The sequence below is a fragment of the Danio aesculapii genome, chromosome 21 (genome assembly GCF_903798145.1).
Source record: "Danio aesculapii chromosome 21, fDanAes4.1, whole genome shotgun sequence".
Taxonomy (NCBI): Eukaryota; Metazoa; Chordata; class Actinopteri; order Cypriniformes; family Danionidae; genus Danio; species Danio aesculapii.
The window spans coordinates 19,653,794-19,775,689 of NC_079455.1; the positions used below are offsets into that span (position 1 = coordinate 19,653,794).

A 121,896-nucleotide genomic window follows, 5' to 3' on the forward strand; every position below is an offset into this window, starting at 1 on the left:
TTGGCCATGTGTTTAATTTTTCATTGGTTTTTCATTGGATTTCCTTTTTTCATGTCATGCGATTCCCTTTGTTTGAGATATATAGCCTTCATGTAGCCTTTGTTCCTTGTTTGTATAAGCCCACTGTCTGTGAGTTTGTTCTTTGTTAGCCAAGCCATGCTTTTTATTTGTTTAGTTTTTTCCATCCTCCTGTATTTCTGGATCAGTGATGGCATTGAACATGATGATGAATATCAAATGTCCCCAATTCAATTAAAGCACAAAATGCTCTTTGAATCTGCTGGAGAATGTGATCATATACAAACTGCTCGTCAGATTAAGTGTGGCTGACTGTCATAAAGCAAGACATTCAGAGCTGAAGCTCAGTTTTTAATTCATTTTCTCAGTTCTCAGATTGATAGTAACTTTTGCAATTAAACCAAGTCTAATCATTAAATTAGAAAGTGGCAAAATACAACCATTTCCTCTAGTAACTTTAGTTTTTTTGAAGCTGCAGTTTTTTCCTGACATCTACTATAGATTAAAGGGAAGTAAAAGAGGAGTGTGAAAGGAAAGATGGAGGAAGGTTAAGAGGAGCTCAATGCTGCTTGCCTGCTTCTGCAGCCCAGCCTGCGGGCTCACAGCTGGGAGCACTTCTGCTCTGCCCTGGGCCTTTCTTGGAGGAGTCAGCATGGTTTCACAAACACACACACACACACACACACATATTCACTGCACTGAAAAGACAGGAAGAGTTTAGCAGAAAAGCGGTCTGAGCTTTAATACGCAGTGCCAGTAGCGCTATTCAGCAAGAGCTAATTAGACCTTAAAGTTTGAACAGAATTCACAAAAGCCTTGAGTTTCCCTGTGGTCACCACTTTTAAGATCTCAGTTCGCAGCTGACCGTTCAAAAGGTTAACGAGGAGCTTCACTTTAAACCAGGGGAAAATTCATATCGTTTACTCACCGGATGCAAAAAAGGTGGGAAATAGGACATGTTTTATCGGCTTTTCCATGTTTTGGTCTTCTGTTCTTAAATGAATATCACAGTTAACCTCAAGTGTGTACCACAATGTTGATTACAAAAAAAACAACAGCATTCTTTCAGAATTCCCCTATACTATTATAAAAAAAACATCATAATAATTCTCTGTGAAAAATATGATAAAATAAGCACTGCAGATGTGGTTGCAATATCTTAAAGGGCACATATTTTACCCCCTTTTCAAGATTCTTTTGTGTCTCCAGAATGTGTCTGTAAAGAATGTTTCTACTCTGAACACAATCTAACTGTTTTTGTTGCCTGTGCCTTTAATGCTAGTTTTCCCCGCCTAGCGTTCCCACTTGTCTGTTCGTGTGCCTCAATCAGTTCAGCTGCGTCAGAAAAACAGCACAGTGACAGACATGAAGGCAGCAGGTCTCATGTAACGTTTTTGAGAAATACTACAGTAAGAACTTTCCCAATGATTATTTAATGTATGTGTTGTGGAGTTAATTCAAGCCTTTCTGCAACGAGTCACACACAATATCGTTACAAAGTTCACGCACACACACAGCGGACACGGACAGCGCGTGCGTTTAACTTTGCACTGTTTTTGCACTGCAAATGTGACAGGTTGCTTTCGTTATGTTAATGTACAAAAGAAACCTGATTTAACGTCCACAAACCGGGATTGAAGCGTCTTCTGATATAATTGAACTGTCACACGGCTGAGATAAAGATGGTAAAATAGTTGTAATTCATTAAACACATGCACTGTTTTAAAAAGTTTTAAACTGGTAAAGCTCATTTTTGATCACATTTGACAATGATAGATTATCACAGAGAGCTGAACATATCTTTTAATCCCAGTTGCTTTGCGCACATCCTGTCTTGTTGTTATGCATTATTACAGAGACATGTTAAAATGCGGCAATCAATTTGGTGGGTGGGGAAACCGCACTCCTATGTCATGTTGTGGTGGGCCTCAAAATGGGAGGGATTTGGATCCTATTTTAACCTCAGGAAATTTTTAAAAAGAGACTTATTGTCTTTATGTCACCCCAATATGACTGTGGACACACTACCTGCACACAGTTCTGTCCAAACAGCTTTCAAAACATAATTTTCATCATAGATGCCCTTTAAATAAAGAAAAAAAGTTATTCAGATATAATGTCATGTATAACTTTTCATCTTTTTTACCTTCATAAAACACGGTCACCATAAAACACAAGTACACTGTAAACGCTAATGCTGTCTTTACTTAAACGCTCAACTAAACATTACTTAAAACATTACATTTTGGCACCGTTATTATTTTTTAGGATAAGATTTCAAGTGTTTTGACCTCTACTTCATGCTTAATACATCTTGTAACAAACTCAAAAGTGTTTTTCAAAAATTTTTATGCTCTTCTGATTGGATGTGCAAGGAGTTCAGCCTGGCAACAAGAGACTAACACTCTGTTTGGTGTAATTAAAAAAGTCTCTAGAAAAAACACAGTAGCTTTTCCAGTTGAAATAGTAATAGAAAGTGTACACATCAAAAATACAAATACAGAAGACCATTACACTAACACACAACAGCAAAACAACACAAAAAATAATCATTTAAAATGCTAGTTCACTTAAAAATAAAAATAAAAATAAAAATCTCCTGTTAATTACTCACTCTGAGGTAATATGCAAACTTGAAAATTCTGTTGAAAATATAGTGGCACATTTTAGAGCCTAAATTAATTGTAAAAACAAAGTAAACATATTTCAGTAACTGATATTACAGCAAATACCACATTTAATCCATTTTATACCTTCATACTTTAAACAAAGAAAGCCACATCACAAATTCGAAGCAAAGAAAGCGTTCTTGGAGGACTCCCAGAGTTCATCAAGATTCTTTGGATTCATCTTTAAAGCCTCCTCCATCTTACACATGCTCAATAATGTTAATGTCAGGTGACTGGGCTGGCCAGTTCTGGAGCACCTTGACCTTCTTTGCTTTCAGCAACTTTGATGTGAAGGCTGAAGTATGAGAAGGAGTGCTATCCTGCTGAAGAATTTGCCTTCTCTTGTGGTTTGGGAAACACAAATGTCTTAATACCTCAGGCTGTTGATGTTGCCATCCACTCTGTATTTCTCTCGCATGCCCCCATTCTGAATGTAACCCCATACCATGATTTTTCCTTCACCAAACTTGACTGATTTCTACGTTCCAACAGGTCTTCTGCAGTATTGGTGATGATTGGGATGCAGATCAACAGATGATTCATCGGAAAAATCTACCTTCTGCCATTTTTCCAAATGATCAACTAGAAGCCAAGTTATTATTTGTAGCTCTCATAACTGGGATCGAAGACAAGACTTTTGTCAGGTAGTGTATAATTCTCACATAATTATAATTATTTCTTTATCAGAAAATTTTCCCAGTTTGCTCCCATTGTAAGTATCTCAAAGAAAAACAACGGATAAGTTCATTTTGGATGTTGTAATCACTATTATTTCACAAATGCGGCAGATAAGCTTAAGTTGCTGAACTCTGAATATTCCTGTGAAGGAGAGCACATGTGATGCTGTACAGTAATGGCTCTCTGGAAGTGTAATTAACTTCAAAGCTTGCTTGCTAATGCTGGATAATTAGAAGCTCTCTGGAATGCAGAACTATCAGGAATGAAACTGCTGAGGATGAAGAGATTACAAAGAGGATCGCGATTGGACAAGGAAAAGCACATGACAGATGATCTATAGATTTAATGACCTGATTTATTCAACACATGCTCCAATTAAACTGATTAGGCCACAGAAGGCTTGTTTAATCACTTAATTTTGCTATAATATTAAGGAATTTGCCAGATGAAAGTGTGTGGTCCTTCTCTAGCATGAGGTTATGTGGAAGAGATAGCTTCGCTAGCAAATACAGAGTTATTGTAGATATCAGTCTATAATAGAGTATGATATTCTGTGAGCTCATTTTTGGGATTATTAACACTTATTTTCATCAGCTTTCAGAGCTACAGTTTAGATTTATGTTAGAATTGTATTTGGATAGTTTTTTCCTCTTCATTATATTAGAATAAAGATGACTTGTCAAAATCCAGAGCTCTCAATTATGGGTGGGTGACTAATCTATGGCAACTTTTATGCAAATTTTGTCAATCTAGTAAACCTTCACCACCTGCTTTCAGATGGAATAGCATAGTAATTTTTTTTAAATCATATTTAATTTAATTGGTTGATAATTATATGAGTAATACTACAGGTCTGTGTACAGTGGGGAAAATAAATATTGAACACGCCACCATTTTTCTCAGTAAACATATTTCTAAAGGTGCTGTTGACTTGAAATTTCACTAGATGTTAGTAACAACCAAAGAAACCCATATATGCAAAGAAAACAAAACTAATTAGTTCACAAATGAATGTGTAATAAAATTAAATGACGCAGGAAGAAAGTATTGAACACATGAAGAACGGGAGGTGTAAAAAGGCAGTGAAAGCCCAGACAGCAGCTGAAATCTCCCAGTAGTCCCAGTCTCCCAGTTCTCCTGCAAGCCTCTACCCTTCATCAGTAAATTAGTAATAGCTGCTTCAGTCCAACATCTACATTACCAGGATGATGAAGATGAAACCAGGGTGGACATTTCAACAAGACAATGATCCAAAACACAGCCAAGGAAACTCTCAAATGCTTTAGAGAAAGAAAATTAAGCTATGGCAGGATGAGGATTGGTAGGTTTGGTCTGTGGGTGATAGATAGACCAATAAGAGGCGAGTGTCCAGACTATTTAGGCACTTGTATTTTGAAGGGTTGTTGGAGTCCCGTTGAGGTTGGGCTCCCCTCTTTCTGATATTCCCTCCCTATGGTGTGCTCTTTTTTGGTTACCTGTTGGTGGTCCGGTAAGAGTGGTACAGGTGGCGTTTATTGTACGGCAAGCTGTGACAGAGTTGGCCTCACAGTAAGGAAGATGAGTGCATGTGAGTGATATTTGGCACATTTGATCCGTGATCCTTAAGGGAGTGACCAAATAGTGTTGTATGGGCTCCAGTTGACTGGACACATGATTGTTTAGTAATGAGAAACTAACATTGTGCGAGGACGCTGAGTGTCCGGAACCCTTGAGGCCTGGAGGTGGAGCAGGAAGGACCAGCTGCTCTCTTTGTGGTGTTTCACAGGGGGCCGTGTAGAGTAATATGATTTCCATTCATATGTGTGTAGTGGTTGATTTGGTGTGCATTTTGGGTGGGCTAGCTGACCAATCTAAGTTGCGGCTGGACTACCCTGCTCCCTCTATGCCCAACTGGAATATTAATTGTTTCTTTGATGGACCACGATGTAGATGCCGACATTTTGGTATGGGTTCAGTAATAGTCATGGTGATAGCTTACTATGGCGAGGGAGGCGAACGAGAGTAATTTAAATGCTCCCACTACTTAAAAAGCAGACAACTGTGCACAATTCACTGCTTATGAGTTTGCCGGACAATCTTTCACTGACAGAACTCAACTATGGAAAAAAGAAAGCTGTAAACTCTCTCTCTCACTCTCTGTGGCCCTTTTGACCTGCTGGTGTGTTCATTATCTCCTCTCTCGGCTGTTACAATAATGTTATTTGTGGATCTAGACACGAGCTTGTCAGCTCCACTGTTTTCTCCACTGTGTCGCCGTCTGTAATGGATCAGCTGATCGCCACGGCCGTTTAACAGCGTACATGTCACTGTTTGCTAAAAAGCACCAGAGCCACGCTGACCGTCCAATCATAGGCGTTTAAGAACTCGCACAACAGTGTTCAAAAAGCAAGCGGGATAATATTTACTTTCGTTTATTTGCTATAAATCCTCATTTTGTTCTGTGCATGTACTTGGAGTTTTGTTTGATACATTCAGAAAAGAGTATTGTCTTTAAATTAAAGGTACAATTCATATATTTGACTGCTTGAATTAAAGGACAAAATTGTATTTCGGATAATAGAGAAATATAAATATATTTAAAAATTATAAATTTTAATACAATAATAATTGTGTTGCTAAGCAAAATATCAAACTGTTTATGGAAAGCCTCATCAATGCACCATGATTCACCGAATTGAATCGAATCGATGGCGAGAGAATCGTAACCGAACCGTGAGATCAGTGTAGGTTGGTTTTGGCTAGAATAAAAGCAGTTTTAATTTTTTTTAAAAAACATTTTAAGGTCAGAATTATTAGCTCCTTTAAGCTATTTTTTTTTTCGATTGGCTACAGAACAAACCATAGATATACAATGATTTACCCAATGATTGCCCTAACCTGCCTAGTTAACCTATTTAAACCTTTAAATTGCACTTTAAGCTGAATTCTAGTGTCTTGAAAATTATCTAGTCAAATATTATGTACTGTCATCATGGCAAAGATAAAAGAAATCAGTTATTAGAGATGAGAAATGTGTGGAAAAATCTTCTCTCCATTAAACAGGGGGGCTAATAATTCTGACTTCAGCGGTAAATGGCTTTTCTTTATACATACTGTATGCTACATCACATATTAATAGAATGTTTTATTTGTTCTTGTTATTTTAATAACATTTAATTATCAAAAATTGAAAGACCATGAGACTGTCCTGTTTTATTCATTCATTTTCTTTTCGGCTTAGTCCCTTTGTTTAATCGGGGTCGCCACAGCAGAATGAACCGCCAACTTACCCAGCACATGCTTTACACAGCGGATGCCCTTCCAGCTGCAACCCATCTCTGGGAAACCTCCATACACACTCATTCACACTTATACACTACGGACAATTTAGCCTACCCAATTCACCAGTACCGTCTTTGGACTGTGGGGAAAACCGGAGCACCTGGAGAAAACCCAGGCAAATGCAGGGAGAACATGCAAACTCCACACAGAAACACCAACTAAGCCAGCCGAGGCTCGAACCAGCGACCTTCTTGCTGTGAGGCGACATCACTACCTACTGCACCACTGCGTCGCCATGTCCTGTTTTACACTTATATAACAAACAAATGAACTCTATTTTGATGGTCCCCGTAGACTTTCTGTTAAATATAAGTCATTTTGTAACATAAAGTAACAGTCATTAGAGTATTATTAAACTGTTGGGTTAGAGCAGGGGTCACCAACATGGTGCCTGCAGGCACCAGGTAGCCCGCGAGGATCACATGAGTTGCCCGCAGGCCTGTTCTAAAAATAGCTCACAATAGCACCACTTACCAGTAAGCTGAATCTAATATTTTTTGTAGCTATTCTTTTTAAATCACACTTGCATTGGTGTAAATTTGAAAATGACAAAGTTATATATATAAAACTATTATTACATATTATATACTATACTACATATTAGATCAGAGCTAGCTGGTCTCCACAGCAACGGTTGCTGGTGCAGTAAAGGGGAGGGGATGATTTGAAAACATGGCAGAAAAATGAAAAAACAAACAAATATAATTTTCACAGTGAATAGGAGGAAGAGTTCTTTTAGCGAAGGCACAATGTTGAGAGACATTTCAGAATGTGTCATGGAAGCTAACGTTACCATGCTAACTGGCCACCGGGCAGTGCACTACAAGTGGAAAAAGTCAGCGAATTAAAGGAAAGTTTGTGAAAACGAACTTATTTCACGAGACCGGTGAAAACCCCCAAAAAGCAACCGAAGCCTCATTTAAAGCTATACATTTAAAGCTATACATTAGAAAAACTAGGCATTTTAAGACAGGAAAGCAGAACTGTGCTTAACGACCGAATCTAGAATATAGAACGAATATAATCTCCACTCTCTCCGATGTCCAACTCGGGGCAACTACAATGGTTAGAAGAGTGTTGGCTATGTTAAAAATGCTGTAGATTTGGTGAATCTGAAGGTTGATTTATGTTACACAAATGATCGACAAACATGGTACATTGTAGTGCATGATTTGCTAAAAATTGTTAGTGGCAAGTGAAAATTTTGTAGAAGTTGCCGAGATTTATAGAAATAAAGTGTTGCATATTGATATTCATCTGTTTCCTACCTTGTTAAATCACTGTTGACAACTTTCACGAGTTCACACTTGCAACAGTTTCAGAATAAAGCGTATTTGGCGTGCTGTCCGGGGAGAGGGCTCTGAGCTCGGGGAAGACACCTAAACTCGAGTCATTCCCCTTATCAGGAAACAAAGAGGAATAGGGATTCGAGCGAAGTATCTAGCCCGGCCCCAGAACGCTCCCCCCGGGATAGTAATGCTTAAGAGGTGAGGTGACGGGGTGGTGGAGGGATGCTAAAGTCGTAAGATGCTGCAGGTAAGACAGCTTTGGTATATATAGGGGTTTGGTCAAGAACTGATTGGATAATAGAATAATTGTCAATGACGTATTTGATACTGAAACTTCTGCGCGTGCTCCTCCCGAAATTTGTTTATCAAACATCACTTCACGAGTTCACACTTGCAACAGTTTCAGAATAAAGCGTATTTGGCGTGCTGTCCGGGGAGAGGGCTCTGAGCTCGGGGAAGACACCTAAACTCGAGTCATTCCTCTTATCAGGAAACAAAGAGGAATAGGGATTCGAGCGAAGTATCTAGCCCGGCCCCAGAACGCTCCCCAAAAATTGCTTATTTGGTTACAGGACAGCAGCCAGACAAGTGGGTGAGCCCCCCAAAATTTGCTGATCTTTAAAATTTGGAGGGGTGCTGTTAAGTTGATGGTTGTGCTTTGCAAGGTGTGTGTCTCGGGAGGAGGCAGTTACTGTATTGATGGTGATGCGTTAAGTGTCTCCAGCAGGAGTCGTCGCTCCCACGGGAGACGGGCGTCTCCCATAGGAGCGGTCACTGCGCTAGCAGTGGTGGTAAGGTGTACTTCTCCCATGGGAGCTGTCACTGCACTTGCAGTGGTGCATAATTAAGGTGTACGTCTCCCGTGGGAGCTGTCACTGCGCTTGCAGTGGTGCATGATAAGGTGTACGTCTCCCATGGGAGCTGTCACTGCGCTTGCAGTGGTGCATAATTATAAGGTGTACGTCTCCCGTAGGAGCGGTCACTGCGCTTGCAGTGGTGCATAATGAGGTGTACGTCTCCCATGGGAGCGGTCACTGCGCTTGCAGTGGTGCATAATTATAAGGTGTACGTCTCCCGTAGGAGCGGTCACTGCGCTTGCAGTGGTGCATAATGAGGTGTACGTCTCCCATGGGAGCGGTCACTGCACTTGCAGTGGTGCAAAATTTTGTAAAGGTGTACGTCTCCCGTAGGAGCGGTCACTGCACTAGCAGTGGTGCATGATAATGAGGTGTACGTCTCCCGTGGGAGCTGTCACTGCACTTGCAGTGGTGCGTAATTATAAAGTGTACGTCTCCCGTAGGAGCGGTCACTGCGCTTGCAGTGGTGCATAATGAGGTGTACGTCTCCCATGAGAGCGGTCACTGCACTTGCAGTGGTGCATAATTTATAAAGGTGTACGTCTCCTGTAGGAGCGGTCACTGCGCTTGCAGTGGTGCATAATGAGGTGTACGTCTCCCATAGGAGCGGTCACTGCACTTGCAGTGGTGCATAATTTATAAAGGTGTACGTCTCCCGTAGGAGCGGTCACTGCGCTTGCAGTGGTGCATAATGAGGTGTACGTCTCCCATGGGAGCGGTCACTGCCCATACAGTGGTGCATAATATATAAAGGTGTACGTCTCATGTAGGAGCGGTCACTGTACTAGCAGTGGTGCATAATAATGAGGTGTATGTCTCCCGAGGGAGCGGTCACTGCACTTGCAGTGGTGCATAAGATGTACGTCTCCCGTGGGAGCTGTCACCGCACTTGCGGTGGTGCATAATTATAAAGGTGTACGTCTCCCGTAGGAGCGGTCACCGCGCTAGCGGTGGTGCATAAAAAGGTGTAAATCTCCCGTGGGAGCAGTCTCTGCGCTTGCAGTGGTGCATAATAATGAGGTGTGCATCTCCTGTTGGAACGGTTATGCAGATGCTGTATATTATGCAATGTGTATTTCAAAGGAAGTGTCGTGTCAATGAAGGAATGTGTTTTGAATAAGGGTTTGATGGGCTTTTCTAATGTGAGAGCGGTCGGCTCGAATGTAGCACTTAAAGGCCTGTGAGGACCAGCGTCCGAGTGTTTGGATCTGCTGCTCTGAGAGACCATTTTGTGCTGCAGTGGTGGCTGCGCCTATTCTGAAGGAATGGCTGGAGAAATTGTCAGCTGGAATGCCCGACTTAATTAGGACGCATTTAAGATGCTTCTGGAACCAGAAACGAGTGACTGGGCGATTGCTATCGTCTGTAAAAAGGGGGTCTGAAAGGGAAGTGGCTTGTGATCTCCTGATATGTGAAAATGCTAGCAGTGTTTGGTATGGATGGATAGGTGATTGAAGGTTGAAAATGTAAATGTAATGGCCTCTTTTTGCTTGATCAGTTTTGCTTTGTTTAATGAGGAAAGAAATGGTTTCGTTATCCAGCGTTACTAGATCGGATATGGTGGGATGAATGTTTGGGTTGAACCCTGATGTAATGGTGAGTTCTGAACACCTTAAAAATCCGAAGAAGGCTAAAATAAACATGGCGTCGAGAGTACGTGCTGTGTGGATTGATTCGTATCCTTTGCGAAGAGTGGATATGCATTTAGTGAGTGTTTTCAGTGTTATGGGTTGTCGGGTGTCTTGACGTGTGGGGTGGGTTCTCTGTATGCCTTTCAAGAGAAGAGTTGTTTGCGAATTAGCTATGTGAGGTGCAGGGGAGCCGTAAATTAGTTTGTGGAAAAATTGAATTCCACTCAAATAGCCTTTAATGGAACTGATCTGGAGTTTTTTGATAATTGTGAGGTAGGATATGTAAGATGAAATGGAAAGTAGAGAAAAATCAGGAAACAGTATGTTATAACATGCATGGAATGTTTTTGAAAGCTTTTCCATGCTGTTAAATATGACTGCAGGGTTCTAGGAGCCACTGCCTGAAGGATAAAGTCGAGAGAGGCTCCAAGCAGGTTTTTTAAAGGATGATCTATGGGAATATCAGCTCTGAATAAGGAGGGACTTAGATTGGAAACTGATCCGCCTCTGGTGCCAAATGTCTGAATTTCTGGAAGGCAAAACGAGAGAGAGAGTCAGCAATTTGATTTTTGGACCCAGAAATGTGATTTGCAGTTAAAATAAACTGGTCACATGCTGAGATCCAAGTTAGGCGTCTTAGTAGGGGAATTAGTGCTAGCGAATTTGAACGGCCTTTATTTATACAGTGAACGGTTGCTTCATTGTCACAGTGAATTATGATGCGGGAAGAGGACCATTCTTTACCCCATAGGGATGCAGCGACGACTAGTGGGTAGAGCTCGAATAGCGCCGATGATTTTAGTGGTTGCGGCAGGTCTAATAGCTGGGGCGGCCAAGTGGACGCGAACCAGCGTCCTTGATAGTAGCCTTCGAATCCGATTGACGGGGCGGCGTCGGTGAATAAATTAATGTCTGCTGGGGAGGATATTAGGTCGCTGTAAAAGAAAGAGAGACCGTTCCATTGTTTGAGGAATAATATCCATAAACGGAGTTCGTTTAGGCTATTGTCATCGATGGATATAATATCCTCTAGACCGTGAGCTGAGGACGCGAGAAATAAGAGATGAGAAATAAACGAGCGGCCTTGGGGAATTATGCGCATTGCGAAATTCAAATGGCCGAGAATTGATAATAGCTCACGCTTAGAACAGGTGGGACTGTCTAATAGGGAGGAAGCTACCAGGATCGTTCGATCAATTTTTTCCTTTGGAAGGGACGCTTGGAATTTATTGGAGTCTAATTTGATGCCCAAGAATTCGATTGAAGTGCTTGGACCGGCGGTTTTTTCCTCGGCGAGGGGAATCCCGAGTTCAGCGAAAACCTTCTGAACTGTCAAAAGGTGCGCGACTGGTATAGCGTCTGGTGGTGAGATGATTAGGAAATCATCTAGTAGATGTATTAGATGCGGGATTTCGTAGTTATTGGAAAGGATCCAGCAGATTGCTTCCGACAGCGTATCGAAAATCTTTGGACTACTTCTGCAACCGAAGGTTAGGCGGACGGAAAAATAATAATTTTTTCGCCAAAGAATGCCGAAAAGGTGCCAAAAGTCAGGGTGGATGGGCATGACTTTAAAGGCGGACGTTATGTCGACTTTAGCCATCCATGCGCCGCGACCCGCGATTTTAATTAATGAAATAGCTTGGTCGATGTCATGATAAATCATTGAGTACTCTTCCAGAGGGATGAGACTGTTGATACTAGGAAACGGAGAGTTATGCGGGGAGGAGAGGTCGATTATTAAGCGTTTTTTATCAGAGAATTTCCTAGTGGCGACGCCAATAGGACTGATGCGATAAACTCTGAAAGGAGGTGCGGAGAAAGGACCCATCATGAAATTTTCGTCTACTTCTTTTTTGATTAGACGGTCGACGACGTCGGGTTCGGCGAGAGCGGACTGAAGATTTGGACAAATAAAACTACAGGTGGGTAGGCTAATGACACCTGGATGAAAACCTGAAGACAGACCCGTTAATAGAAATTCGGTGAATTTGGGATCGGGATGTTTGAGCAGTTCCGATTTTAGGCGAGAAACATTCACAGGAGTCGATAGGTACTTTCTGGCATTTTTATTTACAGATTTTCTCACTGGACATACTGTGCGGGCGTGAGCGCCGCTGCAGAAATTGCAAACATGCAAAAAACGACATTTCTGTCTCCAGCACCTGCCGCTATTGAAGCCGGTGCACGGGCTGGCGGAGGCTGGGACAGAAGAGCTGTGATCAGAAAAAAGGGGCGGAATATTTGGGTTTGAAGGGACGTAACTGGTAGATCTGGGCTGGGCTGGGTCGGGGAGGGGAGGAGGGATGGGATTTATGAATGGGCATGATTCTGTGTGGTGGGTGGTGGATCGACAGACCGCGCAAGATATACTGCGGCAACCGAGAAAGACTTTATTATGGAGATCTGTGTCTATGGCTCCCCAGAATGGGGTCTGGTTCCATTGTGAAATGCGAATGGCGCATTTAGCGGAGAAAAGGCGGTGGTATGTATAGAAATGAGAGCCTCCGTATGAGAGCGCGAGCTCAGCGACTAACGCGAGATAATCATTGAACTCACGCCTCCTGTGGGGATAGACAGAACAAATGACGTCTGTATATCTTGAAAATGCTATTGTGAATTCTGCGAATGATAAGATGCGTGACTGAATGTTAGCTGTGTTTTTTAAGGTTACTGAAAATTGGCCGCAATCTATCTGGCGGTCTGCCGATGTGGGTGAAATGGGTGAGAGAAGAGAAAAAAGATCAACATCCGAACCTGACAGGATTTGGCTCCTGATGGTGTTGGAGACGGGTGGAGGATCCAGGGCGAGGGCGTTGGGTGGAACGGGTAGAGGCGTGGCTGTGGACAGAGAAAAAGACTTAGTGTGAAGAAGTGGCTGTGGGATGTTGGAGGCTAGAGCCGCTTGCGGAGGCATGCTCGCGCTACTGCTGGCCCTAAGATCACCGGTGGGAGGGAAAGAGAAAAGGGGAGGGGCTTCCGACGTTAGTGACGTCAGCGGAGGCGGCCTCACGCTGGAACTTGCGTCGGGGCCTGGAGGAAAGTTGTAAGCTAGGGCCGCTTGCGGAGGCATGCTCGCGCTGCTGACCCTAGGATCACCGGTGGGAGGAAAAGAGAAGAGAGGAGGGGCTGCCGACGTTAGTGACATCAGCGGAGGCGGCCTCACGCTGGAACTTGCGTCGGGGCCTGAAGGAAAGTTGTAAGCTAGGGCCGCTTGCGGAGGCATGCTCGCGCTGCTGCTGGCCCTAGGATCACCAGTGGGAGGAAAAGAGAAGAGAGGAGGGGCTGCCGACGTTAGTGACATCAGCGGAGGCGGCCTCGCGCTGGAACTTGCGTCGGGGCCTGAGAAAACCTGGGGAAGAAGAGGAGGAATTAGAGGAGCTGGGTTTTGAGCTGGGAGCTGAGGCGGCCTCGCGCTCGCACTGCTCGCGGGAGCTTGGGAGGGATGGGGAGGCAGGATGTGAATTTGGGCCTGTGCTTCCTGTAGCGACCCTGCGCTTGAGTTTGAAGGGGGGGCTGCAGGCCAAGGATATATTTGAGGATGAGCTTCTGGTGCCGCTAGCGGAGGCAAGCTCACGCTATACTGGCGGCTCGAAGGAACGAGTCCAGAGCCGGCGTGGAGTCCAACTTCCGGGGATTGAGATCCTACGTCCTCTGGACCTTGGGCTCTCCCCAGACTCGCTGACGGCCTGCTGCTGCATCCGGGTCTGGAAGACTGGTTTCGATCCGGACGCTGGTATGGAGACTTTTGGACCTGGCTGGATTTTTTTCGTGGCTTTGGAAGGTGGAGTGATGGAAGGAAGTGGTGCTCCGGATTGCAAGGCGTTATACATAGCCAGGAGGTCCGCCTTGGTGGTTCGGCGCGGAACGGTGACGCCTGTGCTGGCCAATGCTTGGCGGAGGTCGGAGACGGTGTTTATCCCTGTGGCTGGGACGGAGGACATGGCTGAGGCAAATGATGAGGTTGGAGAGGATTGCCTTCTGGGAGATGGAGATGGTGAGCCCCGTCGTGATCGGACAGCCGTGATTCTGGCTGAACGGCGGCCTCGAGGTGGAGCCGCGGGCTGAGCTGATGCGCTCTGCGGGGCTACGGAGCTTTGGGTACCGGCGGGAGATCTCAGAGGAGCCTCGGCAAGGAAGGCGTCGTCCTCTGCGAAGAGATTAATCTCAGACATTCTGCGTCGAAGTTTGGATGCTAAAGTCGTAAGATGCTGCAGGTAAGACAGCTTTGGTATATATAGGGGTTTGGTCAAGAACTGATTGGATAATAGAATAATTGTCAATGACGTATTTGATACTGAAACTTCTGCGCGTGCTCCTCCCGAAATTTGTTTATCAAACATCACATTGTGAGAAATCATTAACATGATCAGTGTTTTCACATAAATGTATATCATTAATTATTAATAATAACAACAATTAATAATTAATTATTAACTGTTGAAATAATTAAATATTTCATTAAACAATTAAAAGTAAATTGAGCAAATTTGTTATTTGAGAATTGTGTATCAAACTGGTAGCCCTTCACAATAATCAATACCCAAGAAGTAACTCTCAGTTTTTAAAAGGTTGGTGACCCCCTAGGTTAGAGTAAGTAGAAAAAGTCAACAGATTTTTTGCTGAGAGAATATTACAAAGTATATTTACTTATTAAGTTAGCATGCTTAAGTCCTCTTTAGACATTTCTGGACAAATTTAGCAACTCATTAGAATTAGCAGTCATTAGAATATTAGTAGACTGATACTAAACTGTTAGGTTGAATAGGTTAACATGCAAAACGACCGTTTTTTTACATCGTTATTGATTTATATAACACTTTTATCTTAAAAAATGTAATTGTAAAATGTTTTTTAATATGAAAGTTTAAGACTAATGCAAATATTTCTTGAACAGCAGCTTGAGACATGATTTCTAAAAAGTGTTTCAAGAGCCAAGAAAACACAAGCTTTAAATAAGTGAAAGAACCAGAGCTTTTATTGTGTTGCTGTTGTTTCTCCTGTGTTTGCATTCTGCACTGTTGAGCAAGCAAATTGAATTAGATTAAACACAAACCATTAGGACACACTGTTGTCCCAAAGTTCTGAAATAGCACTCAAATGCATTATTTTTGTTACTTTTATGCTCTCTTTAATGGAATAAAGGCCCGTTTCAGCACAGTGCAGCACTATTGTTAAAAGATAAAAACGCTGAGATCAAAAACACTTTTTCTTATTAATACGCTTTTATGATATGATACAGTAGCAAAGAATCTGAATCAGCCATGCGCACAAGACTTGCATTCATTCTATGTACTGTATACTCTAATGCATAATGCATCCGTACACTTGCATTATGTTTTGTAACCACCGCCACTGAAGTTTTTGTGACACCACCGATGCGTGAAGAAAGCTCTTGAAAACACACTTCACCCGTAGTGTGTGTTCAGCCTCCCCAACAGACCGGATTTGCGCTGCATTTTTTATTTTTATGGAAGTTTCTCGTTGGTCTCTCTCTCTCCTTTTGTTGCGTTTTGTTGCTTCATGAATAAAATAGCATTAAAAAAACATTACCTCAACGTGGGCTTCATCCACTGTTTCAGCCGAGAAACACATTACTAATTGTCAGATTACAAATTATTTATCACATTATTGAATGCATTATGCATTAGATATGCAAGCATAGCAGAGGTTTTGTGGTGGAACGGAGGGGGGGAAATGGAGCTTTGACTGTAGGTGTGCCTGAAAGCATCTCTCGCACGGACAGGCCTGACAGCTTCACTGGAGGAGGCTGGAGAACTGAGCATCAAAACACTCTCAGTAGTGCAGTTTCCAGCTTTCTAATTGGCCTTACTGACGGATCTTAAAGTCTGGGTTATCCCATGAGCAAAGCTGCATCCTCGTCAGAGGTCTCCAATCAAATAGTAAACACAGAAACAGGCATGACCTTTCACCTTTATAAATGTGCTTTCTGAAATATACATGACTGTGGAAAGATTTACAATTACAGGTCACAAATCATACGAAGTCACATGAACTTATGATCCTGAGGTTGTTTAAAGCTGGTAAAAGCCTGTACCATTTTTTGTTTTCTTAAAGTGCTGGGCTTTTTGTTAATGGGTCTAGAAATATTATGTTGACCTTTATAAAGGCGTGCTGGACACAGCCTATTTTACTGTATGGGTTAACTGTATGGGGAGCTTCTAAAACATTTATGGTAAATCTCAAAGCTCAGGTTAGCATGTACTGTTAAGTGAAATTGATGACATTATATTTTACATGGAGAATGCATGATTAAACAGAGCAATGAACAGATGGATGTGTGTGTCAGTTTAATGATCCATCCATTCATCTGTTTATCCATAATCCATTTATTGTTATCCATCCATCCATTTATTGTTCTTTTTGTCTGTTTAATGGGGTGACACGTAGGCTCAGTGGTTAGCACTGACATCTCACAGCAAGAAGGTCGCTGGTTCAACACTGTTCTCTCTGTGTTCGCATGGGTTTCCTCCGGGTGCTCCGGTTTAGGTGAATTGAATAAAATAGATTGGCCGTAGTGTATGTGTGTGAATGAAAGTGTATGGCTGTTTCCCAGTAATGGGTTGCAACCGGAAGGGCATCATGTAAAACATATGCTGGATAAGTTGGCGGTTCATTTCGCTGTGGTGACCCCTGATGAATAAAGGGACTAAGCTGAAGAAAAATGAATGAATGAATGTTTGTCTAAAGATCCATTCATTTTACATTAATTAATTTATTGTGCAATTCATTCATTCATTCATTCATTCATTCATTCATTCATTCATTCACCAGTACATCTGTATATTGATTTTTCCATCCATCCATCCCTCCATTTATTATTCTGTCCATCCATCCATCCATCCATCCTTCCATCCATCAATTTATTATTCTGTTTATTGTTCAGTCTGTTTATAGATCCATCACTTCTATCCATCCATCCATCCATCCATCATCCATCCATCCATCCATCCATCCATCCATCCATCCATCCATCCATCCATCCAGTTTTTGTTTTGTCCATCCATCAATCCATCCATTTATCCTTCTGTTTATTGCTCTGACTGTTTAATGATCTAATGGTCCATCCATTCAGCTATCCAGTTATTATTCCATCCATCCATCCGTCCATCCATCCATGCATCCATCCAACCGATTATTGTTCTTTCTGTTTAGTGATCCAATGGTCCATCCATTCAGCTATCCAGTTATTATTCCATCCATCCATCCATCCATCCATCCATCCATCCATCCATCCATCCATCCATCCATCCATCCATCCATCCATCCATCCATCCATCCGATTATTGTTTTGTCTGTTTAATGATCCAATGGTCCATCCATTCAGTTATCCATTTATTATACTATCCATCCATCCATCCATCCATCCATCCATCCATCCAGTTATTGTTTTGTCCATCCATCAATCCATCCATTTATCCTTCTGTTTATTGCTCTGACTGTTTAATGATCTAATGGTCCATCCATTCAGCTATCCAGTTATTATTCCATCCATCCATCCGTCCATCCATCCATGCATCCATCCAACCGATTATTGTTCTTTCTGTTTAATGATCCAATGGTCCATCCATTCAGCTATCCAGTTATTATTCCATCCATCCATCCAGGCATCCCTCCATCCGATTATTGTTCTTTCTGTTTAATGATCCAATGGTCCATCCATTCAGCTATCCAGTTATTATTCCATCCATCCATCCATCCATCCATCCATCCATCCATCCATCCCTCCATCCGATTATTGTTTTGTCTGTTTAATGATCCAATGGTCCATCCATTCAGCTATCCAGTTATTATTCCATCCATCCATCCCTCCATCCGATTATTGTTTTGTCTGTTTAATGATCCAATGGTCCATCCATTCAGTTATCCAGTTATTATTCCATCCATCCATCCCTCCATCCGATTATTGTTCTGTCTGTTTAATGATCCAATGGTCCATCCATTCAGTTATCCAGTTATTATTCCATCCATCCATCCCTCCATCCGATTATTGTTCTGTCTGTTTAATGATCCAATGGTCCATCCATTCAGTTATCCAGTTATTATTCCATCCATCCATCCATCCATCCATTTATTTTTTTGTCTGTTTAATGATCCAATGTTCCATTCATTCAGCTATCCAGTTATTATTTCATCCATGCTTCTGTATATTGTTCTGTCTGTTTAATGATCCGGTGGCCCATCCATCCATCTGTTTTTTATTTTTCTGTCTGTTTAATGATTTAATGGTCCATCCATCCATCCATCCATCCATCCTTCCATTTTTTTGTTCTGTCTTTTTAATGATCCAATGGTCCATCCATCCATCCATCCATCCATCCATCCATCCATCCGTTTATTGTTCTGTCTGTTTAATGATCCAGTGGTCCATCCATTCAGCTATCAAGTTATTGTTTCATCCATCCATCCATTCATCCATCCATCCAGAAAACTAAAAAATAACACACTATTAAATTTACAATTGTATTATTATATTACATCAAAACTTATTTTTATTTATTTTATTATTTTTACAATTTCTTTATTAATCTTCTTTCCTCATTAACTTTATCTGCTCAGCACTGGTTCCTGCCAGCAAACTGCACCTGGGCAACATGTCATGCCAATATGTTCTTCATTTAAACTTGCATTAATAAGCAGTGTCTGAGTTAGTGAGAACACACAGCAATTAGCGAAAGTCCAAAGCAGAAGCAGTTTTGGCTAATCATTTTTTAATATGATTCATCATTCATTGAATTAACCAAGCTGATATCTGAGCAAAATGCTGACTCTCCCATGCCATATTAATTGGGCTCTAGTGAAAAGGATGAGCGTTTGGGCTTTTTTTTGGCTCCACCCGGCAGTTTTGTAGCATCGCTTTGTAATATTTGTTTCAGGCTGCCGTGTTCTTCAGGGACACAGTGGGGGTGAAAGTCATCACAGCTTTTCTTTTTTCTTCTGCTGCTGATAATTTTCTGTGCCTACCGTGTAAACAAATGTCGATCCAGTCTCCAAATTAACCAAAAAAACACCGGTTTGCAGAGGCCGTCTCTCAAAGCCAAGCCAAACCGCTGCTGTCCTCTCATTCCTCCACACACAGCAGTTCTGCACATTTGTCTCTTGGCCCCTGATGTGTTGTGCTCATGTTCCTGCTTTACACAATATGTTTGTGGACCCATAAAGCTGAGAGTCATTACAAGCCCCCCACCACCCGAACCCACAAAAGAGCTGCTCAGTTGCTATGACAACCGAAATAAAAGCAATTAAGGATGATTTAAGTAGGAAAGGCAAATCCAAGTTTGCACATAGCTCTCTCAGTTCTACTAAATGTCGAAGTGATCCTTTATCCACCCATATCTCTTTGTGCGTTATTCCACTTAACAAGACTAAAGTGCTGACAAATGAACAAGCATACTGGTTTAGGGTGCCTTGAGCAAGTATAAAAGCAGAGCATAATGACTTAATGAGGAATTAAATGATACATATGGAAATAATGCTGACTGTCTTAAGTTTTTTTTTTCTGCTAAAGCCCACTTGCTCATTTTGATCTCAATTATTGTAATATTGCCAACTAAGCAAGAATATCTGCAAAATGTTGGACAAATTGACATTGACATCAGTTCTGAAAGCATTTTTTATTTAATTTTTTCCATAAGGATTTCTTTTTTTAAAAGCATTTAAGCCATGAACAAAGACAACCAGTTGCATGGTGAATTACAACATGACAAACGTTGATTTTATGTAAAGAAGAGAAAAGCACAATATTGTGTATTTATGCCTTTAACAAAGAAAAGATCTGCAAAGCACTGGAAAAGACATTATCAAATTAAAATGACTGAAAAATATTCTGAAATAAGCTGTTCATTTAAAATGACTGGTTAAATCTAAACAAACATGTTTTTTGCAAAACATTCATACAGTCGTAGACAAAATTATATACCCTCCTGTGATTTTGATTGAATTTCAAATTTTTCCAAAGTGATGTTTAACAGATCAAGAAACAGTTTCCTAGTATGTCCTATTATTTTTTGTTTGGCTGGAATAAATACATATTTGTGGAAAAAAATATAGTAAAAAATGCTAAGATCTAAATTTTTAGCCCCCTTTAAAAATTGTTTAAGGGGCATCTATGATGAAAATAATCTTTTAGAAGCTGTTTGGACAGAACTGTGTGCAGGTACTGTAAAGTGTGTCCACAGTCATATTAGGGTGATACAAACACAATAAGCCTCTTTTTTGTTATTTCCTGATGTTAAAATAGGATCCAATTCCTCCCATTTTGAGACCAGCCGCGACGTGACGTAGGAGTGCAGTTTCCCTGTTCAACAATTTGATTGACAGCCACGTAATAATAACATGTCTCCATAGTAACGCGTATAACCATATCAACAAGACAGGATGTGCGCAAAGCAAGTGGATTAAAAGATCTGTTCAGCTCACTGTGATCATCAATTATCATCAAATGTGATCAACAATCAGATTTAAATGTTTAAAACGTTTTTAAAACATTGAATTTTTGTAATAAATTACAGTGATTTTACCGTCTTTACTTTATCACCACAACTGGATGTCAATACAATTATAAAAGAAGACGCTTCTGTAAGGATGGCTGAGATAAAATCAAACCCTGAGAACTGTTGTGGAATTCCACGAGGCAAGACTACGATAAATGTCAGGCACTAAAACAATAAACTTTCCTGAAGATGCTTCAGTCCCGGTTTGTAGACGTAAAATCAGGTTTATTTTGTATATTAACATAACAAATATGCATGCAGCAGTGGATATTAACATGTATCCTGTCACATTTGCAGTGCAAAAACAGTGCAAAGTGAAAAGCATGCACTGCGTGTCCGCTATGTGTGTGTCTATGTGTGTCTGTGCGTGAACTTTGTAACAACATTGTGTGTGATTCATTGTAGAAAAAACTTCGATTAACTCCACAACAAATACATAAAATAATAGTCATTGGGAAAGTTCTTATACTGTAGTATTTCTCAGAAACGTTAAGTGAGATCTGCTTCCTTCATGTCTGTCACTGTGCTGTTTTTCTGACGCAGCCAAGATGGAGATTTAGGGACACTCTGACAGGCATGTGGGAACGGTGGGCGGGGAGAACTAGCATTAAAGACACAGGCAACAAAAACAGCTACAATGTGCAGAAAATTCCAATATTCTGAAAGGTATAATAAATAATCTGATGGGTGTTTTGAACTGAAACTTTACAGACACATTCTGGAGACACAAAAGATGTATCTTAAATCTTGAAAAAGGGGTAAAATAGGTGCCCTAAAATGGCTTCAGAACAAACTACTGTTTTCCAGTGACTTGCCTAATTAATAACTTGCCTAATAAACGTAATTATTTAAAATTTAAATTGCATTTTAACCCAAATACTAATACCTTGCAAAATAACTAGAAAATTATGTGAAAAAAAAAAGAAATTAGTTACTGGCTAAAAAGAAATTAACTGTTAGAAATTAGTTATTAAAGTTTTTATGTTTAAAATGTGTTGAATTGATCTCTCCATTAAACAGCACATACAGTATCTTCAATATAATTAATGTACTTTTGAGGCTTTTTCAGTCGAGAATGTAGTTGGTTAGATTGCAACTATGCAGTTTATTTATAAGGATGGTGCCTATTTTAAAATATTTATAATTTCTGAGAAACAGTGCGTCGGCGGCCATTAGCCTGACTTTGAGCAGATCAATGCAATTGACATTTTTCATCCATAAGATGGCGACAGAGACCGCATTACAAGCCCTTAGAGGAGGAAAAACAGCTTAATTTCTAACTACAGCTGATCGAATCATTATTAAACAGGTAAGTGACATTCTAAGTCGATCTCTCTCTTTTGTATGTTGCAGTGTTGCATTTATACCATATAATTTTGTGTTGAGTGTGAGATGGGACTCACATACCAGGAATGTATGTATTTTGTGTTGGCCACTCTTTGTATAACCCTGAGTTACTTTTTTGTTTGCCATCTGTTTGTTTCTAATGCGTCTCCTGTTTTCATTACTGCAGACTAGTTCAGTAAACAGAAAGACGAGAAATGCCTACATGTGTTTAGCGTTTTTTCCTTATCGCAAACACAACAGTAATCTGGTAATGTTTGCGCTGCTTTGGCTTTTTTGTGGTTAATTACTGTGCTCTGCTGATTGCAGCAGAGAAATACTGGGAAATCTCTGTAGACTGATGGCACTTCATGCCATTCAGTCTCATAATATTAAAATGTCAGCAAAATCACCTGTTTTGTCATCACTTTAGACAGTACACTAGAGAATCATTCAAATAGCTTTAAAGTGGTGCTGCTGAGGTAGCAACGGTTTCTGCTGTTCTGACATCAGCTGCAGATGTGCAGAAAGTATTTCCTCTTACATAAGGGTTTTTAAACTCTTGTGTTTGATTTTCCCTTTTATATACACGATTATGCTGTCGAACTGTTGTATAAACACAATATCACACTCGTAGCAGTGCAATATGGCTGTATATCATCACTGGTGGGACACTGAGGCATGCCTCCCACGAGTGCCATATACATCCATATGGCACTGCTACTCACGGCATACTCATATATTCTGTACATGACTGTTTTAAAAACAATTTAAATTAACGCAAACTGATGTGTTCAACAAAAACATATATTTCTCTATGATTTATTATTTATTGTTAAAATAAATTTATTTATATAAATTTATTATTTATTGTTAAAATTTGTTTCCCTGTGGAAAAAAAGGCATTCGTTTTTTACCTGACCACTGCGCTCTATTCAGATGCGCTGTAATTAGATTGCCTGACATATCGTTAGAGGACACGACTTATATACCATGTGACAGAATAGATGGAGGTTGGTCTAACACAGAAGTGGAAGTTAGTAAAAATGTCATAGATGGCTTAGGGCACCTTTAAGCCTGTGCAGTCAGCCTAGATTCACTCCCCATGTTTCATCGAATGACACCTGCTGGAGTAATGCTGACAAAGCTGCATCCGTCTCATTCCATCAGCCACATAATTTGATGTTCTTACTCCCCTGTTAAGTACACTGTCATCCCTGCTCGCTTGTAAAGATTAACACAACATTTCCGAGGGTATGTGGTATGTGTGGGGAATCCAACAGGAAACGAGAGCATTCAACTTCTAGTTTGGTCAGGAAGACGCAGAGTTTACTGACAAACTTGACCTATTTTAGTGAATGTACTTGAAACCTCACACACATAGTTGCACGTGTTATGTTTAATGCTCTCATAGTAGCTGTACGGTACATTTTAAAGATCAATTATAATTACCCCAGTTTTCTTTCACAAGATTTTACTGGCTGATATTTTAAAGTGTGGTTATTAATTTTGATATATGAATAAACCACCATCTCATGTTGTCCCATTACTGTCATTACGCTCTCTAGTTAAGCCAACTGCAAATTTCTGCTTACTCAGTTCAATTAAAATGATGCAAACAATTCCCAGTGGACCAAATTATACAAGTCCTGTCCTACTTTCACCCCTTTTCCCCCTAAAAAGCCCTTTTACTCTAGTAAATACTTACAGTACTGGTCACTTTATTAGGTACACTTTGCGAACACAATTTGGACTTCTTTTGCCTTCAAAACTGCTGCAATTATTTATGGCATTGATTCAACAATGTGCTGGAGACATTCCTCAGAGATTTTGGTTCAATATTGACCTGATAGTATCGTTCACAATGTGAAATCTTTTAAAGGAGCTCTACCGGATCGAGTTCTGGTGACTGTGGAGCCATTTGAATTTCGTGAACTCACTGTCAGCTTCAGATCATTTGAGCTTTGAGACTTGATGCATTATCCTCCTGAAAGTAGAGATCATCAAAAAGGTTTAGTGTGGTCATAAAGAGATGGCCATGCTCAACAATAATATTCAGGTAGGCTGTGGTGTTTAAATAATGTACTGTTGGTGCTCAGTGATACACAGACTTGAGCTACTGTAACAAGGTAGAATGTACCTATACCAAAGCATAAATTGAGACTTATCAGACCAGACAATGTTTTTTTTTTAATATTCTGCTAGGCTCAGATTATTGTTCTTCTCTGACAGGACTGTCACTGATTTGATCTGCTGCTGTTGCTCATCTGCTTCAAGGTTGTTGTGTTGTACATTCAGAGATGCTCTTGGTTGTAACAAGTGAATATTTGAGTTTCTATGGTCCTACTGAGCTTAAGCTAATCTAGTAATTCTCTTTTAACTACTGGCATCAACAAACCATTTTTTTTCTCACAGAACTGCCACTGACTGTATATTTTTTCAAATCATTCTCTGTAAACCCAAGAGATGGTGGTGTGTGAAAATCATATAGATCAGCACTGTCTGAAATACTCAGATCACTGTGCCTGACAGCACCAGCCATGCCACATTCAAAGTCACTTAAATCACCTTTCTTCTCCATTCTGGTGCTCAGTCTGAACTTCACCTTGACCACATTTACATGCATATATGTTGCTGACGTGATTAGCCGATTAAATAATTGCATTAATAAACAGTTGAACAGGTATACATGTACGTAAAATTCCCATAGTGTCAATATATTACAATTAGAAAGACCCCTGCTACATTAGTTTCAGGCCAAATTGAATTGTTATTTAATATGCTTTTGGTTGAGTTGTTTGGGTTTAAAATTGTATGGGTGCACTAGCATTAAAAAATCATTATGGGTTACAAATACAGTAGTTCTAATCTGTATGTACATTTAATGGCAGATTAGATTAATCATGCTTCATTTGTCAAATTTGTCACACACTGTATTCTACACATTAAAAAAATATTAGTACATTTTTAGCGCAGTATCGACTTTCCTTCAACCTGCAGTCACTACTTTATTTTTTCTTGCTTACTGTATGATGACCGAAATGGCCTTAAACACCCAGCAGGCAAAAGAAGTCAACATGACGTCATATTGACGTTGTACCCTAACGTCATGGGGACGTAGCATTTTGTTTGGAAATTAAAATTGGATTGATGTCAGAACTCAACGTCAGGACGACGACAATGTCTAACGCCCAACCTAAAACCAACCAAATATCAACGTCTAATAATGTTACAGCTTGACGTTGTGTGGACATTACCTCTATGACGTCTATATTTTGGTTGCCATACATGACTAATAAATGTCAGTATTTGACATCAATATGACGTTGGTTTAAGATGTCGGCTCGACATTGGATTTTGATCACTTTCAACATCATTTGACGTCATTATTGGACATCAAAAATAATGTTGTCCTTAGACGCTGGCTAGACGTTGAATTTTGGTCACCTAACATCACAACCTAAATCTAACCTAATATTAATGTCTTATGTCTTACAGCGTAAAGATACACTACAGTAAGTATTTTTAAAAGGGATACTTTTTACACATACTTTATACTTACAACACATTCTTTTACTCTACTTGCACAACATTTTAGGCAAGTAATTGTACTTAAGTATGATTTTTCAGTACTCTTTCCACCATTGTTAATTACTCATGTCAATCCAAACCCACCCAAGGAGCCCCAGACACCATCGTTCTTCTTCAGAACACAAATTAAGATATTTTAGGTGAAATCTAAAGCTCCCTAATCCTCTGTAGACAGGAAGGATCTGACTTGATTAAAGTTCAGAAAAATATCTTAATTCACAAAGGTCTCAGGTGTTTGAAACAACATGAAGGTGAGTGATTTATCACATAATATAAATTTTTGGATGAACTGCAAGAAATTTAATTGGGTTAAGTCTTATGTTTTTTGTTTGAATGAATTTAGATTCTGCCACACTATGTGTCTGAAGTTCACAGTTTAATATGTTAAGAAAACCTATTTATAGTGCCTAGCCAAATGAATTACCTCCAATCAAATAATAATTTCTTGTAGAGAAGAGAACGCAAAATCTGTTTCCTTCACAAAGTCCTAGTTCAAAAAAGAAACCCCTCTCATCTATTTGGGTCAAACACTTGCCCATTCCCTTGACTTTCATGAAAACAGGGCATGACAGTTAAAACAGCGTCCAAATTAATATGAAAAGAATGACGTCTTTCCCCCTTTTTTTCCACAGAGCTTTGTTCTGTAATGATGGTAATGGCTTCAGTGCTTCCTGCTGAAAGACCTCGCGCTACACTGTCTGACTTTCAAAGGTGAAAAGCTTTTAAGGTATAATGGAGACGCAAATGTTACTTGCAGTGCTGCTGAATTAGCTATGCCTCATCACCTTTAACAACTAATGGGAAGAAAAACGTCCTGGATTGAGGGCTGAACCTGGACACAAATGGCTCTTTCTTTGGGATCCCTTCCTTTTAAAAACTCAAGCGCACAATCAAAACTTCTGTAATAATAACTGTCAAATAGCCTAAGGTGGTGCTGCATTATTCACTCGCTAAATATTTCATTCCCTTGTACCTTTATGTCAAAGAATTGCTGTGAACATTCTTTGAGCTATAAATAATGAGCTGAATGTGGGATACTTTTGGCTATTTGCTTTATTCATCAGCATTAAGATCTTGAGGATCAATGATTTGATTGCTGCTAACAATTATTTTGTTGATTCAGATGACTTTCCGGAAGATGTTTGTTAGCATAAACATAGATAAACCAAAAAAGCTCTTTTCTAGACTGCCAGGGAATCAGGATGGTGTCGGGAAAAAGCTGAATATGCATTTCATTTCTTGTATATAGGTATTGGAATGAAGATTAGGAGAATCACGAAGCGTGGTGGATTTAAGCTCACTGACTGTACACATTCTTCACTGATTTTCTAAGATGTGGAGTATCCTCAGATTTTCTCTGAGGGGGAAATCAAAGAGCAGCAGTAAAAATCGTGCCAGCGCTGACAAGAATAACCAGAGGAAGGATCCTCTTGTAAGCAGAATATACTGTAAGTGTACTGTTGTGATTCTGCAGCGTTTAGATACACTATAGGCTCAGATTTACTCTGCCCTGTAGAGTTGGTTCTGGTTATGCCTACTTCATACTGATGCAGCCTTTCAGATCTGATGACAAAAAATAAAAGAGCTGTTGATTGTTTTATATAAGACTGTATTTTCTCTTGTAAAATTAATTCCCTTGGAAAATATTTTTATATTAAACAGAAGTGCATACGTTTTTTGCAGGAAAATATTGACCTTATTCTGTGATGCGGAGTGTGCTCATTTTTTCAGATTGTTTTCGAACTTCCGATTCCGTCGCCTATGGAAGAAATGACTAGGAATGATAAATAGCAGAAAACGGTGAAAGTGTTTTGCTCTACAGATAAGTGTGCTCATGACTATACATAAAAAGCAGAATAATGTATTAAGAAAATATCATCATTTAATATAGATAAATCACTTTTACAGTTCCTACATTCAGGCACTGTTATCTTTTTCTTTGCTTTGTTGGTTCAATTCTCTAAGTGAGAAAAATAAGAGTTGTTTGGAATAAACTGTGAACTTAGCAGGAAAAATAACAGGGAAAAAACAGATGACAATGGCTCAGTTATACCATAGACAAATTTTGAGTAAAGCTCAGAGTATTCTGTCAGATGATTCCCATCCTATGCACCACAAGTTTTATCTTCTCGCTTCTGGTATTCGATACAGAACTCCTATTAGTAAAACAAATCGGTTCAAACTTTTATTTATCTCTTCAGCTGTAAAGATTTTAAATTTAGGGTAGATTTGTATTGTACAACGTGTCTTTGTGTATTATGTTTGAAATGCTCCAACCAAATTGCCTTCTGGGAATAAATAAAGACTTAATGACTGACTGACTGACTGACTGACTGACTGACTGACTGACTGACTGACAGTTTGCAGCATCAAGCAGTGTAACGAGAGTTTTTAACATCTTAAAATCAATGGAAGTCTCGAGACAAAAAGATTCCAATGCCGTACATGAAGAATAAGGTTAATTCCTTAAACATATTGTAATGTAAATTGATTGATAAACTTTAAATATAAAATTATTTAGTCAATTAGTTAGTCACTAAAATATAATTTAATCATTTATTTGAAACAGTAAAAGAAATAAGAAATCTGATATTTGTTGCCTTTCTTTGAAAAAGTAGATGATTAATAATTCAGAAAAATGTAAATTAATTGAGCTCATTATAATAAGTTATTAGTATAATAAGTATAACTTGAATAATTCAATTTGTTAATGTGTAATATTGTAAGACATTATAATGATAGTTTTAATGAACTGTATGTTTAATTGGATTCAACTCAAAAATTTAAGTCAGCAAATAAAATGTTGCAGTGAACACAGCAAAAAAAGCTGATTGAACTCTAAATCCACCCAGTTCACACAACACACACTCAAGCAAATTTCACTTATTTATTTACAACATTAATGTTTTATTTATGAATATTTAATAATTCATGCTCTCTTTTTTGTTGTTTGTTTGTTTCAGCTAACTTGCAGCAAGTCGTGTTCCCAATTCCCATAAGGCGTTTTTTGGCACTTGGCAGTGCAGCTCAGTAAACCACAGGGAAGCTAGCGGATTTCCTTCTTCTGTTGGTGAGCCGAGAGGGACTGGAGATCCACCACACTGTAATTGCTCTGTGTCATGGATGTTAATGTCATTACATCCTGCAGTTGATGAAGCCAGTTGTGCCGTCTTAATTACATAGGCCTGTGTAACTGTTAATATAATCTAATCTCAGTGGACAACACTCACTTACAGCCCAATCTTATGGTTATATTAAATCATTGCAGTTACATTAAGGCGAGACGCTGCTGGCATAGTACACAGTTTTTTCATAACAATTTTGAGATTTCTTTGGCTTTCATTTATTGCACTTTAGCAATTTGTGTCTGTAGATTTAAATCTTTGATGCATACAATCACGCCGGTGTGATCAGTCTCGGCTGGTCCCTTGAGTGTACAATCACACTGGTGTGATTAAAAGATTAAATGCATCATGATATCAGATGCTATCAGATCATATCTGTCATGATCACCAGCGATTTAACCAATAGAGTTTGCTTGTAAACATTAACACACATAGGACTACAAATCTGCTGGTAAATGGACTACAAGTACCAGTCATGCTCCACACACACAAAACCGGTTCCTGATCCTGAGTGATTGCATACACACAGCTGATGTTGCTCAAGTAGTAACATTACAACGCGTTTCCTTTGTCTGCCTTTTCAACTACGAATCTGCATGGCCCTCATACATCTGTTTGCTCCTGTGTTGATCATTGCTTGCCTGACCATCCTGTCAATAAAACCCTGCATTTAGATCTTCACCCTAGTTGTCAGTGTCACTTTCCTGGTTACATAAACTTTATTTAATCTTAATAAGGTTTTATAAATTCTCTGTGTTCTATCACAAAATTTTTGAACCTGAATTTATCCAGTGCTCACATCTTTGTGCTATGTGTGCAATATTTGACGATTTACAATTATATCACCCATTTAGGTCAAACTTTATACAAAGTTATTAGTTAATGTTACTTATACTAACATGAATTATATATATATATATATATATATATATATATATATATATATATATATATATATATATATATATATATATATATATATATATATATATATATATGTTAGTTAATGCACTGTAAGAACAACTAACAATTAATGCCTTTATTTTTATTAATTAATGCTTAAAAATTAAACAATACATTGTTCATTGTTTGTTGTAAAGGCTTGACTAGATTAATTAAGTAGGCAAGTTGTGTTAATTAAGTAAGTCATTGGAAGACTTGTTCTTTAGCAATCAAAAAACATCTTGCTCTGTGAAACATCCCTTAAGAAATATTTTCGGAAAATAATTAAATATCACAGGAGGGTTAATAATGTTGCCCTCCACTGTAATCAATTAGCCTGTGGAAGTATGGTGCTAATAAATATTAGTAATCTTTTACTGTGTTACTGTGCAATTTCTCTAATTCAAGTCACTGCAGTCTCTGTATATAGATCAAATTTGTAGACTGAATACAAGTACACACATTTCACTGGAACAGTGTGAACAGCCAAATTTATAAATGCTGATGTTGTGCAATGCATTGCATGTAATATAGATGTGAATACAGTATGCATTTATCATTTATTAACTCATGCAGTCTGTGTCATTCACTGGGGTATTGTGACCAATGCAGTTGTTGATGCAATCCTCAGATTCACCATAGCATCAGTTACAATATGTGATTCATTCCAAAAGAAAATATTTCATGAACCGAAATGTTGGGTCAGGGTTATTATTTAAAGCACTTTGAGTAAGCACAGCTAAGCAGTTTTTTTTTAGGGTGTAAATGAGCCAACTGCCAATTTGTTCACTCTACACCCTAAAAAAATTGCTTAGCTGTATGTATTAACCCTGGGTTCAAAAATGGACAAACCTGTTTGGATTAGTTTCGAAATGACCCAGAACTGGCTTAATATAACCCAGCATTTATTATGAGTGTAGAATACCCATTAGTTGATCTTAAATGTTGAAATATGCCATTGACAATTGACAAAATATCTTGTTGGGTAATATAGTTTGCTCCAGCTGATCCAATAGTCTGTTTATGAAGCTCTGACCTGTTTATCAGTTTTAAGTCATTTAATAGACACCTCTAAATATTCATTTTATTAGCTTAACTTGTAACAATAATCTTACATAGCTGTGCCGACTGGAGCAAGCAAGCTGTTAATAATGGTACAGTCTGCGCACGGCTTCAAGTTTACCCAGTCACTCGCTTCTTTATTCAGAGTAACGGTAACCGGGAGCGCGCGCGGTGATGGTGTTGAGAAAGCGATCAAGATCCGCGTTGACTTTCTCCTGCTGACATTACAGAGAGTGTGTTCAGTTGTGAGTAGGTCTGTTTGAGACACGTTTATTCAGTCAGCACCACAGTTTTACAGTACCAACAGGACTTACCAACAGGGATTCACTGCGCTCTGCTGGCTCTGCGTTACAGCCATGGGTTCAATGTGAGTGAAGAGACAAAAGACTTTTGGATATATATCATATATGTTTGGCTTTTGGCGTGTTTCTCAAATGCAAACGGAAATATGTGGCAAAGCTTCGTCCTACTCTTAACCGGTTTGCTTGGGTTGTGTTCATGTTCAAGTTTCCCAAGTAACATCAACATAGGTGAGTACTCGGCGTCTATTGTTTATAATCGCGTCCCTAAAGTTTCCGTTGCACAGAATGAGGTATTTTTGAGGTCATTTGCCTTTAGATGTTCACATTCTGCGTGTACTTTCCCCTCAATTACTCTTTCTGTAATCTCGACAGGAGGTTTGTTTCCAACCGACTCCCATGAATACGATGTGTTCCGTTTCGCCCTCTCGCAGCACAATGATGTTCCTAAACTGGTACCACAAGTGGATATGGTGGACACGGGGAGCAGCTTTGCCATGACATACGCCTGTAAGTTGTGTATTACTGTACATCTCCGAGATCTGTTACTCTTCCCAAAGCCAAACATCTGCAGTGCGCACGCGACCTGTTTCCATCACGCTTGTTGCTCTGCCGAATTTCCGTACGACTCTGCACAGATGATTTATGCCAGTGTACGCTTAGCGAAGTAAAACCCCAGACATTTTGTTGCTGTCTTCACTTATACAGTCTAAAACCCAGCTGGATTACTGTCACGATTAACGTCAAGATGTCAGGTGGAACTGCAAAGCAGGCAAAATGTCCTGGAACACCTGAGGTTGAATCTGACACAAGCCAGTGGTGTGTTTCACAATTTCAGGGGCTTGTGCCACATTCGTTTCATTACGTTGCTTTTACAGACTTGTGCTTTTTACGTGTTTAGTAAACAAATATGCATTTATTATGCATATTTACTTTGTAAATGCATTGTAATTTTAATGGATGTGTAAAAAAATGAAATAAAAAAACATTACCATTGACTGTACAGTAATGTACAGTATTATATGAATTATCATATTTTTATAGTGCAAAACAGCATCTTTAAGACATTATAAATACAATATTTTTAAATGTTTAGGCAACTAAGTAGGATTAACAGCTTTAAATAGTTAAGTTTCATTATATTTATGGGAGCAATGTATGCACAGGTATGCACATTGTGTTGTTTATTGCATTATTTTTGTCTTTAGTTTATTTCTGTTGAAACATAGCCTGAAGCATTACCACCACCTTTTTAAACAGCAAATTTCTGCCACTGCAGTTGTCATATTTAACATGCTTTTATAGCATATTTGCTGACAGCATATTTTCCTGTCATAAGATGGAAAATGAACCATATTCCTGCGCATAGCTAATGTGAACAATTTTAGACAATCCAAACAGAGAAGACACCCTCATTCATGGCTCAGCTGGCTGTCAATCACAAATCTTGCCCTTTGATGTCTGAGATTGACGCAGGCAACCTTTCCATGCTCGTGTTTAACTCTACAAGCGACGTACAACAGTACATCCACTCTTCAAAAATAAAGGTTCTTTACTGGCATTGATAGTTGCATGAAGAACCCTTTCATTCCACACAAGGTTTTTATAGATTCATTTGAAAAACTTTTCACTAAAAGATTCTTTGAGGAACCTAAAAAAGGTTCCCTCACAAAGCCACTTTTTTCTGGCACCTTTATTTTTAAGTGTGTATTGCTGATTATTCAAACAGCTTCTGATGAAGAGATATTTCAGATGTTTGAGATACTTTGACGCTTACACAGTAGACCAATCACCCTGACAGGTTCACATGGGCTATAGTTTCTCCCAGATGAGTACTTGTGATAAACCTCTCTCATGTTGAGCTCTTTTAAGTGAGTCTCAGTGCCTCAAAGCAAGAGTACGCTGTTTACTGGAGGCTGAGCACTAAATCTAGGGCTGGAGCAGTGTTTTTCATTTTAGGGCAGTCCTCTGGGCGATTTTATAGGGTGACATCGGAGAGTGTCTTGTTAGAGGGAGGCTATCAAAGGAAAGTTGAACACACAGTGTAAGAGCTGATTCTGTATGTTCTTGTCACGGGGAAGTGTGAAAGTAATTATATGGAGCTAATTACATCTGTAGAGAGTTCGCTCATCAGGGCGATTGTGCATGGCTGCTGTCTTATCCTCTAATCGCTACATACACCTTCCCAGAACAAAACCAGAGAGCACCGCAGCCAGAAAGGGCAACAAATTTCAGTTTGATTATAATTTTTCTTCCTTTGCTACAAGAACAATGAGTGGGGCTTTAAGATGCAGAACAAAAGAAAATCAGCGTTTTTGTCACTTGATTGATATGTTCAAGAGAACTGTGTTTGCCATTGTGTTTTTGTTTGTTATTATAAAGGGAAAACATAAAAAGCTTAAAAAGATGCACTTGCAATAATTGCAGTGGTACTGATAGACAATTTTATAACGTGAAGCCCATATGGTTCCCTTATTTGGACAAAAATAGATATTTTGTATTAAGCATTGGTTTACTTCCTTCGTGTGGCAATGGCCTTTTTATTTAATATTTGCATTTTAAGCCATTATTTTGGATGACAAATTAAGTGCACGACAAGTTATTGTCTCTGAAAGAAAGAATAAACATAGATATTGTAAAAATTTGCTCAATGCCATCCTCAATTTTCAGTTGCTGAATATGAACAATATCTACAGCGGAAGCGCAGAGTACAAAACAGTGGTCGTGAATTAGATCAGCAAAGCGTAACCATTTAAACCCTTTCACAAGTTTTAAATACTCCTGCTGACCCACCAGTGTGAGTTTTAGAATGTGACCATTATTTAGTAGGCATTGCTTTAAAGTTTACATGGTGACACATTAGTTTTATTACATGACACACCACAGCCTAAGGGTCTCATTTATATATGTGGCATACGCACTAAATGGGCAGAAATTGAACCACTCTAAATCATCATATAAGCCATTTTTATTAATAAATATAGTAAAAATTGGTGACACAGTGGCTCAGTGGTTAGCATAGCAAGAAGGTCATTGGTTCGAGTCCCTGCTGGGTCAGTTGGCATTTCTGTGTGTAGTTTGCATGTTCTCCCTGTGTTCGCGTGGGTTTCCTCTGGGTGCTCTGGTTTCCCCCACAGTCCAAAGACATTTGCTATAGGTGAATTGAGTAAACTAAACTAGCTGTAGTGTATGTGTGTGAATGTGAGTGTGTATGGATGTTTCCCAGTACTGGGTTGCTGTTGAAAGGGCATCTGCGGTGTAAAACATGCTGGAATAGTTAGTTGTTCAATCCAATGTGGCAATCCCTGATGAATAAACGAACTAAGTTGAAGAAAAATAAATGATTCTGGTCTATGTGAATTTTATAAATCAGACCCCTGATGATTTAAGCATATATTGTTTTTTCTGCAAAATATTTAGGTTAACTAGGCAGGTTAGGGTAAATAGGCAAGTTATTGTATAACGATTGTTTGATCGGTAGACTATCGAAAAAAATATAGCTTAAAGGGGCTAATAATTTAGTCCTTAAAATGGCTATTAAAAAATTTAAAACTGCTTTTATTCTAGCCGAAATAAAACACATAAGACTTTCTACATATTTAAAAAATAAAATGAAAGAAAATAAAATAGAATAAAGGGGCTAATTATTCTGACTTCAACTGTGTTTAAAATATATATTTTTTACCATCTATATAGACATCAGCATGTATTTTATAAACCATAAATGGTATGTTTTGCTAGTACGTATATCTATTTAAATGTGTGAAACTTAAAATAAACATCATTTGTTTGAAAACACTGATTAATTGTGATTTATAGTACAGGAAAGCAGATCTGAATTTAGCAGCTGATCATGTGATGCACTCAATTTTGTAATCACACTCAAATTTCTTTTGTAGTTGTTTTTAATAATTAATAAAATCTGACTAATTCAGGTGGTTTTCCCTTGCTGTTATTAGTAATTAACTTGATTTGATTGGTTATCTCCATAATTGTGTTCATTTTAGTGCCTTTAGACCACTGAGGCTGACCAGCCTACACATTAAACAACCAACAGGGCAATGTCAATATTGAATTTGGATGTTTCTAATTGTTGTCATATTTAATTGCTAACTTAATTTTCTTGAACTTTGTTTACACCTAGTACAATGTTTTCTTCATTCTTGACTGATCTAGTATACAAGCGGTCAGACTAAAACTGTTTACACTTGGTGTTAACATGCATCTCAAATGAGTCTCCAGTGGGTCCCTTGTGATTGGATTATGAGGGGGTTTAGATGATTGGTTGCCTTTAAAGCGCTTCTAATCAACTCTATGTTTAGTGCAGTGTTTTTTAGCCCTGCTCCTGAGGCCACTTTCTGTTTTACACCCACATCCATTTTCAGGAAAAGGGTTGAGAACCACTGTTAAAATATAATGGTTGATTGACAGGTGAGTAGGCGGTCCTTTGCTTCCGTCTGGGTTTACATCAGGACAGATTAGTGTCTACTACAGATGCAGTGTGGTCACTTATGGTTCTGACCATATACTGTGGCTGGATTTTATGATCATGTTAACCCTATATTGCATAAGACTTTGCATTTTTTTTTAAATCGTCAGATAATCTAAAATAAAAGAGTAAAGGAGAAAAAACAGCCTGTCATCTTTTACCTTTTATTGTTGTTTAACACATGTAAAGGCTTTATATTTTTTCATTTAGACATGTTCCCATTACTGAGAATTATTATCTGTTTTCTTTTTTAGCATGCTTTGTAAGATACATGGTAGGAATGACACAAACGGAGCAGCGCAGACTCTTATTTTCTTAGATATGTGCCTGAACTGGTTCCCAAACTCTGAAGAGTTACAGTAACCGTTTAGCACAGCTCAGATAGATTCATTTAATCTATTATTCATTGCATCATAGCCAGAGTGATTATTTTCTGGGGTTTTGATGTATGCATGTGGGAGCAGAGCCACAAAGGGATGTATAGTGAAAAACCCACTTGCGTGGGAGGGAATTGACAATATTTAGCAGAAGTAGGACAGGTGTTCTTCTGGGAGGAAACATTTTCCCTTGATTACAACATAAAGGAGGGTTTAACTTGCACTGATAATAGTGGGCTTTAATCAACATGGCAAGTCACTGCAATGATATATTATTTTATCAATATTTCTGTAAATCACAAATTTAATAAGTTGCCTTAAAGTGCACCTAATTTACCCCATTTAAAAGATGAAAGAGAAGCCCTTAGTATCTCCATAATGTGTCTGTAACGTTTCAGCTCAAAATACCCATCAGATTATTTATTATAGCCTCCAGAAGTTGCCCATTTTGGTGTCTAAATATATTGTAGCTGTTTTTGTAGCCTGTGGCTTTAAATAAAAATGAGCTACTCCCTACTGAATGTGCCGATGTGCATGTCTGCTTATTATGTGTTGCGTCAGATAAAAAGACAGAGGATGAAGCTGAAGTACAGCTGATTAGTCAAAAATGACCAAGTAAGTTTATTTCATGTGTTCGTGGTGGAGTTTATCCAAGCCTTTCTGAAACGATGAGTCTCACACAAATGCCGTTTGCAGTACACACACACACACACACGCACACACACACACACACACACACACACACACACACATATATGGAACACATGTTTACTCACTTAATGCGTTTTTGTTTCTTTTGCTATAATCTTTACACAATGTTACACATGTTTTACTCTCTGTTGTCAGCACTTTGGTCGACTGTGTTGTTTTAAAGTGCTTTATAAATAAAATTGAATTGAATTGAATATATGCGTGATAACTGACACCATGCGGCCGTGATGATTATATCGGTTAAGAATTACATAGGGATTTTACTGTCTTTATTACGAACATGCTGTTTTAAAAATGTCTTAAACTTATGAAAATTCACAGTTGTAACAAATATTTTAATCCCAGTTTATTTGGAAAAAATGTTCTGTGGACATGTGTATACATGTTATTATACAAACATGGCGTCTGTCAATCAATGGGAAAATCACACTCCTACGTCACGTTGCGGTGGGCCTCAAAATCACGGGGATTTGGTTCCTATTTTAACGTCAGGAAATTAAAAAAAAAAGGGTTTATATCACTCCAATATGACTGTGGACACATTATACATACACACAGTTCTGTCCAAACAGCTTTCAAAAGATGATTTTCATCATAGGTGCCCTTTAAAGAGATGAAAAATCACCTCATCTTTTACTCTCGTGTGTTTTTAAACCTTTATTAGTTTTTTGTTCTGTTAAACACAAAATATATTTTGGAGAAAGCTGATTGCTGGTGTCCATTGACTTCCATATGAGTTTATTTTTTACTAAGGAAATCAATAGGTACCAGCAAACAACTTTCTTCAAAACATCTACTTTTGTGTTGAAAATAGCAGCATTTTCATTTTGGGGTGAATTATCCTGTTAAAGTATAATGATCCTGTTCCCATTCTCAGGAAGTAGTAATAGTAAAAGTAATAATATCAGTATTGATATCATTAAAAAAAAAAGATGATATGAAAACCTTACATTATATCAACAGTACCATATCTAATTAAAAACAGTGTCTGCTATCATCCATCACAAAATGTTTATTACCCAAGCACAAAATTGTTTTGGATGTTGTGTTCCTAAAGTTCCTATAGTACAAAAAGTTTAATTTTTTGTGCTTTTAGATTTGCTCTTAGAAAAAATGTGTGAATGCTAACTAAACATTCAGAAAATTTGTCATTTAATTTTTTTTTTTGACCTGGCATGACCTGGACCAACCAAGAAAATAAACTGTGTGAGACTTGCAAATTTCAAACTCGAAAAAAAAAATGTAAACATTTTAGCATTTATTTTGTGAAAGTTAATAGGAATCCAACTAACTTTGCCTGTAAATATATTCATTCATTCATTTTCTTTTCGGCTTAGTCCCTTTATTAATCTGGGGTCACCATAGCGGAATGAACTGCCAACTTAACCAGCATATGTTTTACGCAGCAGATGCCCTTCCAGCCACAACCCATCACTGGGAAACATCCACACACTCATACACTACGGTCAATTTTTTAGCATACCCAATTCGCCTGTACCACATGTCTTTGGACTGTGGAAGAAACACACGCAAACATGGGGAGAACATGCAAACTCCACACAAAAATGGAGCTCGACCTTCTTGCTGTGAGGTGAACGTGCTACCCACTGCACCATTGCGTCACTGCCTGTATATATATATACTTAGTAATGTGTTTTTGTTTCTTTTGCTATAATCTTTACACAAAAAGTTTATAATTTTTATGAATATATATATATATATATATATATATATATATATATATATATATATATATATATATATATATATATATATATATAAACAAAAACACATTACTAAGTGAGTAAAGGATGCCAGTCATTTAATTTTCGAATGAACAATCTCTTTAATATAGTCTTCAAGCAGTGTTGTTGGAATGCCACATTTCAACATTCATTGAAAATGCATGACAGCATTTCACAGTAAACAGTTTATCAGAATTGGCTGGGCCCTTAGATGTTTTCAAACAGAATATCAGACCACACTGAAATTGCTACACAATATTAAGGTTGAGGAATTGCATGCAGCTTTGATTTAAAGTTGAAGTGGAGTTGTCAGCTGTACTGATGAATAGCGAGTTACATGCAGTACGTCGACCTCCCAGTGACAAGTGAAATAACCAGTCGACATCTGTCATGATGGTGGTGACCGTTTCTCCTCTCGCCTTTCTAGTTGAATAAAACCTCATCATCACATCACTTTAAACTTGGCAAACGGGCCCTTGTGATTCATTTTTCTTCCATACGTGAATTATTTTAAGAATCCGTTTCTGCTTTTGCCACATCGCAAGCCTTTATGACAGTCTGTTCATGGCATTAGTCCCATTCGGCCCAGTGGTCCTCCTTTCAGCACGTATCAGTCCTTTCATCACGCTGACATGCAGTCGGGCCAAATGTCCACAGCATGTCAATCAGGCGGCTCCAAAGAGACCCATTGAAGCTCACGTCAGAGCGGGTTCAGGAACAAACACTGTTTTGTGTGTCTTCCCTGTGGATCTCACATAGACCACTGAAACGCTTTTACCTGCGTGGTTGCCTTAATATACAAGTGATGGAAGACTTTAAAGACAATAAAAGCCTTGATGTGAAAGCTAGCTTGAAAAATGCCAAGGATAGCTATTGCATATATCGACTAGCTATCGCAGACAGATGGAGCCAGATCATCAGTCTCAAAAATAATACATTTACAAAATTCATACATGAATTCATACATGAACGTAGTTTTGAATTAAGTTTTAAATTTACAAATTAAATTTGTGTATTTTTCAATCGAGTTTAAAATTTACGAATTCAATTTGCGTATTTCTGAATTTTGTTTTGAATTACGAATTGGATCTGTGTGTTTTTCAATTGGGTTTTGAATTTACGAATTGGTTGTGTATTTTTGAATCATGTTTTGAATTTACAAATTGAATTTGTGTATTTTTAAATCTTGTTTTGAATTTACGAATTGGTTGTGTATTTTTGAATCATGTTTTGAATTTACAAATTGGATTTGTGCATTTTTAAATAGTGTTTTGAATTGATGAATTGGGTTTGTGCATTTTTGAATCGTGTTTTAAATTTCCGAATTCAATTTGCGTATTTTTTAAATCGTGTTTTGAATTTACAAATTGGATTTGTGCATTTTTAAATCGTGTTTTGAATTGATGAATTGGGTTTGTGCATTTTTGAATCGTGTTTTAAATTTCCGAATTCAATTTGCGTATTTTTTAAATCGTGTTTTGAATTTACAAATTGGATTTGTGCATTTTTAAATCGTGTTTTGAATTGATGAATTGGGTTTGTGCATTTTTGAATCGTGTTTTAAATTTCCGAATTCAATTTGCGTATTTTTTAAAACGTGTTTTGAATTGATGAATTGGGTTTGTGCATTTTTGAATCGTGTTTTAAATTTCCGAATTCAATTTGCGTATTTTTAAATCGTGTTTTGAATTTATGAAATTGATTCTTTTTTTAATTTATGAATCGTGTTTTAAATTATGAGCTGGATTAGTGTGTATTTGAATCGTGTTTTGAATTTACAAACTGAATTTGTGTATTTTTGAATCGGGTTTCAAATTAATGAATTAGATTTGTGTATTTTTGAATCGTGTTTTGAATTTACGAATTGGATTTGCGTATTTTTGAATCGGGCTTTGAATTTATGAATAGAATTTGTATTTTTGAATCGTGTTTTGAATTGATGAATTGGATTTGTGTATTTTTAAATCGTGTTTTAAATTTACGAATTCAATTTGCGTATTTCTGAATTTCGTTTTGAATTACGAATTGGATCTGTGTGTTTTTCAATTGGGTTTTGAATTTACGAATTGGTTGTGTATTTTTGAATCATGTCTTGAATTTACAAATTGAATTTGTGTATTTTTAAATCTTGTTTTAAATTTACAAATTGAATTTGTGTATTTTTAAATCTTGTTTTGAATTAACAAATTGGATTTGTGCATTTTTAATTCGTGTTTTGAATTTATAAATTGGATTTGTGTATTTTTGAATCGTGTTTTAAATTTCCGAATTCAGTTTGCATATTTTTAAATCGTGTTTTGAATTGATGAATTGGATTTGTGTATTTTTGAATCGTGTTTTAAATTGATGAATTGGGTTTGTGCATTTTTGAATCGTGTTTTAAATTTCCGATATCAATTTGCGTATTTTTAAATCGTGTTTTGAATTTATGAAATTGATTCTCTTTTTAATTTATGAATCGTGTTTTGAATTATGAGCTGGATTTGTGTATTTTTGAATCGTGTTTTGAATTTATGAATTGAATTTGTGTATTTTTGAATCGGGTTTTAAATTAATGAATTAGATTTGTGTATTTTTGAATCGTGTTTTGAATTTACGAATTGGATTTGCGTATTTTTGAATCGGGTTTTGAATTCACGAATAGAATTTGTATTTTTGAATCGTGTTTTGAATTGATGAATTGGATTTGTGTATTTTTAAATCGTGTTTTAAATTTATGAATTCAATTTGCGTATTTTTAAATCAGGTTTTGAATTTACGAAATGTATATTTTTTTTGTATTTATGAATCGTGTTTTGAATTACGAGTTGGATTTGTGTATATTTGAATCCTGTTTTGAATTTACGAATTGGATTTGTGTATTTTTGAATCGGGTTTTGAATTGCCGAGCTGGATTTGTGTATTTTTAAATAGTGTTTTAAAGTTACGAAATGGATTTGTGTATTTTTATATAGTGTTTTGAAATTACGAAATGGATTTGATTTTGGAGTTTTAATCATGTTTTGAACTTGCAAATTGTATTTTGTAAATCTTGATTGTGTTAATTTTATATTGTAAACGTATTAATTTTTAAGACTCATCTGGCTCCATATGGACATGTTAGCATCAGCTGTATGACCATTAGCAAAAACTTCAAGGCGTTAGACGAATTCATAATGAAGCATTGTGAAATATGAATGGCTTTTTTTGATTTCAGGAAGCTTCAGTGTTGATTATAGATGACACTAGCTTCGTTAGCGATGAGGATCTGGATGCCATTCAGAGGGAATGGCTCAGGCAGCTGTAAGGTTAGCGGTTGTGATTTCGGGATGTGTGTCTGTGGGGCGACCTTCACTGGGCTGGAATGATACAGTGATAAAAATGTGCCTTATCAGAAATATCATCTTGCAAAGACTGAGGCTACAAGCCGCTTAGAGGACACCAGGGACAAAATCTGATTCTGTTAGGTAACAAAAAGAGCCTGCTTGGCTGTAATCTCTGAAATGATCTAGGTATTTTCTCTGCAAGGGAAACGCTGGGCCCTAATGCTACAGTATTCGCTCATGAGCTGCTACCATATTGAATTTTTAAGGAACAGATCATATTTAAAAAAAAAAAAAAAAAACTTATTCTCATAATTTCAATCCTGTTTTATTTTCATGTTTTTTTCCATGGTTTTTGAAGGTTTCTATTCAATCTATTCACTTTGGGTTCGTTAGCATAGCGTATTAGGCCTACAGACACAAATTTAGGGGTGAAATTTGACTCATGGTCTAAATAACTGGTTATTTTAATTTATGTGTCTTTTAGGTAGATTAGCTATATTTTATGTATTTTATATACTATTATGCTTACTTTGTTGTATATATGCAAAGAAATTTTAGGAAAAACATACAAACTTCAGGTTTTTATAAACACAAAAGTGGAAAATGCTTTGTAGTATGAAGGAAAGAAGCAGCATAACAGTAAAAGCAAAGTAGTTCATGCAAATTTATAAAACAAAGACGCATTCAGTTGATCATAAAGTCACAATTAAGACATTTAAAACATTTCTGAAGTATCATCGGGCATTGAAAACTGGAATAATGATGCTGAACAATCAGCTTTGTATCACAGCGAGAATATATGTTAAATATTAAAGCCAACAAGAAAACAGAATTTTCAAATTGTAACAAAATTTCAGGATATTATATTGTTACAACCCGGGTCTAGGGTGTCAAGGACGTAACAAAACAACACTTTACAAATAAAATCACTTTTAAGAAACCTTTGGAATTGGGTTTGTTTATTTGTCTTTTTTTTTTCTTTTTCTTTTTTAAACACCCAAAATGGGAAGCCAAATATTTCGTAGAGGACCCAAAGAAAAATAATTATCAAAAATGTATCCCCTACCTGAACGCCCAAATGAACTAAATATACCTAACAAAACAACAGAAATAAAAATACGAAACTACTCCTGTCTCCCATATATAAAAACAAGAAAAAAATTTTACAGAAAAGGAAAGTTTGGCGTCCAACCCCTACTGCTTCTCACTCTGTACTATATATACAAGGTACAGTATTTAAAACAAACAAACCAAAAACAAAACAACAGGGGAGGGGGAGACACGGATGGATAAACAACAAACAAAAGTCCAAATTAACACACACCAAAACGGGAATAAACAATCAAAAATAACACTTGCAACAATATTTTTTTATAACATCAAACGCCAAACAACATGTCAACCAACTCGCTCTCCTTAGCTCCACGCCTGTTTCACTTTTTAAAAGACACCCTGGGTCACTCCAGCCAATCCCCTAGGCACATCGCTGCCATAATTTGGGAGGAAAAGAGAGAGAGAGAGACATATATATTTAGCTTTTTTATGTTAAAATAAATCAACCTTGTGAAAGAGACATCTTTCAGAAGCATTAAATATCTTACAAAAACGGCATGAAGTTTTTACTTAACTAGACTGACCAACAAGATGTTTTGTATGCATTCATTAACCAACTGCTCAAAGTAGAAATAGCAGGAAGGAGGTACGAACCATGACTTTCATGTTGCAGGATCTTAGGAAAAAACACAGAAAAGTCCATTATAAACCAAGAAAAATCCAAATATTCTCTATAGTAAATAATACCTATATATCGCTATCCACATCTGACCCCATTATAAACTATTAATTACATTTTTATTGAATTTCATTGATTTATGAGCTGGGCCTAAAGAACAGTTCACAGACGCTTGAACAAATAGACATAGCAACACTGTAGACACGCACAAATCACAATGCATCTGTTGACAGGATTATTCACTCATTCATTTTCCTTCGACCTAATCTCTTATTTATTAAGGGTAGCCACATAAGTATGAACCACTATTCCGACATATGTTTTAACCAGCAGATGCCCATGTCGGATTGGGGGGGAAAACGGAGCAACTGGAGGAAACCCACACAAACACAGGATTAGTGTAACATTAAATTAGTCAGTAATAGTGAATTAAGCTTTAAAATGCCTGACAGTGAGTTACCAATCATTCAGTTTCACTGTGTTCTGTACAATAAATGCACTGAACAGTTTAGAGGAATTACTTATTTAAATGTGTTTATCATTCCTGACCAGTTTATAGTGAGGATGTTGATTGAATTATACATCCGGTTGCCCACGTATTAAACTTTTACAATTATAACTTTAAATCATAATTATAACTTTTCAGAACAAGCAGCCATTAAAGGACAGTTTTAATACTATTACTACTACTACTACTACTACTACTACTACTACTAATAGTATTATATAGGAGTAGTATTAGTAAGAGTAGTAGTAGTAGTAATAATATTGTCATGCTAAAATAACTACTTGTTTTACTGGCTAAATAATATTTAATCAAATGTTAAACATCAAAAATAAATTATTAGCTTACATCTAGAGACTGCAGAGTGAGAAGTAATAAACGACATGAAAAACTGCATGAAACAATGCTTCAAATAAGAAAAATAATAAAGTGTGACCCCTAAAAGCACGAGTGGCCCGCAGTCACTGTGGTCTAGAACCGCCACTGACCATCAGTGTCGCAATGTGTAGTGATCCAAGCTCCTTACTGTCCTATAAGTGCCTTAATTTGTGCACACAACCTACTGATTCACTACCTCGGGAGCTAGGGAGCTAAAATTACTAAATATGTTCTACTACAGCTGTTTCATTGTAAATAAACAGTTGAAATGTAAGTAATATGTTTTATTATTAATATTTACAAAAGAATAAATAGATAGTATACATTAGCAGCAAATAAATTAGCAAACAGTTTAGCCTATTAAGATTAATAGCTATTATAATGAAATAGAATCAAGTTATCACATCTCATTAACCTTTTCTTCACTGTATAACTTGAACAATCTGATTAAAGAGCAGTGATTGAGTCTCTCATTTCTTTAGGTTATTTGTTTGATTATATAACAGCGGTGTCACTTTAAAAATGCACAGATCTAACATTATAATGAAAGCATTCGATTGCTTCCCTAACTGTTTATGCTCATTTAGGACAAAATTAGTTGTGTTTAAAAAAAAACCCACCAAGATCTCCATCTTTAGGTGTTATTATTATTAATTATGTGTATATGTCTGTTCAAACATGCACTCAAAACCCAGGCTTTCGCTCCGCTTCAAATCACGTGTACAGAATCCGTTTGGGAAACAGTATCTATTTATCACTATGAAGCACGTCAGCCTACAGTCACGCACCACTATATGACTGTTTTGAGGATTACATAGGAGGGGCGACGGCACCTGTAATGGAAATGAAGGGAATCGCGCTGTTTTTATATTTTTTTCAAACTGTATTCATGCCTAAATAAGACAAAATCACAGAACAGATTTACATTTAATAGGGAGGGGCGCCCCCTGGTGGTTCGGCAGTATGGGTTACGTATAAGCAGGATTGGCTCTTTAATGTTTATTGCCAGCCTTTAGAGAAAGACGGAAAATAAGGGAGAAATATGGGAAAATACTTTAACGGGATGATATCGGAAAAGAACTGTAAAATACAGGAGAATCCTGGGAAAAATGGGAGGGTTGACAGGTATGGTTTTCAGTCAAAATTATTTTGAGAATCAACCCTGCTGCACCCATTAAAAGTTACTTTTAATGATCCAATATGGCAGAAAATACTATCTACCAGTTACCTATTTCACTTTTCAGATGGTATATTGTGTTTTTAGAAGACTTGGAATATAGTGCATGAGTCATATGGACCACTGCTGCTTTATTTTTGTCCTTTTGAGAGCTTGTCAGTAAAAATAACCATCCACTTTTACACGTATGAAAACAGAAGGTGAAGGCTGGACTGTATTCACACAGAAAAGAAAGAGTCAGATCGACACAAGAGTGAGTAACAAATTTTTAGCCAAACATTCCATTAAACTATACATCTATTATTCGTTGGAAAGTACAACTCTGATTAACCCTGGCTGGTATATATGACCCCTGTCACCATTTTTGGTTTTTCAGCCATGGTATGACTCCCTCAGGACTGCACATCAGTTCAAACCCCCCCCCCCCCCCCCCCCCCCTCCTTTTTTTTTTACCTCAGCTGCTCAGTAACCAAAGGCAAGGAGAACAGAGGCCGCTGGAACAGATTGATGCAGCCGAGCTCCTCTCATCTTCACTGCAGTGACTGAAGATCAGACGCGATCACTCACGCTGGACCCACCTGTCACAAACATCATTCAGCATCGTGGAGATCACCTCAGGCGGAGAACTTGTTTTCTCCTCCCCAGCCCTGACTATACATTCATGCTCATCTCTCTCCACCCGAGATTCAAACCTTGATACTCCTTTCCGCCAGCACTGCATAAAAATGAGTTGTTCTTTTTTCCGCTTCCCCCTCCTCCTCCTTTTATTATTAAATCTGCGGTAGGCATGAAGAACGCTGATAAAGAAGATGCGCACACAGGAATCTCTCGTTATCTTTCCAAATGATTGAGATAAATGCATTGTGCGGCTTCTTTATCGTCTGTTTTAAGAGATACACATCTCAGAGTGACAGTGCGTTTCGTCTGTCCTCTCTATCAGTGATTATTATGGCTTAAATTGTGCCTGCTGTAGTAGATGAGGAGCAGAGAAAGCTATCTGCTGTCGGAGTTGTTTTCTGAGCCTGGTTTGAAAGTTTACTCGCCCGAAGGAAAGATTTGGAGCTGAAGAATGTCACAACTGTGGCACATCCCTCATTCACATGCTCACAGCCGCAGGGAACCAACATGTCTGAATGCAAATGGTACGAAAATCCACTGAAATTATACGTTCGCTGGAACGAATGGAAGGTCTTAGCTTGAAAACACTTTTGAGTTTCGGCCACTGTGATTGAAATGTGTGGTAAAAGAGGTGTTTTATTGCAAATCTGCTATAATTATGTCTGAAAATGCCTGCATTATTATTAATGTATGCAATGTGGAAGGGTTTAAAAAGACAGAGCAGTGTCTAATTATAACTGCAGAATAGGATACAGTCGCAGGTGAAACTCAATACTTAATAATAAAAGTAGGGTTTTTTTTGTATGAGAAAACCCCGATTTGACACCGTCTGCAACAGAGGACGTACAAATACATGAAACAGGTCCTCTACTGGAGATCTGCAATAAAAATCAATTGCCATGTGCCTCTTGAGCACATGGGGTTTAGCCGGCTGTGAGGGGGCTGGAGCGGAGATGATTGGTGGGTGGAGGTTTCACTGTCACTGTAATTACAATGAAGAATGCAGGGCAGGACATATTGAGGTCTTGCTTTTTCAGGGGGAAGTGCTTTAGGGGGTGATCATGACAGAATTTTAGATAATGTATTGACTACCCCCAGCACTTGCTTTCTTGTTTCGACCTCTCTGTATCGATTGAAGAAGTACAGTTATAGTGAGTGTTTCACAAATTTTATATTGTAATGAGCTGATGCTTTATTTTAGAGTTGCTTGTGTCCTGGAAAAGGGGAGTTTTTCAATAAAATTTTGCTTGGGAAGTTCTGTAAAAGCACAGATGAAAAAAATTATGTTAGTGATCTACTCTCAATGTACTAGTTAAATAGCACAGATCTAACAGTTCATTTTTATAATGTCTCACGCAGTGCATAAACCAATGCAATTTAATGCTGATTTATACTTCTGTGTCAATCGCACGTGTATGGTCTGGCACAGCCTTCGCGCGGTCGCATAACCCTAACCATGGAGCAGATGCTGACGAGCACCTCTCAAAAAATGTAACTACAGTTGGTGCCAAAAGCCTAGTGGTTAAGTTCGCCAACATATAGCACCATGGTGTTCACGGTGACCCGAGTTTGATTCTTGGCTCGAGGTCTTTTGCCAACACTTCCCCTTTCTCTGTTTCCAATACTTTCCTGACTGTCCTTCATGATCCTATCCAAATTTAAGGTGAAAACTGAAAAAAATAAATAAATATGTAATATGTAATAATAAAATGTAACTACACGTCGCAATGATGCGCAAACTCTGTGATTGGTCAGCTTGGCATTGGTGACGAGTGTGAGGGATGCTGAAAGCCGCGAGCCCAATGGAGCAAATGTTTACAAGTGTCGAGTCTCGTGAAGGAACTCCAGATGTTTTGTGGTTACCTTATGATTAATGTTGTTGCACGTCCACTGGTTCCTGCCACAGAAAGAGTGAGTTTTAGCTATTTGTAGCGTTCAGAAAAAACAAAACACCTGTGAAGAAACAAGACACAGAGGAACATAAGAACCTACAGCCAGCTAGCGTTTTGAAATTGTTATTACAGAGCAACACAAACAGCATGCAGAGGTATAACTGCATGACTACGCGCAAGGCAGGCACTGTGGGTTACGCCGATCACTCGACGCAGAAGTATAAACCAGGCTTTACAGTATGTTGCAAACAAGCAGTCGATGAAGATAATAAGTTGAGATGTAATATGAGTTAAGACGTAATTTTTTTGGAATTAAAAAAATGACATAAAAAAACCTTAGTAAATAATATTGAATGGGACTGAATGGGAGCTCAGTGGTTAGCACTCTCGCCTTAGAGCAAAAACGTCATTGGTTCAAGACTCAGCTGGGCCAGGATATATTTCGTTAGAGTTTGCATGTTCTCCCCGTCTACAGGTGGGTTTCTCCCACAGTCCAAAGGCATGAGGTAAATAGGATGAACTAAATTGACGATGATGAGTGTGTGTGTGTGAATGCGAGAGTGTATAGGTGTTTCCCAGTGTTCGGTTAAGGCTGAAAGGGCATCCGCCACATAAAACATATGCCAGAGTATTGAGTGAGTGAGGTTAAATGCTTTTAATAATCATTAATGTTTCACTGCACGTCTTCTACACGGAAATCCTGACAGCGCTTTTATTTAAACAAAAACAAACAAAAAAAAGCAGTTGGTAACTCTGTACCTAAGTACTTTTGTGTATTTTGTCAGTGGTCAACACATCACCCACACTATGTCCATTCTTTATAAGGACTTTTTGAAGTGTTATTCTCTGATTTCCAAGATGAATTAACAATAAAAAATAAAATACTTTTTTTCTCATTTAAATTCCTTAATGTTGTGACTGTAAAGCCAGTTTTTTAATATAAACTATTTATTTGTATTATTTTTTTCTTTGTTTATTTGTGCTATCACTTCGGTTTAAATATTAGATGTATATTGAAGGTATAGTTTACTTAAAAATGAAAAATTACTCACTGTTTACTTACTCTCAATTGGTTTCAAACTGGGTGGCGCAGTGGGTAGTAGTGCTATTGCCTCACAGCAAGAAGATCGCTGGTTCAAGCCTCAGCTGGGTCAGTTGGCATTTCTGTGTGGAGTTTGCATGTTCTCCCTGTGTTCGCATGGGTTTCCTCCGGGTGCTCTGGTTTCCCCCACAAGTTCAAAGACATGCGATACAGGTGAATTGGGTAAGCTAAATTGTCTGTAGTGTATGTGTGTGAATGAGTGTGTATGGATGTTTCCCAGTGATGGTTTGCAACTGGAAGGGCATCCGCTGTGTAAAACATACGCTGGATAAATTGGCAGTTCATTCTGCTGTGGCGACCCCAGATTAATAAAGGGACTAAGCCGAAAAGAAAATGAATGAATGAATGAATGAAGGGTTTTAAACTTTTATGAGTTTCATTTTCTGTTGAACACAAAAAAGATACTTTAAAGAATGTTATAAATGGGCAAACACTGTCTTAATAGTAAATAGTAAAAATAAATAGTGGTTACAAGTTTCCAAGTTTTTTCAAAATATCTTCATTTATGTTAAATAGAAGAAAGAAACTGAACCAGGTTTGTGAGAATTTTCAGTTTTTGGTAAGCCAGCTCATTTAATACATCAATTTCACATATTAAACTCAAAATGGCCTTTTTTAGGTTGACTATGGTTATATTTGGAAGTCACCATTGTGGCGCTGAGTCTTATAATGATGACAGCATTAGAATTACTTAGAGTCATACATTAGAGTCAACAGAATGTCTAAAAGGGTCCTTCATAAATACTTCTTGTATTCTTTTTTTCTGCATGAGCAAATAGTTTTGAATTAAGCAAATGTCATATTCAATCCATTAGTCTTACATTTCTTTTCTTGTGTTCTTCCCAGTTTGTTCGCAGTTCTCCAAAGGAGTCTACGCCATCATCGGCCTGTATGACAGGAAGACCATGAACATGCTGATGTCGTTCTGCGGTGCTTTGCACGTATGTTTCGTCACGCCGAGCTTCCCCATCGACACTAACAACCAGTTTGTGATCCAGCTGAGACCTGAGCTCCAGGACGCTCTGATCGCCCTCGTCGAGCATTACAAGTGGAAAAAGTTCGTCTACATGTACAGCTCAGACTCAGGTTGGCTTTTTTCCTGCTGTTTCAAAAGCGCAATAATGTAAACTGTTTTTATGAGTACTGCTGCCAACTTTTTCAGGGTGAGGTAAATATTTTAATATTAGTTTTTTCTCTTTTTCTCGTATCTGCATTGCCAGTGGAGTAGCAATGGTGATAACATGTTGTAATATTCTGTAAGGTTGCTCAGGATGTCACGAAAATGAACTGCAGATGATTTGTGATTTAGGAGCTCTGGAGGATATTGCTGGGAAAGTTTGAGAAACGTGATGATCGGCGGTGTAATCCTGTTGCGGTGCTCTGCTTGGTTTGTAATAGGGTTATACTTTGACATTTCCAGCGCCTCGGGTGTAGTAATTTTACTTACGGCTCCCTGATTCCCTCAGGATTGTTCTGATAATCTGTTTGAAGTTCACTGAAAGATCCTCATTTGTGATTTGAGTGTTGGCCGAGCACTGACTGCACCATATTTCACATGCGAGTGAAGACACTCTATCATATTTGCCATATCCAATCATTATCAAGCTATCATGTTGACATCAGAGAAGAACTCTAAACCATTACTGCAATCATTTACGGATCTCCTTAACCAGAATAGCACAAGGCAAATAAATGAGCGCATCAGAGTGAATTCATTTAGCATTTGAACCAAGGAAATGCACAGTGTTTCTGCACAAAAAAACAGCCAGTAGCTTAACCAGGTGCTAAATGCACTAGAGAATCATTGCAGCATATTTAAATAAAGTCACTGTCATTATTTTCAGCCCAAACATGCCTCATTTCTATGCAAATTAGGCTCATTATTGATTACGTCCTATTCACAAAACTCTGTGCTATAGAACTGTTCAGTCATGAAATCAATTTGTGGACCAACCCGGAAGACTAATTCACCATGGCTTCCCTTGGGACTGTCCTAAAGGGGTTTTCTTCGATTTGTGAGTAAAATAAGGTCTGGGCTTCGCATGATTTGAAGAGACTTTAATATTGTGCTTTACAATGTAAATTACACACATTTAGTTACAAATTCTAAAGTTATAAATTCTGAAGCCTCTATATTTGGATGACAGCAGTCTTTTTCATCAAGCATGTCAACTGATATCTTAGTGACAGTAGTTTGTTTTAGATATAGCTTTTGTTAATGTGTAACAACATCAAACTAAGAAATGTGGCAGAGGAAGATCCATGAAGCGTATTTCTTATCCTCGGGAAATATAAAAACAGCAGAAAATCACAGAATACAGGAACAAAACAGTAAAACAGGCTCACTATCAGACATACTGCTAATACGGCCTTCATATTCCTTCAAAATTAGTAAGTAAGTTAATAAGTATAATAATAATAATATGTTTCCTATTCAGAAATTGGATATGAAAAACCTCCGAAGTCATATTTACTAGGCATTAATATTTTCTGGGAAACAAATCATTTCAATACCTTGGTACACGTAGGGCAGGCCAAAATAGATAATGTATATATATTTATGCAACTTTCTGGTTGTCAAATCTAACTGGCTGAAAGCCTTTTCCAGCTATGCGATATGAATCAGTTGTGAAGACTTCTGTATTAAAAGGGAGCAAAACCAATGGTGTGAAATCTCCTAATTTGTAAAATGGTTCATGCTTTACAGTAAGGTTCATTAGTTAATGTCAATTAATGCAATTACTAACATGAACAAACAATGACCAATACATTTACTACAATGTCTGTTTACGTTAGTTAACATTAGTTAATGAAAATACAGTTGTTCATTGTTAGTTCATGTTAACTCACGGTGCATTAACTAATGTTAACAAGCATGGACTTGGATGTTAATAATGCATTAGTAAATGTTCAATTATGATTAATAAATGCTGTACAAGAGTTGTTCATGATTAGTTTATGTAAGTAAATGCATTAACTAATGAACCTTATTGTAAAGTGTTACCGTCAAATGATACATCGCTTTCCTCGGTGGACATTTAAACTTAAGCTTTTATAAACGTCAAATGATTAAGATGAAATTGTTCTGAAGTCTGATGTGTTTGACTTGAATGAACACAGAGATAAAGGTATATCTCGCTTTCTCTGTTGATTTACTTTTCTCTCGCATATTGTATTGCCACAGTATAACAGTGTAATAAACTGTAGTTGTAATTCAGCGTTTGGCATTCACAAGGTCATTGTTGAAGATTTTTTTTAATTCCATTTAAAGGCATTATAACCCTGAGAAATGCATTTATTTTTGTAACTTAGAGATTATATTTGACGTCAACTGTTAAAACTGACAATTTGAGATTAAAGTCAAAACAGACAATTATTTATTTTGATTTACACACTTGTGCTATTAAACAGTTGTATAAATGTAATACCGAACTCATAACACTGTGATATGACTGTTTACCAGCACAACTGTGATTAGCTATGCTACTTGGCCTGTGGCAATGCAGTCATGTTGACATACAGCCATATTGCAAAGCTATATGAGCAATCATTTAAAGCATATTTTACATTTTATAAACAGTCACATTAGCATATATTTGACCAAAAATCCAGAATCATAACCAATCTGAATATCTAACAAGGTTAATGTTTAGCTACTGAGATGCTACATTTTATTCTTTGTGACATAAAAGTGCATGAATGAGCTCATAATCATGACTTCGTAAGTGGGAAGAAGAAAAAGTCCAACACTGTGTTAAGACAACAAAGTGTGTAGAAGTATAGGGCTGTGCAATATGTTGAAGTTATCAAAATGTGCATGTAATGATATACACTACCTGACAAAAGTTTTGTTATCGATCCCAGTTGTAAGAGCAACTTCTTGTTGATCATTTGGAAAAGTGGCAGAAGGTAGATTTTTAAGATGAATCATCCCAATCATCACAAATACTGCAGAAGAACTATTGGAACCGGCATGAACCCAAGATTTTCATGGAAATCAGTCAAGTTTGGTCAAGGAAAAATCATGATTTAGGGTTACATTCAGTATGGGGGCGTGTGAGAGATTTGCAGAGTGGATGGCAACATCTACAGCCTGAGGTATCAAGACATTTGTGCTGCCCATTACATTACAAACCACAGGAGAGGGTGAATTCTTCAGCAGGATAGCGCTCCTTCATACTTTAGCCCCCACATTAAAGTTCCTGAAAGCAAAGAAGGTCAAGGTGCTCTAGGATTGGCCAGCCCAGTCACCAGACATGAACATTATTGAGCATATCTGGGGTAAATGAAGGATGAATCCAAAGAATCTTGATGAACACTTTCTTTGCCATTCCAGATGACTTTATGAATAAGTTAATAAAAGATCAACTAGAAGTCAAGTTATTATTTGTTGTTGCTGTGGATAGAACGTGCATAGACGACAAGACTTTTGTCAGGTAGTGTCCAGTACATATCGCAATGGTTTTAAATAAGAGTGATTTAATTAAAATGTTTCTTTGTTCTTCCCATTAGCACACCCTTTGAAAGTGTAGTTAAATTTTGCTAAAATGACCAAGCAAACAAGCAATGTTAACAAAGCAATAAGACAGCAGAGAAGTAAATGTATCTCTGTAACTCTGTATCAGATAGATTTTGTTTTCCTGATTGTGTTCTTGATTATTTCAGGTTGATAAAACAATACCAGTGCAGCAAAGTTTCGGTGATATTTACTTTTTTTGTTTACAATATTTAAAAGTCTGATTTGTTTTATGCAACAGTAAAACTTGGCTGTTCACTTTCAGAAAATTATATTAATGCTTTCTTTTGCCTGAAATAATTAGAATTTTTATATTGTGTTGGGTATTGAATATTGCGTTATTAGCATACCATCACATATCATTTTTCTTAAATATTGCACAGCCCTAAGCAAAAGTTTGTACACAGCACTTAAACATATTGCCAGTTTTGCTTCTTATCTTTACATTATTTGACTTTTACATGTTTGACAGAGCTGATGTTTTTCAGAAACATTTAGCTCAGTGTACCTGTCAAAAAACTGTGAGTTCAGCAAACATTCCATCAAAATCCTTCATCTTGTTAAAGTCCCGCCAGTGTTTGACCTCGTTTTACTCTGTTGCCTGTGTCTGGGCATTTTGGCAAGCTGGCAAATTTTGACTAGCACTTCTGAATTTTTTTTTCTCAAGTCATCGTCTCACATCAACTAAACACCCTCATAGCTCAGCCGGCATCAGATATCCCACCTCAAACTCTCGCTATTGGTTGAGCTGGAAAACTATTGATGTATTAAAACAAACCACTTTGATGGTACTCAAGAGGCTCTGTATTTACTCCTTTCAAGGGAGATAAACCAATAAATAGCATACAGTGCTCAGCATATATAAGTACACCCCTCACAAATCTATGTTTTAAATTCATTTATTTAATAGGAAGCTATACAATATTATTTCAAGAGTTCACACTTAAATGATGCTCGACTATGATAGCAGGTTTGGCATGCTGTCCCGGGAGAGAACCCTGTGCTCACAGATAGATGAGCCCAAGGTTCCTGCCTGGTCAATGAGCATTAGGAGGGATACGAGATCAGGAGTTTCTCGAGTGCCCCCTTTGCTATGTATGCATTAAGTGCTTGTGACTGTATTACGATTCACTTATGTACATGTTTTTAGACTGTGGGAGGAAACCGGAGGACCAATGAGGATCAGCTGTAGTCAATCATATCACGTGCTCCTCTCGAAATTAGTTTGTGAAACTTCACATTGTGCATACACATTAGATTAGTCAGTACTGAAGCCAAATTTAGAGCTAATCTAACAAAATAACTTACGATAATGGTCCACAAACTAGTACACCCAAATTTATATGTTATAGAAAAATATTAAGTACAAATTTTTAAAAAGAGGAAGAATCAAGAGAAGCAAAAAATGGAAATATTTAGTTGAAATTTTGTAGGTTGTATTTTTTTTGTGCAATATTTTGCTTGAATTTAATTTTAAAATTCAATTTCTAAATATGTTTGGTGACTAAAATATTATTTTAATAAATATATCTGTTTAATAAATCTGTTTTGTTTAAATGCACCACAATACATTGCCTATATTCACTGAGATATGGATACAAATATTCATTTTCAAAATGGGGTGTACTCAATTATGCTGAGCACTGTTGGCAATGATTGATATAAGCTAAGAAAATTTATGTTGACCTGTTGAAATGCTCTAATCAAATAATGTTAAGCCCAGAGCTTATGTTAATCTTAAATGTAAAGTCACGAATCTAAAAATCCATACAAACTTCCCAAAGGAGCCCTGTGGCTATAAGGCAAATTTTCTAGCCAACGTTTAAAATCTACAAACCTCAAAGCTCTATTTGTCTAGTGAAATTAACCGCTTTACAGAAATTGGTAAACAGAACTTCATTTGAAAGAGGTGTCTGGACACACTGCCTATAGATCATGGCAGGATTTACTCAAAAAATGGAGATGTATTCCTATATGTATACATGCATGGCATTTGTAAAGAGCTGATTCAGGTGTCTGGATTGCAGCGGTGGAGAGACGTGGCAGATTTTGTGGCAGCGTTGGTGCTGTTACCTGATTTGCATAATTCCTTTAGTGAATCGGCGCTAAAACAACACAGAGAGCATGTGCAAATAACAACACTGTCAACAGGCACAGTTCATTCTCAGTGAATACCCTGATAATATCACGCAATATTACCTTTTTCCACAAACACACACACACCCATCCCACATGCTTAATTATATGTTATTCATTATCCAAGTAAACAGACTTATCATGTATCATACAGATGTTTGCCAAAGCTGAACTAGGAACACAAGGTCACTGTGTGTTTCTACACAGAAATACAACAACCACCTCTAGAAGCCCCCACTGCTCTCCTGTTGCCTGGAGACAACAGTACTCAGTCTCTAGGTTATTTTAAACCTTTTGAGTAACTCTTGTGTGTGTTTTTGTGTGAGTGTGTGTGTGCATGTGTGTGTGCGTGTGTGTGCGTGTGCGTGTGCGTGTGTGTGTGTGTGTGTGCGTGTGTGTGTGTGTGTGTGTGTGTGTGAGTAAGTGTGTGAAATGTTTATGTCAGGTAGCACATTAAACCTAGAGTTCACCGGAAAAAGCAATAACATGGCAGATGTAATCATAGCCATCTTCAGTATCTGCTGTCACAGTGTTTTTTCCTCCTCTCATTTCTATCAACTTGAATTACACAGTTCATCAGTAAGATATTAGACCTTTTAAAATAGTTTTAATATGTTTGCAGATATTTAAGAAACATGCTAAGTGAACATTCTTGTTTATCTGAAAAACAATGCTGAAGTCAGATATGCTGCTTTGAAAATGTCTGTTATGTGCCAGAACGCTGTCTTTGTTTTTGGTTCTCTTTTGGTTCCCACTGCACTTTAGCCAATTATATTTCAGCAACCCGGATTGCCTTGGTGGAAAGCCGTGTATTTCATTTATTCTGTAAAAATGGGGTTTAACCACAGCGGTTCGAACTGTAGTTCTGCCGAGTGACTAAAAAGTTATCAGCATTATGGTAAAAAACACATTTCTAGTCAAACCATTCTTCTGCAATCTCATACTAAAAACGGAAATAAGGGCAGTATTAATAGCTAATAATGTGGGCGAGCATTGTTATTGTGTGATAGTATTGTGTTGCAATATGGAGCAATTAAATGTTGATGTTAAATCAAAAGTAATTCACAAATACTTGATAATGAAATTATTTAATGACAATAATTCTCTATGGTTACAACTGAATTCATTACAGATAACTGTATAAAAGGATGAAATATGAAACGACAAAAACATATGATAATAATTGTACCCAGCTTAAATGTAAAAAATAAAGTTTCCAGAGGTAGAAGGAGAGACGGGAGGGATAGTGAAAAGAGAGCAAGTAGGCCTCAAGGACAGTCTGATAGCACTAGGTTAAGAGAAGATAGACTCCAGAGGAGAAGAGCAGGAAAGCACAGAGAAGGAAAAGAGGCAGAGCAAAGTTTACCAGCCATTTTGTCTCTTTCTTGTCTTTCTCGAGACATTCAAACTGACCAATCAACATGTGACAACATTGTAAAACCCCCAAAGTCCACACACCAGGCCCTGATCTTATCAGCATCTGCCTTTGGAATTTGTGTGAGCCTTCTTTGGAGAAAAAGACATGCTTTGCCATATAAACAAATGCCATATGATAATTTTCATTCCTACAATTCATTCATTCAGAAAGGATCTCAAAGCATGCACTCATGACCGAAATGTGACCTCCGGTGGACAGTAGCAGACTCCAAAATGAGACGCAGATTCAGAGTTCCACATGAGGTTATTAATTAACAAATAACATAAATTTTACAAACGTAAACATTAGGTGAGCAGGTTACAATGTAACCCTGTGTCCTAACAACATGCTACGAGATGAGATTTGCATTGATAAGCAATTTGACTATTTGAACCAGATGAAACATCAGAAGCACAGAGTAGTGCACTCACTGCACACCAACGAAATGTTAAGGTTTATAATTTAATTAATACATTAATACATACACATTAAACCTCTTTAGCATTATTAAATGTACATGTACTGAATCACTGATATGTGTTGGTTTGTACTGAGTCGCAGTTCTAAATTTCAATTTCAAGTGGTTTATTTTATTTTCAAGATATGAGGTGAACTATCTGCTGCTGCTTTCAGTAGTATGGCAATAAATGTAATATAAAATGGCATTCAAACTCACATTGTTTAGCATTTCTAAAATATAAATTTCAGGTGCTGGTTAGAACAAAAACTCCTTTTCAATAAAGAGAATATTCCTTCTATCGCGTGTCATTGCTTTTTATATAGAACTCGATTTAAATCAGCCTTAAATCAGCCTTTATGCTCGATAGTCAGACTTGCTCCTGTTGGTCGTCAATCTGGCAACCTGCATTTGCTTTTGTTTTGATCCAGGAATGCAATACCCAGTTCAACCACTAGGTGTCAAACGTACATACTGCACCCTTAAATGCAATTTATCACAACAAGAAAAATGTAAACAGTCGTAAGTAGAGTAGCACGATATTGGAAAAAAACATACATTGTGATATTTTTATTTTCTGCGATTTATATTGTGATATTCCACCAAAAAAGTGATTAGCTCTATTTTTAAATAATTAATACATTTATGTTTATTTTGTAGAGGAGTGCATCTGCAGAAAATATTATAGACTAATTGGCAGCATAGATAAATACAGTAGAGCAATGGTATAAATGCAGCCAATTCGAATGTTATCACTCAATTGAATGGGAGTTATCAGTGGTTATCAGCTGATAAATATGGGCCAGTAGGGGCCTTTTGCACCTTCTGGTTGGCTCAGGTCCATCCGCATGGTTCATCAGCTATAGATAACATACGACTGCGACCGAAAGTTAACGAGAATTATTTATATTATTTATTAAATTTCCCATTAATTGTAATTGCAAAGTCCAACATGTAAATAGCAAATGCGCCATGGCCCGACTCAACTGACTCTTAAAGGGAATGGGAGATGAGACTCTGATTGGTTTATTCTCAAAACACACCAATAACTCATTAAGAGAATAAGCACAACCCTGTTAAACCATGCGCTGCGGCGCTGAGCGGATCTTTCCACCCTTAAAATAACAAAAGTGGATTCAATAAGTGGTGTCGATTTGTCCATAGTTACATTTGGCATAATCTAATGTTCATCTAAAGTTTTTAAAAACACTAGGGTTAGGAATTAAAAATCAATTCCTGATTCCTGTTTCTATTACAATGCTTCTTACTGTGTTGCATTTTAATAATAAGCTAGGTTGTAATCTTAAAAAAATAGTCTGAAATCCCTAATCGATATTTTCAACCTGCAATGAAGGTGTAAGTGTTATGTTTTCTGATCTACCATGCATAACAATTGCTACGCTAACCTGGTCTCACTCTCAAACGTTTACTGGATCGTTTGTCAGGTGCTCAGAGATGACATCTCCAAGCCACTGCAGATGGGCCGAGCATCATCTGTGGAGCTCGCAGCAGTTTAGTGATCACAACCCCCCGGATCTGTCCTTGCCAACTCACACAGATGTTTACTGAGCTGAGGCATGATGAGCCGGCCGCATGTGCGCATCTCCTCAAAGAGCCAGATAATAGAGTTAGGGCCTGTAAACACACAGCCGGCTTTGTTGAAGGAGGCGAGGAAAACACACGGTGTGGGACTCCAAAGGAGACCGGCGGAAATTCAATTTGTTCCTGCGCGTGAGATATTTGGAGAAGCGCGGCGAGAGCAGGTGATACCAAGCCAATTCTGCTTTTCCAAGACAATCCCTGCACTTCTTTTCCTATTCCTCCCTTATCAGTAAAACCGCAGTCACGTTAAGCAAAACTAACAGGAGACGGACAGAACGCGCCGTCCGTCTCTCCCTCCGTCTTATCGGCGGCTTGGAGCTGCTCGGTGGGAGATAAAGCGGGTTTGCTCTGTGGCACGAGACAATTTCACAGCTGCTGAGATGCAGGCGTCAGGAGAGGGTTGAGCGTTGGTGTGGCCAAGGCTGTAGAGGCGTTTCGAAAGGCAATCTGACACAGTCTTTTAATGAATGCACTGGCTGTCTCACCGTTCTTTCAGCCACAAACCTAATTCTGGCTGCTGTTGCATAATAATCCAAGCACTCCTTCTATAATTAGTAAATCTCTTCTTAATCTGTTATTTTGTAGAAAGGTGTGAAATGAAAGATCACCGATGATCAGGATTGGGTGATGTTGTTGTATTATTATCATTTTTTTTTACAATACCGATGACAAATTGATACTTTGAAAGTGGTACTGTTCTGTGCCTGGATAGATACTTGAAAAAACCACACACACACACACGCACGCACGCACGCACGCACACACACACACACATACACATATATAATATGATGTTGGACAAAAGCAGATGCAAGCTGCTCATATATCTTGCTGCACAGTTAATAAACAGGGCAATAATTGAATTAAAATTACCTCATTATTTACTCCTCTTCGTGTGATTCTAAACTTTTGAGTTTTTATTCTGTTGAAGATATAAGCTATTTTGAAGAATGCTGGTTGCTGGAACACATTAGCCCCTTTCACACAGAAATACTGGTAAATATCCGGAAAATTTCCAGAACGTCTTTACCGGTACATTCAAAAAAGGTCTATTCACACAGTCAAGGACATTACGCATTTTGTTCCGGAAAAGACCATTCACATATCCATTCCAGAATGCCGGAAAATTCTGACATCATTAACCAGAAATGACCTCTAAACGCCTGCACTTGTATTTGTAAACATTTGACTACATTACAAACTCTGTGGGTGGTTAAGTATAGTCAACAACTTCGATGAAAGCATATGGAGGAACACGTTTGCATGTCAAGATGTACTTAATATGTGTGTGTGCTGGCGCTCACCACTGCTTCACGTGCACACGCGTCAAGCAGCTGAAGAAAGCAGAGCTTGAAGCTAAACAAACAACGCCTTATCATAAGCATTTTATTGATAATTGCATTTAGGACCCAAATGTGATAAAAGTTATATTATAGTGTGAGGATTAACCGGTTGGACAAAACGTGTAAGTGTAATGAATTATGTTTAAACACAGAGCTTATTATTTGCAATCTTCGAAAAGCCTATGGGTAAATCCTATGGGGATTTTATTGAGGCAACCAGTTTTATGCTAGCAGCCGATTGGCCTACAAGGTGACGTCATAGTTCCTCCACTCTATTGCTTTTGTCAAAATGTCTTCTTTTGTGTTCAGCAGAGGAAAGAAACTCAATCAGGTTTTCAACAAGGGTGAATAAATGTCAGAATTTTTTGGTATAAACTTTCCCTTTAACAATAATAGCAAATTAGTATTATACTTAACCAGTTCAGTTAAATGTTGTAAATTAATCAGATTTTAAATAATGTAAATATGGTCTCTTGATGAATAGACGACATTGCATAAAACATTGTTTGCAAATCGATGCAGAAGCTTAACTTGTGTAGATATTTGGCACTTCATTATGTAATGAATGGGATTGTTTTTGTTTTTACTGTAATAAGTTCATTATATATATATATATATATATATATATATATATATATATACACACACACAGTTGAAGTCAGAATTATTAGCCCCCCTGAATTATTACACCCCCTGTTTATTTTTCCCCGTTTGCTGTTTAACAGAGAGAAGATGTTTTCAACACATTTCTAAACCTAATAGTTTTAATAACTCATCTCTAATAACTGATTTATTTTATCTTTGCCATGATGACAGTAAATAATATTTGACTAGATATTTTTCAAGACATTTCTATGCAGCTTTAAGTAACATTTAAAGGCTTAACTAAGTTAATTAGGTTAACTAGGCAGGTTAGGGTAATTAGGCAAGTTATTGTAAAACGATGGTTTGTTCTGTAGACTATCAAAATAATTTTGTCCTTAAAATGGTGTTTAAAAAAATTAATAACTGCTTTTATTCTGGCCGAAATAAAACAAGACTTTCTCCAGAAGAAAAAAATACTAGACATGCTGTGAAAATTTCCTCGCTCTGTTATATATATATAGTTCTTGAACTTGATTGGTTGATAGCCGTGCAATATTCTGCCAGTAACAGCCCTCGTCCAGCCTCTTAACCTTTCACACTTCAGTATTGCTCCGCCCACATACAGCAACAAGCAGAGGACACTCTACAGATTAACAAATTATTGCTGCTTTTGGGCAACATAATGTACTTTTGAGGGTTTTTTTAGTCGAGAATGTAGTTGTTAGGATTGCAACTATGGCATTTTTTTTTGAGTATAGTGCCTATTTTAAAATATTTATAATTTATGAGAGACAGCTTGTCGGCGTCCGAGACAAGACTTTCTAAGTCGATCATTTTTTACATAGCGGATGCCCTTCCAGTTGCAACCCATCACTGGGAAACACCCATACACACTCATTCACACACATACACTACTGACAATTTAGTTTACCAAATTTACCTATACCATGTGTTTTTGGACTTGTGGGGGAAACCGGAGCACCCGGAGGAAACCCACACGAACACAGGGAGAACATGCAAACCCCACACAGAAATGCCAATTGACCCAGTCGAGGCTCGAACCAGCGACCTTCTTGCTGTGAGGCAAACGTGTTACTCATGACAAATTACTTATGACAACTTTAATGTAATACAGTTAATACAGTTATTTACCTTTGGCCTACAGCCCTCAATCAAGTTTGCTGTTTGGCCCGTCATAAGAAAAAGTTTGGGTGTCCCTGACTTAGAAATTACTGATTTAAATTGTAGCCTGATGGTTTCTTCAAATAAAATGCATGGTTCCAGTACTCAAACCAGATGGACAAGGGGCCTGTAGGTGGAATGTAATTTATGTAGAATTATACACAATTGCATTGTAATGAAAAAAATTTCAATGAATATCCCATAAAGAGCAGTTTTAATGTGGACAACAACCTAAAGAGTCTCTTTGCATGTTTGTTACAGTCCAGATTGTCTTCTTGATTTTAGTTAATGATATGCATTGTTTTCTTATTATGCTAATTGGATGCAGTGGACCAAAATCCGCGTCTATATTTATAATGTTTCTGTCTGCTTGTCTCCAGATATAGTTGACTCTCTCCAAAAGTGAAATCTTTTTTGCCTCATTTGAAAATAAATAAATAAATAAATAAATGCCGGAGCTTCTCAAAAGACACAGTGTTAACAAAAGAATTTATACTTATTTTGACAGCAGAGCAAAGTGAATCATGTTTTTTCTAACACCAAGTTTCCGAAACGTCTGGGCCGTAATGTACGAGCAACTGTGATGACAGCACCAATTATAAGCCAAATCCATGACTGAAAGTGCAACCAAGCATGCAAAACAAATGCAAATTCATTTAAATATATAAATTGGCTTATTAATGCTGTCTCAGATTAATTTCTTTAAGTTTATGTCACATTTCTGACTCATTTAAATGTGTGAGCCAGTTTGTGTTGAAACATTTTACTTGCTGAACTTTGCTTGGCCTAATTTTTCTCTGAGTGCATATAGTCAGGCTTTATTAGGAGGTTGCTCATTTGTGCTGCTCTTTTTTTGCATTTGTGGTGCTCATAAATACTGATGTGTGTGTGAATATAGGTGTCACTATTGATCTGGCTTTTGCTTTGAAGGCAGTTGCCTTTGGCTGAATAGGAGATTTGATGTCTTTGAAGTTGAAATTTTGCTGCCTGCAGAATTTGTCCTTCATATTGACCAGTAAGCTTATCGTAATCGGGCACAAGTCAACGCTGATTGCTGTATTAACGCACCGTAATTTGTTTTTTAGAAATGCAGACTTTGATCCTGTTTCTTTAGGTAAAGTCTGACAGGGAACATGTCTGAATGAGATTGTCTTTTGAAGTCCTGTTTGAAATGCTGCATGGGCACCTACATCTCTTTTAAACACAGTGTAGCATCAGCGTTTGTTTTACTGATGTCTCTTTTAAACGAAGTACTGAAATACTTAGATTAAACATTGTAGTGGCATATAAAGGTGTTTTTGTAATCTATTTTCTTCTATTAGCTGGCAATAATAAATAAAGACACTGTAAGTAAACTGAAACCACTGAAAACATGGGTATCGGTTTAATTTTTAATTTCAAACACATTCTGAAGTGGTTTAATTTTAATATGAATGCAGCATGGACCAAAAAGATAAACAAAAGAAAAACCTAATGTGATGTCACAAGATGTGACCATAAAAATGTAGAGAATGCTCAAGCATACATGTTTTTTTAGTCACGATGTTACCCATTAAGATTCAATACCGAAGTTCTCATTTATGTGTGATCTATCACAGGAATTTCCAACATGATCTCACGGCAATTCATGGATTTAATGGCTAATTCGTATGAATCATATAATGTAGTATGATTTTCTTATCCCCCACTGACTCCAATTGGGTTTAGGGGTAGGGATGCCTCCTTTTTAAGATCATAAAATTTCATATGACTTAACTCGTAGAACTCGTAGGACAATTTCATACAACTGAATTAGCCACTAAACTGACAAAATTTAAAATCGTTGCGTTTCATCTTGAGATCAGGCTGGAAATTCTGGTGCTGTTTTGAACCTTTTACAGATTTTACAAGCACTTCACGAGTTCTCAACTAATAAAAATGATACCACATGCACTTATGTGTGCTTGTTTAGTCAAGGTGATTTTGTAAGTTCTGTCACAAAAGGTACATCATAAAATCTGTTTAGATTTTCTTTTGCATCTTTATAATTGGTTTTAATAATAATATTTTTTACAAATCTGCACCGTAATGATTTTAAAATATAGCTCAGAAATTCACAGTTTTTAAAACTGTGGCACTTTGTGGACTCATGGGTTTGCTGGTTTAAAATAGAGGTGTGTTAAGGTGCATTGTTGGTGCGTGTTTTGAAGAACTGAAATAGACCGCGCCATTGGTCAAATAAAAGCGGGTTTAAAGTCTAGCACAGAGCGTTAGTTATGTGCCTATGGTGGTTCAATGCTTAATACACACAGAATGTACAGCAATACTCAAATATCTTTACATATGAAAAAAATGTAAGGATTAAAATTTTACAAAATTATAATTTTCTACACAAAAACCACTGCCTCTATGCCTTCATGTCAGGGGGGGGGGGGGGGGGGGTTCAGTTTATTCATGACAATTTGCATTTGTACAATGTTATTATTGTTAGCATTATTATTTATTATATGCATATTTATGTTTTAATAAAAACAAGTTTAGATTAGTCCACCTGTCGGGTTTTGTAGATGTATGCATCACCATATGGGGCATAAGAACAGGACATATGTTTGGATATAACTCAGTTTTGGCCACACTTCGTTATTATTGTTCATTTATTCGTTTGCTGGAAATAAAACTCAATTTAGAAATAGTTTTGAAAACAAATCAATAAATATGTAGGCTAATGGATGTCTTCCACTGTTTCCTTATCCAGGAAAATTAAGGAGTAAAGTAGAGGCCGAATGAAGGAGGCTCATTCTTTATCCTCGCGCAAATTGTTTGTTTTCTCGCTAGTAAAGTGTTCAGTTTTTCTACTTACAAAGTCCGCCATGTAAATAGCAAATGCACCATGGCGTGACTCAGCTGACTCTTAAAGGGAATGGGAGATGAGACTTTGATTAGTTTAATGCATGTTATGCTCAAAACACACCCATAACACATTAAGAGAATAAGCACAACCCTGCTAGATCATGTGCCAAATATGTTATGGAATTACCAGAATCATTTTAAACTGAAACTTTAAAAGTGGCATACATTTTTGAATGTTTAACAAAACAATGGAAAACCAACAAGAACTTTTCTGAAAGCTTTGACACATACATATGATAGATTTTTAATTTCCTTTGTCCTGGAAACTCGTATTGACCCAGGTAACAGTCTAATAAATAGGGGAAGTTGCTTAATTCTGTTCAGTCAATAGAGCAGAGGAGACTTGGAAAACACTCACCGTAAGAAATGCAAATGCTTCTGAGGAACGATCATCTTTCATTAAACTAATTATATCAGTGCGTCTGCTGCACAGGAAACAAGCTGTCAGTGCCGGCAGAAACTTCCTGTTTGAAGAACAATCAGTCGCTGGTTCTTTTATTAGTTTCACTCCATATGCAAGAAGCTAAACTGCGTGCAGGTAAAAAATTACCTTGATGAACGGCTTGGAAGAAGAAGTCAAATGATCTGAAACGGTGCCTGTTTATTCAGACATCACACCTCTGCATGATGAGAGACAGCCAATAAAACTGGTCATTCCATTCTAATGAAATTCACAGCACGCTATTCAAACGCTAGCACTCGGAAGAGGAATGTCCATTAATATCACATTGTGTCATTTCCTCCAAGAAAAGCAGTTCATACAAATGCTAGAGTGGCTTTTGATATCTTAGATTACAAAAAACTGTTCCTCAATGCGAGTTTCTGCTTTCTTTGAAACGTTGTTAAGCACCAGAGGAAAACATTGGAGGATAAGATTACGCAATGTTGAGAATCAAACTACAGAAGTGAGTAGCACTTTCTATGAAGCCTGTATTTGTAATGCATCACAAGGCTGTTCTTAATACATATTACAAAAGATATACTGTATAATGCCTTATACAGTAAGTGATGTTATAATGTAACACCAGTAAAAATACTGTTATAATTTTAGCCATCAGAGTTAAAACAGATCAAATATCCCACACTTCAAACTCAAGGCCATATTATTTTATGTGGCCTGTGGGAGCATATGATTAAATCATGTGCAAGTCGCTTGCCACATTTGCCGTGAGTGCACATAATTAGCTTCAAGCACTTATTCTATGCAAGATTGCAATAAGCATGCCAGGATTTGCTTTGCATTTGGTGTGAACCCAGCATTATAACTAAAATTCAGCTATAAATATAGGTGGTGCAGTGGGTAGCATGTTCGCCTCACAGCAAAAAGGTCGCTGGTTCGAGCCCTGGCTGGGTCAGTTGGCCTTTCTGTGTGGAGTTTGCATGTTCTCCCTGTGTTCGCGTGGGTTTCCTCCGGGTGCTCTGGTTTCCCCCACAAGGCAAGGCAAGGCAAGTTTATTTATATAGCACATTTCATACACAGTGGCAATTCAAAGTGCTTTACATAAACAGGAATAAAAGAAACAAGTATAAGAGAAATAAAAACAAAGAATAAAAATGGTAAAAAAAATGTTTATAAAATAAATAAATAAGCATAAAAGCAGATAAAATGTGTTATAAAAGAATTAAAAAGAAGAGAAAAACATAATAGTTCGATCTGTCGGATGTAGCACAGTGCTCATTCAGTAAAGGCACAGCTAAACAGATGTGTTTTCAGTCTTGATTTGAATGTGCCTAATGTTGGAGTACATCTGATCATTTCTGGAAGCTGATTCCAGCAGCGAGGGGCGTAGTAGCTGAAAGCCGATTCACCCTGCTTTGACTGAACTCTTGGAATTTCTAATCTATTTGATCCTAAAGATCTGAGTGATCTGTTAGGTTTGTATTCAGTGAGCATATCTGAAATGTATTGAGGTCCTAGGCCACAAGTCCAAAGACATGAGGTACAGGTGAATTGGGTAAGCTAAATTGGCCATAGTGTATGTGTGTGAATGAGTGTTTATGGATGTTTCCCAGTGATCTGAATGATGTTGTGGCTGTAAGGGCATCCGCTGCATAAAACATGTGCTGGATAAGTTGGCGGTTCTTTCAGCTGTGGCGACCCCAGATTAATAAAGGGCCGAAAAGAAAAGGAATGAATAAATATTGGCTATGAACAACCTCTTACAGTATAATGCATAATAGTTTTGTGCCGTTTCCACAGTAGCATTCAATTAAGCAGGATTTGGCTGACATTTGCAAATGTCTATCTGTCACTCATTAGCAGCTCAAAATTATTTGTTGTTCCATAGTTCTGCTTCTCTCAGATGTGACAGAGTTTTGGAGAAAGGTAACGACTTGTCTGATGATTGTCTTTGTTATTTACTTTGATGGAGTAATGTGTTTTACTTTTAACTTGATAAAAGGATTCATGTTAAAATAACCCAGAGAAGTAAGATATATTTTATTCATTCATTTTCCTTCGTCTCAGTCCCTTATTTATCAGGGGTCGCCACAGTGGAATGAACAGCCAACTATTCCGGCATATGTTTTATGCAGTGGATGCCCTACCAGCCACAACCTAGTACAGGGAAACACCCATACTCTCTCACGTTCACACACATGCACACACACACATACACTATGGCCATTTTAGTCTATTAAATTCACCTATAGTGCATGTCTTTGGACTGTGGGGAAAACCGGAGCACCTGTAGGAAACCCACGCGAACATGGGGAGAACGTGCAAACTCCACACAGAAATGCCAACTTGCCCAGTCGGGACGCGAACCAGCGACCTTCTTGTGAGGCAACAGTGCTACCCATTGAGCCAGATATATTTTATATTTATGCAAATTCATGTAATGATTTGTTACTTTAATATGTTGGAATTGTATAAAGAGACAATTATTTAACAATTTGTTGTTAAGGAGTAGTCTTGCAGACTGCTGATCCATTGAGGGTAGCCATAATGCTGTTTGGCCCTCTGTGAATTAGTTTGACACACCTGATATATCCCAAAAGTCTCATATCTTCTGGTTTCCTGAGTTTCATATCTTGATGCTGTTTTCTTAAGATCTCAGCTGTATACTACATCTTATACTCTTTTACTGCAAAAAAACACCTTTAAGCATGTAAAAGCTTTACAATTTAGGGAAAAGAATGAAGACTAAAAATATTTCTTTGTAGAATTGTTAGGGGATTACATTTTAATTTTATTTGATCATTATAATCTAAGATAAAAGTGTATAAAAGATATATTTTTGTAAAACTATGCTTTTGAATGTGTTTGAGCATAAAATGGATACAATCTGTATAATAAGTTAAACTTAAAAAAATGGATGATTGGTTGGTGCTATTCCTTCTAAACAAAATGAAATAAAATTTAGATACAATTTCTAAATAAAATTACAGTACAATATCTTAATTCAAATTAGGGCTGGACAATAATTCGATAACAATATATCGCGATAGATTTTTTTCAATAACAATGATATAATTTTAAACCCATTTCCGGTATTTTGATATAAATTTGCACATATTTGTATATATATATATATATATATATATATATATATATATATATATATATATATATATATATATATATATATATATATATATATATATATATATATATATATATATATATATATATATATATTTTTTTTTTTTTTTTTTTTTTTTTTTTTTTTTATTATATATATAAAATCTTATACATTATCACTTGTCAATGAGTGACGGACAGTTCTCAGCCGTCAGAAATAGCGTGATGTCACTTGCGTGATGACTTACATCACAGACACGCTGCCAGCGCTCAGCAGTTGGTTAAGCTCCGTTGCAAACTTTTAGCTACAAAATGAGTATCCTGAATACAGATGTAAATGAACAAGCTTTCAGAAGTAAGAATGCAGACTAAATAGTTGATAAGAGGAGAAAGACTAATGCAGTGGTGTGGAAGTGGTTCTGCTGCTTCAAACCAGTGGTGTGAGAAGGCAATGAAGCAAACACAGATAGCTATGAGGCGCCGTGTACGTTTTAAATCAAACTTGGCTCATCAACACATAGACAACACATGCACACTTATAAATTACTTGCATATACACCTATGCTATTGAATGTTCAAAACATGTCTGAAACTTGCACATATACATACAAACTCGATGCATGCATACACCCACATACACACGCACGTAGATATAAACTCGACCCTTGCATAAACATCCACATTAACACACGCACTTACAACTCGATCCTTAATACTCGATCCTCGCAAAAAAACCTAAATTAACACTTACGTACACATAAACTCGCTGCATGCTGGGATATAGCCCTCGCGCAAACTTACAAAATAAAATTCACAAACATATTTATCAGGAATCTGGTTATTTCAAAGCTGATGAATGCGATTAATAGAGGTATTAAATCTGTTAAATAAGTAAAATGTGTTATATAAAATAATATAAAATATTAGTCTATATAAATAGACTATATAAAATATATAAGAAATATTTTATGTTAAACCTTTTTAATTTAATTGGGTAATTATGCACAAATATACATAGACAGATAGAACTCTTAAAGGACGTTCAAGATGAAAAGCAACCAGAACTATACTCAATATATGTATACTCAATGAATATGCTCAAACAACTCATTTCTATTGCAAATATTTATGAAGCCTATACACTTTTTTTTCTCTGTTTTTTTACGATGTGGATGTCAGAATTGTAAGATTTTGGTAATATTTTGATTGTTAAATATTCCGCATATACAAAAAATAATAAAACGCTGATAAAAACTTTGTTCATCACGTTGGTCAAGCTAACCCCCACATACTATCTCTATATTTTATATATATATATATATATATATATATATATATATATATATATATATATATATATATATATATATATATATATATATATATATATATAGTCTGAGTGTTTTATTTATTTGATCGTTTATTTAACATTTCTTGTTTTTAAAGGCTAAATACAAATAAAAAGTGAACATAAATTTTTCTTGTATTGTTTTTATAAAAATTTTTAAAAAAGGTAAGAGCCTGGAGGTATTATAGACTTTGCAAATTCAGTTTGCAGACATTTGTGGGTACAGACATCTATTGTGTGTGTTCTTGGCAGTTTTTTCCTGGCTTTTTAATATTGTCCATATCGATATTGGAATTATATCGTATCGACCGAAATTAAGAAATATATCGTGATATAATTTTTGGCCATATCGTCAAGCCCTAATTCAAATGAGTAAAAAATATTTTGCACTTTATTTAGAAAACTTTATTTTACTGTCAATTTTACTGATTTTGTTTCTCAGCTGTCAGTCATTTGACCATTTTTGAAAACATTTTTAGAGGACATAATATGGCAACACATTAGTATTCTGATATTTATTAAAGTTCATATTGGTTGTTTATTAGTACTTATTGCTTTCTAATAGCTATAAGATACCATAAAGTGGTAATAAATCATTTCCCATATAAAGTATAATAAAATTGTGTGCAAAAGTACAAAAAAGCATTTTCAGAAACATTTTCAATTCAAACCATTTGTATTAATAAAAAACATACAACTAAATCTTTAGTTTTACTAATATTTATTTAAATGGTAGATTGGTATTTATATAAACAAGAAAAAGGAATTTGGAAATCATAAAGCACAAACCGTCGATTGTATTTAGAAGCTTTACAGCACATGTGTGTATGCATGTAATTTTAACTTTTATTTATGTGCAATTTATTGCTTTTTTGTTTTTATCCTAAACATAAATGAGGAAGAAAAGCATTTTAAAATAAACAGTTATGTAAGCATTAATGCATAATACATGCATATATTCAACTGTTGTTATGATCATTTATCAGATTATGCTAAATATTATACGTTGGTTTATAAGTGATTATGCATGCATCGTAATGCTTTAAGAATACCCCTGTCACCACGCAATGTTTAGGGTAAAAATAAATGCTGCACATCAGAATGCTTCATTTAGCTATGATCATTCAAGGTTTTTCATAACCATCATCATACTAAACAACATCAAACACATTTGATGCTTGTCCTCTTTAAAAAAAAAAACATCCTGAATTCTCTTCGCTGAAGAAAAGATGAACATCTGAAGTGTTGAGCTGTCCATAACTCTAAGCGGGAGATTGTAAATGATATGAAAGCAGATGTTGATTAGAGCTGGAGCAGAACAGCAGGGACCCCCTGCCGAGTGTGGAGACAGAGCTTCTCCTTTCTCCAAATCAGGACTTTACCTCCTTCAGAGTTACAGTATTCAAAGATGGTTTAAAACACTGATATGTACAGATGCTTCGACATATTGTGCTGAAACAAATGTGTACTCATGCAAGCAGCTGCCTGTTATGAATATTCAATCATGAGACTCATTTTTATTTTTATTTTTTTGAAGGTCTGACAGTGTTGCAGAAGATCTTGGACACTGCGGCTGAGAAGACCTGGCAGGTGACGTCCATAAACTTTGACACACTGACAGAAGCGGCATTCCTGAAAGCCATCCAAGATCTGGAAAATAAAAAGGAGTTCAAGATCATTCTGGACTGCGAGCTGGAGAGACTCAACTCCATCTTAAACCTGGTGAATGCTTCATTCATTCATTCATTCATTTTCCTTCAGTTTATACCCTTATTTATCAGGGGTCACCACAGTAGAATGAACCGCCTACTATTCCAGCATATATTTTACACAACTGATGCCTTTCCAGCTCCAACCCAGTACTGGGAAACACCCTTACACTCTACGGCCAATTTAGTTCATTCAATTCACCTAAAGCGCATGTCTTTGGACTGTGGGGAAACTGGAGCACCCGGAGGAAACCTGCATGAACACGGGGAGAACATGCAAACTCCACACAGAAATGCCAACCAGGAGTCGAACCAGCAACCTTCTTGTTGTGAGGCGACAGTGCTAACCACTGAGCCACCGTGCTGCCCCTGTGAATGCTTCATGTATATTTTTTCATGTATGTATTGTCAGTGTATTGTGATCATTCATAAATAGGTGGATGGCCCAGACGAAAATGTAACACTTTGATTTTGAGGAGAAAATTGTGGAATTCAGTGGAATGACTTAAAAAAATGTGTTAAATATTGCTATTAGTTGAAATGTACATAGCTATAAAGTTATAAATTATTTGCATTAAACTTTTGAAGTAGTGTAAATGACACAAAAAAAACTGTTTTGTTTTACTTTGCAATACTCGCGGGTTCTGTAAAGTAAAACCTGCTTTCAAGCAAGTACGGCCATGTTGCCCAATAATCATACTGGAGACAAAAAAGAACTAGCACACAACTGACTGGCAGATGACAGATTGCATATGGCAAATTGCTATAAGTAAATCTAATTTAAATGTTTTCATCAAAAAGGGTGTGAAAAGAAATCGCAATCAATCTAAAAATTTATGTTGATTTCATTAAGGTTTTGACATGCTTTAAGGACAATTGAAGAACTAGTTTGATGGCATATTAACTTTTTATAAAGCACTCATTGAAATACTGTAAATAATAATTCATAATAAGCTTTTCTGGACATTTTATGCATTTTTGGGGGCAATCTCCTTATCTACTCCCAGTGTGCAGCATCCACATGGATGATGCGACTGCAGCCATATTGCACCAGACCGCACACCAACTGATTGGTGGAGTGGGGCCAGAGTGATGAAGCCAATTATGATATGGGAATGGTTAGCAGGCCATGATGGACAGAAGCCAGTGGGCAAATTTGGGTTTTTTAAATGACCACAGAATGTTAGGACCTCGGTTTAACGTCTCATCCAAAAGACAACGCTCACTAGCTATGTTTCCATCCACCTATTTTCATGCGCATTTTGAAGATAAGTCGTTAAAAAACGGTTGATGGAAACAGCAAGATGCGCATCAATTTTGAAAATGTGCAAAAAAAAAAAAAACATATGCGCATAACTGAGTAGGATTAACATTTTAATCGATAAGATTAAATGTACATTTATAAAAAGATGTACATAAACTACGATGGAAATACTTTTACCAAACAAATTTCAGTATGTGCATTGCAGTATGTGAAAAATGTGTGTGAATGGACAAACCAGCAAGCTGAGCACATTGTAAAGCATCTAAAATGTTGTTTTGGTCACTCTAAAACGCCTTAACCATTTCAGTATTAGTATTATTATATTATTAATTACCTCCAGAAAAGTCAAGAGCATCTGTGCTCCGCGTCTCACGTCTTCAAACCCCACTGCGTGTTCATTGCACATCTGCATTGTCTTCTAAGGCGCAAGTAATATCTTAAATAAAGAAAAGATTCACGCAGCTTCTCCTACCTCAATAAATTCCATTTTTACTTTTGATATTTGGTGCCAGTTAATCAACAAGTGACGATTTTGTTCTTTTTGACTCATTGGATGGAAACGCTGCTTTATTCGCATGTCTTATATACGATATTCCAGTTTGCCACCTATATTTAATTTGAATCTTTGGATGAAAACATAGCTACTGAAGCATCGTGGACTGATTTCCTGGACTTTATATTCACCTTTCACACACACTTTGCTGAGTCTTGTGAGTATTGTTATCTTGTAGCAGGGAAAAACCCTGAAGTGTAAATAATTGAATTGAATACAAATTATATTACAATCAATGTCAATGAAATAACCATATACAGCTTTTTGCCCAATAAAGGGTTAAGCAAAACAAGTTTTTCAGGACTTTGAAATAGTTTTTGGAACTTTAATAAAAAACACCTTCACTTTATGCCAGTGGGTTCAAGGAACATCATCTTCTAGGACAGAACATGATTCTTCTGTACACTTTTATGCCATGCCTCTATCAGAAAGACAACGGATTCCTCCTTCAGGCAAACCAAGCCAATTACTCTCCTCACTACAAACTCCATCCAGACTTGACAAGATCTGAAAGTAAGCGCTGCCAAAGCCGATGATCAGAAATCTGCATTCGATAAAATTAACCCCAGCGGCGATGTGTTTCCCGCTGCCGCTCACAGGTGTTCCTACGCTCCTCATGTACATGTAGTCATTAAGTCTCATAATTGGACTTCCTATGGCGGCAGATGCCAAATCTTTCTTTCCTCCTCCATCTCGACTGCCCCTTCTGATCACAGATATAGCACACACTCAGTGAGCTCTGCAATGGTGTGCAATTAAGGCCTGAATGATGGGACCTATTCATTGCTATTTAGAGAGCCGGGCTAAAAATTATGCTTTAATTGGCGTTGAATGAAAGAGGGCTGCCATTAGCTGACGCAGAGAGAGAAGATTGTGGTTTTTTGCCCTGATGTATGGTGCATTTGTCTTTCAGATCGCAGCGCAGAAAAAGAACTTGAAGAACTACCATTACATACTAGCAAACCTGGTAAGTGAAGTGTCTCGTGTCCTCTTTGGTTTGCATGAATGAACCATGAGCCTTGAGGCTATTTAAGATGAGTTGTCGGTTAACCTCTCGCACATCGCAAGGGAACGCTTTGACAAATTGATGGTGGTGGTTTATGTTGCATGGCTTCTTTTTTCAGCTTTTTTCTTCTGTGTGACTGGTAGAGTTCATGATTTTAAATTCAGCACACAATGCTGACAGATTGCAGAATTACTCTCTGTGCTGACCGAATTTGCATTTGTTCTCTTTCTGGAAGGCATTAGATGCCTTTTTTTTTTGCATGAATGAGAGTGGGAGTGTGTGGCAAGGGTGTAGCAATCATTACGCATTCACTTGTAAAAATCTGAGCCCTTATTTTTACTCGATTTTATGTTATTATTTATTTATATTTTATATAAATATAGATTTTTATACATTTTTATGCCTCTTGTGTCAGGATTCTATAGAATTTATTTTATTTTATTTTATTAATATATATTTTTAATTTAATTTAATTTAATTTAATTTAATTTTATTTTATTAATATATATATATATTTTTTTATTTTATTTTATTTTATTTTATTTTATTTTATTTTATTTTATTTTATTTTATTTTATTTTATTTTATTTTATTTTATTTTATTTTATTTTATTTTATTTTATTTTATTTTATTTTATTTTATTTTATTGAAGAATATTCACTTACTCTCCTTTGGCTTAGTCTCTGATTTATCAGGGGTCGCCACAGCAGTTTTGTTTTGTTTTTTTATTTTTATTTTATTTTGTTGTATTTTTAAATTAAATTAATTTCATTTCATTTCATTTCATTTGTTTTATTTTTTATTTATTTAATTTTATTATTTTATTTAATTTAGTAATTTTATTTTATTTTATTTTATTTTATTTTTACTTTATTTTATTTATTTATTTTTTTTATTTTATTTTATTTTATTTTATTTTATTTCATGGAAGAATATTCACTTACTCTCCTTTGGCTTAGTCTCTGATTTATCAGGTGTCGCCACAGCAGAATGAACTGCCAATTACTCTGGTGCATGCTTTATGTGGTGGATGGCTTTTGGCCAATTCCCAACCCTGAGAAACATCTATACAATCTCTCATTCAGACACTTTCATTCATTCACTATGGCCCAAACACCGGGAGAACATGCAAACTCCACACAGAAAGGCATCATGAAAAAATAAAATGAAACAAAATATTCAATTTAATTTATTATATTAATTTAAAAATAATGTTTTAGTTACTTTTATTTGTTTCCTTGTTTCTGTTTTAGTTTAGTTCAGTTTATTTTTCAATATTTTATGATTGCATTAAGCAGTTTAGAAAAAGCTAAATAATTATTGCTCAAAAAACTTAACTGTAATACAGCACTCATGAACTGCAAGGTATATTATATTAAATTATGTTTTCAATTACAGTATATATGTTCTATATTTATTTATATAATTTATCTTATTTTTACAGTTATTTTTAGTTTTCAATGATGGCTTTAATATTTCATAGCTACTATTTTATTTAATCATTTATTGGAGTAAAAAAACATAGTTGCTTGGAAAGCAATTTTCTGACTGAATGAAGAAACTGTAATACAGCAATGTGACTTCACAGGAGGAATAATAAATATTTAATTGGGTTCTTCAAGGGGAGAAGAAAAAAAATCTTCAAACTTTTGTCAAGTGCATAATCCAGTTCACGAAAGACGAGAGATGCCAACTCATGAGCCATTTTGCTGGGTTAAACAGCAAGGATACAACACTGCACCATAGTCTCCCCTGGGGTTCATCACCACATGGGCCGGTCACCCAAATGAGCAAACATACACACAAACACAATTAACTGTTATCACACAGATACTGTGATATTTACCCATCATGCATCATCTGTGCCTGTTGCTGGATCATTAGCTTTCACGCTGACTGTCATATCACAATATCATACAGATTACTCTAATGCTCCTATATGATTGCTCTTGGGCATTTATTTTTCTATTTGGTCTAAGAGGGTGTAAGTATGCCTAAAAAAAGTGTATAAAAGTATACATGACTGCTGAATTTATGCACATTATTTTAGTCACGTATATTTGAAGTAACTGAAATTAAATGACCTATTCCATGGAAAAGTAAGTTGATTACTGTAACTAGTTACTTTGCAACTAATTACACCCAATGATCCTAATTGATTCTAACTCACTGTACAATAATACAATACATTTAAAATGATTGCATTTGCATTTTGCATTAGAGTCCTTAAACTTGCCCATTAGTCTGTGTATCAGAGCAGGACTGATAGATATTAGACATATGAATAAATGCAGATTTTGATGTGTTTGATCTACCTCAGGGATTTCTGGATCTTAATCTCACTGAGTTCAGGAAGGGAGGTGCAAATGTGACAGGCTTCCAGCTGATGAACTACACAAACCCTACTGTCAGCAGGACAATACAAGACTGGCTGGAGTTTGACAGCAAAGACTTGAAAAGCCCCAAAAGGAGACTCAAGGTAAAGCAAGGTCTTAGTCATAAAATATGATTTGAAATGCTCTCATAATGAACTCAAAAAGCAGTCCGCCTAGCTGAAAAGACCTTGAATTTACATATCATCACCTAATACTTAGACTTGTTAAACACCCCATGGTGAAAATTATGCTTTTAACATTGTTTATTTGTCTGTTTTGAATATGGATATGAAAACAACAACAGCAAAAACAAAAACAAAACAACAACATGTTATTACATCAGTCAACACAGTCTCAAAAATGTAGTTTTAAGACTTCACACTCAGGCATGCATGGCGTTAATGGTAGATTTGGTATGCTGTCCCAGAGCTTGGAGATAATTGAGCGCAAGGCCCCCGCCTGGTCAATAAGCATATATGAGGGGGTTTTGAGCAGGGTGTGAATTATGCATTGGCGATCAGAGGGGTCGACTTTTTTGTTTTCAGTGAATTAAATGTATCTATTTATTTAAATGACATCCAATTTATTAAGACGTATTTAAGTTTTCAATGTTTTAATGGATATTAAATGTATTCTGACATACAGTAACCTGACTATTTCAGAGGTTACTAGCTTAAACTATTCAATATGCATCTAATTTGACTTTACTTTAAGGCCATGTAAATATAAACACCTATTTTACAAGAAAACTGTGCCGTGACCACTTATGATATCCATCGCTTCTCTAGATCTGCTGGTTTACTGTTGAATGATTCATGCAAAGACTGATTGGCGCGATGATATGATGGTATGAGCCATTATAGGGGTTATCAAATGTATGTCTGTATGATCTATTATTTTAATTATTAATATTATTATTATTTAAGATACAGATCAGGGAAACTACTTCTCACTATTAGAGGGCTGATCCACCCGCCACACCCCACATAAAGCTTGTTTTGACGTCCTTCAGGGGAGATCAAGCATTAATTAGGGCGGTCAATCCCCCCAAAACCCCCCTGTAATTCATACCCTGGTTCCAAGATCAGGTAGGTCCAGAGAGTTCCCCCTAGAATAGAGAGGAAAAGGAGATGAAGTGGAAGGGGGGATAATAAAGGCAGTAGAGTGAAATCGTTTTTAAAAATCGAAATTGAAAACCTATTTATTGTAAGCTTGGCTCAATCTGATTGGATTTTTACAGATTACGGATGAGAAGCCAGCCTTGATCACTCATATCACATGCTTCTCTCGAAATTAGTTTATAAAACTTCACCTAAATTCACCAGTATGCCACACATGTCAGCTATTGCATAAAATATGTTAGAGACCTTATGTTTTTGTTCCGTAATTTAAAATGTGTCCTGCTTATTTTTTCTGATCAAAATACTGTAAATGCACAATCATATTTTTACCATGATTTACAGAAGTGTAACAGTAGTTTATATGCAAACAAAGGCCACAGTACAGTCCTAAAACATATATATTGTCAGTTTAAAACTTTATACTTTACCACTATCCTATCAGCAAGATGTTTTATATAATTCTTTTATGTATTTGTGACATTTGATCAGGGGTGCCCAAACTTTTTCTTATAAAGGGCCAAACACTAAACTTGATTGAGGGTGGTGGTCCGGAGGTATATAAACCAAACTGTAAAGTTGTCAATGTAATTTCCTAATTTATTATTATAATTCTTTATATAATCTATTATTTTATTTAATTAATACTATCATTCATTACATTTAAAATACTTTAATTGTTTTAATAACTAAAGATTTTTGTACATTTTTTAATGAACATCTCACAATAAAAAACATGAACAATCTCATTTACAACACTAAAAATACACCTTGCCTTGATTCGCTTGCTGATGTCTTTTGCAATGTCCGCTATCCATCAAGTGATTGTATTTAATTTATTTTATCTGATTCCTTCAAAACTTTTAATTAATACATTTAATCTAAGTTAGCTTTTTTTGTAGATCAACAGTAGATCTATAGATTTTCACATCCCCCCGAAAATTCCACATCATTCTCCTTCTCTTCTTAGATGGGATGGAGGGCCAAACCAAAGGTCGCTGTGGGCCAATGCATTCTTTCACCCATATTTTAACTAGATTTATTTCCGCAGATGTTTAAATAGACATTGCATTTAATATGGCATTTAATCCATGCATGGTAAATCACTTTCTGCAGATTCCAAAATAGGATATTGACCCAAATTCCTTTGCCTTAAGAGCTTGAAATTGTAAATAATTGAACATTGTTTGTGTAACATTAGCAATGCATTAGACGTTTGATAATGTAGCCAAATAAGTCTACTGATATCAATTATCAGGTTGTGTCTGATGCTGTGGAAAGCAATACATTCTGATATGTTGACATGTGAAATGTATAATTCACTCTTCTTCTTTGGATTTAAACATACATGGATGAATTTATCTGATATTGACATTGTTTCATTTGTCTGCTGCTTGAGTTGAGCAAGTGAAATTGAAGCAGGTGATCAGAAATAATGTGAATGAGTGGAGGTGGGGCTAATTAGCATAATCACTGAACTGCTTAAGTGAGGTATGGAGTTAAATGCCATTATCAAAGATGAGTTTTAACAATTAAATAAATAGTAATTAACAGCAGGACAGGAAACCGAAATTCAATGTATGTGAATACATTTCTTTGTCTTTTTTCTGTTCATTTTATTTGTGACTATTTCAGTACACTGGAGCGCTCACATATGATGGGGTGACTGTCATGGCCACTGCCTTCCAGAATCTGAGAAAGCAGCGCATTGATATCTCACGCAGAGGGAATGCAGGAGAGTGTCTGGCAAACCCTCCTGCACCCTGGGGTCAGGGCATCGACATCCAGAGAGCCTTACAGCAGGTAAACAGAGCCGTTTTCACAACAAAAGATGACGCAAGAGCGAGATAGAACAAGAGAATCTGCAAACTTCAGAATTAATCTCATATTTCTGTTGAATTGAGAGCCAAACTATGAAGAAATGCACATGGCACTACTGTATATTACCTGCCCACAACCTAACAAAGTGTTACAGTCATCTTAAAATTCAAAGTTATTTGATTCAGTGTCTTTATGCAATCACACGTTGCTTTGGTTTCATCTGTTATCTGATGACATTCTCAGCAATCATTAAAAAAAAAGAAATTAACTAAGGTGATTGGAGCCTCTGTGCATGCATTCATGCATATTAACGGTGAGCAATCAATTCAGCTAGTGTCGTAACTCACGTAGTTCACATTGCTTTTCTTGTTAGGTATTTGGTTCAAGACCAAAAAGCTTTTAGAGGTAGAGGAAGAGCCAGCCTGACTCTGATTTGTAGTATTTCAGATGCACAGAAAAAAATGGACACATACAAATGCTGCACAATATTATAGAAAAGGGTATTTTTTATATTTATTTATTGAGTTTTTGGATTTACAATTTAAAGCAGTACATTACCTCTTCCCTACCACAACCACGGCATTGAAAGAAAAAAAAAAACATAAAAATAAAATACATATCAATCCAGACTTTCTGAGTTGACCGTGAGAAAACAGTGTACCATATTTGTTCAGTCCATATGTTATCATTTAACATGAGAGGCTTGGGAAAATCTAAAAGAAGAATATTTAAAAAAAGGTGCATCTTAATTAAAAAAAGAAGGTCATATCATCTTGAATCACAAAACCTTCCAGATCAAAGTTAACAGTAAGGGAATTCATTATGTCATATTTTTTAGTCAATATGTTATCATTTGACATGAAAGGCTTGGTAACATTCAAAGAGTACAAAATAGAAATAATGAGAAAAATAAAATAAAAATGAATAAAGAAATTTATTCTAAAGGCTAGGGAGTTCCTCAAGGTGTTTAATAAAGGGGGACCATTTGTCTAGAATAGGGGTGCCCTAACTATTTCACATGAAGGGCCAAAAACCAAATACCACTGAGAGCCGTGGGCCGAAGTTAAATATACCAAATGATATTACATTAAAGTCGCCATGGGTAATTTAAAAAAATAATAATATTTCAAAATAAATAGACATTATTACTTAAAATCACAATAACTAGTGCAGAATAACTTTTTAAATGGCAACTTATTACAATAAAAACATAAACAATCACATTTATAACACAGTGGAGTTTAAAGCTGAATACACTAGTCAGGCAGAATCTTGATTTGCTCACCAAAGTCTCTGCATTGTGGGGTGACAGTATGTACATTTAAACAAAATCTCTTTAATTTACACCATTTTATTGAAACATTCAATTTCAGTTAGTTTTTAATAATAAAACAAACAAAGGGTTACATTAAATTTGAATTGACAATCTCGAAACCATCCCCAATATTCTTCCTCTCTTCTCAGATGGGATGGCAGGCCAAATCAAAGGTAACCATGGGCCAACTTTAGCCCGCGGGGCCTACATTGGGCATTTCTGGTCTAAGAACTTGCGTTTTGAGCCTCAAATTATGTATTTAATCTTTCCAACTGAATGTAAGACATCACTTCATTTATTCAGCCAGTGTGTATTAGGGGGTCTACTGGATTTGCTGACAGCACTGGCTTGGTGCATGCCATGGTTCCATATGCACATTACATGTGAACTACTGTAAGTAAACTTGCAGTTTACTGCCAGCCAAGCCACTCTGAGACAGTGAAAACACTGGATCATGAGCTGTTTATGTGTACATATAAACAATGCTGTGCTTCACTCTAAAACACAAGCAGTGAATATATTTAATAAAAGCACAGACTTTGCCATTTGATAATGGCACTAAGCCATAGCTATTTCATTTTTATTTCAATTATTCATGCAGCCCTAAAATAAGTGTCATTTGACTCCCTGTACAAAAATGTAAATCAGCTTTCACAGATAGTGAAGTTCTGCGTATGCTAATATGAGATGATGAACAATCCGATTATGTGTGATTCTCTCTCTGTAGGTGCAGTTTGAAGGACTTACAGGACATGTTCAGTTTAATGACAAAGGACATCGAACCAACTTCACTGTCAGCGTGATGGAGTTTGGCCCAAGCGGACCCAAGAAAGTAAATGGGATTGTTTTTTTTTCTCTCTGCTTGCACGCAAATAGGGTTCATTAATCCCAATGAGCATGCATTCTAACTTTTTAGTGGAAATCTGAAAACATGTTCTTGACATTCTCCTGACATAAATTTGATTGCTAATGATTAACCTGAGGTTGCACCTGAAACTTCAGCACTGGCTGTGATGAAAGCGAATCAAGTGTTAGTCACAGACCGGCTTAAAGAGCCGCTTATGCATTTCAAATGATTACAGCTCCTCTTAAGCCGTCAATATGAATATTTAACAATCTAAAAATAGTGGCTCTGAAATTCCTGTGCGCTGCTGTGATATTCCTCCCTCCTGCCTGCAGGTGGGCTACTGGAATCAACGTGAGAAATATGTGAGCACAGCTACTTACAGCAACATGCTCAACGAGACGTTCGGACTGCAAAACAGGACCTACGTCGTCACCACCATCCTGGTGAGTTTGTCAGTACTGTTTTTTTTTTGTCTCCCTGATCTGGCAATGCATCACATCAGTGTGGATTACAAGTCATCAGTGTCATCAAGATAAAATGCTGTGCGAGTTTTTTCATGCAGATAATGATCAGGAGGGGTGTGACATTTAGCTGAAGTCTGCACTAAACAGAACTGCACAAATGAACTCTCCAGTCCCAAACTCTTAAAAATAAAGGTGCTACGCTGCAACATAATGCTTTTTGCAGATTTTTTTGTCATGTTTCTAGTCAAATATCTAAAAATTTTTAAATCAAGAAGTATTTTATAGACAAGCACAGCATATTGTCTTGCTTTTAGAAATAATATGTCCAAATTAAGCGCGTTTTTGCTTAAAATTAGCTACATAATCTACCAATAGGGTAAGCAAATTAATCTTGTTTTTCCTTTTTACATAAAATTATTTGGTTTACCCCATTGGCAGATTATTTAGCTTGTTTTAAGGAACTTGCAAACAATATGTTTTGTCTAGTAAGAAAAGCATTTTTTACAGTGTATCAGTTTTTAATTTATTTAATCTATAATCTATTTTTCCAGTTTGACATTTGAAATTTTGTTGTTTTTATGTAAAATGTTTCTTTGTGGAACCATCAAATCCAATAAAGACCTTTATTTTAAAGATTTTTTCCAAATACATGTCATTGGTTGGAATAATCAATGTGCATGTTATAGAGAAAATCCTTTCCACATTGTACAAATGTAAAAGGTAATTATGAGCTTAAAATATGAATTGAATGTTTTTATTTTATTACATACAATGATGGTAAAAAAAATCACATTATGGAAAATAATGTCTGAGCTGCCAAATATAAGTCATGATTATGAAAAGTAGACAATATAATGTAACAGTTTGAGATATATAATCTCAGTTACCTGTGCTAAACAATGCAGAAGACTTCATTAATACTGATAAATGTGTTTTCACATAAAAAAGTGACATCTTTATATGTAAGCCAGGCTTCAAGTCCTCTTTTTTATTCTGAAACTACTCTACAGAATCTTCTTTTTTCTATAAAGCCGATGCAAGTTTTAATTCCTAAACAATTTCAATAATTGTAACATGTTTAAAGTGCATAAACATTTCAAAAACAGAAAAAGCAACAAACAATACAGGGATGATTATAGATTTAATTGTGCAAGGGATTCACTGTGACCCTGATATATCATAGAGTATTAAATGTGCATGTTTTCAACTGAAGTAGTGTGCTTTATATATATATATATATATATATATATATATATATATATATATATATATATATATATATATATATATATATATATATATATATATATATATATATATGTTTTCATTTGCATGAATACATATAAATGCATGTGTTATAATAATTATAAGTTATAAATATTTTTAAATATAAAGATTGAGCAGAAAAATGTTAATTATTTAAAAAAAATAATTAAACTAAATCAAAATGTTTAACAAATTGAACTAAAACCAGGCTATCTGTTTGTTGTTGAATAACTGATTCAGTTGATTCTTTCAGATTTATTGAAAAGTGAAGTAAGCGGCTAATTATTGTTATAAATTACCTACTCATTTAATTCATTCAAAAACACAAATTCATTCATTAATGAACACCTTGTGACTGGACTTGTGACTGCGTATGGGGATCTATTTGACAGCTTGAAATATTGTAGCAAGCTGTCTTCAACAGGTATTATAACTTGACCCTAAAATGATCTCTGTTTTTTATACGTTTTATTTTAAGAATCAAATGTTAATTAAGTTCCTGTCCAGTGTTCTAGAACAAAGACAAAGTAATAATAAAACAGTCCCCATGTACTCTGTGATGTTCTGTTTTTTCCGGTATTACTTGTTTCATGGTTTAAATAAAAGATGATTCAAATTCTCAAAATTCGTCACTGCATGATCCTGCACTCAGAAGAGTTTGTTCTCTGCCTCTAGGGTGAATCTCCATCCTCTCAGGAAGGTGAGAAGTAGCGTGAGTCTTCTGAACCCTGCTGGGTTTACTGTTCTGCTCATTACGGACACAGTTTGTGGGCTGACTCCGAGTTTTGAGTGGCTATTAATCTTATTTCAGTGCAACTCCAAAAAGAAATACCTTCATCCCTTGAGGTCTCTTCTTTGACTGTAGTTAGACCCTTACAGTATTGATTTGTCTTTTGTATGGCTGTAATGTCATACTGTACCTATGCTGTTCATAATGTGTATTCGATGTCAATACACACAATGAACATCTGTGCATCGTCGTATACATATTTAATATACATGATTTCTTCTCTGCTTCTTCTCCTTGTTTTCTTTTTTCTGTTGATGTTGTTTTGGGCATTCTATATGATTGAAGTGAACTCTTTCATTATTTATAAGCTGAGAAATACGCTGGAAATGCAAGATCCATTTGATGTAGATGATGCAAGGTTTTCTTCCAAGCCTCTTTGAATCACGCTGTAACTAAACAACTACACTCATCTGGCCTATACTATAACACTTAAGACTAAATGCACAATTAACCTGCACTGTGTTTCTGTGTTTTTCGTTCATAGGAAGCTCCATATGTGATGCTGAAGAAGAACCACGAGCAGTTAGTGGGGAATGATAAATATGAGGGTTACTGTGTAGAGCTTGCGGCAGAAATCGCCAAACACGTGGGATATTCCTACAGACTGGAGCTCGTGGGAGATGGAAAGTATGGAGCCAGAGACGCAGAGACAATGATGTGGAATGGGATGGTTGGAGAACTAGTGTATGGCGTAAGTAGATATTTTCACTGAATGTTCTGTGTGGTAATGATTGAGTGATTGACTGATTTAGTATATTTTCAATTAAGTTTTTCCAATTAAGAAAATAAAAAAAATAGTTTGTTTGTTTGTTTACTTTGCAATCTTTCTATTTTATACATTTTTTCTATTTAAATTAGATTTTATTGCAGAGGATTGGCATATTGTTTGTTTGTTTGTTTGTTTGTTTGTTTGTTTGTTTGTTTGTGTCAAGCATACATTAAGAGCCACATTAGACAGGAGTACATTCAGTATTTATGAACGTTATCAAGTTCAGTATGGCATGGATTTATTGATTGATTAATGATTGATTAACAGAATGTTTATTGATTGATTGATTGGATGATTGATTACATTTTCATTTCCTTTCCAGTTTACCTGTCTTTTATTATATTCTATTCAATTTTATTTTTTGATATATTTAATGTTTAGTTCATCCAAAAATAAATCAGTTTTCCTCCGTCTGTTCCAATTCTCTGAGATCTGTGTTCATCTTCACACAAATTAAGATATTTTAGATGAAGTCCGAGAGCTCCCTCATCCTCCATAGACAGCAACAGCCTCAACATTATTAAAAATGGTAAAAAGAGTTTTTGGTCTATGGTAATTTGTGTCAATAATTGCCGCAAAATACCTTGATTTTGCTAATCTCATTTCCTTTTGAAATTTAAACATTAAATCTTTTAGTCCTGTCCTGTTTCTAATTCTTTATCTAATAAATGTTTTGGTAACCTTTGTCTCTGTTTTAGTTATTGTTTTCAATTGATGCAATTCAAAATTCAATTTGTTCTGATAATGTATTATTTCCTTGTACCAATTTCCACAGGAGTTTTTTGTTCACTCAACTTCTATTTTAGAAGTTGTTCACTATCAACTATTTTAGGTCAGTGCAACTGATGTTTTTAAAAATTGAGTACATGTTGGTGCCAATGGTGTGGTGGTTAGAGCATTGATACATGCCACTCTGGTGTTCACGGCGACCTGAGTTTGATTCCCGCCTCGAAGTCCTATGCTGATTTCTCCCCCTTTCTTCTCTATACTCCCTACTGTCCTATCAAGTAAAGGTGAAAAAAAAATGTTGAGTACAAAAGGAAATTAGGATTATGTTTTATTTTTGTTCACTCAACTTCAGGCATTCCAGTTCTGCAGACAAAACATTTTCAGTTGGCGCAACTTAAAAAGTTTTGTTACAGAGTAGTTCACCTCTAAATGTTTTTTTTTATTACTGACAAATCATTTTAGGTCAGTGCAGCTGATGTTTTCCAAAGTTGAGTGAACAAGAAAAAGCGAAAGGAATTTTTTTGTTGTTGTACTGGCTTAAAAGTTTTTACAGTGTTCTATGTGACCTCAGATGTCAAATGTGTCCTGTATTTATGCACAATTACTACAGACAATATGACATTTTGATTACACATTTAACTTTGCACTGTTTTTGCTCTCGTACATTGTTGCTCGGCTGCACAGTGCCACAGTGGGTAGCATGTTCGCCTCACAGCAAGAAGGTTACTGGTTCGAGCCTCGGCTGGGTCAGTTGATGTTTTTGTGTCGATTGGGTTTCCTCCGGGTGCTCCGGTTTCCCCCACAAGTCCAAAGACATGAGTTTCAAGTGAACTGGGTGTGTATGGATGTTTCCCAGTGATGGGTTGCTGCAGGAAGGGCATCTGCTGCGTAAAACATATGCTGGATAAGTTGGCGGTTCATTCTGCTGTGGCGACCCCAGATTAATAAAGGGACTAAGCCGAAAAGAAAATGAATGGATAAATATTGTTGCTCCTTATTTGTACTGACACTATGTGGTTGTTCTGATTCCAGCGCTTATGATTTACATAGCAAATTTACTGTCTTTAAAGTATTACAAACATGCACTGTTTTAAAACATTCTAAACTTGTAAAACTCATTCTTAAGGTGCAGCTGATCACAGAGAGTTGGAACTGATCTTTTAATCCAAGTTTCTTTGCAAATCTTGCTCTGTGCATAGTTTATATGCATTATTACGGAGACATGTTAATCTGTGCCTGTCAATAAATTTGGTGGCCAAGGAAAACTGCACTCCTACATCCCGTTGCCGTGGACTTCAAAATCACTGGGATGTGGATCCTATTTTAACATCAGGAAATTTTAAAAAAGAGACTTATTGTCTTTATATCACCGCAAGATGACTGTGGACACAGTATACCTACACACAGTTCTCTCCAAACAGCTTCCAAAAAATGCATCATATGTGTGTGCATCTGTATCGCATATTTAGAGTGAATTTAGATTATATCTGCATTTTGTCCATTCCCTGAACAAAATGTCTGTATAACGATGACAAAAAAAGCAGCAAAGTGTGGACAAATTCTATCTCAGAACAAAGAACAGGACATGTTGTCTCCAAACCTCAATGCCTCAGGTTGAACAAAGCATATTTTATTTGGTCTCTCATCAGCACTCATGAAGAAGATTTCCCCTCGTGTCAGAGCATGTTAGAACAATGTCTGATTTTGCATTATAACAGGGTCCTAGCACCACACTAAAAAGGGCCAATTAGAAAGGAATAACTCAGAATACCAAAAAAAAATAGAGTTTGGTTTTCATAGCCACTCTTAGTTCTTGGTTGTAGTTTCTTATTGAGAGCATGTTTACCCTGAGGCTGCAGCATTAGTGGCTTTGGAAAGCTAAGCAGTGTCAGATGTAGTCTGTCTTCGTTGGGCTAAATGCGAACACTCCAGCTCAGTGTTGTCAAGCGGCATTCGTTACTATTCTTTTCTGCTTGAAGAAAATACAGCATTATTATGAAGCACGGAAAGAGTGATAGCGTACAAGGGATTCTCTTGAGGACACAGCGCTGAGTAGAACTGACTCTGTAGTGATCTGTGATACTTGAAGTTATTTATATGTTTGGCTGCTTCTAAAATTGTAGATAAAGCTTTTTGTTGGTTCGTGCTTGATTTGTAATTCCAGTGAGTTCTGAAAACCTACTGAGGAAAAGTCTTGTTGTGTGCGAAACTGGATCTCAAAGCTTCGTAAAACACATTCTGAATGTTTGATTACATCACTTTCTGTGAAGCTACTGAAAGCATGAGTAGTATGCTTTATTGTTAACGTAGTAAATCACACAGGACCAAAAATGAAAGTGTATTTATTCATTATTCACCCTGGTGGTGTTCCAGACTAATATGTCCTTCTACATTTCCATAAAAGGATAAATAAAAAAAAAATGTCCTGCTCACCCATATAATGGTCATAAATAGCAACTTATTTAAAGCTTTAAATAACAAAAAAATGATAATTAGAGAATTTCACGCACACAATAGCTGTTTCTCAATTCCAAGAATGCAGAGAACGGACTTGCGTTCTCACAGAGACCGTACTGGGGTGCATTTCCGAAAACCATCGTTAGCCATCTAAGGTCGCAAGTTCTGTCATTACAAACATAGTTTGTTGATTTGCCATTTCCCAAATCCGTCATTCCAACGAACATTCGCAAACTGCGTCACAAACTTGTACGCTTACAACTACACCTCTAGAGCTGTAGATAGAAGTATAGTTCATCGTTGTGTTCGGTTTCCAGTTATCCCACCTTCAGAACATTCTAACATTTAAACTTTGGAATAATAAAAAAAAACATTAAAGTCATCTCTCTTAGGTGTAATTTGCTTTCAGAGTATTTTTACATTTCTGTTTTAGCGATGTTCATATTAATAATTGTGTTCCCTTCGTAGTGCGCTTTCAAAACATATGCCAATTTGAACGCAGCCAGGGCTCATGATGAAAGCCATAGGTGACCAATTATTTAAAAGCCGAATTTACGCTACATCTCTAAAGCTTGTGAAAACAAAAATATATAGCATATGTTAATGATTTAAATTTATAGTTGGTTAATTATTAAGAAATGTATCTGTACTGTTTAGGACGTGGGCCTTTTGGTTAGAAGATTTCTGCAGTGATTTGAATGTGTGTCAAATTGTAAAAGTAGACTTTTCAAAAAAATGAAATAAAAAATTAATAAACAATATTAAATATTAATAGTTTAATATTAAATTAAAGGTCATAAACTGCAAATAAAATTTAATAATAAAATTTAAAATGTAGCTTTACTTTTCTGTCAGTTTTTGAATGGGTAGATCTTGTCTTTCAGAAAACCTGGGGTTAGGGATCTTCAGCTAAAAAAGTTATTGACCACTGATATAAACAGTCAAATACAGCGGCACGACTGACAAGCATATAAATTTAGATGTGAATGTATTCACTGACGGTAAAGATTATTCGAAGTACCCAGATGAGTCTGTGTTATTTGTTTCAGTGGTTGTTATCTTGGAATAACATACATTGGAATGTCATGACTGACCAATCAGAATCTATTATTCCAGACAACAGTGCAATAAATATATATTATGTGCTGGTTGCAATTCACTGCAATTATATAGACAACAATAAGCATTTGTGGCCATTTTTGTGGTCTAAATGTCAGCATTTTAACAACATCAGGCTAAGTAATTGACTACATTTTCCACATAGGTTGAACTATCATTTAACTCATGTTAATTCTGTATTGCAGAAAGCAGATGTTGCTGTGGCCCCCCTCACCATTACTCTGGTCAGAGAAGAGGTCATTGACTTCTCCAAGCCCTTTATGAGCTTAGGAATCTCCATCATGATCAAAAAACCCACCAAATCCAAACCTGGCGTCTTCTCCTTTCTGGACCCGCTAGCCTATGAGATCTGGATGTGCATTGTGTTTGCTTATATTGGTGTGAGTGTGGTGCTGTTCCTGGTCAGCCGCTTCAGTCCGTACGAGTGGCATGCAGATGATGAAGAGGAAACAGCAGATCAGCAAAACCAGAACCAACCACCATCACCAGAACCAAACCAGTCGCCCAACCAGAGTCAGAACCAGCGAGAGGAGAAGCAGGAGAAACAACCGGAGCACACCAATGAGTTTGGGATCTTCAACAGCCTGTGGTTTTCCCTCGGAGCCTTTATGCAGCAAGGATGCGATATCTCACCAAGGTAGGCCTAGATGAGAAGAAAAAAGCGCAATTTTCATCATCATTGTCTTAATGTTTCTCATCTTCCACTGCTGCTTGTTCATTTGGCTGACTCACACTCTGCAAACAACATCTGTGATGGAGAAAATGGGTTGTAAAGTAAAGATGATCTCTTTAATCGTCTGCTGCATAACACTGTCCCTGAACTACATCTGAAATGAAGACTGTTCAAATAAAATGCTCAGAATATATTTAAAAATAAACGTGTTAAAGATATCAACAGTTATCATAAATGACAAATTATTTGTTAACTCTTTACATTATTGTTCAGTAGTAACAGTAGTTAAAGGTGCAGTTGGTAAATGTCTTCAGAAACATTTTTGTTGTGCTGGCTGAAAGTCTCTTCACATTCCATTAGTAATGATTAAAGTAAATGATCTAAATGTATTTTTATATTCTGGGTATGGCATAAGACTAAAAAATGTTCATCCAATTGAAAAGTGTCAGGCCGACAATTCCCATAATTCTGACAAGTAGGCCAAACTGTCTGTCAACAAATGTGTGCGCTCCCCTGTTCACGCAGAAAGATCCACCGTTTGCTCGTTCACATGCACACAAGAGAATAACAACAGTAAAAACAAATGCTGAATCAAAACTTTTTAAAATCCTCAATCAATATTGGAGGAACTTTTGTATGCTAATTATTTCTTTTAGACAGGTAATGTTATGTTTTTAAACTGTTTTAGTCAATCAAAGCTGATGTAGATTTTGATGTTTTACGAATGGGTTAAATACACAGAAGTGTTGTTCAGCCACTGAAATCTTCCAGCGAAAGACTGATGTGATTCTTTTTAATCTGGTACCTTTTACAGCATGGCTTAGTAATAAGTGTAGATCCTGCACCCCGCCGGCAAACCACTAAGCATGCAGTAGTCACTTTAGGACAAAATGCATGAGAGAATGAGACCAGTGATCCTTGCTTGCATGAAATATTGCACATTATGACATTATGAAGCTTTGCTTACTACATAACTGAAATCGTGCTAGATATAATACAGTTTTTTGATTGGAATTGTAGTATTATAAAGTACTATAAAGTTTTCTAACTGGCGAATGACATGATCTAGTGGGTTGTCTACTGTCATCTTTAAGGTGTGCATTCGTGATTTCAGGCGGTGTGGCTTTGGACGGCAGGGGAAGAACTGTGTTTTCAAAGCTTTTATGCTAACGGTTAGCATTTTGGCAGATCAAATCCATTAACATTAGCTAGTAATGAGTAACACATTTGTTACTGTGTTTATTGATATTTGCTAATGACATTATAACTTAGAATTATTATTAACCAATAAATAAGCTCCTTAAATTAATAAAGTTGTTATATTAATACACAAAGTTAAACTAAATAAAAAATGTTAAATATTTATTTGCAGCTAGATGAATTTTTCAAATAAGTTTACAATTATTTCATTATATATATATATATATATATATATATATATATATATATATATATATATATATATATATATATATATATATATATATATATATATATATATATATATATATATATATACAGTTGAAGTCAGAATTATTAGCGCCACCCTGAATTATTAGCCCTCCTGTTTATTTTCTTCCCCAATTTCTGTTTAAGAGAGAGAAGATTTTTTTCAACACATTTCTAAACATAATAGTTTTAATAACTCATTTCTAATAACTGATTTATTTTATCTTTGCCAATAAATAATGGTATTATTGATATATTTATCTGTAGAACTTGCGTAGGACGCCCGAAAGTGCACTGCAATTTAAGAAGACACATGCAAATAGAAACTAGCACCAGCAAATTAAGACAACATCTTCAAATCCTCACAATGCAAACACAAATTAAAAGCGCGCTGCAAAGACTCACAATGAAAACACTGATAGAAAAACACGCTTCAAATAAAAAAGCAGGTTATTTTACCTATTTAGATTTGCATTGTGAGGATTTGAAGCACATTTTTCTGTTTGTGTTTGGGTTGTGAGAATTTGTAGTGCACGTAGTGTCAAACTGATGAAGATTTTTTCTTAATTTGCTGTTGTTTCTATTTGCATGCGTCTTGCAGCAGGTTAAGCTCTCTCAGCCTCCATACTTAAACCTGAAAAACTAATAAACCCTCTTAAATCATCTTTTTACATTACTTATTACTTATTTTACATTACAATAAACCCTTCTCTGCTTGTCACCGTTTGCAGGGAGTGATTCAATATAGGAATCACCAGCATAGAGCCTTCTTCTCCAAACATCTTATTGGATCTCAGCCTGTCTCTTTGACCGATCGGACACTTATTCACAGTTTTATTTATACTAGCATTAGTCATGAGGGAAGTGTTAGCATAAGTCGGGCTAGCGCTGACACCCCTGGTAGGGTCTTCTAGCCTCATTATGTGCAGATTGGCCTGGAGCCTCTGGGTTTGCTGGCTCTTCTGCTAGTGTTTGACATTTTGGTTGGACATGTATATCCTTGGCTTGAGGGAAGCAAGCAACACACTCAAATTAGATTACACTGCCAGAGAGCCTCCATGACAGATGTGATTGTCTGCGCCAGAGCACTGAGCTAGACAGTGTTTTTTTATCCATGCCGGATAAGGACTTCATGCAAAAAACTTCATCTGAAGTTCTGACATGAGGACGTTCATTAGGAAATCATTCAGTTGGTTTTTGTGTAAAGGCTTTGATTGAACAGAGTTTGCGATGAACGGTTGTGTTGTTTTGACTGGAGAGTTTCAGAGAGTGATGAGGAAGTCTATTATGAGCCCCCAATAATCCATTTTATAAAGTATTTTTATGATACTCGATACTTGATCTGATTCTTGAACAAATCATTGTTGTATTGTTGTAAAAAACAAATGTATACACTCTAAAAAACGTTGAATTATTTATTTAACCCAATGGTTGAGTTAAAAATATTTGGTGCTTTGTTGGGTTATTTTTAACCTATATTTGGTTATTTATTAATAACTCAACTAGTTGTGTAACAAACTAACAAAAATTATTATTATTGTTGTTGTTATTCATATATTAGAGATATTTTAGAGTTGTTTATAAATATAAATAAAAATAATTGTTGTTGTTGATATTAATTAGGGACGTCCAGATCAGTTCGGTATCTGCCGATACCGAAACCCGATTCGATACTTCTTTAATACATAAAAAAGAATAAAGAAGAGCAAAGAAACAGTTCCAGGATGTTCCTTATTTTTTTATTTAATTCACCTTATTTTAACATTCAACAACTGTGTTAACAAACAGAGCACTTCTGTGAGGTAGCTTAAACAATCAAGAAATGAATAACATCAATTCTTCACTTTTGGACTTAAGTGCAACAGTAAATAAATCTAATATAAAAACAAATAGCACCTCAACTTAAAATTCCCGGTAGGCAATCCCAAGTTCTTACAGTTTGCTATGGCAATGTTGTCATCATCAACTTTATAACACCTCCAGACCGCAGACATACTCCCGCTTTCCACTTCAAACTGCTCCCGTGTTCTACTTTGCTGGCATTTAACTAATAGCATCTCTGCAACAAAGTGATGTAAGGCCGGACATGTTGCTGTTTCTGTGTGAAGTTAAGAAAGAGGTCTAACTTTGTGCCACTGCATAACTATAGATGTGTTAAAAAAATGAGAATATATGAGTTCTGATCGGGAGGTAACATCCGAATCCAATTGAGTCCGAAACCACATGATCAGGCCCTATTTCCGATCGCATGATCGGATCTGGACATCCCTAATATTAATCATATTATTAGCAGTCATTTGACATTAGACCAGTTTTTTAATTAGACATTAGACATAAAACTGTCCCGTTGTGACATTCTTATAATATTTTCCTAACTCTATAACTTATATCTTTATACTATAAATTGTATTTGCCCTTGACATTGTTAATCTTTCAGTTGTACACTTTTTTATTTTGTTTTTATTCGTTATGACATTCAAAAACAAAGTTAAAAATGTAATGTGTAATGTAGTGTGTATTTATGTAGCGCATGTGTCATGTATGGCCATACACCCAAAGCGCTTTACAATCATGAGGCGGGTCTCTCCACACCACCACCAGTGTGCAGCACCCACTTGGATGATATGACAGCAGCAACAGGACAATGGCACCAGTGCGCAGACCACACAACAGCTATTGGAGGAGTGGAGAGACTGTGATTGAGCCAATTAGGTGGATCGGGATGATTGGGAGGCCATGATGGGTGTGGGTATTTGGCCAGGACACCAGGGTTACACCCCCTACTCTTTACGAGAAGTGCCATGGTATTTTTAATAACCACAGCGAGTCAGGACCTCGGTTTAATGTCTCATCCTAAAGACGGCGCTCACTGACAGTATAGTGTCCCCTTCACTGTACTGGGGCATTAGGTCTTACACAAACCACAGGTTGAGCGCCCCCTTCTGGCCTCACTTACACCACTTCCAAAAGTAACCTAGTTTTCCCATGTAGTGTCCCATCCAGATACTGACCAAGCTCAACCCTGCTTAGCTTCAGTACGTTGGATGGCGAAGGGGTGTGGGCGAAAGTGAAAAGTGTTTGGGGAGTCGTGGAAGAAAGTGAACAGCGGACAGGGGAGGAGGGCTGTTGAGGAGGGGATCGGTAAAATGAGGTGCTTGATCAAATTTCAGAGCTTCCGGATCCAGTGTGTTCCAACACAAATTAAGCCCTGTCAGTAAGTAACCAGTCTTGGGTTGCAGGGTTATATGGCTAAATAAGCGTTATTAATATAATAATAATAATAATAATAATAATAATAATAATAATTATTATTATTATTATTATTATTATTATTATTATTATTATTATTATTATTATTATTATTGGATGATCGACCATTTAGATTTAGAAATAGTCAATAGTTAAAATGTTATGGCATACTACTAATAGTAATAACAATATATATATTATTAATATTAATCGATAATCAACAATTTAGATCAACAACCATCTATTAAATAAAGCTAATTTTATAATTATAAGAACAAAATTACTAATAATATTAATTATTGTTGTTGTTGTTATTATTATTATTATTATTTATGCTTAGATATCGCTAACCCATTCTTATTTGAATGCCTGTGAAACGTAGTTAAGCAAACAGTGCATTTTTTAGGTGGCCATATTAACAGGTTGCATGCAAGGTGTTGTAATACAATGCAATGCTTTCACTCTATGACAGATAAGATTTTTATATATTTTTACTGTACCGCAAGACAAAAGTGCTTATTAAGAGAATGTTTTTACAAGTTCTGGGTCTGCTGGGCATTTGAATCTCTGATACTTTGAGCCATTTAAATAGTTTTCGGACTGTGAGGTTATTTGTCAGTCATGGCAGAAAGCAGCGTTTAAGAAAGTCTTCAGCTTGAGTGTTTTGGTAATGAGGACTGTGTGGGCCAGACAGAAAACACCAAGCGGCTTACAGTATTTATCTCTGACAGGAAACTTGTTTGTCCTCGACAAATGTCAGAGCTGCCACTCAGAGCTGTGACTGCTCACATTGTTATTCACTCCAGCTCATCTGCGCCATCGCTTCAGAAAAATCCCCGCTACCTCATCCACACTCCCTGATTAGTTCCTGATGAGGTGCTTATGAAGGGTGCTTACGATTTCATTAATTCATTATTTCTTTTAAAGGTGCCAAAAACAAAGTCTCTTTGACGTCTTGCGAGACAGAGAGCAAATAGAGATCCCACTGTAAGCACGGGGGCAATCAAAGCAATTAACCAGGGCTCGAGCTGTGCTGTAATCTGAAGTCATGAAGCGATGGCACAGATGATTAGCAACGTGAGTGCAGAATTACTGAAGCCCACAGCAGCCTGACACGGCTCTGATGGTATATAAATTAATAACTCGACACACGGCATGATTGCTGCTCGTCTTTTAGCGCTTTACCCAGAAGTGGGAATTGCCGACTGTTTACTATGCATATTATGCACTATCACTGTCACGTCCACTAGCATCAACACTGTGCATTTCATAGCACGTTTCAGATAGGCTTCTGTAAACAACATGCTTTTGTGAACTGTCTTCTCAGATTCAGACGGCTAAAAGCCACCTGTTAGTGGAAACCGTCTGTGTTCGTCTGCATCAATTCTTTATGGGAAGCACGCGTCTTGAGCGCTGTAGCGTTAATTTGGTAATTCATTCATTAAAGTGATTTATTTCTCTGCTCTGCATCACTGGATCTTACATTATTTTAATTATGGCTGAAGTAACATTTACAATTGTTGAGATATTAGCTCGAAGTAAATGATTTACTGAACAATATACTGAACAACCTATCTGTCTGATCAGGGCTGTCTCATGTTCATCCATCCATCATTTTGTTTTTTATTATCAATTTATCCACCCATCAATAAATCTATACATTTTATTTTTATGCCCGCCCAGCCATCCATCCATTAATCTGTCCATCAATCCATAATTAATCCATTGTTCTTTTTATTGTTCATCCATCTATCTATCCATCCATCCATCCAAAGTGAATCCATTGATTTTTTTATTGTTCATCCATCCATCTATCCATCCATCCATCCATCCAAAGTGAATCCATTGATTTTTTTATTGTTCATCCATCCATCCATCCATCCATCCATCCATCTATCCATCCTATTCATCTAACCATCACTTTGTTTTTTATTCCAACAATCGATCTATCCATCAATTTATCCATCAATATTTCTTTTATTTTTCTGTCCATCCATTAATCCATTCATAATTAATCCATTGTTTTTTTCGTTGTTCATTCATCCATCCACCCATCCATCATTTTGTTTTCATTATTCCTTCTATCAATCTATCCATTTCTCAATTAATCCAACCATATTTATTTTTATTTTTCTGTCCATCCATCAACCCATCCATAATCCATTGTTCTTTTTATTGTTCATCCACCCATCCAATACTAATCCATCATTTTTTTGTTTATCCATTCGTCATTCTGTTTTCATTATTCCAACCATCAATCTATCCATCCTTCAATTAATCTGTCCATATATTTTTTCTGTCCATCCATCCATCAATCAATCCATCCATAATTATTTTTTTATTGTTCATCCATCCATCCATCCATCCATCCAAAATGAGTTCATTGATTTTTTTATTGTTTATTCATCCATCCATCCATTCTTTTATTTTTCCTATCCTTTGTTTTCATTGTTCCAACCATCAATCTATCCATCCCTCAATTAATTAATCCATCCATATTTCTTTTATTTTTCTGTCCATCCATTCATCCATCCATCCATCAAGCCATTCATAATTAATCAATTGTTATTTTAATTATTCATCCATCTAAAATGAGTCAGTTGATTTTTTTTTATTGTTCATCCATCCATCATTTTGTTTTCATTAGTCCTTCTATCAATCTATCCATTTATCAAATAATCCATCCATATTTATTCTTATTTTTGTCCATCCATCAACCCATCCATAATTAATCCATTGTTCTTTTTATTGTTCATCCATCCATCCAATACTAATCCATAATTTTTTGTTTATCCATTCGTCATTTTGTTTTCATTATTCCAACCATCAATCTATCCATGCATTAATCCGTCCATATTTTTATTTTATTTTACTGTCCATCCATCCATACATCCATCAATCGATCCATAATTAATTTATTTATTTTATTGTCCATCTATCCATCCAACCAAAATGAGTCCATTGATTTTTTTTTTAAATTGTTTATTCATCCACCCACCCATCCATCCTTTTATTTTTCCTGTCCATTGTTTTTATTAATCCAATCATCAATCTATCCATCCCTCAATTAATTAATCCATCCATATTTCTTTTTATTTTTCTGTCCATCCATCCATCCATTAGTTCATCCATAATTTATCCATATTTTGTTTTATTGTTTATCCATCCATTCAATTGAATCCATTGTTTTTTATTGTTCATCCATTCATCCATCATTTTTTTTCCTCTGTCCATCCATTTTCAACTCTTCTGTTTACTGTTATTTCATTTGTCCATTTGTAAATAATCCATTGTTCTTTCTGTTTCATCTATCTATTTATCATTCCTCTGTCCATTGTTCTGTCCATTCATCCATCCTTTTATTTATTTTTTTTCAACTCTGTTTATTGTTATTTCTTCCATCCATATTGTTCTTACATCCATACAGCCACCCATACTTGTATTTAGTCTATTCATCCATCCATCCATCCATCCGTTTCTCAGATTGAATATTTTACTATATATGCTTTAAATAAACAGAAAATGCAAGTACTGGAGATTTGTTGCTTATTCTTGTTGTGCTGCATCTGTACCAAATAGTGACTCCAGTGTACCATTACACCCCTAATATACAGTATGTGTAGTGTGTTTCTCATGGTGTTGTATACACACACACATACACACACACATATATATGTATATTACACACACAAAATCATAGCACATGGCCTGCAGAGCTTAACCTTAGACAGTGCACACTGCCCCTTTAAATAAGTATAGGAGTTATTTTAGCCGTTGGTGTCAGTGTTTAGAGCAGTAAAATGCAATGCCCTCATTACGGTAGACAGAATGACCTCCACTGAACTACTACTGCGAATCTCTTGCTATAAAGAGTGCTCTCACTGTGAGGGGAGGGTACAGATGTGACTCCCAGGAAAGCTGTCGCATGCAGGCCAGATGACTTTTCCAATGAGTTAAATTGGCCCGGAGGCCGATGGTCTGTCTGTTCACACCTGCTGAAGAGTAATCCTGAAAGTGCTCCAGGACACGAGCATGAAAAAGTGTGTGCTTGCTGGAGCAATAGAGTGAGTAGTGACCCTGAGGAAGCGATACATGTTGTGTGCCTTAGGAGCACTATTGGAGATGGTGAATGTGTCTTTGTGTCTGTGTGTGGGTCACACCATCAGGCTTTCAGTAAGCATGACAGTTCAACCCAGGCGTCATGGTGCCCCCTTCCTCCCGCCGGCCGCCGACTGTCACTTCAGCTTTGTCCAGATCCCCTATACCCCCCGTACAAAAATACTCTCCCTTTACAAACACTTCCATATGCAATGACACTAACAGGTCACGTACAGTACACATTACGTTTAGGTCACACATTTAGGTCACGAGCACATTAGTGTACTTTCACAATACAAAAACATGTGCACTGACGCCTGGAGGATAACATCTCGTTTGGGTTTTTCCTGCTATCGAGGTGACCTTGCCATCCCAAGTGTTTGGAAAATTTCTGCAGTGCTTAACTGAACTGTGACACAAGAGTACGAGGAGATGATCAGCATGTCACAACGTTCCCATCAGTGTCCGTCTGAGTTTCTGTAATGGAACGGACGTTTTGCAGCAGCACCACGAGGAACGACAAGGAGACCTTTATTTTTAGTTTGCTACAGTGCTGTTGTGAGTCGTCTTGTCTCAATGGAGATGTGATTGAAAGAGTGTTTGTCCATGAGAACCTTTTTTCGGTGCCGGAGTGACCCATATTCTCCGGATTAGCATGATAATTCATTTGGAGGATTCATCTGGGGATTTGCACTGCTGGTATTCTTTTAATGTGCAAGCTACTCTATGTGTGTTCAAATAATAATAGCCGCAATGATTTCTTATGTGACCTTATGTTTCCTTTGTCTATTGTGCTTGTATATCAGGAACGTCTCCTCTGAGGAGGAAAGGGAAGCAAGGTTTAGCCTATTTGTAGAAAAATAATCCTCCAAAAGTTTGGCTGTCTTGATTGAAACCCAAACATTCATTCATTCATTCATTCATTCATTCATTCATTCATTCATTTTCCTTCAGCTTAGTGCCTTTATTTATCAGTGGTTGCCACATCAAAATGAACCGCCAACTCATCCAGCATGTTTTACACAGCGGATGCCCTTCCAGCTGCAACTCATTACTGGGAAACACCCATACAATTTCACATTCTCACACATACACTACGACCAATTTAGCTTTTTCAATTCACTTATACAGCATGTCTTTGGACTGTGGGAGAAACCATAGCACCTGGACAAAAACCCACGCCAACATGGGGAGAACATGCAAACTTACAGAAATGACAACTGGACCAGCTGGAGCGCGAACCAGCAATCTTCTTGCTGTGAGATGACAGTGCTAACCACTGAGCCCCCGTGCTGCCCCAAACCCAAGCATATCATCAAAATCCTCTATCTTGTAAAAGCACTGCCAGTATTTAGTTTTGCTTTGCATATACTGGAAGTTCAAATTTTGTCTATGCACATTTCTGAATCCCACCTCCACTAAACACTCACTGGTTGGTTTGCTACAATAGCCACGCCCCAAGCTCTTGCTATTGGTCGAACAAGAAAGTAATGAACAGATTAGAGCAGATTTTACACTTGTCTGGCTTACATATTGTATTGAACTTGCCTCATTTGTTTTGACATTTACTTTACACATGATTTACTGCTTAGCTCATGATGAAACAAGTTGCAGTAGCCTTTTTTGTTATTGTGACATAAATGCTAGAAATAAAAGGCAGTAAAGCAAAAAAAAATAATAATAAGCACAAATAATAAATACATCGATTTTTGTAAGTACTGCAAAATTTCTTTTAATTAATAGGAATTTGTCATTTTGATTTAAATGTGACTTTATATATGAAGTATGTACATGCATTGTACATGCAATAACTTAATATTAATATGCTGACTGCCTAAATCCCAAGAAATCACTTGACTGGCCTGTCTGCAGTCCTGACCTGTCTTCAATAGAGAATAGTTGCATCCCAAATGGCACACTATGCACTTATGCACTTACACACTCAACAGCATAGTGTATGTATCTAGTGTCATCCCAAATGGAACACTGTTTTTTTTACTAAGCGGAAATTCAAACCGTTTCCCTAATGACGTTTGGTTGTTGCCAAATTAATGAAATAAATGACCAAACTGCCAAATAATGCCTGCCATGAGTATAACCCCATTCACCATTGGGAGGTGCTATAATCACTCTCGTAGGAAAACTTTGCTTTCACAATCCAAAATAAATAATGTAATCCAACATGAGCGCCCAAAAGCTCCGCCCCTTTCGCTTCGTGAGCAAAGGTTGTTGAGTGCATGAAATGTCCATCATTACACACTTCATTTTAATGGTTGAATAAGTGCATCATCCAGATATTTAAAGTGCACTTATATTTTTTATAGTTTTCAGTGTGAACGCACTACTTACACTATTTATACTACAAAATGGCATAGAATAGGGCATAAGTATGCGTTTTGGGACGCACCTATTGTGTGGTGCATTTTGAAGCATAAAATGCGTCAACAAAGTCCCTGTATAGATATTTTGACATAGATATTATAGAGCCATCTGCTATATACAAACTTCATAGTTAAACTAATTTATGTAAGGTGTAGTGTGTAATTCAAGCTAAGTCAAAACTACACAAAGCTCAGGATTTATTTTTATGGTGATCAAACACAGTTTGATAGTTATAAAGGGGATGTTTCTTACAAAACAGCTGCGCTCCTCTATTTGACAGACTGAATAAAGTCAACTTCATATCACACCCCTTACAGCTGAGCGGACGTGAAAATAGGGAGACGGGGCAGGTGAGAGAGACAAGAAAGATACGTGGAGTACAAGAGAATCTTTGAGAAGAAGCAAGAGTTGAGGCAGTCACAGATTCATTGCTCTACTAGTTTTTTTTTCTCTATTTTTCATTAACTTGCGCTTTTTTCTTTTGTTCTTGTAAGGATGTAAGACACATTTCAGCATCTTTTGAAGATCAAATTTGGCATCAAATTTAACGTTTTTCTAGCTTTTTTTTGAATACAAAGTAATGTACTTTTGCACTTCAGGTCTTGACTGAACTACAATATAAAATAAGCCTTTGAACTGTTGTTTTTTTAAGCAGTTAATACTTTAATTCAGTACAATAAATCAATCAAAAGTGACAATAAAGACTTGTAATGTTAGAAAAGATTATAATTTCAATTAAAGGCTGTTCTTTTCAACATTCTTTTTCTTTAAGCATCTTAAAAGTTGTTGCCTTCCACAAAAAAGCATCACAGCTGAAATGTTTCATGAGCAGCAAATCAGCTTATTAGATTTTTTTCTGAAGGATTATATGCGGCGACTGAAAACGCAGCTTTGACTGTAACACTTTTTAATAATAATGTTTCATAATACTAATCTATAATAGTGCATTTTTGATTGAAGCTTAAAAATGATAAAATAAACCAAGCGTTTGAACGAAATAGAAATTTTCTCCATTAAGAAACAATCATCACCCTGTCGTATTTCTTTACTATTTACGTGTTTAAATTAAGAGTGTGCAGTTTTTAATGTGTAGATTTAATGAGCATGAACTGAAATTTCCATTATTGATCTATATCTAATATTGGATATGTAAATGTATTTACATCCCAACAATGTTTCAACAACTTCCACTTTGCAATGCAGGGCATTTTGCTTCCCAATAAAAATGTAAAGTGGTTTATGGGCCACTTTAATATAACTGATAATATCACTGGAAGCAGTGAAGAGAGTATATTTCCCTAGAAAGTGAAAGAGGGTGGAATAATGCGCAGCATGTATTGGAAAGTAGAACTTTAGTGCAAGCTTGGCAGAACAGGATCTTTGATTAAATTTAAGACTTTCAAAGGGAACGGTGAAAAAGAATGAGGTTTTCAGGACACTCGGATCAATCGACACAAGCATAGAGAAGTCACAGATCAAGCCATGTCTCCTGGACAGGGTTATGTTGTAATGGTTTGTTTTATTTTTTATGATGTCAGAATTTATTTTTCAGAGAGGCATATTTAGCATAAATTGAAAACAAACTTCTTTTTTAGTTTAAACAGTTGTTTATGATGATGATGATGATGATGATGATGATGATGATGATGATGATGATGATGATGATGATGATGATATTACACGATTTAATATATTCAATATGAAAGAAATTGTGTTTTCAAAATATTGGAAATCACTATTGCATCTCAGCAGCTTTCATAAATTGCTTGTAATTCATAAAATGTACTTTCATAAGAAATAAATGTGTCTATTAGCACCAATTTCCACTTTTAAGGAAAGAAACATTTATAAATGTAAAAGATTTAAAGTGCTGCAGTCACCCAGTCATTTCATTAAGGTAATATAGGTGATATTTCAGGCATTTCTTATCTCTGATGGTTATTAAATTCTGCACACAAAGGCTGCAAATGACTTTACTTTTGTTTAAACTCTGCTCCAGATCTGATTTATGCTTCGATTAACCATTAAGAAGGCCCTTCATCATCATATATGCCTGCTGATAACATAATTCATTTATTAATTAATCTGTTATCTCTCCACTTTGTGCGCAGCTAGAAATGGAAACGATATTAGAAATGAGACACTTCATTATGAGTCTAATTTGATAGAGAAGATCGCTATAATTCAGGCTATTAACCACCTGTTTTGTTGTTAAACTGTATGCTCTTTCTCCCCCAGATCTCTCTCTGGTCGTATCGTCGGAGGTGTGTGGTGGTTCTTCACTCTGATTATCATCTCCTCCTACACAGCCAACCTGGCTGCCTTCCTCACTGTGGAAAGGATGGTTTCACCCATCGAGAGTGCAGAGGATCTGGCTAAGCAAACGGAGATTGCTTATGGGACTCTGGATGGAGGATCCACTAAAGAGTTCTTCAGGGTAAGTAATACTAGCTGAATAAAAAAGCAAAGATTATACATTTAGCTTATGGGTTTTTGGATGGAGAATTCATTAAAGAGAAACCTTAACCCCCCTTTGCTTTGTACCATATCTGAACTAACAGATATACACTTACCGGCCACTTTATTAGGTATACCTGTCCGACTGCTTGTGAATGCTTGTTAATTTCTAATCAGCCAATCACATGGCAGCAACTCAATGCATTTAGTCATGTAGACATGGTCAAGACGATCTGCTGCAGTTCAAACTGAGCATCAGAATGCGGAAGAAAGCTGATTAATGTGACTTTGAATGTGGCATGTTGTTGGTGCCAGACGGGCTGGTTTGAGTATTTCAGAAACTGCTGATCTACAGGGATTTTCACGCACGACCATCTCTAGGGTTTACAGAGAATGGTCCAAAAAAGAGAAATATCCAGTGAGCGGCAGTTCTTTGGGCACAAATGCCTTGTTGGTGGCAGAGGTCAGAGGAGAATGGGCAGACTGGTTTGAGCTGATAGAAAGGCAACAGTAACTCAAATAACCACTCGTTGCAACTGAGGTATGCAGAAGAGCATCTCTAAATGCACAACACATCGAACCTTGAGGCGGATGGGCTACAGCAGCAGAAGACCACACCTGTACTAATGAGGTGTACTTGAATAAGGGGCTGGGAAGTGTATATTAGTATATAATCATCAGTAAGGTAATAATATACACCCTTTTGGCAGCACAAAGTTACAACAATGAGGGTATAAAGCGCTATAGCTATTAAAGAGCAAAATATGCACAATTTATCCATTCATTAAAAATTCTAAAGAGAAAACTGAGGAAAAAAGGGGTTTGAACGTCCTGAAGTGACATGCAGGAGAACCACGGTGTCAGGTACTCTGGAATGTGCAAATTGTATTCCAAAGCAACTTACAGTACATAATGTGATCAATGCAAAGCAAGCAAAATGTGTGCAAAATGCCATTTGTATTCATACTGAATAAGAAACCTGTCTGTTTCATTTTAAATGTGCTCAGTGTCAGTTTAAAGGTGCTGTGTGTCATTTTGTAAGGATTGGAAGTTCACATCCATGTTTTTCTGCAAAAAAAACCCCAAAACAATGCAAATTATTCTATTTTGAGATGTGCATTCTGTTTTTGGTTAGGTCTGTGAGTTTCTGCCCATTGCCAATTAAAACAGTATTTACTCAAGCTAGATTGCCAGTTGGAAGAAAACACAGCAATTGAATGCAGCAAAGGAACTGGGTCACAGATCGCTGTGCAGCTCTTCTGACAACCCAATGTTTTTGCAACTGATTTTTTATAACCTGCCCATTAACAAACCATACAGTACAGTGTTTTGGAAAATACTTTAACATCACATATTCAGTATTATAATGAATGAAGTCAGTTTGTTGTTCAGAACAAAATGCATTTTCCTATTTCAGCTTGCTGACACAGGACCTGTGTCTCTCACCTTTGCATGTTGCATAAAACAATTTACTTTACATCGGACTCTATTATAAATGCACCAATTCAAAAAACTTCAACTAACAAGTTGTGTTCATGTCGGTGTCATCAATCTAGTAACATGTGTCTGTTTATAGTTTGGGCTACAGTATAACCACTAGCTGCCAATATTACACACTGCACCTTTAAATAAATTCGTTTAATTATGAAATTTGTTTATACTGTTGCAGATGGTTTGAAAATGTCAATGTGTCTTTCTATATATCTATCTATATTTATCTAAATAGAGATAGATCGATAGATAGATAGAAAGACAGACAGACAGAGATAGATAGATAGATAGATAGATAGATAGATAGATAGATAGATAGATAGATAGATAGATAGATAGATAGATAGATAGATAGATAGATAGATAGATAGATAGATGGATGGATGGATGGATGGATGGATGGATGGATGGATGGATGGATGGATGGATGGATGGATGGATGGATGGATGGATGGATGGATGGATGGATGGATGGATGGATGGATGGATGGAAGGACAGACAGACAGACAGACGGCCGGACGGACGAATGGATGGATGGATGGATGGATATTATGTGCCACACATTCTCTATTGGAGACAGGTCAGGACTGCAGACAGGCCAGTCAAGTACCTGTAATTCAGGGTAGTTCAGCTTAGGCTTGTGCTCTTGTCCTTTATGCATTGAAATTCCTCCAGATTCCTTGAATCTTTTAACTATGTTATGCACTGTTAAATGTGAAATATCCAAATGTCTTCCTATCTTTCTTTGAGGAACATTGCTTTTAAACATTTCAATAATTTTCAATAAATTACAATTTCATATAATTCATACCTTTGTTGAAAAAAATCAGAATTTTAGCATAATTACTCCAGTTTTCATTGTCACATAAATCTTTAATAACAATTACAATATGCTGTTTTAATGTTTAAGGAACATTTATTATCAATGTTGAGAGCAGTTATGCTGGATAAAAAAAATTGTGGAATATTGTAACATTTTCAGTTAGAAAGAACCTGCATCTTTGTTAAACATGAATTCCTCTATCTTTCCTCAGAGATCAAAAATCGCAGTATTTGAGAAGATGTGGTCCTACATGAAGTCCGCAGAGCCTACAGTGTTTGTGAAGACAACAGACGAAGGCGTCGTGCGAGTAAGGAAGTCCAAAGGGAAGTATGCTTATCTGCTGGAGTCCACAATGAATGAATATATCGAGCAGCGCAAACCTTGTGACACCATGAAGGTGGGAGGAAATCTGGACTCAAAAGGTTATGGAGTGGCCACACCTAAAGGATCTGCTCTGAGGTACACTTGAGCTTCCAAGTACTCCAAATACAACATAAAAATGTTTTCTGACAATGATTACGAGTCTGAGAGTTTACACCAGAGATATGTCTGAGGCCATTACAACATAAACTGAGTTAGAAGAAATGTGTATATGTATTTTGGAAAAAAGTAATATATACTATCTAGATATTTAGTTAATAAATATACATTTTTAAATGTGAAATCTATTAAATTTGGAAGAATTTATAAAATAAAACAAAATTTTTTTTTACCAAAAACACTGAAAATAAAGGGTGATATAGAGGGTTTTTTGCATAAGCACACACATAAAACAAAAAATAAATACATAGACATTAATTATTTTAGAATTATTATAAAGTAATATTATTATAAAGTAGCTACAGCTAAAATGCATTAGATTTAGTAATTTTTCACAGACATATCTGCTCTGTAACCTCTCATTTTATGTGTTGACTGGAATAAATTATAATTGTTTCTGTTCGTGTTCTGCACCATCAGTTTTCATTGCACTAACAAAGTTTGTACTCCTGTGTCTCATAATTCCATTGTCAAGACAATTTTAATGTTTATGTGTGAGTACCATGTCTAATTCTTCATTGACATCCCAGTACATTGACTTTCTAACCTTGTTCTTTAAAACATTTACACATGACATCTTTGCGAATATTTCTGACCCAAAAAAAATGCTAAATGCTGATTTGAATAAAAGCTGTGTGCCTGTTTAGCAGCATTCAACTATAAACAACACATTTCCGAAGAATTGAATTCAACATCTATACTTTATTAAACTTATTTAACTTCATTTATTTACACTGCTGTACAAAGGTTTGGGGTCGGTAAGATGCTTTTGAAAGAAGGCTCACCAAGACTGCTTTTGTTTGATATATATATATATATATATATATATATATATATATATATATATATATATATATATATATATATATATATATATATATATATATATATATATATAAAGTAATATAAATAAATCATAAATAAAAATATTTTTAAACATTTAAAAAATTGTGTTTAAAAAATGAATAAAATATTATTTATTAGCATATTAATTTTTAGCATAATTTCTCCAGCTTTTAGAGTCACATTTTTCTTTTGAATTCCTTCTTAGATGCTTTATTTGATGCTCAAAAACATGTCTTACTATTATCAATGTAAATTAATCAAAACAGTTTTGAGGCCACATCAGTTTTCATGGCCAGTAAAAATTCACATATACATATATAAGATAAGTTATTAGAGCAATTTCACAAGTGATGTTGAGCAGAGCAAGGTCATTTTCACAATATTTCCTATTATATTATTCTTCTGGAGAAAATTACATTTTTAAAAATTGGGCTGGAATAACTTGTTTGTTTTTTATTTATAATTTTATTTTTTAAATCTGCTAAGGTCAATATTACTTTCCCCTTTAGTTTTTTTCTTTTCAATTGGCTACTGAACAAACTACTGTTGGGCAATGATTGCCACCGTTGTCCAATTAAGCTAATTTTCCTAGTTAACCCATTTAATCTATTATGTTTAAAAATGTGTGTGATAAAACAATCTTCTCTCCATTAAACAGTATCTGGGAAATATTTGAAAAAGTATTAAAACCACAGGAAGGCTAACAATTATGTGTTTATATTATATATATTGTCTTTATTATTACATATTTAGCTCTGGAAAATAAATAGGGTGACACTTTACAATAAGATTCATTAGTTAATGTTAATTAATGCATTTACTAACATGAACAAACAATGAACAATACATTTACTACAGTATTTGTTCATGTTAGTTAACATTAGTTATTGAAAGTACAGCTGTTTATTGTTAGTTCATGTTAAGTCACGGTGCATTACCTAATGTTAACAAGCATGGACTTGGATGTTAATAATGCATTAGTAAATGTTCAATTATGATTGATAATTGTAGAGAAATGCAATTAACTAATGAACCTTATTGTAAAGTGTTACCATAAATAGACCATTGGACACTTGCAGTGTTCATTTTAGGCCCTCAATGTGCCATGCATTTTTGTGGAAAACATGATACTTTTTTTACAGTTAAAGTCAGAATTATTAGCCCCGCTTTTTTTTTTTTTTTAATTATTTCCCAAAGATGTTTAACAGCAAGGAAATGTTCACAGTATCTCTGATAATATTTTTTTCTTCTGGAAATTGTCTTATTTGTTTTATTTCGGCTAGAATAAAAGCAGTTTTTAATTTTTTTAAAAACATTTTAGGGTCAAAATGTTTAGCCCCTTTAAGCTATATTTTTTCGATAGTCTACAGAACAAACCATCGTTATACAATAACTTGCCTAATTACCTTAACCTGCCTAGTTAACCTATTTAACCTAGTTAAGCCTTTAAATGCCACTTTAAGCTGTATAGAAGTGTCTTGAAAAATATCTAGTCAAATATTATTTACTGTCATCATGGCAAAGATAAAAAAATCAATTAGAAATGAGTTATTTAAACTATTATGTTTAGAAATGTGTTGAAAAAATCTTCTCTTCATTAAACAGAAATTGGGGAAAAAATAAACAGGGTGGCTAATAATTCAAGGGGGGCTAATAATTCTGACTTCAACTGTATTTCTGACTTTAACTGATTTAAAAAGGCCATTCAAACAAAAACAATCATATCTACCCTATAAGCAGAGCAGTCTGTTTTCCAGTCCAGAGCTGATAAACATCCTGTAAATCAGATGTTAACCATCAATCTATCTTTCAAAATCTCCTTCATTTAAGACGTTGAGCTGTTCTTGCCCATCATTATCCTTCTCCACATTCCTGTTGTCTTGTGTGCCCTGCAGATTTCAGATTAATGTCCATGGATGAAGTCTGGCTTTGTTTTAGTCATCCATAAACACACCGGCCTCTTTCTCTCTCTCGAGGGATGCAGAAAGAAGTCAGCGATTTTACCAAGAAAGACTTCACCACACACACACACACACACACACGCACGCACGCACGCGCACACACACACACACACACACACACACACACACACACACACACACACACACCAAAAACGGGCGCATAAAAAAACGCTCTGGATTTGGAACATACAGTGTCCTTCAACCCCAACCACAGCGTAGCAGATCATCCACAGCTAATCTACAGTAATATTGACTTAATCTGCGAATCCTCTTATACCAACCACACTTAAATCCAGAGCATGGCTTAATTCGTCCCGTTCCCCAGTCTTGGTAAAATCGTTCATAATTTCGTCACTGTACACTTTAGCTCAACACAAGACAACTAATATCGTCACATCAACAAACCCAGCAGAGCCAGGCACACAGTCAGATCAGTTTTCTGTTCTGTTTCACTTCCTCGACGACTTAATAGACTCACTTTTATTTGACACAACCTCTGCCTCGCCGTATCATATCACCAATGCTGACCCAGCTTATTTTATTATCATTTCAAGAAACCCAGTAAACCTGGCAGTGTTAAAACTGAACGAGCAGGGCCTGTTGGACAAATTGAAAAACAAATGGTGGTACGACAAGGGAGAGTGTGGCAGCGGAGGAGGTGATTCCAAGGTCAGCCCCAAAAAATGAGCCATCCGGCGGGTAACCACCACCTTGGGGGGGTAACCGGCAACCTCAGTTAACAAACACTCCGGCTGCAGATTATTGAAAATATCCAAGTCTGACTTGAGTGATTGACAGCTCGAAATGATTGACGGCCAATTATAACTGTGTCAACTTTGAGTGTCGTAACAGTAAAATGTGCAAATCCGAGTGTTTCCAATCTCTTGCCGGTTACCCAAAGTGATATAGTAATACACATCTTGCAATAGGGAGAAAGGTCACAAGCTAGATGGAGTATTAATGCATATCACTTTGGCAGTGGCAGTTTTCCAACTCTGTGACTCTGTGCTGTTCTTTCTTTTTCTTTTATTGTTTCCGTCTCCTTTTTCTTTCTTCCTTTCTTTTTGTTCTATCTATCTGTAGACATTTAGAACACATCAAAGCGTAATTATGGGTGTATGTATTTTGCTTAAATGCTGAATAACATAAGATAACATGGGTAATGTTATTTATGTTATTTTCCTGGTTGAAGAATCCCCGTAAACCTAGCGGTGTTGAAGCTCAATGAGCAAGCCGTCTTAGACAAACTGAAAAACAAATGGTGGTACGATAAAGGGGAGTGTGGAAGCAAGGACTCCGCCAGAAAGGTCAGTTCACTCATTGGTCCTTTCCCTCAGCTTTAGCGCTTTACTAAAAGCCCTGTCCTCTTCTCTCTCAAAAACTCGCTCTGTCTCCAGTCTGCCATTTGCCCAGAGACTCGTGCGCTCTCTGTCATCATGTTTCTGTCTGGCCCTTATTACTTCCCACGTTACAAAATAGATGTGATGCTTGTGGTGTATTTATAGCGAAAGGCATAGTGTTTAGTTTTTTTCTTTTCTCACTTCAGCACAGGCACTTGGTTCTTCGCTTGCCTTTTAACAAGTTACTAACTTTTTTTGTGTACATATATGCGTATTTGTGGATCAACTTCATTCATAAAATGATGTATTCATTAATAAGTTTGCACAGTTTAGGATAATCATTTAAGGATTTAAATTACCCATCTGAAATTACATGTACGCAACAACCTAGCAGCAGTAGTGTGCTTTTTTTGACTTGTGAATGATTTAATTAATTACGCTTTTCAAGAGTTACATATTAATGTAATTTGTATATTGATAAATACATAATCTATATTTATTTATATTAATATAACTATATTATTTTTAATATACAGATTTTATTTTAATATACACATTTTTTTAATTATGAGCTAAGATTTAATCCTAATATTTACTAACTAAGATGTTACAAAAACATTTTCGCAGTCATAATTTAACTGTTTTAAACTGTTATTCAGAAATGACATGAATTATTCGTATTAACCTTCCAGTCATGTTCACCTCTTGCCCCTTACTTTAGTGTTCCCGGTCATAATTGACTGCTCTCTTTAACTGCTCTTAAATTGCTTTAAAAGCATTTTTCACCACCAAACATTTATTCAACGTTCTTTAGCTGTGAACAATGTCTTAAACTAGTGTTTAACATGGATTTATAGAATTAGACATAAAATAAAATACAAATAGGCACTGAAAATGTATTACAAAACGAACATGTAATGTCATGGAGGTAATCACGTCGGAGGATCGGCACATAAGCACGAGAGAGAGGTGTGTACCCACAAAAGACGTTGTTCAGTCTGAAATGTGTGCGTGAGTGAGTTGGTATGGGGATGTTTTCTGTTTGATGGTTGAATTTAGTCTGGATGCATATTTATTTCATATCGTGGTCAATTTTGACTGGGAACTAAAACACTCAAATTTCAACGAAAAACCCAAAAAGTTAAGGTAACTCAAATCATTTGAGGTAACCAAGTGCAACAAACCATTTAAGTTAAAAAGTAATCCTAATGAGTACTGTGAACTTAATCCATTTGAGTAAACAAAGCCATTTGAGAACAGTAAAACCAAATAAATGAAGAGAACTCAAACCAACTGAGTACTGTAAAACCCAACAAGTTAAGTCTACTCAAACCGTTTGAGGAAACCGATTGCAACAAACCATATGAGTTAAAAAAAATAATCTATATGAGTACTGTGAGCTTACTCCATTTAAGTTGAAGCAATGAGATATTTAATTAACTCATTACCTTCAACACAGAGTTCAAAAGTCTTTTCACATGAGTGGAATTAAATTTTAGTACTACAAACAACAAACATTTCATTTGATAAAGTTGACTGTTAGGTTTTACAGTGTTTAACTGCATAGTGTGGAGGATATCATAAGGCCTTGAGGCAATCAGATGTATAACACAATATTTATGAGTGTTTTAAGTCAGTCAGATTTGACCCAAACATGAAAGGAAGGTTAAATATCTAATCTGCATTATCTTTGTTATATCACATAATTAAGTTACGAATTAAATGAACTATTACGCTCCAATATTTATATATTCAGGCTTATAAAAGGCAGCAAAAAAAGTGAAATGGACAAAACATCAGATTCATAAACATCTAAAATAGAATTTCAATAATCAAAATAAACCAACATAAAATATTGAGATACTACGCAGCGCTGCTGTAGTGTGCTACATTCCCTCTATGGTATCTGTGTTCTCCTAAACTCATTATAACAACATCAACACATAAAAAACCGAAAACCCCCCATCTGTCTCAGCATGAGTAAATGGCAGTCTGGAGAGAAAAGCGTTGCCATGAAATGCCCTCTAACTGGATTGCTCTTCCCCTTTAGAGTCCTTCAATGCTGTCTTGTCTCTGTCCAAAGACAATATGCATGCCAATGGATGAGACCTTAATACGGTCACCAAACAGATGCATGTCATTGACTCCCACCACCCTTGACGAGACGTCTCTGCCACCAGAGACAGAGAGAGAGAGGCCCCCAGTTATGACCTTTGGACGAGAAACCTTAAAGTGACAGTTCACCCAAAAATGAGAGTTTGCTGTTCATTTGCTCATGCTCAAGCCAGGCAGGATATTTATTTCTTCTAAGTAAATTAGGAAGATTGAAACAATGCTATTTGGTGATTTATAATAGATAAAGTCAATGGCTGTTGGCACTTTTAGAGTAAAACAAATGCAGTCAATACAAAATTAATACCTGTACATTGAGATCTTATGAAGCAAATTAATCAGAAACTGAATAATATTTATACATTTCGATTTAGGAGACCTCAGTGTATCATTTTGTGTTGATCGTTTATGTTTTTCGACTCTCAAATTGACAGTAGCTGTAGACTTTTATTTTATGAATCGCCAAGGAACACAAATTGGCTTTGACGGTCAGTGAAATAGCAGCAAGCTTTCATTTTTGGGTCAACTATCCCTTTAAAACCATCCCTATATAAACAAGACAAATAAGTTTATACATGCATGGTTATAAATAATAAGGTCTGCATATTTAAAAGTAGAGAAATCTACATTAAATATATTAAATATTAATAGACGTTTTTATTTATTTGTGATTATTTGTTTAAGATTAAACCACTATGTTTAGACAGCCAGAAATGACTCAACTATCTTTTTTTTTTCTCAAGCTGACGCATGAATTTGCATGAATTAGTTTTTTATTGCTCACTTATTTTACATACTGCAACAATATGTAATGTGATTATATAGTGAATGTATAAGTATGCAGATGTTGAGATGTAGCTTTACATATCATGTTGTTTGTTTACTGGCTAGCTGTGAATAGAAAGAGATGATTTCTGTTTGTTGCTCAGCTGTAGATCTGTGAGTGTTTGATTGCCGTCTCTGCTCTGCAGGATAAGACCAGTGCTCTGAGCCTCAGTAATGTGGCTGGAGTTTTCTACATTCTGATTGGTGGGCTTGGGCTGGCCATGCTGGTGGCCCTGGTCGAGTTCTGTTACAAATCAAGAATCGAGTCTCGAAGGATGAAGGTGCGTAAAAACCACGATATCTCACTCTGTTCGGAATCTACAACCTGGTACTGCGCAATATTTAGATTCATCTGCATTTAATTATGGGCTTTGCATTTGGCACTTCTAATGTTTTATAACTGCTATCATATACTGACCTCACTTCCTCTAGGGGATCTGGCAGTGGAAGATGTTGGCATTTAAGAGGTAATTGTGGGTGGGTGTAAACATTATACCACCCACTGCACTTCTCTCTAATCCTCGAGCACGTTGCTACCGAATGCTCACAAAATACAGCGACTTATATAGATTTAATTACTCGCAACCCCATGTTGTGACTCATAATTTTCATTTAAGGTCTTTCAAAGGAAAATCTGAGAAGTCATTTTTTAAGACATGGTTTACGAAACACATGGTTTCCTATATTTATATTTTTCAGACAGCATCACTCCGGAAGAACAATTTTGAAATGTAAAAGACTGTCATTATTACTTTACCCATGATAAAATATCTGGGGCTTATCTAAATTGGACCAGGTGTGAAACACAATGCTTATTTTGATAAAAATGTGAGGTCACACTTTATTTTGATGGCCCGTTTGCCAACTAATTCTCATTAAATTATAAGTAGACTGTTAGGTTATGGTTAGAGTTAGTGTAAATTGACATGTACTTGCAAAGTTTCTTATAGTCAGTTAAATGTCTGTTGAAGGAGCAGTATCAACATATATTATGCAGACAATCTACTAATACTCGAACAGACCATCAAAATAAAGTGTTAGCAAATGTGATATTTTAAAGGAATAGTTTATTCAAAAATAGAAGAAAAATGCTGTTGGAAATCCAAGGTGTAGGTGGCATTTTTCTTCATTAGAACATTAACAAAGACCTGTAGCTGAAACTGTGGTTACAAAAGGCAAGTTAATAGTTACTTACCAGTATTTTGCAAGTCAAAAAACCTATATAGGTAATGCAAAATTAATACTTTTGGCACTTGATGATACAATGAGATCTTGTGAAGGCAAACAATTGGTCTGTGTAAGAAACTGAACATTATCTACAATGTTATAACCTTTCATATAGAGTCTAAGCCCCCAAAGTGTGTATGTGAGAATTCTATCTCTTACAGTTCTATGCAAAAGTTTGGGCACCCCTCTGTGGCTGCATAGCAATGTTCTGTTTCTCTATAAGAGAAGATCACAGTGAAATGCCAGTCGGTTTCTAGAGAAAGCTAGATTATGTTTTGTTTTTCAGACAGAAATACATAGTGTAGCAGCATTAAGATGGGTAAAATGACATTGAAACTGAAATTGAAAAGTAGGCTGTGCAAATGTTTGGGCACCCTCTTTTTTGTGTGGATTTCAAAACCTGTAGTCACTTAATGCTGATTGATTACAATAGAAAATTGATTTGAGTGACTCGGGGAACCTTAACAATCCAAACACAGGAGCAACCAATCATGAAAGCCAATATTTAAGATAACGTGCTGCTAGTTGTGCTGCTCCTTATTGTGAACCAGAAAGTAGCAACATTGGGAACCTCAAAAGAACTTCCTACTGACCTAAAAACTAGGATAATCAATCAACATCAATTAGGAGAAGGATACAAAAAGCTGTCAAAGAGGTTTAAAGTCTCTATCTCCACAATCAGAAATATAGTAAGAAAATGGAAGGCCACAGGAACAGGTCGTATGAAGGAAAGATGTGGTAGGCCAAGAAAAATATCTAAACACCAAAGGCGAAGAATGGTTAGAATGGCCACAGACCACCTCCAAAGAGCTCCAGAAACATCTTGCTGCTGATAATGTCATTGTACCATCATACCATCATTGTTCCCTAGTCCAGCACACTCTTCACAAAGAACAGCTCAGTGGAAGGTGATGCAGAAAAAGCCTTTTCTGCGTTTTGCCAACAAGTAGAGTCGATTGAAGTATGCAAAGGCTCATCTGGACAAGCCTAAATCATTTTAGAAAATCATATTGTGGACAGATGACACTAAGATTGAGTTATTTGGTCACAATAATAGGCGGAAAAACAACACAGCATACCAGGAGAAAAACATCATCCCTACTGTAAAATATGGTGGAGGGTCCAGCACGCTGTGGGGATGTATGGCACCTTGTCAGAGTTAAAGGTCGCATGGATTCCACCCAGAATCAGCAGATTCTTTAGAATAATGGTCAGGAATTCGTCAAGAAGCTGAAGTTACTCCAGGGTTGGATGTTTCAGCAAGACTATACCCCAAAGTAGTTCCATATATACCACTGAATTCATGCTCAGACACAATACAATGTTCTAGAATGGCCATCCCAGTCCCCAGACTTGAATATCATCTAAAATCTATGGATTGATTTGAAAAGGGCCATTCACACTCAGCAACCAACAAACCTGACTGAACTGGAGAAATTTTGCAAGGAAGAATAGTCCAAAATGCCTTCAGCAAGAATTCAAAGACTTATCCTTGACTATAAGAAGCATCTACAGGCTGTTATTTTAGCAAAAGGTGGCTCTACAAAATATTGAGGTTATTATTCGGTTGAGGTGCTCAAATTTTTGCACCTGTCTGTTTTTGTTATGATTTAAATTGCATTGCATCTGTTGATTAAATAAATTTTATGTCAGAACTTAAATGTTGCCTTTTCTATAGGGTATAAAATATATCTAAATGAATTTGCTGATTTGAAAGGCCAGCAGACTATGACTTGCAATTCTGAAAATTATCAGGGGTGCCCAAACTTTAGCATAAAACTGTATATGTCTATCTCTTAAATGATCAAACAATGTGAGGTAAATATGAGGTCAGTATTTTAGTGCATCTTGATTTGTATTTTTTTTTGTCCATACAACAAAAATCAGTGAAGTGTTTTTGACCCTGATGAATTTCACTGCAAACAAAAACAACTGAAACTATCTTCAAAACATGCGTTCTTTCGAAGAAATAAGGTCGTACTTGTTTTTAACGACATGCAGAAAAGTAAATAATGACCAAATTAGCACTTGTGGATTAATTAGCACACAGCTATATTTCACCAAATTTTTGTCACAGCAGCTTCTAGCAATGTGTCTCTTCATTCTTCAAGTGTTAGGACGTTACAGTCGCATAACAGCCGCATTTAGAATATCACAGCAACAAATCGTTGTTGCTTGCAGGCCAATTAGTCTGCATCAGCCCGGGCAACATAATCCCCAGCAATCCACTGAAGTGTGCTGGATTTAAATCATTTATTCGTCAAGGATGTACAAGCCAACATCCACATCATTAGCTCCAGTTTCAAGCCTACAGGGTTTCATTATGTAAAATTGCTACATGAGAGAGTGGCTTCAAGTTATTGTGGCACTGGTCTCATCATCGCTGCACTTGATGGCTGTTATTTTTCACCATTTTATATCCTGAGTCATTAGTGGCTTTAGCGCCGGAGAAACATTTTCACATTTCTTACAACTGTTGGTGGAAATACACACTTATTGACATGTTTGCAAAGCGGCTTTTAAGGGGACTAAATTAGATTAAGTCTAACCTAACATTATCAGACATGACCCAAAATTATCACTCACATAAGTGTACAATGATTGAGCCAATACCTGCCATACAAAACACACCAGCATAGTATTTTAAAGTGTTACAGATTGTAAACGTGTAGAAAGTAAACATTAGCAGCATTTACGTCATCTTTGTCTGCCATGTGGGGTTCTTCTTATACATATTTGATGTGTAGTTTGATTTTTAGTCTGGCTCGTGTCCTATTTATTGAGTATCTGTCTGCGGACTGCAAGACAGGGGCATAGCATGAAGGGGCATAACTTATAGTATGTTGGAGGTGTAACTTGAGGTTATGGAGACCCGTGTGTCAAAACTATGTTGTTGGCAAGATGTTGCTGTACATCAGTTTTTAGTGTCTATACCTACTCCACACCTAAACCCAACCATCACAGTTATTAACGTCTATACCTACCACAACCCTAAACCCAACCATCATTGTTATTAACCTCTACACTTGCTCCACACCTAAACCCAACCATCACAGTTATTAACGTCTATACCTACCACAACCGTAAATCCAACCGTAAATCCAACCATCATCATTATTAACGTCTACACCTTCCCCAAACCTAAACCCAACCATCACAGTTATTAACGTCTACACTTACCACAACTGTAAACCCAACCATCACAGTTATTAACGTCTATACCTACCACAACCCTACACCCAACCATCATCGTTGTTAACATCTACACCTACTCCACACCTAAACCCAACCATCACAGTTATTAACATCTACTTTTACCACAACTCTAAACCCAACCATCATTGTTAACATCTACACTTCCCCAAAGCTAAACCCAACCATCACAGTTATTAACGTCCATACCTACCACAACCCTAAACCCAACCATCATCAGTATTAACATCTACACCTGCTCCACACCTAAACCCAACCATCACAGTTATTAACTTCTATACCTACCACAACCCTAAACCCCACCATCACAGTTATTAACGTCTACACCTTCCCCAAATTTAAACCCAAATATCATAGTTATTAATGTCTACACTTACCCCAACACACTCGCCATTTTATTTGTAACCTCAGGGGGCGACGCCAAGTAGGCTAACTGTCATGACAACACAGATGAAGAAGTCAGCGAGTGGAGTTGCATGGTGGAGCTGATAAATGAATGAATATAATAATATATCAAATGAATCGTTTGTGGATAAATTTGGAGAAAACTCATGAAAATATTTGGTAAAAATGTTCTCTGTTAAGTATTTCAGCCATCTTGCCAACAACATCTCGCTGTGACATCTCGCATTGTTCAGTAGGATCTTGATAACTGCAAGTTATGCCTCTCTAACTTACTACAAGTTACGCCCTTTCATGTTACACGCCTCTTTTGCAGTCCTCAGACAGACACATGTGCATTTACATAGAAAGAATGGAGTGTATGACCACTACTGCAGCCTGCCACCAGCAGGCGATCAAAATGTTTTAGCTTCACTTTTTAGCACATGTGTGACGTTGCCTTTTAATTGTCCATTCTTTGTGTTTTTCTCCTAGCAAATCATCGACGCTGCAATGCTCAGCTCCTCACTGACTAGGATGGGTAGCGGAGGTGAGAATGGTCGTGTGATGGCCCATGACTTCCCCAAAGGGGCACAGACTTTGCCATGTATGGGCCAGGCGGCCGCCATGGGCCTCAGCACCACTGGGATGTAAACAGCCATCATCCTCCCCAAAATAACGGGACATCAGGAGACTAATGGAAAGAGTGGAAGATGATGTGAGAGACACTGTAGCGTACATCTCACCTGCCACTGAAGTACTGCCAAATGGATTCATTGACACACTCTGGGCTCCAAACGAAATTAGATAAGGAGGGAGGAAAATTACTTTTCTAATATCAAGATGTGGCTGTTTTTTTTTTTTTTTTGGGAGATGTTTTGCAATAAGGAGACCACGTGTGAGGTGTTTTTGTATGAAGTATCACTTTTGAGAGAACAGAGTTTTCCTTCAATTCTACTCAAAATTACTGACAATGTTTTTTTGTCGTTTCATTTCGTTTCATTTCGTTTTTGTCGTTTTTCAAATGTCGTTTCATTTCCCACAAATCCCTCCAAATTTCCTGATTATGATCATGTTATTGTCTTCATCTGCCTTATATATCCGACACACATCTGAAGGACATTTTATTTGAAATATTTAACCATAGTTTCACATCATTTTTACAGTGTCAGATAGTGACGTTGAAGTATGTAATTTCTGTGTTACTGGCATACCCACGGCGAATTGCAAAAGTGTGTTCATCATTGACTGGAAAAACAGATATTCCTCTCCTAAAATCACAAGTTGGCTGGGTTAGGAAGTACATCATCTAATGCTTACTACAGTATATAATGTGAAAAAGGGGACATTTGCAAATCAAATAATTGAAATGCAGAGCACATTCAAAAGCTTTACACTCACCAGGCACAGCTACACAATCCAGATAAATGTCAACTAACATAGCATCAGTAAATATGAATAATAGGTGAAGATATCAGAGTTCCACGGCCAGACACCACCATTTTTGGCCACTACTACAGTTGCATATTGATTTGGAAAAGGACGTATTTTAAGTATTGCTCCCTGAAATATTATGCCTGTTTCAGATCTGATATGAATTCATATTTCTTTTGTGCAACGCCAAAGAACTTAGTTAGGTCAGGTTTGGATCAGCACAAGGGTGAGTAAATGAATAATTAAGGCCCAAGTATTCAAATTACATTAGTCAACTTATACTTAGGGATTTTAAATTTAAGGTTACTCTAGTTCTACCTGCGCAGGATTTGATGGACTGGTCAAGTGTGACGTGGTCACATTAACATCAAGTCACTAGTGTTCCTCTTGAGGTCAGGGGAGTGAGGTTTACCCACATATACTCACCACCACCAATCCTCAAATCCAACCAGGTCACGGCACCATAGAGTGGGCACCAAAATCACTGGTGTGCTTCTTGAGTCTTCCTGTCACAGCTCCTTCTTTCTGCCCTCTGTAACATTAACCCCCTTAATCACACTGCCAATCTACTCACAGACCTGCTTTTACTTGCCTCATTCTGATAGTGACTTGAACCAGCATTTCCAGCATGGGCATACTAACAAGAAAATATGAAGTCTGGAGACTGTTTTTTCATGTGGCTGCTGTTTTAAAAGTGCAATCGAGGCTGCGGTGGGAAGAAACCCAGAAGTATTGTCTGGAGTCACACGGGAATGTTGTGCACCTGTCTGTATATCTTATCAGGGAAGAGAAAGTAACACAAAGCTATAATTTCACCACCTTTTGAGTGACCTGAAGGTCCATTCTAAAAGGATAGTGAAAATAAAAAGGGATATCAGACCTCATTTTAGTGAAAGTTAAGTGAAATGACTCTAGTTAGCTAACGTTTTCTTTCCCAAACACACGTTTTAGATGCCATTTATTAAATTCAAGTTAATGAACTGATTCTTTTACTATATTAAACTTGTCATGATACTGAAAAAAAAAAAACACGTCAATTTCCAAGCACTGTTGAGTGCATTCTTAAACACCGCTAATTTGCCATAGTATTCACCAGTGCTCAACAGAAAAGGCTGTGATTGGCCGTGAATGTCATCAGTTCACTGCACTTCACAGATGTTTACCAAGTGCAAACACAGACGACCAATCGACTTGCAGCTTTAAAAAGATTCAGTGTCCGTGTGTCTGTGTTTGCACTTGGTGAAGAGCAGTGAACTGATGACCTTTACGGCCAATCACAGTTGTTTCTGTTGAGCACTGGTGAATACTATGGGAAATCAGCAGCACACAGCGGTGATTATATGTTAGCAGGAAATGGACGTTTTTAAAATCTCAGTACCAGGACAACGCGAGGGTGTGCTACAGAGGACATCATTGTTTAATCGATCACCTGGTTACATAGGC

At 36.6% G+C, this 121,896-nt stretch overlaps 1 protein-coding gene across 2 annotated transcripts; it reads left to right on the forward strand.

Moving 5' to 3' along the window:
* The first annotated feature begins 31,180 nt into the window (after nucleotides 1-31,180).
* Nucleotides 31,181-121,409, forward strand: gria1b (glutamate receptor, ionotropic, AMPA 1b). Of its 2 annotated transcripts, none has more exons than XM_056446424.1 (16): nucleotides 31,181-31,550; nucleotides 31,695-31,829; nucleotides 50,197-50,436; nucleotides 71,886-72,070; nucleotides 74,788-74,841; nucleotides 77,202-77,360; nucleotides 80,010-80,177; nucleotides 82,238-82,342; nucleotides 82,690-82,800; nucleotides 85,362-85,568; nucleotides 90,137-90,588; nucleotides 104,041-104,239; nucleotides 106,786-107,033; nucleotides 110,476-110,590; nucleotides 114,345-114,479; nucleotides 119,515-121,409. In XM_056446424.1, exons 1-16 carry the CDS (start codon nucleotides 31,469-31,471, stop codon nucleotides 119,671-119,673), a joined length of 2,754 nt encoding a protein of 917 aa, XP_056302399.1. In that variant the 5' UTR covers nucleotides 31,181-31,468; the 3' UTR covers nucleotides 119,674-121,409. The 2 variants fall into 2 exon arrangements, with proteins under 2 accessions (XP_056302399.1, XP_056302400.1); XM_056446425.1 differs by lacking the exon at nucleotides 110,476-110,590 and adding an exon at nucleotides 111,114-111,228.
* The last annotated feature ends 487 nt before the right edge of the window (nucleotides 121,410-121,896 follow it).

What these genes read in the sequence shown, in the direction of transcription:
- gria1b (XM_056446424.1), top strand. Translation starts at nt 31,469, where the DNA reads ATGTGGCAAAGCTTCGTCCTACTCTTAACCGGTTTGCTTGGGTTGTGT. An exon ending in CCACTAAAGAGTTCTTCAGG is followed by an intron (nt 104,240 to 106,785) that starts GTAAGTAATACT and finishes ATCTTTCCTCAG; the next exon opens with AGATCAAAAATCGCAGTATT. An exon ending in CCTAAAGGATCTGCTCTGAG is followed by an intron (nt 107,034 to 110,475) that starts GTACACTTGAGC and finishes TATCATTTCAAG; the next exon opens with AAACCCAGTAAACCTGGCAG.